At 46.1% G+C, this 144179-nt stretch overlaps 1 protein-coding gene across 1 annotated transcript; it reads right to left on the bottom strand.

Moving 5' to 3' along the window:
• Positions 1 to 14514: 14514 nt before the first annotated feature.
• Positions 14515 to 80657, bottom strand: LOC122939047 (amiloride-sensitive amine oxidase [copper-containing]-like). The gene is made up of 5 exons (XM_044294977.1): positions 80589 to 80657; positions 38169 to 39727; positions 16196 to 16484; positions 15236 to 15368; positions 14515 to 15111 (listed from the first exon to the last, which is right to left on the bottom strand). Exons 2-5 carry the CDS (start codon positions 39706 to 39708, stop codon positions 14836 to 14838), a joined length of 2238 nt encoding a protein of 745 aa, XP_044150912.1. The 5' UTR covers positions 39709 to 39727; positions 80589 to 80657; the 3' UTR covers positions 14515 to 14835.
• Positions 80658 to 144179: the final 63522 nt, after the last annotated feature.

A 144179-nucleotide genomic window follows, 5' to 3' on the forward strand; every position in this document is an offset into this window, starting at 1 on the left:
AATCCATTTTATCCAGACAACTGTCTATCTATCTATCTATCTATCCAGCTATCTGTTATCTATCCATTTATCTATCCAACTATCTATCCAGCTATCTGTTATCTATCTATCTATGTATATATACATCCATATACCCATCTATCTAAATTCTATCTATCCTTCTATCTATCTATCTATCTATCAACTATCTATCTTTCTATTTACCTATCTATAGTCTATCTATCCATCTACCTGTTTTCTATTTATCAATTATCTATCTATCTTTCTATCTACTTATCTTTAGTCTATCTTTCCAGCTATCTATATTTATAGTGCTTGATATTAAAATTTATATTGCTTGATATTAAATTTATAGTGGTTGCTATTACAATTTTATATTGCTTGATATTAACTTTTACATTGCTTGATATTAAATGTATATACTGTTGTGCACTGTCACAGATGTCCTAAGACATATCCTACACAATCAACCCCCAAAACTCTGTGTCAATACACACCTTAGAATTTCTCTGTGCCAAGTATCCCCACCACTCTGTGGCAATATACACTGCAATGTTGCAAAGTTGTATCCATTTAAAATGTTTACACAATGCAAAATTTCAAAAATGTTGTACAATATGCTGTAAAAATGTAAAAATGATCAATTTATCGGTATATCTATCTATCCCAATCTAACGTTTCAATAGATAAATATTTTATCTATCTATCTACCTATCAATCTATATAACAATTTATCCATTTATCTATCTATCTATGTTTCTATCTATTTCTAACCATCTAGCTACTATAACATGGCTATCTATCAAACATCTATCTATTTACATTTCTATCTATCAAACATCTATTTATTTACATTTCTATCTATCAAACATCTATTTATTTATCTATCTATCTATCTATCTAACTGGCTGTCTTTCTATCTATTTTGCCTATCAATCTATCAATTTATCTAACAATTTATCTATTTATCTATCTATCTTTCTATCTATCTCTTTATCTAGCTTCTAATATCTATCTAACTTCCAATCTTTCTATCTATTTTCCTATCAATTTATCCATTGATCTGTCTTTCTATCTTTCTATCAATTTTTCTATCTATCCAGCTATCTAACAATTTATCCATTTATCTATCTATGATCAATTTATCTGTATATCTCTGCCAATATAGACAGACAAACCTCACCGCTCTGTCATTACACACAGCAATGTTGCAAAGTTGTATTCATTTGAAATGTTTACACAATTCAAAATTTCAAAGTGTTGTACAATATGCTGTAAAAATGTTAAAATGCTCAATTTATCCGTATAGCTATCAATCTTTCTATCCTTCTATCAATCTATTTATCTTTCTATCAAACATCTATTTATCTTTCTATCTAACCGTCTATCATGCCACTATCTTTCTAGCTATCACATATCTATTTATCTATCAATCTATCTATCTATCTATCTATCTATCTATCTATCTACATATCTAGCTATCTACCTATTTGCCTATTAATCTAACAATTTATCTAGACATCTATCTATCTATCAATCAATTTATCTATGAACAATCTATCTACCAATCTATCTATTTTATCTATCTATCCAGTCTATCTGTCTTTCTATCTATCTTTATATCTATTACCTATCTTTCCATTATCTTTCTATCTATAACATATCTATTTATCTATCAATTTATCAATCAACAACCTATATATATACAACTATTTATCTAGCTTCCAACAGCTATCAATTTATCTATCTATCTATTTATGCATATATCTATGTATACGCATATCTATTTATGAAGCTTCTAATATCTTTCTAACGACATATCTTTCTATCCAGCGATCTATCTATAACACGGCTATCTATCAAACATCTATTTATCTTTCTATCTAGCAAACATCTATTTATCTTTCTATCTAACTGTCTATCTTTCCACTATCTTTTTATCTATCACATATCTATTTATCTAACAATTTATCTATCAACAATCTATCTAAATATCTGCCATTTTATTTATCTAGCTTCTAATATCTAACAGCCTATCTTTCTATCAATCTATCTATATATCGACCTATTTATTTCAGCTGTCTTTCTATCTATCTTTCTATTATCTATCTTTCCATTATCTTTCTATCACATATCTATTTATCTATATATCAATTTATCTATCCATTTATCTTTATATCTATCTTGCTATTAAGCTGTTTATATATCTACCTATCTTTCCATTTTCTATCTATCCAGATATCTAACAATTTAGCTATCTATCAAACTATCTATTTATCTAGTATCTATCAGGTTGATTTGAAGTACACAGTTTTCCCGAAGCTATTAAATCCCAGCAAGTTATTAAAACCCTATGAAGCCATTAATAAAAGCGTATGAATCGCACAAATCTATTAGAATCTTTAAAAGATCTGGATATCATTTTGTACAAACACCTGCCAAGTTTACACGTCCACAATGTATACTCAGCCACTATCGGTTCTTATGGAATCTTTGCACCAATTTTTACAGCGTATTTTATTATTCCAAATATTTGCACTGCTCTGAATAAGGTTCAATGACTCCATAAGAACTATAAATATAGATAGCTGGAAAGATAGACTAAAGATAAGTAGATAGAAAGATAGATAATTGATAAATAGAAAACAGGTAGATAGATAGATAGACTATATATAGGTAGATAGAAAGATAGATAGTTGATAGATAGATAGATAGATAGATAGAAGGATAGATAGAATTTAGATAGATGGGGTATATGGATGTATATATACATAGATAGATAACAGATAGCTGGATAGATAGATAGTTGGATAGATAAATGGATAGATAACAGATAGCTGGATAGATAGATAGATAGACAGTTGTCTGGATAAAATGGATTGATAGATAGATAGATAGATAACAGATAGATGGAAAGATAGACTATAAATAGGTAGATAGAAAGATAGATAGATAATTGATAGATAGAAGGATAGATAGGTAGATACATTGATAGATAGACTTTAGAAGATGGGGTATATGGCTGTATAGATAGATAGATAGATAGATAGATAGATAGATAGATAACAGATAGATGGAGAGATAGATAGATAGATAGATAGGAGATAGATAGATAGATAATAGATAGATAGATAGATAGCTAGAAGGATAGATAGGTAGATAAATTGATAGATAGAATTTAGATAGATGGGTATATGGTTGTTTAGCTACATAGATAGATAACAGATAGATGGATAGATATATGTATAGACTTTATATTAGGACATGTCCTGACATGTCTGTAGATAGACAGAATAGATAGATAGATAGATAGATAGATAGATAGATAGATAGACAGGTAATTGATATATAGATATGTAGCTAGAAATATAGATAGATAAATAGATAAATTGATAGAATTTAGATAGATAGATAGATAGACAGTTGTCTGGATAAAAATGGATTGATAGATAGATAAATGGATAGATAGAAATAGATAGAAAGATAGATAGCTAAATGGATAAATTGTTATATAGATTGATAGGTAGATAGATAGATAGATAGATAGATAGATAATTGATAGATAGAAAACAGGTAGATGGCTAGATAGACTATAGATAGGTAGATAGATAGAAAACAGATAGATGGAGAGATAGATAGATAGATAGATAGGAGATAGATAGATAGATAATAGATAGATAGATAGATAGCTAGAAGGATAGATAGGTAGATAAATTGATAGATAGAATTTAGAAGATGGGGTATATGGCTGTATAGATAGATAGATAGATAGATAGATAGATAACAGATAGATGGAGAGATAGATAGATAGATAGATAGGAGATAGATAGATAGATAATAGATAGATAGATAGATAGCTAGAAGGATAGATAGGTAGATAAATTGATAGATAGAATTTAGATAGATGGGTATATGGTTGTTTAGCTACATAGATAGATAACAGATAGATGGATAGATATATGTATAGACTTTATATTAGGACATGTCCTGACATGTCTGTAGATAGACAGAATAGATAGATAGATAGATAGATAGATAGATAGATAGATAGATAGATAGACAGGTAATTGATATATAGATATGTAGCTAGAAATATAGATAGATAAATAGATAAATTGATAGAATTTAGATAGATAGATAGATAGACAGTTGTCTGGATAAAAATGGATTGATAGATAGATAAATGGATAGATAGAAATAGATAGAAAGATAGATAGCTAAATGGATAAATTGTTATATAGATTGATAGGTAGATAGATAGATAGATAGATAGATAGATAATTGATAGATAGAAAACAGGTAGATGGCTAGATAGACTATAGATAGGTAGATAGAAAGATAGATAGATAATTGATAGAATTTAGATAGATGGGGTATATGGATGTATAGATACATAGATATATAGCAGATAGCTGGATAGATAGATAGATAGTTGGATAGATAAATGGATAGCTAAAACATAGATGGATAGATAGATAGATAGATAGATAGACAGTTGTCTGGATAAAAATGGATTGATAGATAGATAAATGGATAGATAAATGGATAGATAGATAACAGATAGATGGAAAGATAGACTTTATATAGGTAGATAGAAAGATAGATAGATAATTGTTAGATAGAAGGATAGATAGGTAGATACATTTATAGATAGACTTTAGATAGATGGGGTATATGGCTGTATAGATAGATAGATAGATAGATAGATAGATAGATAGAAAGATAGATAACAGATAGATGGAAAGATAGTCTATAGATAGGTAGATAGAAAGATAGATAATAGATAGATAGATAGATAAGTAGATACATTGATAGATAGAATTTAGATAGATGGGGTATATGGCTGTATAGATACATAGATAGATAGATAGATAGATAGATAGATAGATGGAAAAATAGACTATAGATAAGTAGATAGATAGAAAACAGATAGATAGACTATAGATAGGTAGATAGAAAGATAGATAATAGATAGATAGAAAGATAGATAGATAATAGATAGATAGATAGAAGGATAGATAGGTAGATAAATTGATAGATAGAATTTAGATAGATGGGTATATGGTTGTTTAGCTACATAGATAGATAACAGATAGATGGATAGATATATGTATAGACTTTATATTAGGACATGTCCTGACATGTCTGTAGATAGACAGAATAGATAGATAGATAAATTGATAGATAAATTGATAGATAAATTGATAGAATTTAGATAGATAGATAGATAGATAGATAGACAGTTGTCTGGATAAAAATGGATTGATAGATAGATAAATGGATAGATAGAAATAGCTAGAAAGATAGATAGATAAATCGATAAATTGTTATATAGATTGATAGGTAGATAGATAGATAATTGATAGATAGAAGGATAGATATGTAGATAAATTGATAGATAGAAAACAGGTAGATGGCTAGATAGACTATAGATAGGTAGATAGAAAGATAGATAGATAGATAATTGATAGATGGGGTATATGGATGTATAGATACATACATATGTAGCAGATAGCTGGATAGATAGATAGTTGGATAGATAAATGGATAGATAAAATATAGATGGATAGATAGACAGTTGTCTGGATAAAAATGGATTGATAGATAGATAAATGGATAGATAGATAACAGATAGATGGAAAGATAGATAGATAGATAATTGTTAGATAGAAGGATAGATAGGTAGATAAATTGATAGATAGACTTTAGATAGATGGGGTATATGGCTGTATAGATACATAGATAGATAGATGGAAAAATAGACTATAGATAAGGAGATAGATAGAAAACAGATAGATGGAGAGATAGATAGATAGATAGGAGATAGATAGATAATAGATAGATAGAAGGATAGATAGAATTTAGATAGATGGGGTATATGGATGTATAGATACATAGATAGATAACAGATAGCTGGATAGACCTATGCATGTACGTGCATACGTATCTCTGTGCTAACCATGCACAGACTGTGTCCTGATTATATAGGCGGGTCCTGTTGTAAAACACAACATGTTGCAACTATTAGCACATTCATTAGTTGATGTCTCTCAAATAGTTAGATTATGTTTATAAGAATTTATATGTTTATTATAGGCCTTTTTTATGTCCTAATCTTAATTTTATATCAAGAGCTTATCAACGTATTATAAATGGACTTATCAAAAAGATTTGATCAAAATAGGATTTTATAAAAAAGGATTTTTATAAAAATGAAGTTTATGGGGGCCTGTTGTAAAACCACAACATGTGGCAACTATTAGCACATTCACTAGTATAAGCACAGTTACATAGATACAGATAGCATAAATTGTATTCAATAAATAGTAAAAGATATTGTTAGTTAAAATATAGCAACATTTGTATGCGGTAAAAGACATTTAGTTAGGGCCGCATTACGCCCTATAAATAAGCACAGTTACATAGATACAGATAACATGAGTCATATTCAAAAAATAGTGAAAGATTTAAAAGCATAACAGACAAATGCTGCTTACCTTTTTAAGTGTTTTTATGTCTTGGTGGCCTATTCCTCTCCTTGCATAAGTATCTCTGTGCTATCAATGCACAGACTCGGCCCTGTTTATATAGGCTGCTCATGTTGTAAACTATACCATGTGGTAACGATTAGCATATTAATTAGTTGATGTAGCTCGAATAGTTAGATTATGTTTTATAAGAATTTATATGTTTATAGTGGGTAGCTTTTATATCAAAAGCTTATCAATGTTATAAATGGGGTTATCAATAAGATTTTATGAAATTAAACTTATCAAACTGTATAAATTGATATAAATTCATATCAAAGTGGGTAGATTTTATATCAAAAGCTTATCAATGTTATAAATGGGGTTATTAAAAAGATTTTATGAAATGAAATTTATCAACTGTATAAATTGATATAAATTCATATCAAAGTGGGTAGCTTTTATATCAAAATGTTATAAAATTACAAAATTTATTTATAAAGCCGCAATGAAATATTTCCTGGCGACTTTATGAAGTTTATATAAAACTTCTAAGACTATAAGGTATCAACACAGACAAATACAAGAAAGCGGACATTACTGTACGCTTTATATGTTTTATTATAGGCCTGTAAGATTTCTATAAGGAGAATAAAATCAATGACAAGAATACAGCCTGTGGCATGTCCAGACAGTTTTCATGAGCATGGCAGTAGAAAAGTCTAAACAGATGTCACGACCTTGTAGAACACAGCCTTTGTAGTAAGATGTCATGACCTTTGCATTAGAAGCGTCTGGATTTAAACAGATGTGCTTTTGCCTTCATTTGTACACTGAAGTCTACTAGTAATCTGTCTTACTTTTAACCACATAAACATATTTTTAAGCACATAATCGAAACCATTTGCTAATATCTGAAGTATATTAGTAATCTATCATACTTTTAAACACATGATCGAATCCATTCGCTAAAGTCCGGCTTTTAAAAAGTTGTGCTTTTGATGTACATGACAGATGTCATGACCTTGTAGAACACATCCTGTGACGGGTCTGAGAAAGTCTTGATTTAATTCATGTGCTTTTGCCGGCATTTGTGAACTGACTGATATTAGCCGGAATCTGAGAAGTGCTAAGCAATATAAACCTAATATCACGCGATATAAACTTAATATCAAGCGATATAAACTTAATATCAAGCGATATAAAAGGGGCGGGAGTAGCTGTATAAAAGGGGGCGTGGTACCTGTCACTTTGACGAAACATATACCTTCTTACTACTGACACTGTTAATAGGGGCACTCTCTGGATGACCTTATTTATAAGGTCACTTTCTGGATGACCTTATTTATAGGGGCACTCTCTGGATGACACTTTATATAGGAGCACTCTCTGGATGACACTGTGTATAGGAGCACTCTCTGGATAGCACTGTTTATATGAGCACTCTCTGGATGACACTGTTTATAGGAGCACTCACTGGATGGCACTGTTTATAGGAGCACTCTCTGGATGGCACTGTTTATTGGGGCACTCTTTGGATGACACTGTTTATAGGGACACTCTTTGGATAACACTAATTATAGAAGAACGGTACAAGGGGAGAAAAGAACAGAAATGAATCGCACATCCACTGCTAATGCTATGATCTCATCCCTGCTACTACTGCAGGAGACCGCACTAAATAGCACATGTGTACCACCTCCTATGCTACATGCTAAATGAGGCATTAGTGTACATTTTGATCAAAAGGCATAAGCCCACTCACCACGCCAAGGTTGCCTCTATGAGTGGGTCCTAACCTACCATTGGCGTAGCGCTGCACTACGACCACCGCCGCTGCGGCGCCATCCCGGCCGGCGGCGGGACCCAGCAGCCAAACTGCTCCCCTGCTGCCTGACCATGCTATACCTAGCACTGGGTCCCACCAACCAGCCAGAAAAACAGCACAGTGGCCCCCCTGCAGCACCGCACCATATGAACAGTTGTCAAAGCTCACCTCATCTGAAGCTCACAGGAACTCCAACTGAGAGCATGGTAGGCTAATTTAACCCCTACTGCAGAATACTAGGCTAATTAAAATCACATGGTGCGGTGCTGCACGGGGGCCACTGTGCTGCTTTTCTGGCTGGTTGGTGGGGCCCAGAGCTAGGTTTGGCATGGTCAGGCAGCAGGGGTGCTGTTTGGCCGCTGGGTCCCGCCGCCAGCCGTGATGGCGCTGCAGCGTTGGTGGTCGCCTGGCAGCGCCGCGCCAATGTTAGGTTACGACCCACTCATAGAGGCAACCTTGGCGTGGTGAGTGGGCTTATGCCTTTTGATCAAAATGTACACTAATGCCTCATTTAGCATGTAGCATAGGAGGTGGTACACATGCGCTATTTAGTGCTGTCTCCTGCAGAAATGCAGGGATGAGATCATAGCATTAGCAGTGAATGTGCGATTCATTTCTTTTTTTCTCACTTCATCTAATGTTTATAGAAGAACTCTCTGGATGATACTGTTTATAGGGACACTCTCTGGATGATACTGTTTATAGAACTCTCTGGATGACACTGTTTATAGGAGCACTCTCTGGATGACACTGTTTATAGGGACACTCTTTGGATGACACTGTTTATAGAAGAACTCTCTGGATGACACTGTTTATAGAAGAACTCTCTGGATGATACTGTTTATAGGGACACTCTCTGGATGATACTGTTGATAGAAGAACTCTCTGGATGACTCTGTTTATATGGACACTCTCTGGATGACACTTTTTATAGGGACACTCTCTGGATGACACTGTTTATAGGGGCTCTTCAAAAAAAATACAGAATAAAAATAAAATATAAAAGTTCACCACTGTGTTTTCTTCTTTTATGGGCGGTGTTATAACCACAGAGATTTTATTCTGTTTTATGTCTACTGATTTTATACCTTTGTGAGTATAATAAAATCAATTATCATCGGAAACATTGGTGGACCTTCACTATGTGCCTTAACCTTTATATCTACAGAAGAGTGGTTTATAGGGGCTCTCTCTGTATGACATTATTTATACTGGCACTTTCTGGGTGGCACTGTTTATAGGGGCACAATCTTGATGACATTGTTTATAGGGGAACTCTCTGGAATCACACTGCTTATGGGGGGACTCTCTGGATGACACTGTCTGTGGGGACACTCTCTGGATGACACTGTTTATAGGGACACTCTGGATGACCTTATTTATAGGAGCACTCTCTAGATTACACTTTATAGGGGAACTCTCTGGATTACACTGTTTTAGGGGCACTCTCTGTATGACATTATTTATACTGGCACTTTCTGGATGGCACTTTTTATGGGAGCACTCTCTGGGTGACACAGTTTATAGAAGCATTCTCTGGATGACACTGCTTATAGGAGCACTCTCTGTATGGCACGGTTTATAGGAGCACTCTCTGGATGGCACTGTTTATAGGAGCACTCTCTGTATGGCACTGTTTATCGGAACACTCTCTGGATGGCACTGTTTATTGGAGCACTCTCTGGATGACACTGTTTTAACGGGCACTCTCTGGATGACACTGTTTATGGGGGCACTCTCTGGATGACATTGTTTATAGAAGAACTCTCTATTGATAGGGACACATTCTGGATAAGACTGTTTATAGGGGCACCTTATGACACGGTGTATAGGGCACTCTCTCGATGACACTGTTAATAGGGGCACTCTCTGGATGACCTTATTTATAGGGTCACTTTCTGGATGACCTTATTTATAGGGGCACTCTCTGGGTGACACTGTATATATAGGAGCACTCTCTGGATGACACTGTTTATAGGAGCACTCTCTGGATAGCACTGTTTATATGAGCACTCTCTGGATGACACTGTTTATAGGAGCACTCTCTGGATGACACTGTTTATAGGAGCACTCTCTGGATGGCACTGTTTATAGGAGCACTCTCTGGATGACACTGTTTATTGGGGCACTCTCTGGATGACAATGTTTATAGAAGAACTCTCTGGATGACACTGTTTATAGAAGAACTCTCTGGATGATATTGTTTATATGGACACTCTCTGGATGATACTGTTTATAGAAGAACTCTCTGGATGACACTGTTTATAGGAGCACTCTCTGGATGACACTGTTTATAGTGACTCTCTTTGGATGACACTGTTTATAGAAGAACTCTCTGGATGACATTGTTTATAGAAGAACTCTCTGGATGATACTGTTTATAGGGACACTCTCTGGATGATACTGTTGATAGAAGAACTCTCTGGATTACTCTGTTTATATGGACACTCTCTGGATGACACTGTTTATAGGGGCTCTTCAAAAAGTAAAAAATAAAAATACTGAATAAAAATAAAATATAAAAGTTCACCACTGTGTTTTCTTCTTTTATGGGCGGTGTTATAACCACAGAGATTTTATCCTGTTTTATTTCTACTGATTTTATACCTTTGTGAGTATAATAAAATCAATTATCATTGGAAAAATTGGTGGAGCTTCACTATGTGCCTTAACCTTTATATCTACAGAAAGGTGGTTTATAGGGGCTCTCTCTGTATGATATTATTTATACTGGCACTTTCTGGATGGCACTGTTTATAGGGGCACAATCTTGATGACCATGTTTATAGGGGAACTCTCTGGAATCACACTGCTTATGGGGGGACTCTCTGGATGACACTGTCTGTGGGGACACTCTCTGGATGACACTGTTTATAGGGACACTCTGGATGACCTTATTTTTAGGAGCACTCTCTAGATGACACTTTATAGAGGAACTCTCTGGATTACACTGTTTTAGGGGCACTCTCTGTATGACATTATTTATACTGGCACTTTCTGGATGGCACTGTTTATGGGAGCACTCTCTGGGTGACACGGTTTATAGAAGCATCCTCTGGATGACACTGTTTATAGGAGCACTCTCTGAATGGCACTGTTTATAGGAGCACTCTCTGGATGGCACTGTTTATAGGAGCACTCTCTGTATGGCGCTGTTTATAGGAGCACTCTCTGGATGGCACTTTTTATTGGAGCACTCTCTGGATGACACTGTTTTAAGGGGCACTATCTGGATGACACTGTCTATGGGGGCACTCTCTGGATGACATTGTTTATAGAAGAACTCTCTGTTGATAGGGACACACTCTGGATAAGACTGTTTATAGGGGCACCTTATGACACGTTGTATAGGGCACTCTCTCGATGAGACTGTTAATAGGGGCACTCTCTGGATGACCTTATTTATAGGGTCACTTTCTGGATGACCTTATTTATAGGGGCACTCTCTGGATGACACTGTATATAGGAGCACTCTCTGGATGACACTGTTTATAGGAGCACTCTCTGGATGGCACTGTTTATATGAGCACTCTCTGGATGACACTGTTTATAGGAGCACTCTCTGGATGGCACTGTTTATAGGAGCACTCTCTGGATGACACTGTTTATTGGGGCACTCTCTGGATGACACTGTTTATAGGGACACTCTTTGGATGACACTGTTTATAGAAGAACTCTTTGGATGATACTGTTTATAGGGACACTCTCTGGATGATACTGTTTATAGAAGAACTCTCTGGATGACACTGTTTATAGGAGCACTCTCTGGATGACACTGTTTATAGGGACACTCTTTGGATGACACTGTTTATAGAAGAACTCTCTGGATGACACTGTTTATAGAAGAACTCTCTGGATGATACTGTTTATAGGGACACTCTCTGGATGATACTGTTGATAGAAGAACTCTCTGGATGACTCTTTATATGGACACTCTCTGGATGAAACTGTTTATAGGGATACTCTCTGGATGACACTGTTTATAGGGGCTCTTTAAAAAGTAAAAAATAAAAATACTAAATAAAAACAAAATATAAAAGTTCACCACTGTGTTTTCTACGTTTATGGGCGGTGTTATAACCACAGAGATTTTATCCTATTTTATGTCTACTGATTTTATACCTTGATGAATATAATAAAATCAATTATCATCGGAAACATTGGCGAACCTTCACTATGTGCCTTATCCTTTATATCTACAGAAGGGTGGTTTTGTAACAAAGATTATCCTCCTGTGGAACTTCGATGTTTGGCATCACTGAAAAGCTGTTGTATCCTATTCTGATCAGGACTCGTGAAATATAGCCAAAGTGAGGCAGCGGGACTCCCTTTTTTGAATTGACTGTTTATAGGGGCACCTTATGTATGACACGGTGTATAGGGGCCCTCTCTGGATGAGCATCCCTAGAGGTCAGTCCCTAGAGGTCAGTCTCTTAAAGCCAGTCCTACTTACATTCCTTACAGTTAAACCCACCAAATCCTATTGGACGCTTGGAAAAAAAAAGGATCACAATAAAAAAATGGATTAAAAAAGGAAAGAGGAGTTAATCTGTTGATGACAGTGTTTATAGGAGCATTCTTTGGATGACACTGTATATAGGAGCACTCTCTAGATGACACTTTGTAGGGGAACTCTCTGGATTACACTGTTTATAGGGGCACTCTCTGTATGACATTATTTATACTGGCAATCTCTGGATGGCACTGTTTATACGGGCACAATCTGGATGACATTGTTTATAGGGGAACTCCCTGGAATGACACTGTTTATGGGGGCACTCTCTGGATAACACTGTCTGTGGGGACACGCTCTATAAAATAAATACCGGATCCGTTATTCCGGATGACTGCATCTGCATCCGAAAACAAATGCTATCCGTTTGCATATGGATTTCCGGATCCGGCAGGCAGTTCCGGCAACGGAACTGCCTGCCGGAATCCAACAACGCAAGTGTGAAAGTACCCTAAGACTATGGGTACTAGGCAACATTTATCGCGGGACTTCTTGTCACTGAAAAGTCACATGACATTTTTTGTGATGATGGTCAGTGGTGTCCCAATGCAACATACTGAAACTGTGACACAACAGATGCAAAAAATCCAACTTGTATGGATTTTTTGCAGCATGTTGCATTGCCACACCTTTAACTATCGTTACAAAAAAAAGTTTAAACGACAAGAAGTCGCGGAAGTCTCTGTGTAGCACTCGTCTTAATGACTGATTTACTGCACATGGCAGTTTACTGCTTGCAACTTTTTATTTGTTACATGACATATAGCGATTTTAAATATGTTTTTAGCATTTTTTTAATTTATTTTATTCACATATATTTGGGGAGAACTGCAAAAAATGTTGAAAGTCTTTTTTTTTTTTCAAACTATAGCTTCTTATTCTTTAATTATGAAAATGGGTTCCCTATATTGTTTCGGTCGTTCTGATATATTATGGTGTGGGTGTTTTTTATTATATTAACTGTATTTTATTATATTTTCTCTATTTATTTTTTATATTTAGTTTTGTCACATACAGTAATATGTCCCACAATATGTCCTTAAAGGATGTCAAGAGGACAATGACAGTTTTTAGTTTTGTATTTTGCATTACATCCTGTATTATACTCCAGAGCTGCACTCACTATTCTGCTGGTGCAGTCACTGTGTACATACATTACTTATCCTGTACTAATCCTGAGTTACATCCTGTATTACACTCCAGAGCTGCACTCACTATTCTGCTGGTGCAGTCACTGTGTACATACATTACTTATCCTGTACTGATCCTGAGTTACATCCTGTATTATACTCCAGAGCTGCACTCACTACTCTGCTGGTGCAGTCACTGTGTACATACATTACTTATCCTGTACTGATCCTGAGTTACATCCTGTATTACACTCCAGAGCTGCACTCACTATTCTGCTGGTGCAGTCACTGTGTACATACATTACTTATCCTGTACTGATCCTGAGTTACTGTGTAATTAGGACAGGTTTTGTGTGGACTAATAGTATGGCGGCTATTTTGTTTCTCCTAATCATTGCTCTCCAGACAAAACAAGCCATTATAATTAATGAAAGGTATTTGTGAATATATTTATAATAAAGTAATATTTAAGTATTTAAATTTTCTTAATTCTCGAAGAACCCCTTTAAGAAAGCACAGCCCAAGAGGTAAGGACCCAAAGTTTATTATTGACACGCCACGTCATGGTTGGAAGTCTTCATGTTATTCTTTAATATTGGTCATAATATTCATAGGATAACACAAAGAATTTAAAGGTGAGACATGTCAAAGGGTAAAATATTTTGCATGTTGCTACATAGTATTCCCCAATAACCATGATCTGATCAACTGTTACATATGTTGCTATATTGTGACTCATTATTATCTTGCACAGCGATTGATGACAATGCCCCTCGGTAATGTCTTGATGACTCTGGATTCCTAGGAATCACTAAGACTTTCATTGTCTTGAGTTGTCTAGTTGAGCTTCTAGATACAAGATCTTTAATGTGACGATTTTAGATAAATCTTCAGGATTCAGTCCGAGACGTAAGTCCCGTTGTAGTGGAAGGGTTTGCCTGACACACATTGACCGGTCACTTCAGGAGTCCAACGTTGGATGTTCACTTTGGTGAAGCCTTTGTCCGTGGGTCTCACGATGACTATGTCCCTGGAGGCCACCGAGGGGTCCTCATCAAAAAAGTTGAAAGGTCGAAGGAAGAAACCTACAGAATTTCCCGGGGTGGATGTATTTGGGATGTCCTCAGCATGGGGGATGTGGAGGAACCCGACTGTCACCCAGGCAACAAGATCCTAAGTAACAAAACATAAGGAACATTAGTGACCCCAACCCAAGACAAGACCAGATGACCAAAAAGAAGATGGAGACAATCACAAGAGTCATGAAGAAAACTGATGGCACTATCACTGTACTTACCTTGTTCACAATGTCCTCATTGTCACTGATGAAGTTCTCAAAATAGACGGCGGGGTCCCAGGGGTCACCTTGGATGTAGATGCTACTGCTGCTCTGCTCTGTATCCTTCTGTTGGGTCACTGCCAGGCTGTATCTGTAGGTCAGATGGACATATAGAGGCTTATACAGTGATGACTCTGAAGTCTAGAGCAGTGGTCTCCAACCTGCAACCTTCCATCTGTTTTGAGGCCACAACTCCCAGCTTACCCTGGAACAGCTGTCTGGACAAACTGGGTGTTATAGTTCTGGAACAGATACAGAGCCAAAAGTTGGAGACCACTGCTGTATACAATCCTCTGTAAACAAAACACATCAGCAGCACAAATCTCTTTCCTGAGCGAATAGCTTGTTACAATGTATCAGTGCAGGTATAGTGTAAAATGAATCTGTCTGGAGTCACCTCACAGAAGATTATCTAGACTGGATGCAACTGTAACAAACTCTCAGCTGAGAAAAGTCCTAGGTCCCTGCAGGTTTTCAGCCCCCCGCATGAATGTAAAGTAAAATGATCTCATTCACTGTCACCAAACAGAGATATTGAAAAGGGAAAGAAATGGAAACAAAGTCTATAAGAACATTTTAAAATTATTAACATAAGACTGGACTGGCCCTTTAAATGATTGTCTAGTCATATAATGGAGAATTGGCCTAAAATCACATGAATATTTCAGGTTTCGGGTTTTATGCCACAACTTTCTATTTATAAATATTTTTGGGCAATTCAGTATTTTACAGACATTTAACTTTGGGAATGGTGGGGATAGGAGCTCATGTTTTATCGTAGAGGATTACTTTAGGTGTAATGCCCTTTAAACTCCCTAAAGTAGCTCCGAAATCAGCACATATACCGAGCTTCCAGGAATGATAGATCATCAGCAATGGCCGCTCTTCCATCAGCAGATGTCCCCTCATCCGACTAACCTGGACCACGAGACTCCTTTCTCCTCAGCCCACATCTCAGGCAGCACACTTTGGGCATGGGAGTTATACTGGATCCGGTAGCTCTTCTGATGTCCCCACTTGTTCTTCTTGTTGGGGTTTTGGAACGCTAGATACCTCGGGACGTGAGATCCAAACCTGAAAGCAGCCTGACGCTCACTGCTTCTTGGGACGCGATCTAAACGGGACTGGACAATAAAGTGATCCGGACTCCAAGGATTTGAAATGTTCTCGTATTTCAGGTCAATGGTTTCAAAGCTGTTTTCTGTACCTATAGATGTACAAGAACATATTACAGTATATTATAATAATAAAAAAGTTATAATATAAAAAGTTTCCCAATATACAAGAATATTACTATTATAATACTGCCCCTTTGTACAAGAATATAACTACTATAATACTGCTCCTATGTACAAGAATATAACTACTATAATACTGCTCCTATGTACAAGAATATAACTACTATAATACTGCTCCTATGTACAGGAATATAACTACTATAATACTGCCTCCTATGTACAAGAATATAACTACTATAATACTGCTCCTATGTACAACAATATAACTACTATAATACTGCTCCTATGTACAACAATATAACTACTATAATACTGCTCCTATGTACAGGAATATAACTACTATAATACTGCCTCCTATGTACAAGAACATAACTACTATAATACTGCTCCTGTGTACAAGAATATAACTGCTATAATACTGCCTCCTATGTACAAGAATATAACTACTATAATACTGCCCCTATGTACAAGAATATAACTACTATAATACTGCTCCTACGTACAAGAATATAACTACTATAATACTGCTCCTATGTACAACAATATAACTACTATAATACTGCTCCTATGTACAAGAATATAACTACTATAATACTGCTCCTATATACAAGAATATAACTACTATAATAATTCCTCCTATGTACAAGAATATAACTACTATAATACTGCTCCTATGTACAAGAATATAACTATTATAATACTGCCTCCTATGTACAAGAATATAACTAATATAATACTGCCTCCTATGTACAAGATTATAACTACTATAATACTGCTCCTATGTACAAGAATATAACTACTATAATACTGCTCCTATGTACAAGAATATAACTACTATAATACTGCTCCTATGTACAAGAATATAACTACTATAATACTGCTCCTTTGTACAAGAATATAACTACTATAATACTGACTCCTATGTACAAGACTATAACTACTATAATACTGCCCCCTGTGTACAAGAATATAACTACTGTAATACTGCTCCTATGTACAAGAATATAACTACTATAATACTGCTCCTATGTACAATAATATAACTACTATAATACTGCTCCTATGTACAAGAATATAACTATTATAATACTGCTCCTATGTACAAGAATATAACTGCTATAATACTGCTCCTATGTACAAGAATATAACTGCTATAATACTGCCTCCTCTGTACAAGAATATAACTACTATAATACTGCCTCCTATGTACAAGAATATAACTACTATAATACTGTTCCTATGTACAAGAATATAACTACTATAATACTGCTCCTATGTACAAGAATATAACTACTATAATACTGCTCCTTTGTACAAGAATATAACTACTATAATACTGCTCCTTTGTACAAGAATATAACTACTATAATACTGCTCCTATGTACAAGAATATAACTACTATAATACTGCCTCCTATGTATAAGAATATAACTACTATAATACTGCTCCTATGTACAGGAATATAACTACTATAATACTGCCTCCTATGTACAAGAATATAACTACTATAATACTGTTCCTATGTACAAGAATATAACTACTATAATACTGCTCCTATGTACAAGAATATAACTACTATAATACTGCTCCTATGTACAAGAATATAACTACTATAATACTGCTCCTTTGTACAAGAATATAACTACTATAATACTGCTCCTATGTACAAGAATATAACTACTATAATACTGCTCCTATGTACAGGAATATAACTACTATAATACTGCCTCCTAGCTGTGAGGATGTGTGTTAGTGGTTCTGCTCATGTCTGGAGCAATCCCAGGGAGGGGAAACCCTGGGTAGGCATGTTCCTCAACCAAGGCTCAGGCTCCAAGGCCTATTCTGGAAAACAATTCCCAGTCCTCTCAATCTGTGGATGAAAATCCCAAAGTCCTTCTGAAGAAGATGAATTAGCAGGATGTAAGCGGTCATGGTGTCAGCAGTCCCAGTACAGTAAGAAGCCAAGATGGAAAGAAAGTAATAGCAGAAAAGAAAGAAGCAGTAAGTAAGAGTGTGATGAATCCACCTAACAGTGTGAATGTGCAGCGTCCTGAAGGAAAGAGTTTGCAGGAGGTGAAGCAGACTCCATTGCAGCCCATCCCTACTCCATGCAGACAGAGAAGAACTTCTCTAGAGAAACACACTATACAGCAACACCTGAAACTAAAATGTCCTGATACAGAGTGACCATACAAGATCTGGGAGCAGCTGCAAGAAAGTTGCAAGAAATGTTGTGGAGACCAAAGATGGAAAAGCAGGAAGGTTTCAAGGTGCAGCCACTGGAAAACACTTGGGAGCTGGTCCCCAATCTGGAGATTGTGCACCCACCGCAGTGACTGCAGCCGCAACAAGTCCAAAGCCACAAGTTTCTTCACCAGCAGTGCAGAGGCTTGGTCTGGACACAAGCAGAACAGCAACTACTACACCTGTGAGAGGCCATCCTGTGAGTCCACAGCCTGCAATACCCAGCAATGGACAGTCTGCTAGAGGGGGAGAGCGCCCACCTGAGCTCTGCCTGGCGGATGAGATCCCAGCAATGGACAGTCTGCTAGAGGGTGAAAGCGCCCACCTGAGCTCTGCCTGGCGGATGAGATCCCAGCAATGGACAGTCTACTAGAGGGGGAGAGTGCCCACCTGAGCTCTGCCTGGCTGATGAGATCCCAGCACTGGTGCAAAGAATGGAGACTCTGAAGAAAGAGAAACTGCAGCTTCAGAAGCAGATCCCTGACCGCCAGGAGCTGCATGACCGCAAGCGGAGCTCCCTGGCCATACAGCTCACTGACACTGTAAAGAAAATGGACTCTGTCTTAGAACAACTGGGACCAGTGTTGAGCGAACTTGTTTTTTAAGTTCTGAGTCCAAAGTTCGGGTTATCGAAGAATCCCGTTATGGATTCTTCGATAACCCGAGCCCGAACTTTGGACGCAGAACTTAAAAAACAAGTTCGCTCAACACTATCTTGGACCAGTTGGAGAAACTTACAGGAACCAGCAAGCGCTTTGAGTCAGAATTTTTCCAAGATGGTGCCCCGCAGTCCCATGTAAAACCTTTACTGCACCCAGCAAATTTCTCCTTTAAAGAAGGAAGCTTGTATAGAGGGGCAGCAAGCATCCAGCACCAGCAAACACCTGCAGTAGTTCCTAGCATGGCACTACAAGTCACAGCATCCAGCACTCTGCAGGAGGACAGTGGACATCTACCAGAAGGTAACCCTGTAGTAGCAGTGCAGTCACCACAAGCGTCAGGGGGCAGCACTGTGTAGATGGACTGTGGACTCCTACCAGAATGTTGCGGTGCAGCAGCCGGGCCCTCAGAACTCTGCTGTGCAGGACTGTACTGCTGGGGACTGTAAGGACTGTAACAGCGGCTGCTGTGCGCTGCTGTTCCCCTGCTTTCCACCACGGTCCCGGGCGCCGTGCTCAGCAGTGATCTGTGGCCAGAGCTTCCCATTCACCGCTGCAGCTCTGGGCTCTGTTTGTGTAGGTGCTGTGGTTTTGAAGATCCGCTCCACGGTTTCATCTCAGCCCTGGCCACAGCATGCGTGCTTCCTTAAGGGCTGGCGCACGTCACTTCCTGGGTTTTATGGGTTAGGTCATGTGACCTCGCTGTCCAACCCTAGCCCTCAAGGGCATATATAAGTGGCTCAGCCCCCTTCCCAGATGCCTCAGTATCAAGGTCCTTGTGTTTTGCTAAAGATCCTGATACTCCCGTGTGTTCCTGACTTGTATTTCGTTCCTGGATTCTGCAAACCGTCTGATCCCTGCCTGCTTGCCTTGACTCTCCTGTTGCCGACTCGGATTGCCTGACCTATACCTGTGCCGCCTGCCCTGACCTTTTGCCTGTCTGACTACGCCTCTGCCTCATCCTTCCATCCTGCACTGTTGCTCCTGGTAACGACCTTTGCCTGCCTGACTACGCTTGTACTTCTGGTACCTTTTCAGATGCCTCCTGGTCCGCCTGGACCAGCTGCCTTGTGTGCCTACCTTCCTCAAGAGGTAGCGACCTGGTGTTCCCTTCGGTAAAAGTCTATCCCCACCATCAGGGGTAATGTGAAGAATCGAGGGGTTCACTTAGACAACGGGGGGTAGGACACGTGGCACAGTGGTTCGCACCCACTGGTTCGTGACAAGGACATTCATGCATCTATTGGTGATGCTCAGTGTGATAATGCAGTGTCAGGTGAGGGTGCAAGAAACAAAACAGAATTACCCAATATTGGTTAGATGCTCATACACAAATTCCTGCAGTCACAGAAAGCTAGGGATAAAACTTAACTTTTAATCACCAAATTAATATTAAATCACTTCATACTACTCTAAAATGTAGCCGACATTCATATCTCATATTATTACAATGGAACATAATGTGACAAAAAGTCAAAGAGGGGAGAACAGGGTATTGGGTACGTTAGGGAAAAATGTCCCTGCAAGGTCCCCAACTAATGCCTCCGACCCACAGCAACACCCTGATGGTGGGTGGCCTGTGGTCCCGTGCCTGCTCCGTCTCACCCTCTCATTACCCTAAATACTTCCAACGCGTTTCCCCAGTTATTGGTTCATCAGGGGAATAATGTGGGGCAATAATTCATCAATCAAACAAAAGATGATGGTGAAAAGTTGGTCCAGAAAAAACACATGATCTTTTCTAATCAATCAACACTGAGGTAAGAGAAATGCACATGATTGTTAACACATAAATACCCGATGTACATAATTAGAAAATAAATACACGATTGTTATCATATGAATACCCAGTGCACCCGATTATCAGCACATGATCTATATTGAATCTCAGGCAAATATGATTGTAGACAAGAACATAGGCAAATTGTTAATCACCAAATTGCTGCCCACATGATTACATATAGAGAAAAGGACATATATCTTCCTATTCAAACAATTCCCAAAGGGGGCAAATCACTCCTTCAGCCCATGACACAGTCTCTGATTCAGACCCGTGGGTGACTGTGAACGGAGTCTGAAAATCCATTCAGCCTCTTTCTGCAGGATTTTCTTGTCCCAGTCGCCCTTTCACTATGACAGGGGTATAACCTCTAATAATACTGAAAAATGTAAAGTCCGAGGATCCCCTGCATGATGCTCTAACACATGGTTGGCTACTGGAGTCACATTTCTCTTATGAACATCATTGATGTGTTCGCAAATCCTTCTTCTTAGTTCCCTCTTGGTTTTACCCACATAGTCTTTGGGGCAAGGACACTGGCAAATATATACAACTCCCTTAGTTCTACAATTGATGAAGTCTTTGATGTTAATGATTGACTTAGTGGCTGGGCAGGTTATTGTTTTTGATGTGGAGATATAGTTGCATGCACCGCAAAGGTTTTCGGTCCAGCCAGGTGCCTGTCCTTAAAGGGGCTATATAATGGCTATGGACTAACCGATCTTTAAAGCTCCTTCCCCTACGGTAGGTAATGCTGGGGTAGGTAGTAACCAAATCGGATAAATCTGGATCCATCGATAAAACTGGCCAGTACTTGTCTAAGAGTTTTTTGGTCTCGGCGTTTCCCCTATTGAAGGTGGAGATAAGACGTATAGGAGCCACTATACTGGCTAGTGGGGTTCTGGGGATGAGGAGATTAGATCTTTCCTGTCTTTGTGTCTGTTTAAAGGCATCTCTGAGGATCCCTTGTGGATACTCCCTATCGCGGAATCTATTATACAGCTTCCTAGCTTCCGTATAGAAGTCTTCCCTGTCGGAGCAGTTCCTCTGGACCTGCAGGTATTGACCTTTGGGATTGCCCATTTTCAGGGCCGGGGGATGGTGACTCTACCAGTGTAAAATGGAATTGGTCGCTGTCGGTTTCATAAATAGTGTGGTCGTCAATTTGTCCCCTCGTTTGTATACTCTCAAATCCAATAATGCTATGTATTCGCTCTGAACCTCATGAGTGAACTTCAGACCGACTTAATTTACATTCAAGGTGTCAGTAAATTTAGCAAATTCCTCTTTATTGCCATTCCAAATCACAAAGATGTCATCAATGTATCTTGACCAGAATGTAATTTTGTTGCCCCACCAAGTGGTTTGGTCTGGGAATACCATGGTATCTGCCCACCAGCCCAGAAAGAGATTAACATATGTGGGGGCACAAGGGCTCCCCATCGCAGTCCCCCTGAGCTGGTGGTAGAGACGGAAGTTGAGCAAGAAGTTATGAGTAAGAATTAATTTCAATAGTGACAGGATGAAGTGGTTGTGGGCTCCAAATTGGGTCCCCCTCATGCTTAGATAATACGCCACAGCTGCAAGGCCCTTCTGATGTGGAAATGAGCTATACAGCGATTCAACGTCTATACTGGCGAGAAGGTATGACAGATCAATAGTGAGGGTTTCAATTTTTCAAAAAAAATCCATTGTATCACGAGTGTATGCCGGCAGGGCCAAAACAAACTGTCTGAGAACTTTATCCAAATGCAGACCATAATTTTGGGTCACTGGATTCACGCCTGAAACAATGGGGCGTCCCTTTAAGGGGTTCAGTCCCTTATGGACTTTAGGCAGTCCATAAAAGGTTGCCAATTGGGGTGTCTTGCGAAGTATGAAGTTGTATTCTGCCTCATTTATAACTTTCTGAGTAATCCCCTTTTTTAGGATGGTTTCTAATTCAGTCAAGAACGAGATAGTGGGATCTGTTAATAATGTGCAGTATCTTGCCCGATCTCTCAAAATATCCAGGCACATTTTCTGATACTTCTCGTGATCGAGGATTACTAGATTTTCACCTTTATCAGATAGCTTTATGATAATTGACTTGTCTCTCTCGAGTTATTTTAAAGCCTCCCTCTCGTCTCTCGTCAGATTATAGTTAGAGGGATATTTTATATTAAGATTTTCAAGCTCGGAGGTGACTAGCTGGAGAAAAAGGTCAATATACTCATAGGTGGAGGCATTTTGGTACTGCCCAGGCAAAGGTTAGTAAATGGACCCTCCCCTGTATTATGGGAACCCTCTTCCCATAGGTCCATGAAGACCTGTAGAGCGGCGAAATCGCTCTTACCGATTGCCAGGTCATCACATGTTTGTCTGTTTGAATGTTTAAGAAATTTGTGCCACTTAAGGCCTCTTTTTAATAGCGTGATCTCTGTACTGGTCAAGATGCATGATAAAAGATTTATGACTTGTAGGTCATCTGTATCTGGTTTTCGCCACCCCTGTTCCTGTACCTCAGATGGTAAGGGATGTGGTTCTGCCCTAAAAAAGATGAATTGGTACTGGCTGAGGAGTCCAAGGTGGAGGACGAAGAGAAAGACATACGTAGCTCTCTGAGAATTTCCTCCCTGTGGATTGCCTAGGTTCCTGCCCCATTTCCGCTATTTCCTATTTTGTTTCTTGTGGGCAGTGGGTCCTTTATTACGGCCTCCTTTTGCCGTGGAGTTTAAGGTGTCCAATGTCAGATGATGAAATCTCGGATGCAGATGTTTACCACACTGCAGCTCGTGCTTTGCATTTAGATGCCTGGTCATGCAGGTTGTGCTCAGGTTTAGAACATTTATGCCTCGCTTCAGGCTCTGATTGCACAGCGTGCAAACCACTCGCGTGTTGTCTTCAGCACATTGTCTGAAGAACTGTCACGCCAGGGAACTCCTTGGAGCTGGCTTTGGTGTGCTCAGTCCCTGGGTGCGGTGGGCAGTAGCAGGCATACTGGCTAGGGGACGGCCACTCTGCTTTTGCTCCCTGCTCCCTCTTTTGCTGTGCGGCTGGCGCTGTATGACCTCCACCTCTTCCTCCGAACTGCACATGTTACTCGCATGACCTTGATTCTATGTGGGGTCTAGGACCTCATCATCCTCCACATCATCTTCCACCCACTCTTCACCCCTGCCCTCCTTGCCGGTTTGCACACGGCAGAAAGCTGCAGCAGTTGGCACCTGTGTTTCGTCATCATCAGAGACATGCTGCGGTGGTCCTCCCATGTCCACATCCTGAAACATAAGTGGTTGGGCATCAGTGCACTCAATCTCTTCCACTTCTGGGGCAGGGCTAGGTGGACAGCCAAGGTAAACCCTGCAAGCAGAGTCATCATAAAGGATAATAGACTGCTGCATGACTTGGGGCTCAGACTGCTTGGCTGATTTGCAAGGGGTTGAGGTGAAAGACAGATGCCCATGGGCTGCAGGGCCCAAGAATGCGGTTTCAGCAGGGGACCAGGTGGGAGACAATGTGAAGGAACTGGAGGCACTGTCAGCCACCCAATCTACTACCGCCTCTACTTGTTCTGGCCTCACCATTCGTACTTACTTCAGGGCCTACAAAATGACGTTGAACGTCCTGTCGTCTACAGTGCACCTAAGGAAGGTGTTTCATTTGGCCGTGTAGCTGGCACAGATCGACCACGTCCTCTCCCTGTAACAGGAGCACCAGCAGCACCACGACCAGGGCCACGTCCCTTATTTGATGCTCTACTCATTCTTTGAGGTCACCCACTGAAAAAACAGATGGATTAACTATATTAATTTTCCTGTCACGTAATGCAATACAGGTGTACCTCACACGAAAAAATTGGCACTATGTCACCCACCGAACTAACACCGACAGATTAACTATTATATTTTTGTGTCAGAGGTACAAAGATGGTGGATTGCACGCATGAAAAAATCATTATAGGTCACTCACAGAATCAACAGCCAGATTTAGTATTATATTTCTGTGTCAGGGGTGCAAAGCTGGTGTATTGCACCCACAAAACAAATTGCCCGATTCCTAACACTTTCCCTCACTTCAGCTGCTTCGTGTCCCTGCACTACTCAGAGCTGATGGGCGGTGCTACACGTGATCCAGCTTTTATAGAGGCTGGGTCACATGATGCACCGGCCTATCACAGCCATGCCATTAGTATGCATGGCTGTGATGGCTTCTAAGTGCCCACAGCTTAAAAGCTTGTTTATGGCTGCCCTGCAGCCTTTCAACAAGCTTTACTAAATGCCTGAACACCGAACTCAAACCCAAAATTTTCCGGCAAAGTTCTGGTATGGGTCTAGGTACCCAAACTCACAAAGTTCGATACGGACCCGAACTTTACAGTTTGGGATCGCTCAACACTAATTGTGACCTTACAGTATGTCAGAACTAACTAAGACCAGGGATGAAGATGGTATCTGGACTGGGGGGTGGAGGGTCTTGGTGAGGCTCCATCAACACCACAATTTAACCCAACATCTGCCCAATTCCTTCTTCATTGGACAGGAAAAGGGTGTGTGTTTCTATGCAGGTCAGATTAGGAAATGCTTTAAGTGTGGTAAGACTGGTCACTTGGCGAGTGCGGGCACCATGGGGAAGTGCAACCTGTGTGGGGAGGTTGGTCATGTCAGTGCCAACTGCCAGGTTATTAGGTGTAATTTGTGTGGTAGGATTGGTCATCCCCACAGGGACTGTCCTGACGCCTGGCATAACATCTGCAAAGACTTTCCTGATGATAACTTACTGACAGGGACAGATGACCTGGAGGAAGACGTGTTGATATCAGGGTCAGTGCCAACAGGGCCAGAGCCTTAACATGAAATATCACACAGTGATCCAGTACAAACCCAACCCCAGTCAGATGTCATTGAGGGCAACATGGAGGTGGTCACAGAGGTTGTCTCTACTTCTGAATCCAGTGTCCCTAATTGGAGAGAATAAACGGACTAAGAGAAGAAAAAAAGATAAGTCTAGCCATAAGCCTGAGGGTGAGTGGACCACTGTACAAAAGACAAGTAAGATAAAAGGGGACAGTAGACTAGATGGGACAATGACCGCCAATAGATTCAGTGTCTCATCTGAGTCAGATGCAGAGGCAGAAATGGAGAATTAATTAAAATGTATGATGGCTGAATATGATGAAGACCCAGATGATGATCTCCCTCCCTCTAAAACATGGATGTCAAACTCATGGCCCTCCAGATGTTGCAAAACTATAACTCCCATCATTCCCTGATAGCTGTAGTATGCCCAGGCATGATGGGAGTTGTAGTTTTGCAACAGCTGGAGGGCCACGAGTTTGACATCCCTGCTCTAAAAAGAGACCTATTCAAGTTGAGAGGCAATCTGATTCCGATATGGAAACCGGTGGTCAGAGAGAATACTCAGACTCTGATTTATGATAATGGGGTCAGTCTCTCTGTTTCTCGTACTTTGTCTTACTCTGATGGCTGATTTTAACCTTAAAGTCATCCCAAGTAATGTAAGTAGTATCAAGGTGAAGATAACAAGGTATGCTGTGTATGAACATCTGAAGTATTTGGATGCTGATGTCGTCTTCTTGCAGGAGACCCATCTAAACACTTTGGGACTTGTACCAGAGAGAATTGCTACATGCTCCCAAATTTGATGGTAAAACATGACGTTGCAGGACTGGAGTGAAATGGTACAGAGTGCAGTAAAAATTTCTAAACTGACCCCCAAGCTGCGGGCGGCGGTTGCGTTGGGGGCTCTGTCATATGGACAGTGATGGTAAGGCCCGAATACGAAGGGAACCCTAGAGAAAATATTCTCCCTGCTGGAATGAACACAGGGCGGACGTATTAATGTAGTACAGTTGCATAGCCACTTCTTCAACCGACCTCAGAGAGAAGGCAAGACCCTAATGCAGTACTCCAACACTCTAGAGGAGATGCTAAGCGAAGTGCAGCGGTGAGACCCAGAGGCCATGGGAGCCTTCCGGGAGGTGGACTGGCTACTACAAGACCAGTTCCTAATAGGGCTTCCCAACAAGTTCAAATTGCAATGAGATGACCCGGATGACGGACAACATGACCTTCTACAGCGTCTACCTAGCCACCGTAGAGAGAGAAGAAGAGCACATGCCTGTCACTTAGAAAGTAGCGAGAAGAACCCATGCAACCGGAGGCTGATCGGGGTCTAAAGACTTAGAGTCTTAAACGATGTGTTCTAGGCCCTCCAGACGGAATTGAGAGAACTTCGGCTGGAAGCGTCCAAGATGAAAGCAGCATTGCCCTGGCCTCTGGAAAAAACCCAAGCACTCCACGCCACTCTATCTGGAATAACCCGGATGCGGAGGCTCGCCAAAAGAGGGCCCCTCTGCTGGGCTTGTCGACAGTGTGACCATATGGCCAGAGAGTGCCCGGTACAGATGGAGTCCGAGCCGATGTTAAACTTCGACCACCACAGTAGCTGGGCATCCTACGGCATTACATCAGAAGCTAAGCCCTATGCGTGAGGAACACAACTTATATGCCAGCAGCCCCGTTATAGAAGCCAAGTTGGAAGGCCAGAAGATACCCTGCCTAGTTGATACAGGGTCAGAGTGCACCCTTATGCCTCTAGAGTTCTGCGAGAGACACCTTTAGCACATGATGGAGCTGGAAGACAGGAGCGAGGGATGGATGTGCGAGGGATAATCTGGATGTGCATCCGATTGTTTGGGCAAGACATCGGCAAGAAGGGGGTCGTGCTGGTGGACCATTTGTCCCAGAGAGGAATGGATGTGACGCTAGGTATGAATGTGTTGAGAGACCTATACCATTGTCTGTATGCAAAAGAAGGCCCGAAGTATTGGCAACGGGCCGCCACACATCGGCCGACCCAGAAGGTTCTACAGCAGATGGTGAGGAGCTGTAGTCTGAGAAAGAGCAACATGTCCGTCGACCCATTGGACACGTGAAGGTGCCGCGGAGGACCCCGGTGAAGGTCCCGCCAGGAAAAAATATTGATGCTGCCGGTGGTGGGCTGGATGACAACTGAATGGGCTGGAGGTCTTGATCGAGCCCGCTCACCAGGGGGAAACGCATACCTATCCACTGGTAGACCAGACCCTAGCTATTGTGAAGGATGGGTGTGTGCATGTACGATGCCTCAATATCGAAGACTGTGAGTTGACTGTTCCTCCTGCTCAGAGTATATTGGGAATGGTGGGTTGTCCCTGCCCCGGTACCCACAGAGGCTCCGGCCGCTGCAAGTTTGCCTCCCCGGGAAAGTGTTGAGTGGCAAGCAGCTGCTTCCCCTTTGGATGTGCCTGACGCCCCCAGTGCTCCTGAACTTATAACTCTGCGTAGGACAACCAGGCCCAATGCTCGTGTTTCCCCACAGCATTAGTGTAGTTTGGGGGGGCATAGCCCTGGGCGCCAAATTGCAGGGGGCGCCAGGCAGCAGCCAGTAAAATGAGGGCGATGGAAGCCTATGGCTCCCGTCCCCTCTGTTGTTCCTTACAGGCTTCAGGCCAATTGGCAATGCAGGAGATGATGATTACCTCACCGTGACCTCCTGTGTTGGGTCTTGAGAGATGACGTGATGACGCGGCGCAGGAGGTCACGGTGATGTGTTCGTGACCACTTGTGCAGGGACGCCACAAGTGGTGATAGAGTGAGGAAGAGAGGTGAGTATATATATTTTTTTTTATGCAAGTACCCTAGGGAGGGCCGCACTGGGGGCACTATGGAGGTGTGGGGTGGAGGGGGGGGGCGGGTTAGGTATAACAGAAGATAAAGGAGGCAATTATTACAATAATTATACAGAGGGTGCATAATAATACTACAGAGGGGGCCATTATAATAATACAGAATGCCCCCTCTGTATTATTATAATGGCCCCTACTGTAGTATTATTATTATGGCCCCCTCTGTATTATTATAATGACCCCTCTGTATTATTATTATTATGGTCCCCTCTGTATTATTATAATGGCCTCACTGTATTTTATATAATGACCCCTCTGTATTTTAATGGCCCCCACTAAAGTATTATTATTATGGACCCTCTGTATAATTATTAAATATAATGGTCCCCATATTTAATAATTATACAGAGGGTCTATAATAATAATATTATAATACAGAGGGGTCCATTATAATAATACTGGGGGACTATAATATACAGGGGTAATAATACTGGGGGACTATCTGTCTGGTACTAGCACAGCATCTGAGGTAGCAGCAGGATGACAGTGTTGAGAGGACGATAGTAAAGTGAGGAATATAAGATTTTTTTCTATGAAACTCTGTAGAGACGAGACACGGCTGAAAGAAGGTATCATGGCGGTCTTATCTCCGAATGAAGACGTTGAGGAAAGAGTCTACATCACAGAAGATGTGACTGGATGCATGAGGTATGTGCAAAAGAGAGGGGTTTTGAGTTAATGAGGAGGTACGGATGTACGCCAGGAACTCAGCGATGGTAGTAGTATAAATAAAGAATTCATAAATAAAGCCTTTAATAAATATGTGCTAAAACCCAGACATGTACATCAGGTCTACGCGTTTCAGATCACTTGATATAGATCCTTACTCATGACAAACAAGATGTGTAAGACACTGGCCTTAAATAAGGGGCAGGTCAGACATGTCGGGTGAAAACAATCAACAACAGCTCCACCTCCAAGACACTAAAACATGTGTTAAAAAACTCAAAAAACTATGTATCAGGGTCAATAATGCAGTATGAGGTTGTGTCTGCGGTTAAGACGCGTTGGTGCACAGCTATTCATGGAAAAGGTCCAATAAGATTCTCTATTTAAGAGAACTCTCCTATGATTTCCTCCACTGATCCAGACTATCCCGGGTTTCCTTTTAGATACCAGAACTGTTTTACAGTCTATGATTTCCCTTGGGTATGCCTGGATCACTGCGGATGTGACATCTCTTTACACTGTCATCCCCCATGACTTAGCCATCTCCTCCTTGCGATGGTTTCTGAACACTTATGCGGATTACAGTATTGAATTTCAGGACTTCATCTGTGATGTTGTCCATTTTTTATTTAAACATAATGTGTTCATGTTTAACCATCGCTTTTTTCTACAGAGCACAGGCGTTTCCATGGGGGCGAAATTTTCGCCCTATATGGCCAACATCTACATGGCGTGGTGGGAACAGCGTTATCTTTTTTCTGATAACAACATAATGGTTTAACACATGTTTTAGTGTCTTGGAGGTGGAGCAGTTGTTGATTGTTTCCACCCGACATGTCTGACCTGCCCCTTATTTAAGGCCAGTGTCTTACACATCTTGTTTGTCATGAGTAAGGATCTATATCAAGTGACCTGAAACGCGTAGACCTGATGTACATGTCTGGATTTCAGCACATATTTATTAAAGGCTTGAACACGTTAATTGGAAGCTGGACTCCTCTTCTTTATGAGGTATGTGGTGCTGTATTCTACTGTATATTATAATGTCCATCCACATATCTGTTTACGGTAGGGTTTGGGGGGGGGTGGATTGAGAATATTGGCCACCCTGCCGCATCCTGGCCCCAGACTTCAGGTCACACTGTGCGTGTTCTGAATTCTGGGGCCTCACACCCATCTACTCCAATATCTGTACTCAGAGAGTTATCACCATGTTATCTGTGGTGTTATTACACATTAACTGTTGAAAATAGGGGCCACAGGTTGAGTGGGAGGGGGGCACAATACTTGGCTTGCCCTGGGTTCTGGAAACCCAGGCTATGCCACTGCCCCACAGCGCTATGGTAGGATGAGTTTGTATGGGAAGGGTTGCCAAGGGCCACAACCTCTAATGGGGTGGCATGTGACATGGGAAAACAGCTCTCGCTTAGTGAACATTGTGTTTGTGTAAATGAAGGTTAAATTATGTGAACTGACATTCTGCTGTTTGGCCACAAGAGGCTGCCGTTTCCTAAGCACAGCTAAAAGTACTGCATATTTCTATAATCATGAGAGGGTAAACTCTCAGGGGGTGGGGTTACAAAGCCTGGAGAGGAAGTGACACAGCAGCCATCTTAGAGTGAAGCCTGGGAGAAGCTACAGGAGCTGTGTGTGTGAGGAGAATCCTTCGACATCCAGGTGTGAGAGCATCCTTCAGGGACCAGAGCTGCAGCCAAGTGGACCTGATCATGTCCATAACCCTGATCTTGTCCAGAGGAAGGGGAACTGCTCAGGAACTCAGATGAGAGCGGAGGAGTAAAGCCACAGACACTGTGGTGCCACGCGCTGGTTGGAGAAACCCTTGTTCTGTCCACAGTCGCCAGCTTATACAGAGCAGACCTGGGTCGGTAAGACTAATCGTGCACATACTTTATCACAGTTTTGGGGCCTAGGATCCTCGAGACTGAGACCAGGCCTGTAGTCAGTTAGTTAGGTTTTCTGTTTGTGTCAGGCCACAAGTGCTGTTAACTGCTCATAACAAGGACTTCATGTTTAAAGTGTCAGTTCACACCTAAGGCTACTTTCACACTTGCGGCAGAGGATTCTGGCAGGCAGTTCAGTCGTCGAACTGCCTGCCGGATCCATCAATACGGACGCAAACTGATGGCATTTGTCACGGATCCGGTGTCATCCGGAAAAACGTATCCGGTATTTATATTTTTTTGCATTTTTAAAAGTCTGCACATGCGCAGACGGGAAAGCCGGATCCGTTTTGCCTGGAACCCTTAATGCCGGATACGGCACTAATACACTTCAATGTAAATTAATGCCGGATTCCGGCAAGTGATCAGTATTTTTGGCCGAAGATAAAACTGCAGCATACTGCAGTATTTTCTCCGTCAAAAAAACGTAAGAGGGACTGAACTGATGCATCCTAAACGGATTGCTCTCCATTCAGAATTCATTAGGATAAAACTGATCAGTTTATTTTCTGATATTGAGCCCCTTTGACGGAACTCAATACCGGAAAACAAAAACGCTAGTGTGAAAGTACCCTAAGAGCTGATGAGCATCACGACAAATTCAAGCCAGGCTGGTGTTTATTCAGGAGAAACACTATAGGCACATGCTATTGGATCAGTAATTGGGGGGAATACTATAGCATGTAATAAGATTGTAATCTGTTGTGCTGTACCGCAGGCTAGCCCGAATCACACACCCAAATAACTGTTCCTGACTCTAGGGTAATAACACCTAAGTGGTGGCTGGTCTATTTGTGCCTGCCAGTAGGTAAATTTACAGTTTTAACCTCCAGCATCCACCGGAGGGCGCCGCGCTGTTCAGCACCCTGGCTGGTTGTATGTAAATTTGTTTGTGTGTAACCAGCATCGGTGGTTGCGTTCATTGCCACGTTTAAGTAAAATACGGTTTCGGCAAAACTGGTGTCGGAGTGTCTTTCCTCGTTCGTGACTTTGCTGTATCCTGGGGAGCCCACCCCGGTACACGGGGAGTTGTTGTTTTGCAACAGCTGGAGGGCCGCAGGTTGAGCATGCCTGCAATAGGGCATAAATGCAATACCACACACAACCTCTGGAGAGGGGTGGTGCCATTTTTGGAAGAAGGCAGCCATGTTTTTCTAATCCTGGACAACCCCTTTAATCTTGTCCATTTTGTGGACAAAAATAAGCATTTCTACAGGTGGCGCAGAGAAAATTACGGGATGCAGACGGACGCTATCTGTATTTTGTAGATTTGTGGATTGTGGACCACAAAATGGATACAGTCGCATGTAGGAGGCCTTAAATAGATGAGAAATAGCAGCACGAGGAGTAGGATGAAAAAAACCTGCATAAACAGAATGCAAACCAAATACAATTATAGCACAATGGGGCGCAATTTATATCAAGAATTATCCTGCAAATCACATAGAAAAATCACCAGATTATGCCGGCTATGACTAGAGATGAGCGGGTTCTTCAAAATTCGATTCGGTTGCTTTGCCGAATAAAAAGAAATAAATAAATACATGATTGCGGCATCCGATAGCTAAAATGCAGTGTAAAATTTGCAGAAATAAAATTTTATCCTATTTACCTCCTCCATTTGCTTGCGGCATTATTTTAATTTTAGGAGTTTGTCCTGTGGCCGTTCTGAAAAGTTTATACTGGACAAAAGATCTCTGGATTTGGTGAAAATATTCCTGTGTTTCATAAACTTCTGGCATATTGAGCGCCAATATTATTACAGGATTATAGACGACCATGTTGGAACTGTTATAATGCGGTCATTTTTCTATGTGATTTTGGGAATATTCTAGATACAATTTGCACCACATTGCGCTGTAGTTGTTTAGGGGTTGCTTTCTGATTATGCGGGTTTATTCCATCTAGGGCTGAAACGATTATTCGAATAACTCGATTAAATCGAGTCAAAAAATTCATCGATGCAGTTTCCCTGCATCGAGGAATCGTTTAAATCACGTGATCACGGAGCGGGAGTGAAATTAAGCATCTCACTCACCGCTTCCGTGTCCTCCGGAGGCCAGAGAGGCAGGACTGAGCGGCCGGCACAGCGGAGGAGGAGGAGGAGGGAGGAGGAGGAGGAGGAGGAGGGAGGAGGAGGAGGGAGGAGGAGGGAGGAGGAGGGAGTCTCTCCCTCCCCACTGTGCGCGGCTGCCGCTGAAGACCAGTCTAGGACGTAGGAGGAGGAGGGGAGGGACTGTGGCCACTGCACTACCAATAAATCTGCCGGCCATATCCCACAGGGTCCCCCTCCCCCCCACATATATCATTGGTGGCAGTTTGCAGTTCCGATCGGAGCCCCAGCAGTGTAATGCTGGGGCTCCGATCGGTTACCATGGCAGCCAGGACGCTACTGAAGTCCTGGCTGTCATGGTATGTTAGTGAGCAGAGAGCAGCGCATTATACTCACGTGCGCTGTGGCCGCCGGTCGCTCCTTCTTCTGTCTGTGCGGCGGATTGCTAATGCTTACAGCATTAGCAATGCGCCGCACAGACCTATGAGAAGGAGCGACCGGCGGCCACAGCGCACGTGAGTATAATGCGCTGCTCTCTGCTCACTAACATACCATGACAGCCAGGACTTCAGTAGCGTGACTCCTGGCTGCCATGGTAACCGATCGGAGCCCCAGCATTACACTGCTGGGGCTCCGATCGGAACTGCCACTGCCACCAATGAGGGGGGAGGAGGGGGACCCTGTGGCCACCGATGATTAATACTGGGGAGGGAGGGTTGCGTTACCCGAGGGGGGAGGCAGATCAGAGACTGGAGGGGGGGGGAGGCAGATCAGAGGCTGGAGGGGGGGGGGGGGAGGCAGATCAGAGGCTGGAGGGGGGGGGGAGGCAGATCAGAGGCTGGAGGGGGGGGGGGAGGCAGATCAGAGGCTGGAGGGGGGGGGGAGGCAGATCAGAGGCTGGAGGGGGGGGGAGGCAGATCAGAGGCTGGAGGGGGGGGGGAGGCAGATCAGAGGCTGGAGGGGGGGGAGGCAGATCAGAGGCTGGAGGGGGGGGGGAGGCAGATCAGAGGCTGGAGGGGGGGGAGGCAGATCAGAGGCTGGAGGGGGGGGGGAGGCAGATCAGAGGCTGGAGGGGGGGGGGGAGGCAGATCAGAGGCTGGAGGGGGGGGAGGCAGATCAGAGCTGGAGGGGGGGGAGGCAGATCAGAGGCTGGAGGGGGGGGGAGGCAGATCAGAGGCTGGAGGGGGGGGGAGGCAGATCAGAGGCTGGAGGGGGGGGAGGCAGATCAGAGGCTGGAGGGGGGGGAGGCAGATCAGAGGCTGGAGGGGGGGAGGCAGATCAGAGGCTGGAGGGGGGGAGGCAGATCCAGAGGCTGGAGGGGGGAGGCAGATCAGAGGCTGGAGGCAGATCAGAGGCTGGAGGGGAGGCAGATCAGAGGCTGGAGGCAGATCAGAGGCTGAGGGGAGGCAGATCAGAGGCTGGGGGGAGGCAGATCAGAGGCTGGGGGGGGAGGCAGATCAGAGGCTGGGGGGGGGAGGCAGATCAGAGGCTGGGGGGGAGGCAGATCAGAGGCTGGGGGGGGAGGCAGATCAGAGGCTGGGGGGGGGAGGCAGATCAGAGGCTGGGGGGGGGAGGCAGATCAGAGGCTGGGGGGGGGAGGCAGATCAGAGGCTGGGGGGGAGGCAGATCAGAGGCTGGGGGGGGAGGCAGATCAGAGGCTGGGGGGGAGGCAGATCAGAGGCTGGGGGGGGGAGGCAGATCAGAGGCTGGGGGGGGAGGCAGATCAGAGGCTGGGGGGGGAGGCAGATCAGAGGCTGGGGGGGGAGGCAGATCAGAGGCTGGGGGGGAGGCAGATCAGAGGCTGGGGGGGAGGCAGATCAGAGGCTGGGGGCAGGCAGATGGAGAGAGAGTGGTTAATGGAGGCTGCAGGCACCACCTTGGTTTGTATAAAGTTATTGGTTTAGAGAGGGGTTAATGAAGGCACCTCCAAGGTGCTTCCATTAACCTCTTCAAACCAATAACTTTATACATGCCTAATGCCAAGGTGCTTACATTAAATCCTCCAAACCCAATGGGCATGTATAAAGTTATTGGTTTGGAGGGGTTAATGGAAGCACCTTGGAGGTGCCTTCATTAACCCCTCTCTAAACCAATAACTTTATACATACCTAATTACGTACGTTATTTTAAGTAGCTTTTTCTTATTAGATTACTCGATGAATCGAGAAATATAATCGATAGAATACTCGATTACAAAAATATTCGTTTACTGCAGCCCTAATTCCATCCCACCCCTTGTACTGCTCTCTCTCCTCTATTTTATTCTGATTTTGGATGTAATTCATGACCATTTAATAAATTTTGAGGTATTTGTATGATTTTGTGGATTTTTCTGCCTTATTGTTTCTTTATGTTATTATCGTCTTTAGAAATGCTCCTTTGCAAGGTAATGTCCACAACCAATATACAATACAGTGTATCTATAGAGTGACATGCATTTAGTAGCAGAATAGGTTTGGGGCACGGGTGGTCGATCTTGATAATCTTGTGTAAGGCAAGGGTCTACTGTATGTAAGTTAGAGGTCACCAAAGTGTGGACTAACCCTATGAGGTCACATGACTTTTTATGGAGACTCATTTCAGGTAGTGTAGCTTTGTATCTGATTGGGGTATATGACACAACATAACTAGATCTGTATATTGTATTATGATGACTTTTTTAAACTTAATTTGTATGCTGAAAAATAATATTGTTATATGGAAACCATCAGTATGCTGGTCAGCTGCTTCTTTTAGCTCTTTGGATGGTACAGAAGTGGACTGCGGAGAGAATTTAGCTGTTACAAACTTATGTATTCAAAAAACTCGAGACACAGTATGAACAGATCTGTCAACAGCAGCTAGCTCACTGTTAGTGATGAGCGGCAGGTGCCATATTCGATTTCGACTAAATTCGCGAATATTCGATAGAATATTCGTTTTATATTCGTCGAAATCGAATATTCGTCATTATTCTTGTTATTGCGATTAATATGCGATTTAAATAATCAAATTTCGATTTTAACTTAAAGGCTACTCTCCTATTGAAATAGCAATGCGATTAATTCAAGTTATAATAATCGAATTTCGATTTTAACTTAGCACTGCTATATTCCATATTCGTTAATTCTAGCCTAATATGGAATATAGCAGTGCTAAGTTAAAATCGAAATTCGATTATTATAACTTGAATTAATCGCATTGCTATTTCAATAGGAGAGTAGCCTTTAAGTTAAAAATCGAAATTCGATTATTATAACTTGAATTAATCGCATTGCTATTTCAATAGGAGAGTAGCCTTTAAGTTAAAAATCGAAATTCGATTATTATAACTTGAAATAATCGAATTGCGATTTCAACTTGGACCTGGTTTACTATGGTTGGCTTGGTAGAATTAGCGAATATGACGAATGTATTCGTCATATTCCACAAAGCGAAGATAACAAAGTATTCTGCATCTTCGTTTTAGCTACCTATTGGTCAACTTCGCTAATTCTAGCAATCATATGGGAAAGTTTACTATAGAGACAGCTAAGTTTATTTCGCTATGCGATTATATTACTTTGCTTTTTTTTATAAATAGAATAATTATAATAATTATCAGGTATTATAATTATTCTATTATTTTTTTTTTTTTTAAAGGCATCTCATATAATCGCATAGCAAATTAAACTTAGCTGTCTCTATAGTAAACTTTCCTATATGATTGCTAGAATTAGCGAAGTTGACGAATAGGTAGCTAAAACGAAGATGCAGAATACTTTGTTATCTTCGCTTTGTGGAATATGACGAATACATTCGTCATATTCGCTAATTCTACCAAGCCAACCATAGTAAACCAGGTCCAAGTTGAAATCGCAATTCGATTATTTCAAGTTATAATAATCGAATTTCGATTTTAACTTAAAGGCTACTCTCCTATTGAAATAGCAATGCGATTAATTCAAGTTATAATAATCGAATTTCGATTTTAACTTAGCACTGCTATATTCCATATTAGGCTAGAATTAACGAATATGGCATATAGCAGTGCTAAGTTAAAATCGAAATTCGATTATTATAACTTGAATTAATCGCATTGCTATTTCAATAGGAGAGTAGCCTTTAAGTTAAAATCGAAATTCGATTATTATAACTTGAAAAAATCGCATTGCTATTTCAACGTAATTCTCAAATCCGACAGTACATTCTAGTATATGGAGACGTTCCCATGGTGATGGGGACGCTCCATGAGCACGGAAGTCGGCAGAAGCAACAACGGGCACTGACTGGAGCAGCCAGGAAGCCAGGAATCCAAAGGGACAGGTAAGAACAACTTTAGGGAAGTGGGAAAGAAAAAAATATAACAATAAAAAAAAAAAAAAAAACAATATTCGAAATATCAAATTTATATCACTATATTCGAAATATTCACGAATTAGCGAAGTGCCGATATTCGCGAAAAAAATTCGATATTCGAATATTCGCGCTCAACACTACTCACTGTTTCCAAGTTGGAGAAGAGATTTTTTTGCATTACACAATTTTAAATCCAAGCATTTATCCTCATTTGTAGTTCCCATCTGCTGGAATCTCTTACCTGCAATGTCCAGGTCCACCTTATAGTTGATCAAGTGTGTATGGAGGTTCCCCAGAACATGGCTTTGGACCCTGTTTCCAAACTGGAGGCCATCAGGGGTGAAAAAAGTGGCATGTATGTACCCTGTGGCGCTCATTTTAACCTCTATCACTCCATTTTGGTAGAACAGAAAGTCCCAGATATAGTCATAGTTATAGACGGTGGACGTTGTCCTCACCACCAGGACTTTGTTTTCCATCCCAGCATAAAAATTGTAACCCCCATTGTCGCTGATGTCGAAATGTCTCCGTAAGGGTATCGCTGTGGGCTGCTCAAAGATGCACAATGCATTCTTATATCGCAATGGTTTGTCCGTGTCATAGTAACTGTAGAGATCCTGGTAGGTGGCCCCCTCAGGGCAGTCGATTCCTTTTGCAAGCTCATAATGTCCTATACCCAACCCCCAACCGGAGTCAATGTACTTTGTTTGCATACCAGCGGGCGTGGCCCCACTATAGAAGGCTATGGCCTCCTGTATGCTCACCTCATAGGCTATCCTCTCATTATTATACTGGATATCAAATATCTGGAGGCCAGCCGATGGACGGACCCGGTAAGCAAAGCTCCAGCCGGTGTACTCAACATAGTTGCCCAGAACTTGGTAACGTTTCCCTTGGGGTTCACATATACTTGGACCAGATCTATCTGTTTTTGTCTTAAATTCCCCACGGGGCATGAAGGTGGAATAAGAATCTTCACTGTCATCTGATAGTGGTAGCTTAGCTAGTTCATTCTTCTCATACTTATGGACTAGCTCCTTGACACTATCAAAGTATTGGCCGTTATACCAGATCTTCTCAATGGTCCACTCTTTAGGGTTGAGAGAGCGATGATTGAGGAGAATCTCAACTCCAATTGGGTGTAGGAAGAACCCTTCTACGTCCTTCTGGACTATCATCCATGAGCGACGTTCTCCAGATTTTAAGCCCCAAGGGTCAATGTCTGTGAAGCGAAGACAACCTGATGAGCAGTTGTTTAAGGAGAAACCGGAGGACTCCACTAAGATGTGGTCTAACTCATTGATGAGCTCCAGCAGACGTTTTTGGACTTTATTAGATTCCATATAGGTTATAGGCCGCGACTCAAATCTTATGTGCTTGTTCCCTTTAGTGGTTAGTGGTCGGTAATAATACGGGTGGGGGAGGGGGCCGACATTATATTCTGTGATGTTGGGTTTGACCTGGTCCCCAAAGATGATGACCACTTTGGCCTCTCTTTTAGGTTTAGGGCCGTTGTAATCTAAAAATTTCAGGACATCCTGCTTCTTTGGCAAGTTGAGCTCCATCATGAAGATTGAGTTTTTGCCAAAGTGACTTCTGATCGGGACTAGGTTCAGCTGCTTCTGGTCCACGAGGAAAGTCTGAACTGAGGTCATCTCCTTTGAAGTCAGGTCTGAGAAGACAGATGCCATATATCGACCCTTGTAAGATGATTTTGAGAAGTGGGCGACTCTTACAACAGACATTAAGATCAGCAACTGTAGGAGAGCTTTCAGGTCCATTGTGGTGTCTGCGGAAAGTCTGCAAAATGGAAGAGGCAGAAATTTAATGAAAAATTTCTTAAAATCCCTAAAAAGTTTAATGACTTTAGGATCCACAAACAATTCTAAAACTATCTTCCAAGCAGTATATTTGTCCTGTAAGACTTTGGAACTATTGTTAAATTAAAATGTTATTGCAGTGTCCCACTCCGTATCAGTAGTGGGGCCATGTATACGTATGGGTATTTGTAGTATGTCATGCTATGATATGTATGTATATTACTGTAATTCCTGTTTACATCCATTCATCCCTAAGTGGTGCTGGCAGTATAAAGTGAAGATGAAGAAGGTCACGGCACTCCAAAAGCTTGTTCAATGTTCTTTAATACACCAAAGGTTCAGCAGCAACGTTTCGACAACAGTCTGTTGTCGAAACGTTGCTGCTGAACCTTTGGTGTATTAAAGAACATTGAACAAGCTTTTGGAGTGCCGTGACCTTCTTCATCTTCACTGGTATTTTTGGGGTCTCTGAGGCCGAGATCTGACGTCACGAGCACCGCCGCAAAGCCCCTTGAGTGTATTCAAGTAAGTGGTGCTGTCCTACCATTTATTCTTGTTTGAGCTGGCAGTATAAATATATTTCTATATGTTATTCCCCAGTGCTACTGACTACATAAATGTCATTTTTGTATTTATTTATTTTTTATTCTTTTAGATTTTCAATTGTATTTTATAGCAGACAAAAATATAATGTACAGGGCGCAGCCCAACAACAATATTAGTTATATTGCATGCAATGAACCACTGGACTCAATAGATAAACAAAAAGGCACAGACAATCAGATAATGCCCAGTGCTCGAAATGTAAAATTATGTTCTTAACCCTTAAGGACCCTGCCATTTTTCACCTTAAGGACCAGGTCATTTTTAGCAAATCTGACATGTGTCACTTTATGTGGTAATAACTTTAAAACACTTTAAATTTATCCAGGTCATTCTGAGACATGACAGTGGTAAAATTAAGTTAAAAAAAATCATTTTTATTTATAAAAAAAATACCAAATTTACCCAAAATTCTGAAACATTAGCAAATTTCCAAATTTAATTTCTCTACTTTTATAATAGATAGTAATACCACCAAAAATAGTTATTACTTTACAATCCCCATATGTCTACTTCATGTTTAGATCATTTTGAAAATGACATTTTATTTTTTGGGACGTTAGAAGGCTTAAAAGTTTAGAAGAAAATCTTAAAATTTTTAAGACCATTTGCAAACCCCAATTTTTTCAGGACCAGTTCAGTTATGAAGTCACTTTCTGGGGGCTTACATATTAGAAACCACCCATAAATCACCCCATTTTAAAAACTACACCCCTCAGGGTATTTAAAACTGATTTTACAAACTTTGTTAACCCTTTAGGTGCCCCATGAGAATTAATTGAAAATGGGAATGAAATTTCAAAATGTCACTTTTTTTGCAGATTTTAAATTTTTATTGATTCTTTTCTGCAACACATCAAGGGTTAACAGCCAAACAAAACTTAAAATCTATTACCCGGAATCAGGAGTTTACAGAAACACCCCATATGTGGTCGTAAACTGATGTATGGGCGCACAGCAGGCTTCAGAGTGGAAGGAGCACCATATGGCTTTTGGAGAGAAGATTTAGCTGTAATGGTAATTGGGAACTATGTCGCATGTGAAGACACCCTGAGGTGGCCCTACAGTGGAAACCTCCAAAAAGTGACCCCATTCCGGAAACTACTCCCCTCAAGGAATATTTCAAAGTGTGTAGTGAGCACTTTGAAGCATCGGGCGTTTCACAGAATTAGGAAATGCTTGGCTGTGAAAATGAAAATTTTATTTTTTTCTAGAAAAAGTTGTTTTACACCCACCTTTTTCACTATCACAAGAGGTAACAGGACAAAATGCACCCCAGATTTTGTTCCCCATTTCCCCCCGAATACGCCAACACCTCATATGTGCTCAAAAAAAATAATGTATGGATGTATGGCAGGCCTCAAAAGAGAAGTAGCACCATAGTGCTTTTGGAGAACAGATTTTGCAGGATTGGATTTTGGGAGCTATGTTGCATATGAAGACACCCTGAGGTACCCCTAGAGTGGAAACCCCAAAAAAGTGACACCATTCTGGAAACTACACCCCTCAAGGAATATTACAAGATGTGTAGTGATAACTTTATCCTCAAAGGTGATTCATGGCATTGGCTGTGAAAATGAAAAATTAAAAAAAATCCAGAAAAATTGACTTTTCACTCTTACAAGGGGGAACTGGAGAAAATGTACCCCCTAATTTATTGCCCATTTTCTCCTGATTACAGCGATTCCCATATGTGCTTGTATACTGCTATATGGGCGTCCCACAGGGGTCAGAAGGAAAGGAGCACCAAATGGCTTCTGGAAGGCAGATTTCTCCAGAATAATTTGCAGACGCCATCTTGCAATAGAACACACCCTGAGGTAACCCTAGAGTGGAAACCCCAAAAAAGTGCCCCCATTCCAGAAATTACATCCCTAAAGGAATATTTCAAGGTGTGTAGTGACCACTTTGACACATCGGGAGTTTCACAGAATTAGGAAACGCTGGCTGTGAAAATGAAAAATTACAATTTTTTCCAGAAAAAGTTGCTTTACACCCATATTTTTCACTTTCACAAAGGGTAACAGGACAAAATGCACCCCACATTTTGTTCCCCATTTCCACCCGAATACAGCAACACCCCATATGTGCTAAAAAAATTATGTATGGGCACACGGCAGGGCACTAGAGTCAAACAGCTAAATATGGATTTTGCTGACCTGAATTGGCAGAAATGAAAAACCCCAACAAGTGACCCTATTTTGGAAGGAGCACCCCCGTACGAACAACATTTTAAGTGGTAGAAAGGGTACTTTTCAGCAAACAGGTGCCTCACAGAAGACAGAAATACTTGGAAAGCATTTCAAAGCACATATTTGTGTGGGGGGGGAACTAGCAGACCTCAATTTTTTTTTCCACAAGGGGTTAAAGGAGAAAATGCACCCCAGTATATGTTCCCCATTTTCTCCCCTTTTTGGAAACACCCCATATGTGCTTGTAGCCTGCCGTATTGGTGCACAGCAGGGCTCTAGAGGCAAAGTGCAAAAACTGTTTTTTGCAGGCCTGAATAAACAGATATGTATTTTAGGTTCCATGTCACATTAAATACATTTCCTGAGGTCCCCAGAAATAAAAAACCTCAAGAAGTGACCCCATTTTGGAAAGAGCACCCCAGTTCGAACATTTTAAGTGGTGGAAAGGGTACTTTTGACCTAACAGATGTTTCACAGGAAATGAATATGTAGTGGTTGGTGAAAAGTGGATATGCAAGCCATGTGAAATAAATCAGAGATATAAAGTGGTAAAACTACAGAGTACATCATGGATGAAAGTAAATAAATACTCCATGGATGAGTGGTAGATTCTGAAGTACCTCCTGCATGAACAGGCTGGGTTTTTCAGGGCAGGTTTCGCTGTGGTAAATTGTGTCTTTCCTTATCCCCTTTTGAAACACACCCTGCATCTTTTTTGGGTCCTTCCCTTCCTTGCTCTCTGTGGAACTTGACCTGGAAAATGTTGCCCTGGTACAACATCAGCACCATGACTCCCTTAAGTACCGGGACCCTCCCCGGCCTGGTTTTGAGAAATTAGGGCCTTGATAACCACCTCGTGGAACTGAAGGAAAGTTTCTCTGTGGCCGAAGATTGAAATATCACGTACGCATTGCACATTGCCATCTGTACAATGTGTACGGCCAACTTTTTTGTACCACACTTTCATTTTTTGTGTGGCACTGTAGGGCTTCAGAAGTTGATCTACAAGATCCACGCCTCCCATGTGCCTGTTGTAGTCCATGATACAAACTGGATTGGGGACAGTGGTTATGGTAGCTCGTACAGGAGCAGGAGAGCTGGCGTTAGTGTGAATGGTGGTCAGTACAAGGACGTCCATCTTGTCCTTGTACTTAACCACCAGCATGTTCTCCTGGAGGAGAGTCCTACTTTTACCCATTCTCAGTGGTTGCCCTACCAGGGATCTAGGAAGGCCTCTCAGATTTTTGCGCACTGTTCCGCAAGCCACAGTACCCCTGGCAGTTAGGGACCTGAATAGGGGTATGCTGGTATAATAGTTATCCACATAGAGGTGGTAACCCTTATCCAGCAGTTGGTGCAGTAAGTCCCACACTATCTTCCCACTGACTCCCAGGACGGGGAAAGGGGGCATTCTGGGGGTTCCATCCAGGAATATTTCCCTTCATAAACGCGGAAATTGTGGGTGTACCTGGAGCTCACAGAGTTTGTATATTTTTATGTCATACCTCGCCCGTTTGCTAGGCAGGTACAGGCAGAATTTAACCCTCCCTTTGAACAGTAATAGGGACTCATCTACACTGACATTTTTCTCTAGGTTGTACACCTCACCAAAATTGGTGCTGAAGTGGTCAATGACAGGCCTAAGGCCTCCTGCACACAAACTTTTTTTTTCCTGTTTACGTTCCGTTTTTTGCGTTCCATATACGGGACCATTTATTTCAATGGATCCGCAAAAAAAAAACGGAAGGTATTCCGTATGACTTCCGTTTCAGTATTTCCGTTCAAAGATAACGGACAAGGATAGTACTGTTCTATTAGGTTCCAGATGTTTCTTTCCGCAAAAAATGGAATGCACATGGATGTCATCAGTATTTTTTGCGGATCTGTTTTTTGCAGACCACAAAATACTGAAAAAGCCATACAGTTGAGTTGTGTGAAGGAGGCCTGACTTTGAACAGACGGTCAATTGTTGGGTCGTTTTGGGGTGGGCACTGTGCATTGTCATTGTAGTGTAGGAATTTCCGAATTGACTCAAATCGCTTCCGGGTCATGGTCTGACTGTCTGGTAGAAAATGTCCGAACTCCAATATTGCCTAACGTTAGTTTTTTTTACTACTCCCATATGCAGCACGAGTCCCCAAAACGTCATCATCTCTGCTGCATCTACTGGGGTCCAACCTGGGGGTGATGTAGGGTTCTGATCTATGAATTGTTGGGCGTATACAAATTCACTAAAGTGCTCTGCAAAATGTACGCAGATGGTGCAAAAACCTAAACTTACACTAACTGAAATGTATATACCGTATATATCTAACTTACTACCACTAACTGCAGCTCTTTTTTCACAGCCAAAATTTTTTTACAAAAAAAATAAAATCGAAAATGTGCAGATGCTACTGAGCACACTACTGATCGGTGCTCTGCAGCACACACGCACACAGATCGTGCGTGCAAAATCTGTAGTATAAAAATTCACTACAGTGAACACTGGCTAAAAATTTTACTTATATCTATATATATAGAACTCTATATATATTGTTATATAAAGCCCTAACTAATTTTTTTTTCTTTTTTTAACCCAAAAAAATGAAAAAAAAAATCCAAAAAATCAGCACAAATAATCCGCAGGTATGCACTGAACAGCACTTGACGGTCACAGCTTACATGCAGAAAAAGTGGTGCAGAGCTGGAAAATGATAAAAAAATAAAAGTGCACAGACTAAATGTCGTCCATAAAAAAATGGATGTGGGGGATGAACGGGGGGTTGGGCGGGAAAGGACAGGGTCGGAGGGTCGTTTAGGGATCTGGAACAGCTGCAAATGAAAAAAATTAAATCTGTGCAGCTATTCCAGATGTTCTTCTTTCTTCTTCTTTTCAGCAGGAAAGGAGTTAAAACGCACCACAATTCCCAGCAAGCCACACGCAACACAGAACCTCTCTGCATGCAGTCACCAGCTAGAATGACTGCATGCAGGAAAGTTCTGCCTCTTCCTGTGCAGCTATAGCGCTGCCATTGGCTGGAGCGTTGTTCCAGCCAATAGCAGCGCTGGCAGGGGACCCAAAACACTGGTGTCCCCTGCCTGGCCTAGGAGGAGACAGGTGCTGACTTGTTCATCACCGATCACCTCCAGATGACACGCCACGACTTCCCCCCCCCCTGCAGCTCCGTATTGCAGCCGGAGCTGCGATGCGCATGCCCGAAGAATACAGCCAATAGCAGCGATAGGGGCTGCAGGGGGGCGGTTCAGGGCCATGCTGCCCTTACCTGGCATGGCTGCCTGTCGGTAAGAGCAGGCATGGTGCCACGATTCCCACCCCCCCCCCCCCCGATCCTTCCCCAGAGCGCCGCAGACCTTGTACGGCGCTGGTCCTTAAGGGGTTAAACGAAAACATGGAGTGTTGGTAGGGAAATATGAAATCTAAGGAGAGAGAAGGGAAAGGGGGAAGGGAAGGGGAAAAAAAAACCATATGCTGTCAATAACAGTTTATATTCCTGTATAAGCAAAACTTTGTGGCACTCTGCCGTCCGTTTGCCGCTGGAAGTCGGGAGGTGGAAGCCTGGCGCTTTCCAGACAGTGCGAATGCACTAATTATCCTGACGCCTGCATCCTGTAGATCTTCCACCACAAGCGGCAGAAGTCTGATGAAGGCCAATGTGTGGCCGAAACGTCATAATTGTACACAGCCGCAAATATCAATTAAAGCATTTCTTTTTTGCAACGCAATTGCTGGAGTTATTATAAGTTTATATTCCTGGGAGCTTTGAAACATGATCCAATGTCGCCATGTTTTATAGAATTTGGTATCTATACCTCTTAAACATGCTGTCAGATACTCCATTCTCATGACCTCCTGAATTTTATTAATCCACATTGCTATTGTGGGAGCAGATGTTTGTTTCCACATGCAAGGGATACGTGCTTTTGCGGCATTGACCATATGTCGTACCACCGACATCCTGTATGTAGACATAGGAATCTCGCTATGATGGAGCAGGAAAAATGCAGGTGTCTTAGGAAGAGCATAGGGAGTAAATTTAGACGTAATGCGCCACACCTCCCTCCAAAAGCCGGCTAGCACGGGACACTCCCAAAAGACATGTAAAATTGTCCCTCTAGTTCTCCCGCAACGCCAACATAGCGGGGAGACTGTAGGGAAAAGAGAATGCAGCTTGGAAGGTACCCTGTACCATCTGGAGAGGACCTTAAAACCTGTTTCCTGGATGTTGTTGGCAATGGAGGTCTTATGTGTTAATGTGTATAGACGTTTTTTCTAAGTTCCAGGCCCCTTTCCCAATTGAGTTTATAGGTAGGAGAAGGTTGGTAAGACGGAGAGATGAGTAGACCATATAGTCGAGACAGCGCATGTCTGATTTCCACCCTCGTATCACAGATTTGCTCAAATCGGTTCTGCCTCTTGTGTACGTGGAGGCTGAAGGTAGCGATGTGAATTTTTTTTGTAGTTGTTGTGATTGCCAACTCGACAGACCCATAGGGTCTGAGATGTCATTGAGTGATTGAGAAGAGGGCCAAGAGTTGGACGTAATAAAGTGATGTGCTCTTAACCTATTGGCCCTCACCAACATCCGGAACGGACCTTGATCCAATCCCGGAGGGAACATGGGGTTACCCAGAATCTGTGAAAGAGACGGAGAAATGTCCAGCAGCTCAAAGACAGACGATACTGAACGAAGTGTCGTTCCTATGGAATGGTATATGGGATCCCAACCAGGGCGTTGTGGCTAGCAGAGTGGGCACGAAGGATTGCTCCACCGCTATCCATTGCTTATTCGGCTGGTGGCACAACCAATCTACCAACCTCAGCAGGTGTGTGGCACGTTGGTAGGAAATGCAATCCGGTAAACCCAGACCTCCGCGATGTTTGGGTCAGAATAGGACTGAACGGGCTATTCATGTTTTTTTTCCTGCCCATATAAAAAGTGTAAGGATGGATAATAAAGTATGAAAAAATAATCTGGGAATATGTTTGGGCATGGCATAAGACATAATATTCTGGGGAGGATATTCATTTTGAAAATTGTGCTGTGTGATCCAGCTGCACATTTCAGAGTGGACTTTTATTGTGGACAGTCTAAGGCACACCTGTGCAATATTCATGCTGTCTAATCAGCACCTAGATATGCCACACCTGTGAGGTGAGATGGATTATCTTGGCAAAGGAGAAGTGCTCACTAACACAGATCTAGACAGATTTGTGAACAGTATTTGAGAGTAATGGGCCTTTTGTGAATGTAGAAAATGTTTCAGATCTTTGAGTTCAGCTCATGCAAAATGGGAGCAAAACCGAAAGTGTTGCGTTTATATTTTTGTTCAGTGTATATTTATAACTCATTTTTTTCCTTTATGGCGGTTTGGGTTTTGGGTTTCCAAACAGATAGTGCACCCATCAATTCCCTTTGTGTGTAGTGTGAGCCCCGCCATTTGTTTACAATTGTGAATAGTGTTTGAGTTCTTGCAAAAGGTTTGGTAGTGATATGCAGGGGCTAGTGAGAAAGAAAAGAAGGTCATTCGTGTGTGCAGCTACTTTATGCGGGGTTCCCTGAATCTGGATCACAGTTATGTCGTGATTGGCTCTTATGTGGCCTAGTAGTGGTTCTAGACAAAGAATGAAAAATTGAGGGGGCACCCTTGTCTCGTACCGTTTCGTATCGAAAATGTCGCTGAAAATTGACTGTTCACCTTGATTGATACTGAGGGGTTCAAGTATAAGTTGCCATCATTGCCTCCCCCAGCCCCACATGTCCCAGTGTTTCAAACATGAAGGCCCAGTCAACTCTGTCAAACGCCTTGTTGGCATCGGTGGAGAGAAGAAACATGGGGAGTTTAGATATAATTGCATGATATATCATATTTATAGCCCTAGTGGTATTGTCTCAGGCCTCCCCCAAGGGCATGAAGCCAGTCTGGTCTAAGTGAGTTGCTGCATGTGTGGGATGAGGCGGGTAGCCAGAATCTTGGAGAATAGTTTTAAATCAACATTTATAAGGGAAATGGGTCAGTAGCTTTGACATTGAGATGGGTCCTTTCCTTCCTTGGGATTGACTGTGATGTGAGCCCGGAGTGTATCGGGAGGTAAGGTGCGAATTGAGGCAAAAGAGTTCAAGGCGGACAGAAACTGCGGGACAGAATGTTGATGAAGGTTTTATAATATGTTAAGGGCAGGCCATCAGGGTCGGGGGGATTGTAAGTTATATAAGGATTGATAGTACGATCTAAAGGCTTCGGTTATCTTTTGGGGCAAGGTTACAAGCTGGCCAGAACTGTTGCAAAGAAAGGGTACATAGGAGTGTACCCTGGTCTTATGCAGTGCCCTCGCTAGGGTCCTGACGGGTTTATTCTCGTGTTCATAGTAGTGTCTGCGGCATTTAACTAAGGTTGCTTTTGCCCTAGACATGCACAAGGATCGAACCTGCTCTCTTAATTGTGCCAGTTCTGCTCCCGGGTGTCTGTCCAGTGTAGACTTGTGGAGTTGTTCCAGGTCGTGTATTCTGGAGATGAGTCCGGATAACACTGCCGCCCATTCTTTTTTTATTCGAGTTCCCAGCTTAATGATCCCATACAGTAAGAGGGTCGCTGTCCGGAGTGGTGTTGAGTGAGAAGTAGTCAGTCAAGTCTTTCCGTATCTCCATTATGACCTGTGACTCTTGTAATAGAAATGCCAGTTCCACGCTCTGGCGTGAAAGGTCGGTATTGTGAGTGTCATTGATATTAAGGTATGATCGGAAAAGGTAATGGGGTCAAACTGTGCTCCAGTTAGCTGTTCTAACCTGGTGTGGTGTAGGAGGAAGTAATTTAACCTGAAATATGAGTTGTAGGGATTGGAGTAGAATGTGTAGTCTCGATCTGTCGGATGTAAAAGACGCCATGTATCTACTAGTTAGTGGGCATGAAGGAGTTCCCTTAGTCTGGACTGTGTGGAATGAGGCAAGTATGATTGACCTTTAGAGGAGTCAATAGCAGGATCTATGGTGAGTTTAAGGTCCCCCCCCTAGTACCAGGAGTCAGGACATCATCCGTGAATTCTTCCAGGGCCATCAGTGTTCTGTCTAGAAACTGGACCTGTCCTGTGTTTGGGGCATATATTGTTGCTAGAATGGTCACCGTGCCAGCCAGCCTACCTTTCACGAAGATGTATCTACCAGTTCCATCAATGCGGACGTCGATCGGTTCCCAAGAAACAGAGTTGAAAATGAGGATGGACACTCCCTTGGTCTTGGAATCTGGGAAGGTGCAGTGGTACGCATGGAGAAACCGGCATTGGTGAGAGACTGAATGCCGTCCGAACGAAAATGTGTCCCTGTATAAATGCGATATGAGCTCTTTTCTTCCACAAAACTCTGAGAAGGGAGGATCTTTTTTCTGGAATGTTCAGGCCCTGGACATTAAGGCAATTATTATATCTGACATGTTTTAGGAACAATTGAAGAAAAAAAAAAGGGGGGGGGAGGAGGGAGGTGGAAGGTAAGATGGGGCGGGAAGTGGCTGGGGAGGATGAAATGGGGAAAGAAAGCTCAAATTAGAAGAAGTCTCTACAGTAAAACCTAGAAGTTAGATGAAACTCTATTTAACTGTGAATCATTCAACCCAGCTGTAATAGCCACAAGTGGGGCGAAAAGCACAGTACCCTAGTGGGGAAAAGTGGAATGGCTGGTGGACAAAAGAGGCGCATCAGAGGGACATCCTTGGTCCAACCTTAAAACTAGAACTATCAACTTGGGGAAACCCTGGGCAGGTGGGTGAGTGTAGAGATGGAGAGGGGAGACACAGTAGGATCATGGGCAAGAGAAGTCTAGCGTCCCAATTGCTACTACATGTGTCCCCCCCTTCCCCCAAGAATAGAGAGGATTCGAACTCAGAGAGGATCACCAGCTGGGTAGAATGCACCGTATAGTCCTCTGGGGGGACCGTCCTAGTCCAAACGAAGAGTCCTCTTTTAAATATCAATGTGACTCAGCTTCAGCGGGGAAAGACTTGATGCGACGCAGAGGGACATTTCGGGGGCGGTTCCAGGTGGATACATGACGACCATTCGATGGGCGTTGGGGTAGAAGTGGACTGCTCCTCCAGGTCTGTTCACCTCTCGGGTTCAGGGCCTAAAGTAGCGGTGGTAGAGTCCAGTCTGGGACTGGTATCGGTGGTATGTTCAGGAAACAGAAGGCTTCAGGAAGGTCTTCCGGAGTGTTAATAGTCATAGAGAGTCCCCCTTACTTGCGTAGGATAATGTGGAAGGGGTAGCCCCAGCGATATGAGTACCCCCCGCTTCTTTTGTGGCCTCCAACAGTGGGCGAACTAGTTTACACATATAGAGGGTCAGGCAGGAGAAGTCCGGTAGTATGGTAATTGGCAGGCCTTCATGGAAAATCTCTCTTTTCTATCAAGTCCCACGGAGGATGTCTTCTTTCACCTTGTAAAAGTGTACCCGACAGATTACATCACAAGGTTTATCTGGGTCACGGTTCCTCGTGCCCGCCACTCTGCATATTCTGTCTAATTCGATCTCAGTTCCCAGCGGCCTGTCTAATATTTTGTTATAGATGGTTACCACGGTGTCGTACAATAGGTCGCCAGGGACTGATTCTGGAATATTTCGGATTTTAAGATTGTCGCGGCGTCCCCTATTTTCCATATCATCAAGGTGGAGAGAAAAGTCTCAGTTGAGTAGTATGAATGTCTATGGTGGCAGAGAAAGAGGACATTGCAGAAGCCGCGGGGAGCCGCCATATCGTCAGGTGGTGGTGGGGTTGTGGCAAATATAGCTGGTGTGCCCTGGCTGAGGGATGGTGTTTCAGCCACCGCCAGAAAGGAGGCTGATACCTGTGGTGCAGTCAGATCTGCCTCCCTGGAGTCCATCTGTTGGTATCCATGAGGTCGAGGCGTCATTGAGGTCGGAACTAGCTTGTTGTCCCTATGCATGCCTGGTTGTTATCCTCCGGACAGAGAGGTAGGAGCCGACGGTGAGGAAGGTTGAGTCTCCACATTGTGCGGGGAAGCGACGTGGCGCGCAAGCGTTGGTGTGAAAGGCGTGGCTGAAGAGCGCAGTGGTGCTGCTGGGGCCGCCATTACTGAGGCCTCTGGGTGCGCTGGCTCTGACGCTCCGAAGCGTAGGTACCGGCCTATGGATTGTTCAGGAGGGGCCACTGACCGACTTCTGGACCTCCTCCCCTTTGTCATGGTTAGGTCAGGTTACCCAGCGATTTATCTGAAGGTGCACCTGGAGCCCTGAGTGCATGCGTCTTCACTCAGCCATGACAAAGCCACCCCCCCCCCCCCTAATCTTTGTATTTATTTCCGGGTCCTATTACATGGCATTGCTGTGAAACTGTATTTCATGTAATATGCCTGGTTGTCCAGCATATGGCGGTGTGTATCTGGCAGAGTGAGATAGATCCTTAGCTAGAATGGAACTTACCATTCCATTCTCCCCCTTTTTGGTCAGAAGTGGGCCAGTCCTGTTTCCTACCAAAGGGAGGGGTTACAGTTCTAGTCTATTTCAGTCTAGACAGTGGAGCAGAAAAGATGTGCCAAGATTTAGCAGCGAGGGAAAGGTTCCACCTCCTGCAGCAGAAATCTCACAAGGGAAGCAGCTCATAGAGAACTCTGACTCCTTGCAGTTTCACCTACAGAGTGTCACAATGGGGTCTACAGTCAAAGGCACCCCACTCCAGAGGTACCAGAACAGCCCTAAAGTCCAGCTGCCAGACTAAAGCTGAGTTTAGCACAGCAGAGAGAGAAAGGAGAGTAGTCCAGTTTCCCTGCCAGTTTATGCCAACGCCTGCTGGAACCAAGAGAAAGACCGTATATTGTCTGGATGCAAGTTGATTTAAGTAAAGCTGTTGAACTTTATAAAAGTCTGGACTCCACTATTTCCCCACCTTCACCATTACTTATCCCCTTTATTGCTTCAGAGCCAAGCCCTGGGGAGCAACGGTATCTAGGTAGGATCACAGTGACACACACAGAAAACTATTGGGTCCTCAACACACCACTCAGCATTCCTATAGACCTGGGACACGATTGGCCCCTCGGAGGCGCAGCGTTACAATTGGCAGAGCAGTGCAGTAAGGGTAGCACATGTTTAGCACCCAGGGCTGGCATCAGACCCACAGAAGTCAGACGCCTTAGCCAGACTGAAGAGGGACAAAGGAATAAAGAAAGTGGAGGACCAAGGCTACAGCTGTACCTACAAGAGCTGACAATGAGCTACCCCTCTGAGTCGTGCGCAGACCAAGGGTAGGCCTCAAGAGAAGGACAAACATGATCCAGTGTGTTATGAGAGAGTATAAAGCGAACCTAGTGGAAATGAGAGTGTGACTTCAGCCTATTGACTCCATTAGCAGCCATTCTAAGACAGGATTTAGCCTACGGTGCCTGAATGTGAGCAGAGTCTATACTGCAGCATACGGGTAGGCTACCCGACACTGCTAGATTTGAGTGTGTAGTTCCCTTTAAGCCAGTCAGGCCGGTTACCGGCAATCCTTATAACAGCCAGCAGAGGGAGCCCCCAGTTCAGTATAAATAGGCTAGGGCCTAGCTCAGAAGGGTAGAAGTTTCCAGACTCAGTACAGAGAGGGTTCCCCTCCTGAGTCCTTATGCATAGAAGTCAGAAGGGCATAGCTAAACAGCCTGAAGACACAGAATACCACAGAGGCCGATCAGATAAAGCAAGAGGTACTCAAGACAACAGAGGCGGTACTATATAAAGACAGCTTCAAGGGTACGCCAGCTATAGGGCATTAGACCTTGGAGAGAAAGTCACATGTAGCAGGACCAGTCAGGAATAGTGTGCAAACCGCCTGTACTGCATCTCCTGTAATCAACACTCTGTATAATGCCTTGCTAAGACCGGCCATTCTGTGCTCCCAAGAACCAGCTGTATCCACTGATATTCAGTAAAAGTTCCAGTTTTTGTTGGCTATCCTATGCTTGCTTCATTCTTCTACAATACCATACACGGCGTGTCACCGTTTAATTGACACTGGCGTCACGAACTGTTAAATACCTGCCTGTTCCAGTATTTGCCCCAATTGAAGACGACAGTGGATCCCAGGTTAGTGGTCAATCTGCACTACAAAGCCCAGCATACACTACTGACCCCCTGGGACACTGCATCGCTCTTTTTGGCGTCACGAACAGGACCTGCATACTTCTACAGTGCAGAGAAGTGTGAACTGTGTGCTTTAACTATTCCACCACCGTATTACAAAGACTGTACCCTTTATTTCCAAGCCGGTGGATTGAAATTGTGCCTGGGAGGAATCAGAGACGCTGTACTGTGTTGCGCTACCCCCAGAGAGAAAATCGTACTTGTGGACTGTGATTTATTGGACTTTGCAACACCCTGCTTGCTGTCAGGGAATCGTGATCAAGATGGCCACCGGCCGCCTGGAGTAAAGTTTCCCGCGCTGCTGAGGACCTCCGTGGGCGGATCCCTTCAAAGACACAGAGAATCCCGCCCTCTTCATCATCGCACCGCCGCGGCCCTGCTTTTCCTGCGTCAGCAACGTCACCGCGTACACAGGACGTCCGGAGTCTCACGAGATTTGGCCTGCGCGAACCCGGCGATACCGGTAAGAACTTGTATCCGGAGGGAAGGGGATTGTTCCGGCCCCTTTAGTCACCAGCGGCCACCTCGTAATAAGTTAACATGTCAGATCCGGGAGTTGCCGAGCGGCCGGACCCGGGAGAGCTTGCGGCTCCTAATCATCCTATAGCCCCCAGCATGATGCCCTTTGCCATGCCTTACTATTTTGGGGCCCCATGGTTTCCCCGCTATAACGGAGAGGCCCATACCCTAAGGGACTTTAAGGAAAAGTTGCTGGCCTTATTCAAACTATACCCCATAAATGCCGATCAGCAAATGGAAATCTTGCTAGCGCAACTGGAGGGGGCTGCCCGCAGAGAGGTATTATCCTGGCCTGCTGCGGAACGGAGTACTCTAGAGCAGATATTCACCCGCCTCAGGGCCACTTTTGAAACGAGGACTGCCTCCGAGATAAAGATGCACTTCTTTGGCAAGAAACAGAAGTCCGGTGAGTCCCTCCGTGACTATGCCCTATCACTTCAGGAGGCTTTGGGGGCTGTAATTCAGATAGATCCCAAGGAAGCTGATAACCAGGATCAGACCCTGAGGGAACAATTTATTACCGGAGTGGCTAGTGAACAAATAAGGACCCAATTAAAGATGCTGTCCGCCCAACACCCTAACAGTACCTTTCTGGACTTTAAAGAACTGGCTATAAAAATTCTGGGGTCAGCAGTATCTACAGAGTTGAACACCCCAACTGAGTTACCAGCCTGCAGGTCAAAACCGCTTATCATTAACCGAGCTGAGGCCGGTCAAGCTGCTCAAGCTACAGCTACAGATGCTATCGCCATGCTGACAGAGCAGGTAGATCACCTCACTAGAAGCCTGGAGAGAGTGTGCAGAAAAATGGAGGAATGGGAAAAACCCATAATGTCAGAAGAAGAGTTCCTGTCACCTCCTAAGCCGTTCCCACCTCCATACCAAGAGACTCACCCCAGGGATCCTGGGAGGCGCAATAGGAATCGCAAGCGGCCCGTGTGTACATACTGCAAAAAGATGGGACACACAGAATCCACTTGCTGGCAGTTAAACGGGCAACCCCTGAGGCTGAGGACCACCCCTCGGGAGGTAGAACACTAGGTCCAAAAGATCCAAATTGGATGCCACGGTATGTAGGATCCCATCCTAAAATCAATGTAGAGATTAACGGGGTCCCCTTTGAAGCCCTATTAGATACTGGGTCTCAGGTCACTACTATTCAGCTGCCCGCTTTTGAAAGATTCTGGGACACCAACCAATTGACCCAGCCGCCTGAATCCTGGGTAGAGATTATCGCCAGCAATGGCAAACCGGTAAAGATCCATGGATACTGGGAACCCACCCTGCAGGTGGGAGAAGTAACCTTGCCTCAACAGGGGGTGATAGTAGTACAGGCCGGCGACAGAGGAGGACATCCTGTCATTCTAGGCACCAATGTCTTCAAAAACTGTTATGCAGAAATCCTTGCCGTATTACACCAGACTCTGCCCACCGCTTCCTCTGCATCCAAGAGGGTGATTCAAAAGACTATCACTGTGTTAAGTGCCCAGCAGAGGTTTGCTAACGGGAAAGGAGAAATTTGTACTGCCAGGATTCGTGATAATAAGCCTGTGACTTTGCCTCCTAATTCCCAAACTCTCTTATGGTGTCGTGCTGTCCTGGGAGTCCAAGGCCAAGATTATCCAGCCCTGGTGGAACCAATCCAGATGGAGAACTACCCTTACGTGAGAGCTGCCAAGTGCCTGGTGAACGTCTCCCAAGGTAAAGTACCTGTCCGTCTGATTAACCTGAGTGATCATCCTGTTGCGCTTACTAAGCATGACCCTGTTGCCCAGCTTTCTCAGGTGTTCTTCCAAGACATCATCCATCTTCCAGTGACAGAAAAGCCGCCAGCTGTAGTCAGCGGATGTCCGCCGGTGCCCCAGTCACAAGTGCCCTGGTGGGAAGAGCTCCATGTCGGGGACGAGGCTACCCCCCAACGTCAACAAGAGGGGATACTACAGCTTGTCAAAGAGCACCACCAGGCCTTCAGTAAACATGCTACTGATTATGGAGAGGTTAGTGCCATACAACACACCATACCTACTGGCTCTCATCCTCCTATCAAGGAGAGATACAGACCCTTACCGCCTACTTCCTATCAGACTGTAAAGGAAATGATCCAAGAGATGAAAGACTCTAATGTAATCCGGGACAGTCGTAGCCCGTGGGCGGCACCCCTGGTCCTTGTAAAGAAGAAGGATGGTGGTATCCGTTTCTGCGTGGACTATAGAAAAATTAATCAAATAACCCACAAAGACGCGTACCCACTGCCCCGCATTGAGGAGTCACTAACTGCTCTGGGCTCCGCTGCCTATTTCTCCACGTTGGACTTGACCAGTGGCTACTGGCAAGTACCCATGGCCCCGGCAGATAGGGAAAAGACGGCTTTCACCACTCCCATGGGCCTGTTCGAATTCAATTGTATGCCGTTCGGGTTATGTAATGCCCCAGGAACTTTCAAGAGACTAATGGAGCGGTGCTTGGGTCACAAAAACTTTGAAACAGTGCTGCTGTATCTAGATGACGTCATTGTGTACTCAAAAACATATGAAGACCATCTGAAACACTTAGCAGAGGTATTTGAAATCCTTATCAAATATGGCCTGAAGGTAAAGCCATCCAAGTGCCACTTGCTCAAACCTGCGGTAAAATACCTGGGGCATGTGGTAAGCGGAGAGGGCATACAACCTGACCCTGATAAGTTAGCGGCTGTCCGTAACTGGCCGGTCCCCACTACCGTCAAAGAGGTGAGGGGTTTCCTTGGTTTTGCCGGCTACTATAGACGTTTTATCCCCCATTTTGCTCAAATAGCCGATCCTATCCAGGAACTCTTGAGGGGGCAGCCCAAGAAAAGTCCTAGAACTCCAGTGCCCATTGAGTGGAATGAAGAAAGAGAGATAGCGTTCCAGTTGTTAAAAAAGAAACTGACTGAGCCTCCCGTGTTAGGTTATCCAGACTACAGCAAGCCCTTCCATCTGTATACTGATGCTAGCAAGCGAGGCCTGGGGGCTGTGTTAGCCCAGATCCAAGAGGGAAAAGAAAGAGTGATAGCTTATGCAAGCCGCTCCTTGAAAGGAGCTGAGAAAAATGACCAGAATTATAGTTCCTTCAAACTAGAGTTCCTGGCATTAGTGTGGGCAGTGACGGAGAAATTCAAGGATTATCTAGCCGCTACCCCCTTCATTGCATTCACTGATAATAACCCTCTGGCACATCTAAATACAGCTAAATTGGGGGCTTTGGAGCAAAGATGGGCCTCTCGCCTCGCCAACTATGATTTCTCTGTAAAATATCGTGCTGGACGTACTAATGACAATGCTGATGCTTTATCCAGGCTTCCCACAGAGACAGCTCCTGATGATGTGCGAGATGCTTGGGAAGATGTAGAAATGCCGGCCTTCTACCATAAATTTGCTCAACAGGATCAAGCCCGGGCTACCAGTGACAGAGCTGCAGATCCTTCACCCTCCAGTAGGCCTGAACTCAAAGAAGAAAGGTGGGTGAAACTACAGTCTGAAAGTAGAGTGCTGGGTGAATTGTTGGACTTCATCACCAGTGGCAGAGCCCCTGAGAGGATTCGGCGGAAGAGTACAGATCCTGAGCTCATCAAACTGTGGAGACAGCGCCATCAGCTCTTCATACAAAAGGGCCTGTTGCTACGGAGAAGCCTAGACCCAGTGTCCAACGAAAGAGTGCATCAGATTCTCATACCCCGACGAGATGCAGGTATGGTGTTGGAGATGTACCACAATCAATCCGGTCACTTTGGGGTCCAAAAGACTGAGGCAAATATCCGCCAGCGGTTTTACTGGGTGGGCATGCGAGAAGACATGGAGAAGTGGTGTCGAGAGTGTGTAGCCTGTACCTTGAAACGAGGTGAACACCATGATCAGAGGGCACCACTGAGACCCATTGTAAGTACTCGTCCTCTTGAACTTGTCGCCATCGACCATGTGAAGCTGGAACCTAGTCGCTCAGGGTATGTGTACGCTATGACTATTATTGACCATTTCACTAAGTTTGTTGTAGCGGTGCCTGTGAGAGACCAGACGGCCAAGACTACAGCCGAACTGTTCTGGAAACACTTCCTCCTGCCCTACGGTTGTCCAGAAAAGATCCTCACCGATCAAGGTCCTGCTTTTGAGTCCCATCTGTTCCATGAACTGTGCCGCCTGCACAACTGTAAGAAGATCCGGACGACGGCCTACCATCCGCAAGGTAATGGATTGTGTGAAAAAATGAATCAGACCTTGATAGAGATGCTGAGGACCGTGCCTCCTGAAACCAGGGGAGATTGGCCTAATCTGTTGCCACAGCTCATGTTCACATACAATCATACCATACACTGTTCCACCGGGTATACCCCCTTCTATTTGATGTTTGGGCGCCAAGGGTTATTGCCTGCTGACCACTCCTTGGACGTACACGTACCTGATTGCATCAACCCATTACCTAATACCGACTGGGTTGCTGAACACCAAAGGCGATTGAATACGGCCCAAGCTATTGTTCAGGAACGTATGGACTATGCTAGAGACCGGCAGCAGAGAGACTATGACCAAGCAGCCCATGCAGAACCCTTGACAATAGGGGCTGTGGTATGGTTAAAAAATAACCGCCGCACCAGTAAACTGGACAGTAAATGGGAACAAAGTCCCTATGTTGTCACTGCAATCCCAAATGTTGGAACTCACACTTATGAGATCACCCGGGAAGGCAGGGGATCCCAAATTGTACACCGAAACCGGTTAAAGCTCTGCCTGACACCAGAACCCAGTGCCGAGAGTTCTATCTCTGAACCCCCTGTGTCAGAGTCATCAATACGGCCCGAGGATCCTATGCAGGCTGTCCGTGATCTAAGGTATGACGCTGATCCCATGCATTGGCTTCTGACACCATGGTTGAACTTGTTGGTGCCCGCTCCGGCACCTACTGTACCTTCACTTCCAGAAGAGCCGGTTCAAGATGCCCCGGATCCAGCTCCCCCTCTAGTGGATCCTGTTGTTCCTGTTGTTCCAGTTGTTCCTGACCAAGGTCTCACGGATGGAGATCCTCCTGTTGCTCCTCTCTCTTCTACCTCGTTGCTAAGGGAAGAGGAGACCCCTGTGTTGAGAAGGTCCACCCGGATAACCAGGGGACGTCCGCCAGTCCATTTAGGAGACTTTGACTATGCTGGTGGTGTCTCCCCCCGAACAGTTGTTAATAGAAATAGCCTGCTTGACGTTTGTACGCAAGAATGGACTCCTCCACGTGAGCCCTTGCCTGTTCTATACCCACGGGGAAACCCTGTGTAGTTCCTTATTATACTTCAGTCAAGAAAAAAATAGACTAACCTGGTTCACCTTAAGTCCGCTGTGCCAGGTCAGCGGCCGTGCCTAAGAAGAAAGAAGACGCCCCTTTTTCTCGCGTCATTTATTGCAAATGTTATATTTTTGTGTGAAATCGTTGTTTATTATATTTATAATGCCATGTTTAACTTATGCATCAGCTTATGTTGGTTCAGGCATGTGTGTGAGTACGAGGCCTTACTCACGTTAAAGTCTGGGGGTGTGCAGCATACGGGTAGGCTACCCGACACTGCTAGATTTGAGTGTGTAGTTCCCTTTAAGCCAGTCAGGCCGGTTACCGGCAATCCTTATAACAGCCAGCAGAGGGAGCCCCCAGTTCAGTATAAATAGGCTAGGGCCTAGCTCAGAAGGGTAGAAGTTTCCAGACTCAGTACAGAGAGGGTTCCCCTCCTGAGTCCTTATGCATAGAAGTCAGAAAGGCATAGCTAAACAGCCTGAAGACACAGAATACCACAGAGGCCGATCAGATAAAGCAAGAGGTACTCAAGACAACAGAGGAGGTACTATATAAAGACAGCTTCAAGGGTACGCCAGCTATAGGGCATTAGACCTTGGAGAGAAAGTCACATGTAGCAGGACCAGTCAGGAATAGTGTGCAAACCGCCTGTACTGCATCTCCTGTAATCAACACTTTGTATAATGCCTTGCTAAGACCGGCCATTCTGTGCTCCCAAGAACCAGCTGTGTCCACTGATATTCAGTAAAAGTTCCAGTTTTTGTTGGCTATCCTATGCTTGCTTCATTCTTCTACAATACCATACACGGCGTGTCACCGTTTAATTGACACTGGCGTCACGAACTGTTAAATACCTGCCTGTTCCAGTATTTGCCCCAATTGAAGACGACAGTGGATCCCAGGTTAGTGGTCAATCTGCACTACAAAGCCCAGCATACACTACTGACCCCCTGGGACACTGCAATACCTCACCACAAGCCTGTCACTAGGATTACAGATACAACAGTCCAAGGGTGACCGGAATCTATACCTCATCAAGAACCTCAGAAGCTCCAAACCCCAGTAAATGGTGAAACATGTCGGGGGAGCTCCGCTTTGGTTTTAAATCAAACAGCAACGTTTAGTGAGCTAGATCAGCGGCACGCACTGCAGGCGTCTCGAAGAAACTGATCAAGGCAGGAGCCATATAAGCGATTAGTGTTGGGTGCGAATATTTGAATCGCAAATTTTAAATCGCGAATAACACCACTTCAAGAATTTGCAAAGATTTAGAATATATTGATATATATTCGTATTCTCGAATATTCTAGATTTTTTTTTCATCAGTAAGCAAGTTCTTGCTTGTGGGCCAATGAGAAGGCTGCAATGTCTTTGTCTGAGCTTAGCAACATCCCTAGCAACCAATAGCAAAGTTGCCCCTTACTATATAAGAACCTCCCCAGCAGCCCTTGAATGCATTTTTATGGAGTTCTGAGAGAGAGAGAGAGAGCAGTGACATTGCTGTGCTCTGTGCTCTGTGCTTTACATTAGATAGTTAGTTAGGTTCTGCAGCCCACACATATATTTGCAAGAAAAAGTATGTGAACCCTTTGGAATGATATGGATTTCTGCACAAATTGGTCATAAAATGTAATCTGATCTTCATCTAAGTCACAACAATAGACAATCACAGTCTGCTTAAACTAATAACACACAAAGAATTACATGTTACCATGTTTTTATTGAACACACCATGTAAACATTCACAGTGCAGGTGGAAAAAGTATGTGAACCCTTGGATTTAATAACTGGTTGAACCTCCTTTGGCAGCAATAACTTCAACCAAACGTTTCCTGTAGTTGCAGATCAGACGTGCACAACGGTCAGGAGTAATTCTTCACCATTCCTCTTTACAGAACTGTTTCAGTTCAGCAATATTCTTGGGATGTCTGGTGTGAGTCGCTTTCTTGAGGTCATGCCACAGCATCTCCATCGGGTTGAGGTCAGGACTCTGACTGGGACACTCCAGAAGGAGTATTTTCTTCTGTTTAAGCCATTCTGTTGTCGATTTACTTCTATGCTTTGGGTTGTTGTCCTGTTGCAACACCCATCTTCTGTTGAGCTTCAGCTGGTGGACAGATGGCCTTAAGTTCTTCTGCAAAATGTCTTGACAAACTTGGGAATTCATTTTTCCTTCGATGATAGCAATCCGTCCAGGCCCTGACACAGCAAAGCAGCCCCAAACCATGATGCCCCCACCACCATACTTCACAGTTGGGATGAGGTTTTGATGTTCGTGTGCTGTGCCTCTTTTTCTCCACACATAGTGTTGTGTGTTTCTTCTAAATAACTCACGTTTGGTTTCATCTGTCCACAGAATATTTTGCCAGTACTGCTGTGGAACATCCAGGTGCTCTTGTGCAAACTGTAAACATGCAGCAATGTTTTTTTGGACAGCAGTGGCTCCCTCTGTGGTATCCTCCCATGAAATCCATTCTTGTTTAGTGTTTTACGTATCGTAGATTCGCTAAGAGGGATGTTAGCATTTGCCAGAGACTTCTGTAAGTCTTTAGCTGACACTCTAGGATTCTTCTTCACCTCATTGAGCAGTCTGCGCTGTGCTCTTGCAGTCATCTTTACAGGACGGCCACTCCTAGGCAGAGTAGCAGCAGTGCTGAACTTTCTCCATTTAGAGACAATTTGTCTTACCATGGCCCGATGAACAGCAAGGCTTTTGGGGATACTTTTATAACCCTTTCCAGCTTTATGCAAGTCAACAATTCTTAATCGTAGGTCTTCTGAGAGCTCTTTTGTGCGAGGCATCATTCACATCAGGCAATGCTTCTTGTGAAAAGCAAACCCAGAACTGGTGTGTGTTTTTTTTTAGGGCAGGGCAGCTGTAATCAACACCTCCAATCTCATCTCATTGATTGGACTCCAGTTGGCTGACACCTCACTCCAATTAGCTCTTGGAGAGGTCATTAGTCTAGGGGTTCACATACTTTTTCCACCTGCACTGTGAATGCTTACATGGTGTGTTCAATAAAAACATGGTAACATTTAATTCTTTGTGTGTTATTAAAGAAAACCACAGAAAACCACAGAAATGCACTTTGTAAAGTAGATGCAAGCACTAAATATGGACAAAGTACTCACTCTGATATGATAATATCTGAGACACTTAGCCAATATATTTTGATCAAAATACATCTGAGCCCGCCTACCAAGCGCCAAGGTAGTCTTAGGTCAGGTGGGTCCTACGCTAAACCTACCTAAGCCATTGGGCTTCTATGTTCAGGAGCGAAGATGCCGCACATATGGTGTGCTGCTCCTAGTCACCTCCATGTGCATCATGCAACCAATGGGAGGAGGAGCAGGCAGAGCCATATGTACCACCTAATTAAGGCGCTCTATTGGATAGGGGAGGGGGGCAAAAGTGCAGAGGAATGCTACTCCCAAGATAATAGGTGCGCATTCACACTTGAAGGTGCCACTCCCTCAAGCAAATACTACATAGAACAAACAGAAAAAACTAAGATAAAAACATCCTGCACGATATGATATAGAAAAGTGCGGATGTCCCTGGCCATATCATTAAAGAAAACCACAGAAATGCACTTTGTAAAGTAGATGCAAGCATTATATATGGACTAAGCCCTCATTCTGATATGATAATATCTGAGACACTTAGCCAATATATTTTGATCAAAATACATCTGAGCCCCTATTATCTTGGGCGTAGCATTCCTCTGCACTTTTGCCCCCTCCCTTATCCAATAGAGCTCCTTAATTAGGTGGTACATATGGCTGTGCCTGCTCCTCCTCCCATTGGTTGCATGATGCACATGGAGGTGACTAGGAGCAGCACACCATATGTGCCCAACATAGAACATAGAAGCCCAATGGCTTAGGTAGGTTTAGTGTAGGACCCGCCTGACCTGAGACCACCTTGGCGCCTGGTAGGCGGGCTCAGATGTGTTTTGATCAAAATATATTGGCTAAGTATCTCAGATATTATCATATCAGAATGAGGGCTTAGTCCATATATAATGCTTGCATCTACTTTACAAAGTGCATTTCTGTGGTTTTCTGTGGTTTTCTTTAATGATATGGCCAGGGACATCCGCACTTTTCCATATCATATCGTGCAGGATATTTTTATCTTAGTTTTTTCTGTGTTTGTTCTTTGTGTGTTATTAGTTAAGCAGACGGTGATTGTCTATTGTTGTGACTTAGATGAAGATCAGATCACATTTTATGACCAATTTGTGCAGAAATCCATATCATTCCAAAGGGTTCACATACTTTTTCTTGCAACTGGTACATGCTACAGACATAGTGCTGTGATGTCACAACAATGCATAGTGCACCAATCTGTAATATGTAGTCAGACCTGATAAAATATTTGCATCATTAGTGCCGATTAGCGTGAATATATTGGAGCCCTCTATCTGCATATAAAGCTATTGTAATGTTCTGCCGTGCCAACCCTTTTCTCCAGTCTAAGGAAACTTCTAGCAGCTTTAAAAATGTAGCAACAGTGACCCACGCCTGTATTGCACGAGCAATATGCGAATATTACATTGCCGATTTTCGCAATCAAGAAAATAATCACAAATTCTTGAATATATGATGAATATTTGCCCAAATATTCGCGAAATATCGCGAATTCGAATATTGCCCCTGCCTCTCATCACTATAAATGATAGTAAATAATATACTGATATTAGAACAGTGTGAAAAAAGTGCTAGTATCTGAGACCAAGCTCCTCTTAGATACGGCCCACAGTCGAAAAGACCAACACTGTGGTTATAGACTATTAAGGCAAGATTAGTTCAGTATTCTGATTGCAGCAAGGGGATTTTCTCCCATTCAAACCCCTGGATAAAAGCCATTAAGTTTAAAGCTGGGACATTAATGATAACTAAAAATAAAAAAAGTAGGGGAAATAAGTTGAAAATCAGAAGAATAGGATAAATTTAAGTGCGATTTATATACCAGTCACCTAACGGATAGCCCGATTGAGATCATTTAGATCTCAAAACAAAAATAAATAATACTTTTAGAGTAGAACGTAAGGTATAATAAACTGACATTTGCAGGTAAAAGAAATCACATTAAGGCCTCATGCACACGACCGTTGTGTGCATCCGTGGCCGTTGTGCCGTTTTCCGTTTTTTTTCGCGGACCCATTGACTTTCAATGGGTCCGTGGAAAAATCGGAAAATGCACCGTTTTGCAGCCGAGGCCGTGATCCGTGTATCCTGTCCGTCAAAAAAATATGACCTGTCCTATTTTTTTGACGGACAACGGTTCACGGACCCATTCAAGTCAATGGGTCCGTGAAAGAACACGGATGCACACAAGATTGGCATCCGTGTCCGTGATCCGTGGCCGTAGGTTGCTTTCATACAGACGGATCCGAAGATCCGTCTGCATAAAAGCTTTGAAAGCTTTGAAAACTCATTTCCGACAGTATATTCTAACACAGAAGCGTTCCCATGGTGATGGGGACGCTTCTAGTTAGAATACACTGCAAACTTTGTACAAGACTGCCCCCTGCTGCCTGGCAGCACCCGATCTCTTACAGGGGGATATGATAGCACAATTAACCCCTTCAGGTGCGGCACCTAAAGGGGTTAATTGTACTATCATATTCCCCTGTAAGAGATCAGGGCTGCCAGGCAGCAGGGGGCAGCCCCCCCCCCCTCCCCAATTTGAATATCGTTGGTGGCACAGTGTGCCCCCACCATCGCCCCCCCTCCCTCCCTCTATTGTATTAAATCGTTGGTGGCACAGTGTGCCAACCACCATCGGCCCCCCTCCCTCCCTCTATTGTATTAAATCGTTGGTGGCACAGTGTGCCAACCACCATCGGCCCCCCTCCCTCCCTCTATTGTATTAAATCGTTGGTGGCACAGTGTGCCAACCACCATCGCCCCCCCCTCCCTCTATAGCAGTAACATTGGTGGCAGTGTGCGGTCTCAACAGTAGAAGATTCATACTTACCTGCTTGCTGATGCGATGTCTGTGAACGGCCGGGAGCTCCTCCTACTGGTAAGTGACAGTTCTTTAGCAATGCGCCGCACAGACCTTTCACTTACCAGTAGGAGGAGCTCCCGGCCGGACACAGACATCGCAGCAGCAAGCAGGTAAGTATGAATCTTCTACTGTTGAGACCGCACACTGCCACCAATGTTACTGCTATAGAGGGAGGGGGGGGGCGATGGTGGTTGGCACACTGTGCCACCAACGATTTAATACAATAGAGGGAGGGAGGGGGGCCGATGGTGGTTGGCACACTGTGCCACCAATGATTTAATACAATAGAGGGAGGGAGGGGGGGCGATGGTGGGGGCACACTGTGCCACCAACGATATTCAAACTGGGGAGGGGGGGGCTGCCCCCTGCTGCCTGGCAGCCCTGATCTCTTACAGGGGAATATGATAGTACAATTAACCCCTTTAGGTGCCACACCTAAAGGGGTTAATTGTGCTATCATATCCCCCAGTAAGAGATCGGGTGGTGCCAGGCAGCAGGGGGCAGTCTTGTACAAAGTTTGTAGTGTATTCTAACCTGAAGCGTCCCCATCACCATGGGAACGCCTCTGTGTTAGAATATACTGTCGGATCTGAGGTTCACGAAGTAGCTCATATCCGACAGTATATTCTAACATAGAGGCGTTCCCATGGTGATGGGGACGCTTCAAGTTAAAATAGACCATCGGATTGGAGAAAACTCCAATCCGATGGTATAAAAGAACTCCAGACTTTACATTGAAAGTCAATGGGGACGGATCCGTTTGAAATGGCACCATATTGTGTCAACATCAAACGGATCCGTCCCCATTGACTTGCATTGTAATTCAGGACGGATCCGTTTGGCTCTGCACGGCCAGGCGGACACCAAAACGACTTTTTTTTCATGTCCGTGGATCCTCCAAAAATCAAGGAAGACCCAAGGACGAAAAAACGGTCACGGATCACGGACCCACGGACCCCGTTTTTGCGGGCCGTGAAAAAAAACTGTCGTGTGCATGAGGCCTTAGATATAAGCTACTTAAAGGAAGATATCCTGTGAGAGTGATAACAAGTAACAACATTAGGTCTATATAAAGCAGAAATAGCGCGAGAACTAAAGTATTTATGATTTAGAACCCTATTGGGACTAACAGATACATATTGTGTATAATATAAAAAGAAACAATCTGTGGTTCAGATACAGAGATAGTGTGAAGACTAAGGGCTCTTTCACACTTGCGTTCTTGTCTTCCGGCATAGAGTTCCGTCGTCGGGGCTCTATGCCGGAAGAATCCTGATCAGTTTTATCCTAATGCATTCTGAATGGAGTGAAATCCGTTCAGGATGCATCAGGATGTCTTCAGTTCCGGAACGGAATGTTTTTTGGCCGGAGAAAATACCGCAGCATGCTGCGCTTTTTGCTCCGGCCAAAAATCCTGAACACTTGCCGCAAGGCCGGATCCGGAATTAATGCCCATTGAAAGGCATTAATCCGGATCCGGCCTTAAGCTAAACGTCATTTCGGCGCATTGCTGGATCCGATGTTTAGCTTTTTTAGAGTGGTTACCATGGCTGCCGGGACGCTAAAGTCCTGGCAGCCATGGTAAAGTGTAGTGGGGAGCAGTATACTTACCGTCCGTGCGGCTCCCCGGGCGCTCCAGAGTGACGTCAGGGCGCCCCAGGCGCATGGATGACGTGATCACATGGCACGTCATCCATGCGCATGGGGCGCTCTGACGTCATTCTGGAGCGCCCCGGGAGCCGCACGGACTGTAAGTATACCGCTCCCCCGCTCCCCACTACTACTATGGGAACCAGGACTTTAATAGCGTCCTGGCTGCCATAGTAACACTGAACGCATTTTGAAGACGGATCCGTCTTCAAATGCTTTCAGTTCACTTGCGTTTTTCCAGATCCGGCGTGTAATTCCGGCAAGTGGAGTACACGCCGGATCCGGACAACGCAAGTGTGAAAGAGGCGTAACATCTACTGTGCAGAAATCCGCTATAATAAATATCAGTGTCCAAGAAATATTGAGAAAATTAAAAACAAAACACTAATGTTGCTGATTTCTTTTAACAAGCACCAAAGGGTTTAGGAAATATATGCACATTCGTGTTTCGTTATTCTATTTATTTTAAATAGTAGAGAATAAAAGTTACGTCTTAATAACTAGGCCAAAATCAGAATCTGAATAGCCCTTCAGCTATTTAATTTTGTTCTATTGTGAGGATATTTTGCACCATTTAGGGTCAGTATTAGGATTACAGATACAACAGCCTGAGTGTGAGCAGAGTCTATACCGCACCAACAGCCTGTTACTAGGATTACAGCTAAGTGTAATGATCTTGGTATGGATTACAACTACCTCTGCCATGACACTGAACTTGTACATCTACCTCAATTGATTCTCAGTAAATGTTCCAGCTGTTTATAAGAACGGACGCCACGTCATTTCGCACCCAAGGGTGCTGCTGTCACGGACACCAGGGACCCTGCCTTTCCTGCACCTAAAACTTTGTCCAGGGCATCTCAACCAACATCTGGCAGGAGCTCCCTCAACATCCGGTGCTATCCTTCCCATCACTGCACGCCGGCCCAGGGAGCTGCGGAACCAACTACTACACCCATCAGATCACCACACTCACGCTTTTCCCCTGCGGTCCTGGTCGCTGCATTATTGCACCACTTGTAGAAGTCCCCATCCCCTTTACCACTACTCTTAATTAGAGATGTCGCGAACATAACATTTTCCGTTCGCAAACGGCGAACGCAAATTTCTGCAAATGTTCGCGAACGGGTGAACCGGGCGAACCGCCATTGACTTCAATAGGCAGGCGAATTTTAAAACCCACAGGGACTCTTTCTAGCCACAGTAGTGATGGGAAAGTTGTTTCAAGGGGACTAACACCTGGACTGTGGCATGCCGGAGGGGGATCTATGGCAAAACTCCCATGGAAAATTACATAGTTGACGCAGAGTTGGATTTTAATCCATAAAGGGCATAAATCACCTAACAATCCTAATTTTTTTTGAACAACGTGGTTTAAAACATCCAGTGTGTGTATACGATCAGGTATGATGTTGTATTGATCAGGTAGTGTAAGGGTTACGCCCGCTTCACGGACATTGACAGACCAAACTCCCCTTTTAATGCACCGCAAACCACCGCAAACAGTCCATTTTCACAAGGTTGGATACCAAGCTAGCCATGTCCCGTTGATGTCATTGAAGGTTTCTTCCTCCACCAGCCACGTACAACACCAAGGGTCCCCGAAAGGTGAATTGAATATATTTTTCGAACAGGGAGATGGTTAAAAAAACGCTGGCTCCCTCCCCTTTGTTTGAATCCACGGTCACTGCGTCTGCGCCGTGCAATTTACTGTCCCACCCGATATGAGTGCTATTTTCTGTAGTTCTCTCTTCTCATCAGTTTAATCCCTGTTACGTCCCCAATCTGGCTTGCAACTGGGATTATATCACAGAAAAATATTAAATTGATCTTTTTTTATCTGCAAGGTATTTGAGTGAGTGACACCCTGTAACGGTATGAGTGGAGGCCTAGCCACTAGCCAGTGGCCACAGTACAGTCTGTGTGGGCCTGACACACACGGGCTTGCAAATGTGATTATATCACAGAAAAATATTAAATAGAATTTTTTTTATCTGCGAGGTATTTTCTGTCACCCCCTGTATGAATGGTGCACACAGTGCTGTCTGTGACTGAGCCTGCAGCCTCTCACACACGGGCAGCCAGGCAACTGCAATATATATATATATATAAATAAATAAAAAGCAGACTGATGTACCAGCCCTGAAGAGGGCTTTTTGGGGTGCTGTCTGGACGCTGTCCTTACAGCAGAAGAGTCTGTGGACACAGAACACTGCCCTAGCTAACGCTTTCCCTATTAGATCAGCAGCAGCAGCTGCACTGTCCCTCCTCTCACTGACGCTGCAGCTTCCGAATGAATCTAAAATGGATGCTGTCCTGGAGGTGGGAGGGTCTGGGAGGGAGGGTCTGCTGCTGATTGGCTGGAATGTGTCTGCTGACTGTGAGGTACAGGGTCAAAGTTTACTCAATGATCATGTATAGGGGGCGGACCGAACATCGCATATGTTCTCCCGCCACGGCGAACGCGAACAAGCTATGTTCGCCGGGAACTGTTCGGGACATCACTTCTCTTAATTTGCAGAATTATTCATAGTTCACATAAAAATGGAAATATGTTACATTTGCAAAAATGTGGTTATTGCTCCAGTTTATCCAAGTGGATTTTCCCAAACTCTTTATTTTATTTAATCAATAAAGAATAATTTTGGGCTCAAGGAATTTTTTGTTTCATAACTGCATCTCCTATAACCAGGATACACGTTGACTTCATTCTATGGGTCGTTTCTGCTGCGGAAATGCCAAAAAGTTATTGGTGGGGGATTTCTCAAGCCCATCTCTCCAGATTTCTGGCTTTAAAGAGTCACAAAATAGGCATTTGGACTTTTTTTGCACAAAAAAAGCTCAGCAGTGGAGAGTAGAAGTGAGGAAGGACCTGTGATGACATCATGTGACACGAGGGGGCCAAGCCTAGACATGCTGGGTATTGTAGTTCCCTCCACTCGTACCTCCTTGCTGTAATGTCCACTGATATCACATAATAACGGCCAGGTGTGATGATGTTCTCACTGCCTGGTCCTGTCAATCAAAATGCAGAAGATGCAGAGAGAGCAGAGCCTCTCGGTGTAAGGGTAATGCCCCTATTGCTCCCAGAGGCTCATTTGCATATACTAAGCCATCATGTTTCTCAGCAGTGCGGGCACATATGAACATGGGACCAACACAGACGCCTTCAGCTGCCAAGTGCACATGTAACAGGTCGGCCGTTGTCATAGGTACAAAACTGCTGACAGATGCCCTGAACCTCATGTAATGCGCTGACTAAGGCCGCTTTTAGATGGGTATAATATGGGGGCTTTACAGGGGAGTAGCTAGATCTGACTGGGCCCCACAGCAAATTTTTTAATGGGGCCTCAAGGCCACACTTCTTTGCAATCTTCTCATCCCATGTAAAATCCACTTCTGTGGCTATTTTAAACTTTTTTTTTTAAATGTAAAAACACAAAATGCAATCGCACTCTGCAACCAGCACTCTGCCCTGCCTCTATGCTGGATGTTGAATGAGGCATTGGTGTACATTTTGGCCAAAGCATAATAAGCCACTCACCACGTCAAGGTCGCCTCTATGAGTGGTCCCTAACACTAGTTCCTACCTTTTATGGGCCACAACAGCCACACAAAGTCCAGGGAGCGCAGGTACAGCATGCACGCCAAGCACACTCTGCTTTTAACTCCGTCCGATGCCATTACAGCTTTCATCGGATCCAGGGATGCAAGTACCAACATGCATGCTGAGCCCACTATATACTTCTCCTGGAGCCTGGGTTGTGCGGACTGAACCCCCCACATTTTTTTATTTGTAGTATATATTGGAGGCGTGGCGATCTCCATGCAGTCATGCACACCTGACCAGTTAGTCTGCCCTGGAGGCTGGTTTTAAAGTTAGTATAAAACTGAGTCTGCTTATATAGCACCGACCAGTAGCCATTAGGCTCCAGGAGAAGTATATAGTGGGCTCAGCATGCATGTTGGTACTTGCATCCCTGGATCCGATGGAAGCTGTTATGGCACCGGACGGGGTTAAAAGCAGAGTGTGCCTGGCGTGCATGCTGTATCTGCGCTCCCTGGACTTTGTGTGGCTGTCATGGCCCATAACAGGTAGGAACTAGTGTTAGGGACCACTCATAGAGGCGACCTTGACGTGGTGAGTGGCTTATTATGCTTTGGCCAAAATGTACACCAATGCCTCATTCAACATCCAGCATAGAGGCAGGGCAGAGTGCTGGTTGCAGAGTGCGTTTGCATTTGTGTTTTTGCGTTTGTATCTGTATTTCGCCATAGCAATCTGCACCTGCATACAGGGTTGTGCTGACTGAACCCCCACATTTTTTTTAAAATGTACTTACTGTAAATTTTAGCATCCTTTTTGATGATGGACACGTGGCGGCTGCAGACAATAACTGGCCGCAGTGGTGACGCGTCAGCTGTGTGGCACATGACCCACTTAGAAGCTTCATGGGTGACACATCACTGCTGCAAACAGTTTTTGGCTGCAGTGGTCAAGTGCCCTGCTGTGTGGAGACCCAGGACCTGCACAGATGGCAGAGATGCAAATGATGGCACACTTACATATACATGCACCCGACTATCCTGGCACCACTTGTGTGCATATGTAAGTGTGCCAAAGTAAGCACTAATGCACAGCGCAGCAGTGGGGTGGATAAGGGAGGCTGCCATGTACTATATGATATAATACAGAAGGATGGCAGAGGTTTGGATCAGCAGGCAGCTGTCAGCCATCGCAGCCTCTGCCCACCTCCTTCCTTGGCCAGCCTCCCGTACTACAGTTAGCATGCTATGAAAAATGGAAATGTGATTCGGCATCGCAGAGGCTGGTGCTGCTACTAGGGGGCCATACCATGGGGGAGTAATAAAGCCCACCATAATGCCCCCCCCCCAGTAGTAATAATTCCCCTTATAATGTGACAGTGCAAAAAATACCCCCTTGTAATGCCCCAAGTTGGGCTAATGTCCCCATAGTGCCCCCATAATGTGCCAGTATAAAATACCCCTATATAGTGCCCCCAGTAAATGCCCCCATAGTGCTCCACTCCCCCCTCCCTCCTAGTGCCCCCATAATGTACCAGTTTAAAATGCCCCATATATAGTGCCCCAGTAGATGCCCTCAGTGTCCCCCATAATTTGTAAGTATAAAATACCCCTTCTCAGTGCCCCCGTAAATGACCCCATAGTGCTCCTCTCCCACCTTCCCCATAGTACCCACCATAATGTGTCCCAGTATAAAATGCCCCTATACAGAGCCGACATATAAAATAACTGTTCTTTGTGGCCTCAGTAGATGCCCCTATAGTGCCCACCAATAATGTGCCAGTAATAAGTGCCCCCATAGATGTCCCCCAATAATGTGCCAGTAGCCAGAGCCCCCCCACCATCATGTGCCAGTAGCCAGAGCCCCCTATATCATGTGCCAGTATCCAGAGCCCACCCTATATCATGTGCCAGTAGCCAGAGCCCACCCTATATCATATGCCAGTAGCCAGAGCCCCCCCTATATCATGTGCCAGTAGCCAGAGCCCACCCTATATCATATGCCAGTAGCCAGAGCCCCCCTATATCATGTGCCAGTAGCCAGAGCCCACCCTATATCATGTGCCAGTAGCCAGAGCCCACCCTATATCATATGCCAGTAGCCAGAGCCCATCCTATATCATATGCCAGTAGCCAGAGCCCCCCTATATCATGTGCCAGTAGCCAGAGCCCACCCTATATCATGTGCCAGTAGCCAGAGCCCACCCTATATCATATGCCAGTAGCCAGAGCCCACCCTATATCATATGCCAGTAGCCAGAGCCCCCCTATATCATGTGACAGTATGCAGAGCCCCCCCCATCATGTGCCAGTAGCCATAGCCCCCCCTATCATGTGCCAGTAGCCATAGGCCCCCCTATTATGTGCCAGTAGCCTGAGCCCCCCCATCAACATGTGCCAGTAGCCATAGGCCCCCCTATCATGTGCCAGTAGCCATAGGGCCCCCCTTTAATGTGCCAGTAGCCAGAGCCCCCCTTATCATGTGCCAGTAGCCATAGCCCCCCCTATCATGTGCCAGTAGCCTGAGCCCCCCCATCAACATGTGCCTGTAGCCATAGGCCCCCCTATAATGTGCCAGTAGCCATAGCCCCCCCTATCATGTGCCAGTAGCCTGAGCCCCCCCATCAACATGTGCCAGTAGCCATAGGCCCCCCTATAATGTGCCAGTAGCCATAGGCCCCCCCATCATGTGCCAGTAGCCACCAGTATTGACAAGAAAAACCACTTATACTTACCTCCTTGGCAGCAATGTGATGCAGGCCTCTTCCGGCCTGTGTTCTGTGCTGTACGGCTCAGGGATCAGGCGGCGCGATGATGTCATCGCGCCGCCTGCGCCGGCCTCTAATAGGCTGCTGGCCTAGTGCCTGCAGCCTATCAGAGGAAGGGGAAGAGAAACGCCTCTCCCTGCCCTGCTGCACAGCCATCTGTATCGCTGTCCTGAGGACGGCGATACAGATGACTGGTGATGAGCCCTTCCACAATGGAAGCGCTCATCTCCGGCCCCTTGCCTCTATGGAAGTGCCGGCCCTGACTGTCACAACAGCAGCGGTCAGCAGCTCAGGTCATTCCGGGACTGCATTGTCCTGGAATGAGGGTGACCGGGACCCGGGACAGACTCTCCAAATGCGGGACTGTCCCGGGCGATACGGGACACGTGGTCACCCTACCTTTCTCTGCAGTCTGAAGATATAGACAGGCTCAGACAGCGCAGTCTCTACTCCCCCCCTCTTTCCTGTTAGTCCCGACTGCCAACCTGAGCTGTGTTCTATTACCACCAGCATGAAGATGGATTGTTCTATCTTTCTGTAGGGGGGTGGGGGGCAGAGGCTATCTAGCTGCTTTCAGCTAAGCAGGTGACTAATGCTGGTGGATTTTAAATAAAGCCTGCCCTCCTCTGGCTTGTGAGAGGGAACTCCAGTTCTGATTCTCTCTTCAACAGTGTGCACGGCTATCGGGTCCCAAAAGAGAAACCCTCTCCCCTCCATGGACCAGCCCAATGCTTAGGTAGAGTCTTAGCCAGGCTTCGTCTAAGGGGCGGGGCTACCAGTGGAACTCAAGATGGCGGCTCTGCCTGATGCACTGAAAACAACATGGAAGGACTGCAGGCTCTAGAGGGCGGGGCTAGGAGAGGAGCAAATCACATGACAGGCAGTTCTTCCCGATCTATTACTGCTGTTACTTTATCTAGTACTGCTCTGGGCCCCTTTTAAAGCTGGGGCCCCGAAGCAGCTGCTTCCCTGGTAGCTACGCCACTGGGACTTTATTATATCAGAAACCGAGTCCAAGCGCCATACCTCTGGTGTCACTTGCTATTAATATGAGGCACATGGAGGTTCAAAATGAAAAACATGAATGACCTCACATTAAGGGCTCATTCAGATGGCCGTATGCTGTCCGCTAAAATGCAGATCCGTTTTTTTTTGCGGATAAGATGCTGTCCCACCCAATTCTATGGGGCCCTTTTCTTCCATTGCACGGCTCAGGAAAAAAAATGAAACATGTCCTATACTTGTCAGTGAAAATCAGGACATGGTCCTATTCAAGTCTATGGATCAGAAAAAAAAACGGAATGCAATCCATTTTTTTGCAGACATGCTCAACTGTCCGCAAAAAAAAAACGGATCTGCATTTTTGTGGACAGCATATGGCTGTCTAAATGAGCCCTAAAAGTAATCCCATCATGTACCTGTTCATATAATGGGCAACATGGGGTTAAGGTGAGGTGGGGTTATTTACTAATAATGTGAGGCACATGGAGGTCCAAACTGATAAAACCATGAACCTCGCATTAATAATAAGTGACCCCATCCATACTTTGCCCCCCCCCCAAAAAAAAATACACAAAATATACATGGTGTTAATGTGGGAGTATTTTGCTTTGATAGCAATGAGCTAAAAGCCTGGCTATCCAGGAATCATCAGACTGCTCCATATGAACGATACACCTGTCAGTGCATAAGCATGCAGCTTGTCATGTACCCAAGGACCCAGTTTGTACAGGCTGCACCCCCCACTGAAATAAGAGGTCATGGCCAGTGTCATCATCAGCCTTACCCTCCAGCACCACTGACTCATCCTGCTCCTCGTCAGTAGCAGTTCCTTATCCTCCTCCTCGTCAGTGGCAGTTCTTCCTCCTCGTCAGTGGCAGTTCCTCATCCTCCTCCTCCTCGTCAGTGGCAGTTCCTCATCCTCCTCCCCCTCGTCAGTGGCAGTGCCTCCTCCTCCTCCTCGTCAGTGGCAGTTCCTCATCCTCCTCGTCAGTGGCAGTTCCTCCTCCTCCTAGTCAGTGGCAGTTCCTCCTCCTGCTCGTCAGTGGCAGTTCCTCATCCTCCTCCTCCTCGTCCTCCTCGTCAGTGGCAGTTCCTCATCCTCCTCCTCCTCCTCATCAGTGGCAGTTCCTCATCCTCCTCCTCAGTGGCAGTTCCACATCCTCCTCGTCAGTGGCAGTTCCTCATCCTCCTCCTAGTCAGTGGCACTTCCTCATCCTCCTCCTCATCAGTGGCAGTTCCTCCTCCTCCTCCTTCTCGTCAGTGGCAGTTCCTCATCCTCCTCCTCTTCGTCAGTGGCAGTTCCTCATCCTCCTCCTCCTCGTCAGTGGCAGTTCCTCATCCTCCTCCTCCTCGTCAGTGGCAGTTCCTCATCCTCCTCCTCGTCAGTGGCAGTTCCTCATCCTCCTCCTTGTCAGTGGCAGTTCCTCATCCTCCTCCTCGTCAGTGGCAGTTCCTCATCCTCCTCCTCGTCAGTGGCAGTTCCTCCTCCTCCTCCTTCTTCTCGTCAGTGGCAGTTCCTCATCCTCCTCCTCCTCGTCAGTGGCAGTTCCTCATCCTCCTCCTCGTCAGTGGCAGTTCCTCATCCTCCTCCTCGTCAGTGGCAGTTCCTCCTCCTCCTCATGAGTGGCAGTTCCTCCTCCTCGTCAGTGGCAGTTCCTCATCCTCCTCCTCGTCAGTGGCAGTTCCTCATCCTACTCCTCCATGAGGCTTTCTCTGTGTGGGTCATCAACGACTACAGAGTTGGCAGCAAGATGCATAAGCTTCTTGTCTTCCACCTTCATCCCTTGATTCATGAACATGAGCATCTTCTCTAAGATAAATATGAGGGGGATAAGATCGTTCAAGCCGCAGTTGTCCCTGCTGACAACTTTGTGGCCCCTTCAAAGGGCTTCAGCACCGCACGAGGGATTGGTTTTTCTTTTTTCTGCAAGACAAGTTGTACTTTCTAATGGCGACATTTAATATTGAACATGAGGTAATGGGAAGCTGAGAAAAAAATCCAAATAAGGTGGAACTGGGAAAAAAATGGAAAAAAATTGAAAAAAACCCTAAATTCTGCCATAGTCTCATTTTTACCGCATTCCCTATGTAGTAAGGGCTCAAACAGCAGGTCGGCAATACACGGGCGCCGGCCATGTGAAGTTTGTGCTGCGGTGCAAACCCATTGACTTGAATGGGTCTGCGATCCGCAAGATCTGGCAAAAGATAGGACATGTCCTATCTTTTGCGGTGCAGAGGCACGGATCGTAAGCTCATGGAAACACTCGGAAGCGCTTCTGTGGGCTTTCGGGTCCGTGCTTCCACACCGCAAAAGATAAGACATGTCCAATCTTTTGCTAGATCTTGCGGATCGCAGACCCATTCAAGTCAATGGGGCCACTCCGCAGCACAGATTTCACATGGCCGATGCCCTTGTATTGTGGTCTGCTTTTTGCTGTTTACAACATGGGCACGATGGCCATATATTCATCTAAATGTAGATTTTATTGATGCCATTTTGAGGTGTGTATGACATTTTGATCACATTTTATAAAACTTTTTTTGAGAGGTGGAAAAAAAAATCTGTCGTTTTTTTTTTTGTTTTTTTTTTTAGATGATACAGGGATTTTGGGATAGCAGGTTCTATGCTACCACCACCACTGCAGCACAGAGAAGCCGTTCAGGACCCGGGAGCTCAATGCTCCCGGGGGAAAGCCACATCAGCTGCTCTGGTCACAATTGAAAATAGTATCTGAGAGGTTAAATGTCTGTGAATGGAGTTATCACCAATCATCAATCACCACAGTGCAGCAGAGTATACCACCGCAGCAGAACCATATACCGCAGTGCGGCACAATATACTGCCCCCACAGAACCAAATACCACAGTGTGGCACAATATACTGCCCCCACAGAACCAAATACCACAGTGTGGCACAATATACTGCCCCAGAAGAACCAAATACCACAGTGCGGCACAATATACTGCCCCAGAAGAACCAAATACCAACCTAGAATATGCTCCTATGTAGTGCCCATTGCCAGCTGCCACATTCTTTCCTCCTCCTCCACCACTTGTATCTTAAGATATGGAAGGAGGGGATGAGGAAGTGAGATGTAGGCACAGAGACAGTCGTATTATTAGCCTGCTACCTTTCAGCACTATCAAACATACAGGAGAATACAGCACTAGAGGCATGCCTTCAGAAATAATGATGCCCATATAGTTCCACCAACAATAATTATGTCCCCTATTGTGCTCCTACTAATAAGCCCCAGTACCCTGAGTAATAGTACCCTTATAGTGACATAATAATAATAGCCCCTATAGTGCCCCCAGTAATAATGCCTCCTATTATGCCCCAGTAATGTCCAATCCACTGCCCACAATGAGGTCTACCCCACTGCCCCCAGTAATGTTATCCCCACTGTCCCAGTAATATCCATCCTACTGCCAACAGTTATGTTACGCTGGTCATTGACACAATCTGCCACAATAGAAAACGGATCCATGCTCCATTGACTTTCGATGAAGTTCATGACGGATCCGTCTTGGCTATGTTAAAGAAAATACAACTGGATCCATTCATAATGAATGCAGGTGGTTGTATTATCAGTAATGGAAGCATTTTTGCTGAACCGTGCCGGACCCAGCAAAAACACTAGTTGAAAGTAGCCTAAGTCTATGAGAGACGTGAGTTGTAACATTGTATCTGTTTGTGCTGAGTTTCTCCACTCCACCCCTCCTACTAGAAGGTTCCAGTCTAGCTAGAAACTGTACATAAGGAGAGCAGTCAGAGCCCCTAGTGTTCTACAGTTAGGGATCAGTGCTTTGAAGAGGAGACTCTGCCAGACTACCCAGAAGATGCTGAGATGGGGATACTCTGCCACAGACCATGGAACTCCAGCCTTTGACAAGGAAAACAACCATCTGAGAGGGACAGCTATCTCAGGCCTTTCATCAGCATCACAGCTGGAGAAGCTAGCTCAGTGCCTCGTCTGTATTGTTTTGCACCTGAATCCCTCCAGTAAAGAAACACCCTGGTTTACTGCAGACCCTGACTCTCTGGACTTATTCCTCATTGGGGTGCACCACGCCTTACCATCCCTTCCAGAGAGCAGAAACACGTTGTGACACCTTAGACCGTCTGGGGACCCCAGCATAGCGTTGGGGCTACCCCAAACCTGGCCACTGCATATGGTCAAGTGGCCATTGAGAATGAAAACACTAATACTCACCTGAGTCCCATTCCCCCACTGCGATGCAGGCCCCAGGCCTCTGCTGGCATACAGACAGTGGGTTGTGATGATTCTATCATGTCACAGCGCAGGAGGTTGCAATGATGTCATTGCGATGCCTGGGACCTGGAGCAGGTGGTTGTAATGACATCATTGCTTCATGACCTCCTGCACAGATTCATGGCCTGCTTGGCCTGAGTCCTATAAGAGTGAATGGCCGGGCACTATTGGTTCACATGCCCCGTTGCAGTATTCAACTACCTTGCTGTCCTCAGGAATTCAGCACCTGGACCAGCACTGGGAACATCAGATCGTTATGTACCAGGCCAGCAACTATACAGAGGGTTCAGGCAGGGTAGTCGGGTAGTCTTACAGGGCCAGTCCTGTGTCTTGGGCCCCTTGTGCAGGTGGTGGGGGACAGGGGGCCGACCAATCGCTTAGGATCCCCAGTCTTTATCTTTCTCTTTCCTGAATTTTTTTATTAATGAAGCCAATCGTGAAAACTTTTGATTCGTTTGGAAGAATTTTTGTGACATTTGTGACGAATTCTATTTGTTTAGAACTGGTTCACTTATCTCTTATCAGTACAGACTTTGTACAACATGAATCATTATAACCGAGGAAACCGGGGGTCTCCAGGTCTTCCAAGTCATGGAAGGCAAAGATAGCAAGAAGAATGGTGGAGCCCAGCACAGTTCATCCTGACGGCATCTCCCTGCCGCTCTCCATTCATAGATATTTCACATCTACTATTTTTGTAAACTCTAACACAGAATTGCATTTTTCTTTTACAAAATTCACAGTCACAAAATGTAAATGATTCTACCACAAAATAAGTAATATTTTAGCACGTGTTCATACAGCAAATAATGGGTATTTAGTAGGACTAATCTGTGTGGTTAGCTGCTGCAATCTCAGCATGGTAAGGGATCATTCACACGTCCGCAATTCTGTTCTGCATTTTGCGGAACGGAATTGCGGACCCATTCATTTCTATGGGGCCGCACGATGTGCTGCCCGGATCCAGAAAATGCAGACCCGCACTTCCGGGTCCGCAATTCCGATCCCGAAAAAAATAGAACACGTCCTATTCTTCTTCGCAATTTGCGGACAAGATTAGGCATTTTCTATTAAGTGCCGGCGAAGTGCGGTCCGCAAAATGCAGAACACACATTGCCGGTGTCAGTGTTTTGCGGATCCGCAAAACACACACGGATGTGTGAATGGACCCTAATCTTTTTTCCTCCACTCTGCTTATATAAAGTCCACATATGGACATTCTGCGCCATTCTTTGTATTCTACCGCCCAGTGAATACAATAGGAAGAGGAATGCCGGCAGGTTTGACTGCTATTTTGCAGCGATATCAGCGCGTTACTTTAGAACATCCTGCTGTATATAATATAGTAAATGATTCTATTCTGTGTCAGGAAATGAAAATAAAAACTGTTTACAGACCTCGTTCCAGACTAAACTTCTGCTTCCCTAAAGGCAGAACATTCTTATCCCTATGACTAATAAACTGTAGCAACAGTCACAAAATTAAAAAGCAATGTCTGCAGACAGTACGAAGTTACAAAAAAGTAACATTGGACACAGAATGTAACTACATTGTTTCCAAAGCCCAACATCTTTATCTTCCATCTGAGATCTCAGGACAGAAGATAGAGATAAATATGATGTCAGAAGGCAGGGTCTTCAGGCTTGGAAAGACACCAGCCCGAGCTGTAGCCCCTCTTCTCATGGGGCCGGTAGCAGCAGCATGGACTGCCTCTATGGTACATAGCATAGGATTAATTAGCCTGAGTCTGTGCGGTGACTACAACCATCATCCTCCCATGCCCCTGGGGTAGCGCTGATTGTCACCTCATGACCCAGGAGGATGATGCTTTATGTGGGCAGCCGGACTCACCTGCTGAGCTGGATGCAGCGAGCAGTCACCTGCCTCCTCCCTGGAGTCTGCGATCAGCACTGCAGCCCGGGCTTATTATACAGGGGGGGGGGGGGGGATGAGTGACAGGGGGGAGGGGCCGGTGACAGACACATCCAGTGTCAGACTGCGGTGCCTAGGGCCCACCAGTGGAAATCATTCTAGGGGCCCACCCTACAGCTACTTCGGACTCATGCACATGAATATTTGCAGTTTACACAGGGCGCCAGAGCAGGAGATGGTTGGGAAGGAAGCGTTCCCTCCCGACAATTACCCGCTCTTTAACGCTGTATTTACATGCATTGATCTCCATTGTACGGGGAGCAGTGATCACTACGGTCATTGTTCTTCCCCATACTGACTGGTTGTTTGCCGGCAGCAGATCGTGATTACGCAGCACAATCTACTTCCAGCAAATGATCATTTTTCTGTGCGCACAAACGATCGAATTACGGTACCCGATGAATGAGCGTTTCATTCGTTCATCATTTACCAATGATCTTGTGTAGGGGCTTCTTTTCTGCAGGAAGAGTTGACATATTTATTGTTGCATTTTTTGAGTGCATATCATTTTTTGGATCATTCAATATTACACTTTTTTGGGACAAGGGGACAAAAAAAATGGCAGTTTCTTTTCATGGCATTCACCAGACGCAGCGATGCCTAATATGTCTATTTTTTAAAATTTCTATTAAAGGGTTTGTCTCATCTCTATTGCTAGGATATGCCCCCATTGTCTTAAAGGTGGGGGCCACACCTATGCTGGGACCCACACCTAAATTGAGAACGGAGCCCTGAAAGTGGTGGAGGGCGCGCTGCGCATACGCCCTCCATTTATTTTGAATGGGGCCGCCACAAATACCCGCGCGCTGGCTCGTCTATTTCCGTCGGGCCCATAAAAGTGAATGGGAGCGGTGGCCGGTCGTGAGCAGTGCGCTCCCATTCACTTCTATGGGGAGACCGCTTGGTGGTGACCGGACGGGAGTCCTCCAGCCACCACCTTGCGGGGGCTCCGTTACTGATATAGGTGGGACCCACATCTATAAGACAAGCCATATGAGCCCACTGTCTGAGATAAGACAATTCCTTTAAGGGTCCATTCACACGTCCGCAAATGGGTCCGCATCCGTTCCGCAATATCGGGAATGGGTGCGGACCCATTCATTCTCTATGGGGCTGGAAGAGATGCGGAGAGCACACTACGTGCTCTCCGTATCCGCATTTCCGGAGCGCGGCCCCAAACTTCCGGACTTTCAGTGCGCGGCTCCGCAAAAAAATAGAACATGTCCTATTCTGGACAAGAATAGGCGGTTCTATGGGGGGTGTCGGACGGGTTTATTGTGGGTCCGCAATTTTCACACAGTGAAAAATATCTTTTTGTGTTACCATTTTTTTTTAAAGCCATATTTTTTATAATTTTTGGGCCAATTAAAGTAGGAGCTTGTTTTTTGCAGGATGAGGTGGCAGTTTGATTGGTACCATTTCGGAGTATATATGACTTTTGAATGGCTTGGCATTAGACTTTGTTTTGGCACAGTTTGTATTTAGTTTCTTTTTATGGCATTCACCTGAGGGGATATTGTCATATAGATACAGAGCAGCTCGTCACAGACGCAGCGATACCTAATATATGTCTGTTTTTCTTTGTTTTCTGTTATTTATAATTTGATATGACTTTATTATGGGGAAGCTAGTTTTTTTTTTTTTTTACTTGAAACCTAAGTATCCTACAGGTTAATACCCAAAAGAAAAAGCACAAAATGAAACAAAAAATACTGTCTTTTTTTGCATTTACGTCTACGGAGCTGTGTCCTTTGTGAGATCGTATGTTGGAGTGTGTATGACTTTTTTAGCAATGTTTATTCAAATTTTTGTAGCATGCAATCATAATTGTGATATAAAACTACAGAATGTTGCAGGAAAACTACAACTCCCAGCGGGTCCTGAAGGTTTGCATCTCACAAGGCATGCTAGGAGGGGAATGCAGTAAAATGTGAAATTATATTTTTAATTTTTTAATTCACATATATAATGCATAGGCCCACATAACGTTATGAGGCGGATATTTCTGCAGGGAAACCATTGCTAGTCTCCCAGGCAGAATTTTTTTTTTACAATTTAACATTTATCCAACATCACACACTAAACATAAGACCACTGCTGCCACACACAGGGCCCGCCTGACGCTGCCACACACAGGGCCTACCTGACGCTGCCACACACAGGGCCTACCTGACGCTGCCACACACAGGGCCTACCTGACGCTGCCACACACAGGGCCCGTCTGACGCTGCCACACACAGGGCCTACCTGATGCTGCCACACACAGGGCCTACCTGACGCTGCCACACACAGGGACTACCTGACGCTGCCACACACAGGGCCCGCCTGACGCTGCCATACACAGCGACCGCCTGACGCTGCCACACACAGGGCCCACCTGATGCTGCCACACACAGGGCCCGTCTGACGCTGCCACACACAGGGACCGCCTGACGCTGCCATACACAGCGACCGCCTGACGCTGCCACACACAGGGCCCACCTGATGCTGCCATACACGGCGCCCACCTGATGCTGCCATACACGGCGCCCACCTGATGCTGCCACACACAGGGCCCACCTGATGCTGCCATACACAGCGACCACCATGATGACTTTTCACCCATCTCTCGTCTCTGCAGTTTGACGAAAAAAAAACTTAGTTTCCTACTTTTACATCATCATCCTCCTACCTTCTGGACAAAACATCCTGCCACCTCCAATACTGTGCCCGCTGTGCTTCCCAATATTATGCAGAAACAGATAAATCCCTGATAATACTAATATAATGTGCGTAGTGCCCCTCAATAATTATTGTCATGCAGTGCTCTTAAATAATTGCGCCCAGTAAATACTGTCCTTGACACTTATAGTGTAAACATAATGTCCCCCCCAAAAAACTGTGCTATGCTGATACTGTGCCAGGGTACCCCCACAGTAATAGTGTTCCCAAAAGTCCCACCAATAAAAATAATTCTCTGCCAGAGTGCAATTGGTAGTAATAGTGCCCCTACAATGCTCCCAAAACTGTGCCCCAGTAGTGATAATGCTCCCATAGTGCCCATACTAGTAATCATGTTACCCAAAGTCCCCCAGTAGTAATAAAGCCCACCATAAAGCCTCTGTCACTATGGGGAGTAGGGGAAACCCCCCACCATATAGCGTAGGTATTAAAGGATAAAAACAAGGCCTGTAAGCAAGGATAGGGAAGAAGAAAACCTCCAATGCAACCCTCATCCTACCCCTGATGTCCTGACCGTATGAGCGCCACCTAATGGTGGGAGGACCTATACACTGAAACCTGGTCCCTACTGACCCTAGCGATCCCTAGCATAGGGGTCAGGAATAGGAGACTACCGGTTCCTCAAGGACACATAAGAACCGGAGTCTCCACAGGCCAAACAACCAAAGACAAAGGGAAAAGCAACATAATTACTGTCATGTACAAAAGTGGGTCCACCTGACCCCTAGAACAACACCACAACAGTAAGAGAGACAAGACAGTGAGCCCTCAACAGAATAAGCAGGTAAAAACCCAGAGACCTGAATCCCACCTGGATAACAGGTCTGGGAAACAAGACCCTCACCTGCCGCTGCAACAGGATGATAGCAGCTCACTGACTTGACTATTGGTTCACCCCACCGGGAAACCATGAAGCCCCCTTCCGGAGGAATAACACATAGGGAAACGTCTAGCATACATGGTGGGCCAAACAACACCAACAGACCAGACATGTAAATACAACAAGACGTACAACACACCCTACACGCAAACCCACACCAAACATACAGCACGTGAGGTAGGGTACAAGGAGGATACAAAAGGAAGACAATTTATGTCCAACAAGGTGTCCCTCAAGGACTGGGCAGGTTCACCCAGGAAAGGATCAGAGCTCTATCACCAAACAAGGCTGGAGTACCACTGACTCCAGCCTGGAAGCCACAAGTAAAATAAACCTCGTGGCCACACCCAGGACACACCTAAATCCCCACCAGCTAGATAACTAACCCCTCCGGCACCAGACAGGGAAGGCCCAAGGAGAAAGGAGGAGGCACCTTCATGTTGTAACCACAACACGATGCCGCTGGCAACAGCATGCACGGAAACACCAAAGGCCGTGACAGCCTCCCAATAGTAATAATTCTCCTTAACCTCTTAAGGACAGAGGGCGTACAGGTATGCTCTGTGTATTTCCGATCACCACAGCCCGGCGGGCGGTGATCGGAACAAAGTGTCTGCTCAAATCATTGAGCAGGCACCTTGGGTCAATGCCGAGGGGGGTCCAGTGACCCCCCCCCCGTATCGGCGATCGCTGCGGATTAACCCCTTTTCTATGCCTCTACCGCAGCATAGCATAGGTTTGTGTTTGAGGGAGCGCATCGAGTCTCCGCGCTGCTTTGGCGGGGACTCAATGTCTCAGAAGGCAGCCCGATGCCGTGCAGCATCGGGACCTGCCTTCTACGGGAGCCGAGGAGACCTAGCCTCAGGCCCGTCTCCTAGGCAACCTGTTTGTGTATTACTCACTGTAGTACACGAACAGGCAATGCATTGCAATACAAATGTATTTTAATGCATTTCAGAGGGGATCAGACCCCCAAAAGTGAACATCAGAAATAAAGTAAAGAAAAAAAAAAAAGAAAAATGTTTTTAATAAAATTAATAAAGTAATAAAATTGATAAAGTAAGAAAAAAAAACGCCCCTTTCCACTTATTTTAAAAAGAAAAAAGAAAAAGAAAAAAAACACACATATTAGGTATCGCAGCGTCTGTAACGACCGGCTCTATAAATATATATCACATGATCCACCCTGTCCGATAAATACCATAAAAAAAAAAACGGTGTAAAAAAAATGCAATTTTTGTCACTTTACATCACAAAAAGTGCAACACCAAGTGATCAAAAAGGCGTATGCCCTCCAAATAGTACCAATCTAATCGTCACCTCATCCCTCAAAAAATTAGCCCCTACCTAAGCCAATTGCACAAAAAATAAAAAAACTATGACTCAGAATATGGAGACACTAAAACATCATTTTTTTTGTTTCAAAAATGCTGCTATTGTGTAAAACTTAAGTAAATAAAAAAAGTATACATATTCGGTATCGCCGCGTCCGTAAGAATCTGCTCTATAAAAAAATTACATGACCTAACCCCTCAGATGAACACCGTAAAAAAAAAACGGTGTAAAAAATTCCATTTTTTGTCACCTTACATCACAAAAAGTGTAATAGCAAGCGATCAAAAAGTCATACGCACCCCAAAATAGTGCCAATCAAACCGTCATCTCATCCCGCAAAAATCATACCCTACCCAAGATAATCCCCCCAAAACTGAAAAAACTATGGCTCTCAGACTATGGAGACACTAAAACATGATTTTTTTTGTTAAAACTTACATAAACTTACATAAAAAAAGTTTACATATTAGGTATCGCAAGCGATCAAAAAGTCATATGCACCCTAAAATAATGTCAATCAAACCGTCATCTCATCCCAAAAAATAAGCCCCTACAAAAGACAGTCGCCCAAAAAATAAATAAAACTATGGCTTTCAGAATGTAAAGAATCATATTTTTATTAAATGCTTTGTTATGTAAAACTGAAACAAATAACCAAAAAAAGTAGTCAGATTTGGTATTGTCGCTTCTGTGACAACCTGCTCTATAAAATTACCACATGATCTAACCTGTCAGATGAATGTTGTAAATAACAAAAATAAAAACAGTGGCCAAAACAGCTATTTCTTGTTACCTTGCCTCACAAAAAGTGTAATATAGAGCAACCAAAAATCATCTGCGCCCTGCCGTGTGACCGTACAGTAGTTTATGACCACATATGGGGTGTTTCTGTAAACGACAGAATCAGGGCCATAAATATTGAGTTTTGTTTGGCTGTTAACCCTTGCTTTGGAACTGGAAAAAATTGATTCAAATGAAAAATCTGCCAAAAAAGTGAAATGTTAAAATGTTATCTCTATTTTCCATTAATTCTTGTGGAACACCTAAAGGGTTAACAATGTTTGTAAAATCATTCAAAATCACTCAAAATGAGTGTAGTTTGTAAAATGGGGTCATTTTTGGGTGGTTTCTATTATGTAAGCCTCACAAAGTGACTTCAGACCTGAACTGGTCCTGAAAAAGTGGGTTTTAGAAATTTTCAGAAAAATTTCAAGATTTGCTTCTAAACTTCTAAGCCTTGTAACGTCCCCAAAAAATAAAATGGCATTCCCAAAATGATCCAAGCATGAAGTAGAAATATGGGGAATGTAAAATAATAACTATTTTTGGAGGTATTACTATCTATTATAAAAGTAGAGAAATTTTTATTTGGAAATTGGCTAATTATTCTACATTTTTAGTAAATTTGGTATTTTTTTAAATGAAAAAGATTTTTTTTTGTTCATTTTACCACTGTCAATATGTACAATATGTGACAAAAAAAACTGTCTCAGAACGGCCTGGATAAGTCAAAGCGTTTTAAAGTTATTCACACATAACGTGACACTGGTCAGATTTGCAAAAAATGGCGTGGTCCTTAAGTTGAAATATGGCCGTGTCCTTAAGGGGTTAAAATATGATAGTAGAAAAATGCCCCCTTAAAATGAGCACCAGTACTATAATGTGTGCCAGTGGCAGGAGCGTTGCCGGGTCAGAACATTCGGGGCTTGAGCCCCCGATGTCTTGTCCAGGGCTCCGAATGTTATGGCAGTTCCAGGGCACAGTGTGATACATGAATACTTCGCAGAGAGAAGGAGACAAGCAGTGCTCCTCCCTCTCTTCTGCAATATCTACGCTGATTGGTGGAGGAGCGGTCAGCAGGCTTCTCTCATTGCTGTTGCTCCACCAATCAGAGCCTCATCCTGCACGCTGACAGAGAGCGCGCGGGAAGCGCTGTCCGGCTCTGTCACACCATGAGAAAAGCCAGCCACAGTGTAAGTTCTACAGCTGTGTTCTTGGGAATGTGGTGGATGGGATGTGTGGGGAGGGGGTGGATGAGGGCACTGGCAGCAGGTGCCCTCATCCATCCCCACCCTACACGTTCCAGGGGAAGGTGGTGGACACAATGCAGGCTACACTCACTTTATTTTTTAAAGGTGGGGAGAGTGATTCCTACAAGCAAATGTCCTTCAGTCCACTTTCCCTCCATACTAGATTGAAATGATCTTGGAATTACAGTATGTGGGACCAAAAAGCAGACGTACATTATATTTCTACTAAGTCTTATAAATATATACACTAATGGAAAGCTGATTTGTGGTCCCCGATAATTCCAAGATCACTCCAATAAGTTATGGAAGGGGCCCGGAGTAAATGACTCTAAAAGCATACCCCCAAATAAAGATCCCCCATAAAGCCTCTAGATGAAACACCCCATCTATGACAGCCAACAGATCCTAGCCATTAACCCCTTAAAAATAATATGACGGAACTGTACATCATAAGTGTTAAGGGGTTGTATGTGGGCTCCGTCTGTCACGCCATCAGTGCCCTGTGATGTGACTGTGGGCACACATCACTCACGCCTTAATTAGCCATTTTATAAAATAAATGTCTTATTTATATTGCATGATGAATGGTCATATTCAATCTGTGCCCACCAAAAACACAGAAAAAAGTGATCAAAAAGTTGCAGGTACCCCAGAATAAAAACTGTTCATAATACAAAAAAATAAGCCTCATACAGCTCCATCAACAGAAAAAATAAAAACATTTTGAATTTCAGAATATAATAACACAAAAACAAATTAAAAAGAAAAAGAAGAAGCATGTACAAGGGTTGGAAGCGTGGTACTGTCATGGATCAGTCAGGGCGGATATTTCAAGAATATGGCACATATGCATTGGGGCTTGAGCCCCGGATCTTTTGAGACTCTAGCAACGCCCCTGGCCAGTGGTAAGAATGCCCCCTAATAATGCGCATTAGTACAAATAATGCTCAACGGTGCCCCCAATAAAAATAAGGCTTCCCTATAGTACTCCCAGCAGTAACAAGACCCCTCTATAAGGTACACCTATAGAGCCCACAGTAGTAATAAAGGCTTTATAAGTCCCCCTGTAGTGTCCACAGTAGTTATAATGTCCTCTACTGAGGCCCAAGTATTTATAAAGACCCCCTGCAATTATAATGACCCCCTGTACTTCCAGAAAATATAATGTCCCATTTTAGTGCCTATATTATATTGCCCCCTGTATGTTAATGCCTCCCCTGTAGTGCTCCGTCTATATTATAATGCCCCCTGTAGTGCCTACTGTATTATAATACCCCACTCTAGTGCTCTGGCCTGTATTATAATGCCCCCCCCCCCACCATAGTGCTCCAGCCTGTATCCCCTCTGTATGGCCCCCTCTATTATAATATACTCCTGTAGTGCTCTGGCCTGTATTACAATGCCCCCGCGTAGTGCCCTCTGTAGTGCTGTAGTGCACCCCCCTTAGTGGTCCCTGTATTATAATACTTGCTGTAGTACCCTCTGTATTATATTGTTCCCTTCATTATATTTCCCCCCGTATTTCATCCTGTAGTGGTGTAGGGCCCCCTCAGTAGTGCAGCCTGTATAATAATGCCCCCTGTATTATATTGCTTCCTGTAGCGACTCTTGTAGTGCTGTACTGCTCCCTCAGTGCCCCTATATAATATTGCCCTTCATAGTGCCCCTGTATTATAATGCCCCCTATATAATATTGCCCTTCATAGTGCCCCTGTATTATAATGCCCCTATTGTGCTGCCTCTCACAACCACCATCTACAGGCAGCATAGTTTTATTATAATGCCCCATGTAGTCCTGTAGTGGCCCCTGTATTATAATGCCCCATGTAGTCCTGTAGTGGTTCATGTATTATAATGCCCCATATAGTCCTGTAGTGGCCCCTGTATTATAATGCCCCATGTAGTCCTGTAGTGGCCCCTGTATTATAATGCCCCATATAGTCCTGTAGTGGCCCCTGTATTATAATGCCCCATGTAGTCCTGTAGTGCCCCTGTATTATAATGCCCCATGTAGTCCTGTAGTGGCACATGTATTATAATGCCCCATATAGTCCTGTAGTGGCCCCTGTATTATAATGCCCCATGTAGTCCTGTAGTGGCCCCTGTATTATAATGCCCCATATAGTCCTGTAGTGGCCCCTGTATTATAATGCCCCATGTAGTCCTGTAGTGCCCCTGTATTATAATGCCCCATGTAGTCCTGTAGTGGCCCATGTATTATAATGCCCCATATAGTCCTGTAGTGGCCCCTGTATTATAATGCCCCATGTAGTCCTGTAGTGGCCCCTGTATGATAATGCCCAATATAGTCCTGTAGTGGCCCCTGTATTATAATGCCCCATGTAGTCCTGTAGTGCCCCTGTATTATAATGCCCCATGTAGTCCTGTAGTGGCCCATGTATTATAATGCCCCATGTAGTCCTGTAGTGGCCCCTGTATTATAATGCCCCATGTAGTCCTGTAGTACTCCCCTGTATTATAATGCCCCATGTAGTCCTGTAGTGCCCCCTGTATTATAATGCCCCATGTAGTGCCCCCTATAGTGCTGCCTGTAATATATTGGGGATAGGGAATAACTATTAGATTGGAGAGGGCCCTACTGCTGGAACCCCCACTGATCACAAGAACAGACCACCCTGCAGCAGGACCCCAACTAGTCTTAATAGTTATTCCCTATCCTGTGGCTAGAGGATAACTTAATATAATTGGAATATCCCTTTAAAGCCAGTCTAAAGAATAACAATGCATACAACTTGTAATACTAGATGTAATACCCCCAACATCCATCCCCCAAGGGCCTTACACCAGTTGGACGGGTTCAGCCTGCTGATCTTGGCCACAGGAATGCACCTTTCTACTGCCTGAGGTGAAACCTGAAATGGTGCCTCCTGGTGACAAATCCTCAATCCAACCCCTACCGCCCGACACTACTGTTGCAGACATATCTCTTACATCCAGTGATATGTGATTATACTTATTCTCTGTCCTCATCTTCTCCATTCTGCCCAAACCACCAGGTCTCGTCTCTGCAGAGTTTAGTACACAAGCATTTCAGTTTCCATCACCCCCCCTCCCCCTGGTGTCCCATACTGTGCCCCCCAGTGCTCACTAACACTATACTGCAAAAATAATAGTGCCATAAAGATAGTTCCACTCCTCCGTCCTGCATAGTAATAGTGCTGCCAGACTGCCCTTAGTAATAATAGCGCCTCCTACAATACCCCAATAACGATATACACCTATAGAGCCCAGAGTAGTAATAAGGCCCCCTACAGTGTCCACAGTAATTATTGGGGCCTCAAGTATTTGTAAAGACTAGTGTTGAGCGCGAATATTAATCGCGAATATCGCAACTTCAATAATTTGCGAATATAGCGAATATAGTGCTATATATTCGTTATATCGAATATTCGTCCTTTTCTCCATCTGAACACATGACTCATTGGCCCACAAGCAAGAAGCAGGGAGGATTCAAGAGTTTAGATGGTAAAAAATGACAAATATTCTAAAAAAACTAATATATAGCACTATATCACATATATTCGTTTATAGTATATTCTTTTTTTTTCCCCCAATTAGTACAGTTATTGCCCTCCGGCATACTCCTCCCCGACAAGCGTCCCTGTCACCATGGGAACGCCTGGTGGTTAGAATATACCATCGGATCTGAGTTTTCACGAACTAACTCAGATCCGATGGTATATTCTAACCACCAGGCGCGAAGTTAGAATATACCGCCAGGGCACTGTGCGGGTTAATTGCTCTGATCACAGCGCCCTGTGCGCCCTCCCCCCACCTCCCAGTATTAAAATAATTGGTGGCCAGTGCGCCCTTACCCCCCAGTATTAAAATCATTGGTGGCAGTGGCCACAGGGTCCCCATTCCCCCCCCCCCTCCCCCCGTCATTGGTGGCAGCAGGCAGTTTCATTCAGCAGCATTTACTTACCTGCGGGACTCTTCTCCTTCTGAGAACTCACAGGTCTATGCACCGCATATGCCTTCAGCCATGCGCCCCATAGACCTGTGAGTTCTCAGAAGGAGGAGAGCCCCGCAGGTAAGTAAATGCTGCTGAGTGATTAAGGCTACTTTCACATTTGCGTTCGGGTGTCCGCTTGTGAGCTCCGTTTGAAGGTTCTCACAAGCGGCCCCGAACGGATCCGTACTGCCCTAATGCATTCTGAGTGGTTGCGGATCCGCTCAGAATGCATCAGTCTGGCACCGTTTGTCCTCCGCTCCGCTCAGCAGGCGGACGCCTGAACGCTGCTTGCAGCGTTCGGGTGTCCGCCTGGCCGTGTGGAGGCAGACGGATCCGTCCAGACTTACAATGGAAGTCAATGGGGGCGGATCCGTTTGAAGGTGACACAATATGGTGCAATTTTCAAACGGATCCGTCCCCCATTGACTTTCAATGTAAAGTCTGGACGGATCCGTCTGCGGCTACTTTCACACTTAGACTTTATTTTACAATATAATGCAGACCGATCCGCTCTGAACGCAAGTGTGAAAGTAGCTTTACTAACCATGGCAGCCAGGACTTCAGTAGCGTCCAGGCTGCCATGGTAACCGATCGAAGCCCGGCCATTACGCTGGGACTCGATCGGAACTGCCTGCTGCCACCAATGGCGGGGGGGAAAGGGGACCCTGTGGCCACTGCCAGGGGGGGAGGGGGACCCTGTGGCCACTGCCACCAATGATTTTAATACGGGGGGAGGGGGGGTTAGGGCGCACTGGCCACCAAGTATTTTACTACTGGGGGGAGGGCGCACAGGGCGCTGTGATCTACGCAATTAACCCGCACCTGAGGGGTTAATTGCGAGGATCACAGCGCCCTGGCGGTATATTCTAACTTTAAGCGTCCCCATCACCACCAGGAGTTCCCATGGTGACGGGGACGCTTGTCGGGGAGGAGTATGCCGAAGGGCAATAACTGTACTAATTGGGGGGAAAAAATTTATATTGTAAAAAACAAATATATGTGATATAGTGCTATATATTCGTTTTTTAAAATATTCGTCATATATTCTTGTTTTAGAATATGACGAATATTCTAAAAAACAAAGTTATAGCAATATAGTGAATATTCGTAAAATACACATATAGACTGCAATTTCACTAATGTAGTGCTATAATCTTTTTTTTTTGTTTGTCTAATTTTTTTGTCTCTTTCTGAATCAGAAAGAGACAAAAAAAATATTATAGCACTACATTAGTGAAATTGCAGTCTATATGTGTATTTTACGAATATTCACTATATTGCTATAACTTTGTTTTTTAGAATATTCGTCATATTCTAAAACAAGAATATATGGCGAATATTCGTAAAATACACAAAATGGCAATACGCGATTAATTAAATCGCATATTATTCGCGATCAATAGCATAATGCCGAATATTCGATTTCGCCGAATATAAGACGAATATTCAATCGAATCTTCGCGAAATCGAATATGGCACCTCCCGCTAATCACTGGTGAAGACCCCATGCAATGCCCCCTGTATATATAATGACCCCCTGTAGTGCCAGAAAATATACTGTGTGTATTGTATTGCCCCCTGTGGTACCTACTGTAATAGAAATGCCCCCGTAGTGCCCCCTGTATTATTATCTCCCCTGTAGTGCTTGTGAGGGTTGAGACTCCATGTTGTGCCTTGTACAGACATTTTATGTTATAAGCCTTAAAAACCTTTGTGTGTAGAATCAGCGAATTTCTCTGTGTGTGACTTCAAGGTCGCTCCTAGCTAGTAGCCCATCCAGTTTTGTACCTGAAAGGAATTTGTACAATTATTAAAAGACAAGTCCGTGACAAACACCCACATTTAAGATTAAGGGGACGCTTCAGGCGTATGGCCAAGAAATGCTCATTTCAGATTGTGAGTTAGGCCTCATGCACACGACCGTTGTGTGCATCCGTGGCCGTTGTGCCGTTTTCCGTTTTTTTTCGCGGACCCATTGACTATGATAGCACAATTAACTCCTCAGGTGCGGCACCTGAAGGGGTTAATTGTACTATCATATCCCCCTGTAAGAGATCAGGGCTGCCAGGCAGCAGGGGGCAGACCCCCCCCCTCCCCAGTTTGAATATTGTTGGTGGCACAGTGTGCGCCCACCATCGCCCCCCCTCCCTCCCTCTAGTGTAATAAATCGTTGGTGGCACAGTGTGCGCCCCCCATCGGGCCCCCCCTTCCTCCCTCTATTCTAATAAATCGTTGGTGGCACAGTGTGCGCCCCCCATCGGCCCCCCTTCCTCCCTCTATTGTTATAAATCGTTGGTGGCACAGTGTGCACCCCCATCGGGCCCCCCCTTCCTCCCTCTATTGTTATAAATCGTTGGTGGCACAGTGTGCACCCCCCATCGGCCCCCCTCCCTCTATAGCAGTAACAACATTGGTGGCAGTGTGCGGCCTCCCAGGGCACACTGGCCACCAATGTTGTTACTGCTATAGAGGGAGGGGGGCCGATGGGGGGCGCACACTGTGCCACCAACGATTTATAACAATAGAGGGAGGAAGGGGGGGGCCGATGGGGGGCGCACACTGTGCCACCAACGATTTATTACACTAGAGGGAGGAAGGGGGGTCCGATGGGGGGCGCACACTGTGCCACCAACGATTTATTACACTAGAGGGAGGACGGGGGCCCAATGGGGGGCGCACACTGTGCCACCAACGATATTCAAACTGGGGAGGGGGGGGTCTGCCCCCTGCTGCCTGGCAGCCCTGATCTCTTACAGGGGGATATGATAGTACAATTAACCCCTTCAGGTGCCGCACCTGAGGAGTTAATTGTGCTGATCACGGCCCCCTGTAAGAGATCGGGTGCTGCCAGGCAGCAGGGGGCAGTCTTGTACAAAGTTTGTAGTGTATTCTAACTAGAAGCGTCCCCATCACCATGGGAACGCCTCTGTGTTAGAATATACTGTCGGATCTGAGTTTCACGCTGTAGCTCATATCCGACAGTATATTCTAACATAAAGGCGTTCCCATGGTGATGGGGACGCCTCAAGTTAAAATATACCATCGGATTGGAGAAAACTCCAATCCGATGGTATAAAAGAACTCCAGACTTTACATTGAAAGTCAATGGGGACGGATCCGTTTGAAATGGCACTGTAACGGCACCGTTTCAGCAGACAAGGGGTTAAAATCCGTTTAGGTGATATGCCCCTTTTCTGAGAGACAGGCACAGCTATTGCAGAACACCAACCTCCCGAACTGGATACAACATAGCACTCCAAACTGGAACCTCGCGGATAGCTGTCAGCAGGCGAACAGGAAAAGCGTTCAGTCGGCTTACACTCCTGGCAATCAGTCTCCAACAGCATACATGGAATCCCCCCAATAACGAGACAAGGCTCCGTGTTGAGGGTCAAGCAGTGCTCTGACGTGCTGGCACACCCAGCCTGGTTTTTATTACAGTTTCCTCCAAAACCCAGTGGCGAGGTTGGTTTCGCCACACATCTCCCCCCCCCCAGGGAAGACTAACCAGATACCTGACCTCACGCCGGTCGGTACCTGAGTTAGTCTGGCAGCCCACCCACAACCCAATACTGGACCTGCTGAATTTCGTAGCCTGTCTCTGTCCAGTAAGTCCACCAAGGTTATGTTGGAAGCTGGTACTCCCGGTCTCTGTGTTGCTCCCTGGCTTGGAGTGGAGGTTGCTTTGTGGGCAGGGATCAGCGGTACTCTGCCCTGGTGCCAGCGTTACCACGGAAGAAGCCTGGTTGGAGTCTGGTTGTTGGAGGGGGAAACCGACTGTCTCCCCTTTGGCTAAACTGCCCTGTTGCTGGGGGACAGGAACAACTGTCCCTACCCCCTGTGCTGTAAGTGCAGAGACCACGGTCCCATCTGCACTGTTGTAGGGCTTACTGTCTCCCCCTGGTGCGTTAAGCTGCCGCTGGGGAGAGGGGGTAACGAGCTCCTCTCCCATACATACTTCCAGCCGCTGGGGAGGGCGACCGACCGCCTCCGCTCCCAATACAGTGTCCTGCTGCTGGGGAAAGGAGACTGGGCTCTCTATTCCCTGTAGGACACTCTGCCGCTGGGGGACAGGACCGACTGTCTCTGCCCCCTGTAACTCCATCTGCCGCTGGGGAATGGACACTCGGCTCCCAATTTCCCAAAAATCATGCTGCTGCTGGGGGGCAGGAACAACTACCTCTGCCCCCTGTAACTCAGCCTGCCGCTGGGGAGGGAGGCCGCTGCTCTCCCCTCCCTGCACTTCACACTGCCGCTGGGGAATGGAGACTGGGCTCCCACTGTCCCGCAACCGTAACTTCCGATGGAGGTCCACCCAACGTGACAGCTGACCGTCACCTTCTGCCCGGTATAGTAGGGTCTTAGACACTAGATTCCTCACGAACTTCACGTATTTCTCAGCTGGATTGGGTCCGAAGAAGTTCAGCCGCAACCACATCATACGGTCAAATTCCTCCACAGAGTATCTGTACTCCACTGCTGGTTCCCTCCTGGTGCTTTTAGGGTCACTGTACTAAGACATGCGTTGCCCTTAAATTGTAGAATCCACAGAAATGGTGTCTCCTGTAGCTGTCCTTCTGGCTGTAGGAACGATCTCGCTGCTTGCCACCAATGTAACGGCACCGTTTCAGCAGACAAGGGGTTAAAATCCGTTTAGGCGATATGCCCCTTTCTGAGAGACAGGCACAGCTACTGCAGAACACCAACCTCCCGAACTGGATACAACATAGCACTCCAAACTGGAACCTCGCGGATAGCTGTCAGCAGGCGAACAGGAAAAGCATACAATCGGCTTACACTCCTGGCAATCAGTCTCCAACAGCATACAGGGAATCCCCCCAATCACGAGACAAGGCTCCGTGTTGCGGGTCAAGCAGTGCTCTGACGTGCTGGCACACCCAGCCTGGTTTTTATTACAGTTTCCTCCAAAACCCAGTGGCGAGGTTGGTTTCGCCACAGGCACCATATTGTGTCAACATCAAACGGATCCGTCCCCATTGACTTGCATTGTAATTCAGGACGGATCCGTTTGGCTCCGCACGGCCAGGCGGACACAAAAACGACTTTTTTTTCATGTCCGTGGATCCTCCAAAAATCAAGGAAGACCCACGGACGAAAAGACGGTCACGGATCACGGACCCACGGACCCCGTGTTTGCGGACCGTGAAAATCAACTGTCGTGTGCATGAGGCCTTATGATGTAAATGCTTAATTATTTCTCCCACTTTAGAAATGATCCAGAAATGTGCCTTATAATCTCTGCTTTCTGTCAATAAAGTTTAGAGAAACTTGGTAGATGGCATTGAGCGTGCGTATCAGTTATTCTCTCTGAGTACTCATATAATTACCTAATTAGGAGTCCACCGCTCATCCGGCATTGGGGTTTTTGCCCCAACAGAAACTTGGCGCCCGACACATGGGGCACGACTAAGTCCTTCCTGATGAGACCCCCTGTAGTGCCTCCTGTAATAGAAATACCCCCGTAGTGCCCCCTGTATTATAATGCCACCCCTGTACTGCTCTGGCCTGTATTATAATCTCCCCGTAGTGCTCCACCTGTATTATAATGCCCCCCGTAGTGCCTACTGTAGTATAATACCCCACTCTAGTGCTCTGGCCTGTATTATAATGCCCCCCCCACCATAGTGCTCCAGCCTGTATCCCCTCTGTAAGGCCCCCTGTATTATAATACACCCTGTAGTGCTCTGGCCTGTATTACAATGTCCCCCAATAGTGCACTCTGTAGTGCTGTAATGACTCCCCAATAGTGGTCTCTGTATCAAAACATATAGTGTAGTGTCCCCTGTATTATATTGCTCACTGTAGTGCCACATGTAGTGGTGTAGTGCCCCCCATATTATAGTGCCCGCTATTGTGCTGCCTCTCACCACCATGTAATCTGCAGGCAGCCCAGTTATATTATAATGCCCCATGTAATCCTGTAGTGGCCCCTGTATTATAATGCCCCATGTAGTCATGTAGTGGCCCCTGTATTATAATGCCCCATGTAGTCTTGTAGTGGCCCCTGTATTATAATGCCCCATGTAATCCTGTAGTGGCCCCTGTATTATGATGCCCCATGTAGTCTTGTAGTGGCCCCTGTATTATAATGCCCCATGTAATCCTGTAGTGGCCCCTGTATTATAATGCCCCATGTAGTCCTGTAGTGCCCCTGTATTATAATGCCCCATGTAGTCCTGTAGTGACCCCTGTATTATAATGCCCCATATAGTCCTGTAGTGGCCCCTGTATTATAATGCCCCATGTAGTCCTGTAGTGGCCCCTGTATTATAATGCCCCATGTAGTCCTGTAGTGGCCCCTGTATTATAATGCCCCATGTAGTCCTGTAGTGGCCCCTGTATTATAATGCCCCATGTAGTCCTGTAACCTCATGAGTGGCGTTTCATCAGTTTCTTGTCCTGTTCCTCCTCTAGGACACGGTGACGGGCTGATGTATAACTGCGGCGCGCTGTGTGGAAAAAAGAAAAGAAAATCATGTAACAAAGTCTCTCTTCTTTTAACCCCTCCCATGACATGTGTCACTTTATGCTTTTACTTATCCAAGTGATTCTGTTATTGTTTTTTTTTTTTTTATATCCTTTTTTTTTTTTTTTAAATCCCAAATCTACCAAAAATTAGGAAAAATTTGCTATTTTTTAAAATTTGAATTTCTCAGCTTTTAACATTTAAAGGGAACCTGTCACTGGGATTTTGTGTATAGAGCTGATGACATGGGCTGCTAGATGGCCGCTAGCACATCCGCAATACCCAGTCCCCATAGCTCTGTGTGCTTTTATTGTGGAAAAAACGATTTGATACATATGCAAATTAACCTGAGATGGTAATTTGCATATGTATCAAATCATCTTTTTTCCACAATAAAAGCACACAGAGCTATGGGGACTGGGTATTGCGGATGTGCTAGCGGCCATCTAGCAACCCATGTCCTCAGCTCTTTACCCAAAATACCGGTGACGGGTTCCCTTTAAGATCGTGTTACCTCACAAAATAGCTTTTCGTTCAGATTCACAATGTGTCTTTTTGTTTATTTTTTTGGGATGTTTGAAGGCCAAGCACTAGAGATGAAAAATTCGATTCAGCTGCTTTTCCGAATTTTACAAAAAAATGGTGCGATTGTGCCGTCCCCTGTCATTGTGCCCATCAGATGCCAGCAATATTACAGTGTAAAGTTAAAATGAATAAAATCATACTTACCTCATAGATTTGATCGCGAAGAGTCGGCCGCCGCCATCTTGATTAAAGATCTAGAGTGAAATCTTGTGCGGCCCCTGGTGACATCATGTCACCATGCACGGGTTTTCGTGCGAGATCTTCAATCAAGATGGCGGCGGCTGGCTCTTCGTATCCAAATGGATGAGGTAAGTATGATTTTTACATATTTTTTTAATCGCCATTCAGGGAAAATCTATTCTTCGCTACCATGAAGCACGAGGAAATTCAGCTCTGTGGCGAATCGAATTCTTCTTCAATTCAGCATCGATGGTCGTACTTGCACACTATAGTAAAAAGCGCCAGCCTATGTGCACTCCTATGGTCCCGGGCACCAGAGAGGCCGGCACTTTTATTTATAGTGTGCAAGCACGGCCTCCGCTGATGGATTGCAGGGTGGTCGTAACCATGGAAGCGAGCAGTGTATGATTTGATGGAAAAACGAATCCAGCCACCAAAGGAAGCAACATGGAGAATCACAATACATTAGTAAGTGCCTTGTATTAACTTTCCCTACATGATAAATGCCATTTGCTGAAGTGACACGACCCCTTTACGCAGCGGCATGCCTAGGTTGTTTGGCATCTGAGGAGCGTCCTTTCTCTGGCACCCCCCCACCAATAAAAGTACCCCCTCACAGTAGTATTACTCTCATTGTACAACCTTCACAGTAGTTTTGTACAGATGTGTGCCGCCTAACAGTAGTTATGCCCACATTGTGCCCACTTAAAGTACTTATCTCTTCATTGTGCCCCCTTCACAGTAGTTATGCTCTTTCTATGCCCCTTCACAGTTGTAATGCCCTCTTTGTGCCCCTTCACAATAATAATGCCCATTGTGGTAATAGTAGTAATGTCCATTTTGCCCCTTCACAGTAATAATTCCCATTGTGCCCCCTTCACAGTAATAATGCCCTCTATGTCCCCTCCATAGTAGAAATCCCCATTGTGCCACCTTAATAGTAGTAATGCCCCTTGTGCCCCCTTTATAGTAATAATACCCTCTGTGCCCCTTCATAGTAGTAATGCCCTCTGTGCACTGTGCCCCCTTCAGAGTAGTAATGTTCTCTGTGTGCCCCCCATAGTAGAAATGCTCATTGTGCCTCCTGTACATTACAATGCCCATTATGCCCCCTTCACAATAGCAATGCCCATTGTGCCCTCTTCACAATAGCAATGCCCATTGTGCCCCCTCCAGAGTAGAAATGCCCATTGTAGCCCCTTCACAGTAATAATTCCCATTGTGCCCCCTTCACAGTAATAATGCCCTATGTACCCCCTCCATAGTAGAAATCCCCATTGTGTCCCCTTAATAGTAGCAATGCCCTCTGTGCTAGTAATGCCCATTGTGCCCCCTTCACAGTAATAATACCCTCTGTGCCCCCTTCATAGTAGTAATGCCCTCTGTGCACTGTGCGCCCTCCATAATATAAATATTCATTGTGCCCCCTTCACATTAGAAATGCCCATTGTGCCCCCTCTGTGTTAAACACAGTAACTCCTCACCTTGTCCCGTTCCTGAAGCTCACAGTCCTCTCTCCACTGCAGACACAGATCATTCTGCAGCACTGTGTGGGCGGAGCTTATGCAGATTGCCTGGCTGCAGGCTCCGCCCACACAGGCCGGCAGCGCGATCTGTGCCTGCAGGCTGAATGTTGGAGCAGGGAGAAGTCTTGCAGCTTCACCATTCAGAGCGCAGCCGGCCTGAAGGAGGGGAGGAGCGCGGGGAGCAGAGCGCTGAGTGACAGGACTACAGCTCCCAGCACTTCAGCAATGAGCACTTCCTTCTGTGTTGATGGAAGCGCTCATTGCTTCTGCCACCCCCCTGAGAGCCAGCACTGCGGACTGCCCCCCCCCCCCCTCTTAGTACGCCACTGCCTTTAAAGTGTTAAGGACTTTGAGGGGTTTACATAATAGAAGCCACTCATAAATTAGCCCATTTTAAAAACTACACCCCCTCAAAACTGAGCTTAGAAACTTAAACCATTTAGGTGTTACACAGGAATTAAAGCAAAATGGAGGTGAAATTAAAAAATTAACTTTTTTTTTGCAAAATTTACATTTCAATCCATTTTTTCTCTGAAAAACAGCAAGGGTTAACAGGAAAAACCTTACCACTGGGGAAACAAACCAGGCTGGTGTAGTGAGCTGCATCTATATTTAGTTATATAAGGAGATATATAACGCGAGTTTGACCGCGACGCGTGGTTGCGTAAGTGTGTGACTTTAGATTAAGTGACTTTAGATTCAGGGACTTCAGTGGGGACTGTAATTAGCCAGTTTCTTAGTACTACATTATATTGTATTTTTGCTTTGCTGGTGTAATCCCCATTTAGTATGTGTTGCACAATTGACAGCGCGTCCAGTGCACGTCTTGCATGATGTCTGCAGTCCTGGAACTGCCGTTTGCATATCTTTGTTCAAGATGTGAGAAAATTACCCGTTTGGAATCGCAAATCGAGTCTCTAAATGGGCAAATTGCAACACTGAGAGGCATTGACAATTTGCAAAAGAGTTTGCTTCTCACCGAGCCTGCGCTTTTGGGGTAGATGAGGGGGAGGGTGACAGAGAGGAGGCTGAGGAAAGTGCGGTAGCTAGCTGGGTAACAGTTAGAAAGCGGGGTAGAGGGAAGAGTGCCAGGGAGGCTAGCCCTGATCTGACACACCCCAACAAGTTTGCACGTTTGGCAGATGAGGGGGATGTCAGTCCAGGGACGGCACTGCCGCAGCCGGACACTTCCTCTGCCAGTCAGGGGAATGCCAGCTCCGGTAAGCAGGGGACCAGGAGAGCAGGGCAGACAGGTGCTGGTAGTGGGAGACTCCATTATTAGGGGAACAGATAGGGCAATCTGTCACAAAGACCGTGATCGCCGAACAGTGTGCTGTCTTCCTGGCGCTAGAGTTCGACACATCACGGATCGGGTTGACGGATTACTGGGAGGGGCTGGAGAAGATCCAGCGGTCATGGTCCATATTGGAACCAATGACAAAGTAATGGGTAGGTGGAGAGTCCTTAAAAATGATTTCAGGGATTTAGGTCAAAAGCTGAGGGCAAGGACCTCAAAGGTAGTATTTTCCGAAATACTACCTGTACCACGGGCCACACAAGAAAGGCAATGGGAGATTAGGGGGTTAACAAGTGGCTCAAGAACTGGTGTAGGAAGGAGGGGGTTGGGTTCCTGGAGAACTGGGCCGACTTCTCTATCGGCTACAGGCTCTATCGTAGGGACGGGCTGCACCTCAATGGGGAAGGGGCAGCTGTGCTGGGGAGAAGATGGCTAGAGGTTGGAGGAGTGTTTAAACTAGGGACTGGGGGGTAGGGTAATTACATTATAGGAGGGGCAGATAGTGCAGATAGAGACCGGGGGCAAGAGAGTGAGACTGGGGGAGGAATGGAAGGAGAGACTGGAACAGTTCAGAAGGAAAGGTGTAGGGTAAAAAATATACATAAACCTCTCAGATGTATGTATACTAATGCCAGAAGCCTGACTAATAAAACTGGTGAACTGGAATTAGTGATGTGTGAGGAGAACTATGACATAGTGGGAATAACTGAGACATGGCTGGATGATAGCTATGACAGTGGGAATAACTGAGACAGGGCTGGATGATAGCTATGACACTGGGAATAACTGAGACACGGCTGGATGATAGCTATGACAGTGGGAATAACTGAGACACGGCTGGATGATAGCTATGACAGTGGGAATAACTGAGACACGGCTGGATGATAGCTATGACATAGTGGGAATAACTGAGACACGGCTGGATGATAGCTATGACAGTGGGAATAACTGAGACATGGCTGGAGATAGCTATGACACTGGGAATAACTGAGACACGGCTGGATGATAGCTATGACAGTGGGAATAACTGAGACACGGCTGGATGATAGCTATGACAGTGGGAATAACTGAGACATGGCTGGATGATAGCTATGACACTGGGAATAACTGAGACACGGCTGGATGATAGCTATGACAGTGGGAATAACTGAGACACGGCTGGATGATAGCTATGACAGTGGGAATAACTGAGACACGGCTGGATGATAGCTATGACATAGTGGGAATAACTGAGACACGGCTGGATGATAGCTATGACAGTGGGAATAACTGAGACATGGCTGGATGATAGCTATGACAGTGGGAATAACTGAGACACGGCTGGATGATAGCTATGACAGTGGGAATAACTGAGACATGGCTGGATGATAGCTATGACAGTGGGAATAACTGAGACAGGGCTGGATGATAGCTATGACAGTGGGAATAACTGAGACATGGCTGGATGATAGCTATGACAGTGGGAATAACTGAGACATGGCTGGATGATAGCTATGACAGTGGGAATAACTGAGACATGGCTGGATGATAGCTATGACAGTGGGAATAACTGAGACACGGCTGGATGATAGCTATGACAGTGGGAATAACTGAGACATGGCTGGATGATAGCTATGACAGTGGGAATAACTGAGACATGGCTGGATGATAGCTATGACTGTGGGAATAACTGAGACACGGCTGGATGATAGCTATGACAGTGGGAATAACTGAGACACGGCTGGAGGATAGCTATGACAGTGGGAATAACTGAGACATGGCTGGATGATAGCTATGACAGTGGGAATAACTGAGACATGGCTGGATGATAGCTATGACAGTGGGAATAACTGAGACATGGCTGGATGATAGCTATGACAGTGGGAATAACTGAGACATGGCTGGATGATAGCTATGACAGTGGGAATAACTGAGACATGGCTGGATGATAGCTATGACAGTGGGAATAACTGAGACATGGCTGGATGATAGCTATGACAGTGGGAATAACTGAGACATGGCTGGATGATAGCTATGACAGTGGGAATAACGGAGACATGGCTGGATGATAGCTATGACAGTGGGAATAACTGAGACACGGCTGGATGATAGCTATGACAGTGGGAATAACTGAGACACGGCTGGATGATAGCTATGACAGTGGGAATAACTGAGACACGGCTGGATGATAGCTATGACAGTGGGAATAACTGAGACATGGCTGGATGATAGCTATGACTTGGCAGTTAATGTACAGGGTTACAGTCTGTTTAGAAAGGATCGTCAAAACCGGAGAGGGGGAGGGGTCTGCCTTTATGTAAAGTCCTGTCTAAAGACCACACTCCGTGAAGATATAAGTGAGGGACATGAACATGTGGAGTCACTGTGGGTAGAGATACATGGCGCTAAAAACAATAATAAATTACTAATAGGAGTTTACTATAAACCACTAATATTCCAGAGTCCACAGAAAATCTACTACTAAATGAGATAGACGAGGCGGCAAATCATAATGAGGTGGTTATTATGGGGGACTTCAACTACCCAGATATAGACTGGGAAACTGAAACTTGTATATCTCATAAAGGAAACAGGTTATTGGCAATAACCAAAGATAATTACCTCTCCCAACTGGTTCAGGACCCGACTAGAGGGACAGCCATACTGGACTTAGTATTAACCAATAGGCCTGACAGAACAACAGACGTGCAGGTCGGGGGACACCTGGGAAATAGTGACCACAAAGTAATAACCTTCCAGTTATCATTCAATAGAGCGTTTCTACAGGGAGGAACAAAAATACCAAACTTCAAAAAAGCTAAATTTAGCCAACTAAGAGAGGCCATAGTCCTAACTAACTGGGATAAAGTCCTCACAAATAAAAATACAGCCACAAAATGGGATATCTTTAAAAGCATCCTAAAATCTCATTGTGAGAGGTACTGTCACGGACGGTGTACAGGAAACAAGGCAAAGCAACATGTATAAACAACTCGCTGGATCCAAAAACTAAGGAACCAAGGGAGACCCCTGCAGAAGACCTGGCACTTTCCCTGGCTGCTCAGCCTATGCAAAGATCCGAATGGTGGAGGTTTGCATATCCACGAACCTTGACTATAAAGCCCTGAGCACCCTACAATAGTGAGGGGACACGACCACCGGCTCCCTACACAAGATACGGAGGAAGTCAGGGTCACCTGGGATCCAGCAAACAGAAAATAACAGATAAAGGTACAACACTTAGCTTTGAAGCAAACAGGAGGACAGAGTCAGCGTGCACACACACTCCAGGAAGTAGTATAAGCCGCCCAGAAAAGCCTTCTGGGGAAGAATTTAAAGGGAAGCAATTAGTCCAACACATGACAGCTGAGAGAGGCTAACGAGATGAGGAACTGAATACCACAACACAGAAACTCAAGGAGGAGGTTCTGAAAGGCCTCTGTCAGAGCTTCTCAGCTGTCTGGTTGTGACACTCTGTCAGAGCTTCTCAGCTGTCTGGTTGTGACAGTACCCCTCCCTCTACGAGTGGACTCCGGACACTCAGAACCCACCTTCTCAGGATGGGACCTATGGAAAGCCCTGATGAGACGAGAGGCCTTAATGTCCGTCACTGGGACCCACATCCTCTCCTCAGGACCATACCCCTCCCACTGAACAAGGTACTGAAGAGAACCGCGGACAAGACGAGAATCCACAATCCTAGAGACCTGAAATTCAAGATTCCCATCAACCATAATCGGAGGAGGAGGCAAAGGCGAGGGTACAATGGGTTGAACATAAGGTTTCAATATGGACTTATGAAAAACATTATGGATCTTCCAAGTCTGAGGAAGATCAAGACGGTATGCAACAGGATTGATGACAGACAGGATTTTGTAAGGCCCAATAAACCTAGGACCCAACTTCCAGGAGGGAACCTTCAATTTGATATTCTTGGTAGACAACCACACCAGATCACCAACATTCAGGTCCGGACCAAGCACACGTCTCTTATCAGCCACACGCTTATATCTCTCACTCATGCTCTTTAGATTATCTTGAATCTTTTGCCAAATAGATGACAAAGACGAGGAGAATCTGTCCTCATCAGGTAAACCAGAAGACCCCTCTCCCGAGAAAGTCCCAAACTGTGGATGAAACCCATATGCACCAAAAAATGGTGACTTATCAGAGGACTCCTGACGACGGTTATTTAAAGCAAACTCAGCAAGGGACAAAAAAGAACACCAATCCTCTTGATTCTCCGCCACAAAACAACGCAGATATGTCTCCAGATTCTGATTGACGCGCTCTGTCTGGCCATTCGACTGCGGGTGGAAAGCAGAAGAGAATGACAACCGAACCCCCAAGCGAGAACAGAAAGCCTTCCAGAATCTGGAAACAAACTGCGTGCCCCTATCAGAGACTATGTCTGAAGGAATACTGTGCAATTTGACAATGTGATCAACAAATGCCTGCGCCAGCGTCTTAGCATTGGGCAAACCAGGAAAAGGGATGAAATGCACCATTTTGCTAAAACGGTCCACCACCACCAGAATCACAGTCTTCCCCGAGGAACGAGGCAGGTCCGTTATGAAGTCCATGGACAGATGTGTCCAAGGACGGGAAGGAATAGGGTAAGGGAAGGAGAGGACCTGATGGCCGTGAATGAGGGACTTTGGCACGAGCGCAAGTCTCGCAGGCTGCCACAAAACCCTCAACCGACTTACGAAGCGCAGGCCACCAGAATCTCCGAGCGATGAGATCCAGTGTGGCTCTTACCCCCGGGTGCCCAGCAAGGACCGTATCGTGGTGTTCTTTAAAAATCTTGTGTCTTAAAGCGAGAGGCACAAACAACCTCCCAGGAGGACAAAGATCAGGAGCCTCTGACTGGGCTGCCTGCACCTCTGCCTCCAATTCAGGAAAGATAGCAGAGACCACCACACCTTCAGCCAAAATGGGACCCGAGTCTTCAAAATTCCCGCCTCCCGGAAAACAACGTGACAGGGCATCTGCCTTCACATTCTTAACTCCAGGGCGGAACGTGACAACAAAATTAAACCTAGAAAAGAACAACGACCATCTGGCCTGTCTCGGGTTCAGACGCTTGGCTGACTCCAAGTAGGCCAGATTTTTATGGTCAGTAAATACGGTAATAGGGTGTCTGGCTCCCTCTAGCCAATGGCGCCATTCCTCAAAAGCCAACTTGATGGCCAACAATTCCCTATCTCCCACATCGTAATTTCTCTCTGCGGAGGAGAGTTTTCTTGAGAAAAAGGCACACGGTCGCCAATTGGCAGGAGAGGAACCCTGAGACAAGACCGCCCCCACACCCACCTCAGAAGCATCAACCTCAACTATGAAGGGTAAAGAAACATCAGGTTGCACCAAGATGGGAGCGGAAGCAAAACTCTCCTTGATATCAGAAAAAGCCTTACGCGCCTCTACTGACCAAGAAGAAAAATCTACCCCCTTTCTGGTCATATCAGTGAGTGGTTTAACAATAGAAGAATAATTCAAAATGAACTTCCTGTAATAATTGGCAAAGCCCAAAAAACGCATCAGCGCCTTTTGATTCTCAGGAAGCTCCCACTCAAGCACAGCGCGGACCTTCTCGGGGTCCATGCGAAAACCAGAAGCGGAGAGAAGAAACCCCAGAAATTGAATTTCTGGAACCGCAAACACACATTTTTCCAGTTTCGCATATAATTTATTCTCCCGCAGGATGAGCAAGACCTGACGTAAATGTTCCTTATGAGTTTTGAAATCGGGAGAAAAAATCTAAATGTCATCCAAATACACCAATACAAATTTTCCCATCAAATGATAAAAAATGCTGTTCACGAAATGCTGAAAAACGGCTGGGGCATTCATCAAACCAAAAGGCATAACCAAATTTTCAAAATGGCCCTCAGGGGTATTGAAGGCCGTCTTCCATTCGTCCCCTTCTCTGACCCTGACCAGGTTGTATGCCCCTCTTAAATCTAATTTGGAAAAGACTTTAGCCCCAACAACCTGGTTAAACAGGTCCGGGATCAGAGGAAGCGGATAAGGGTCACGAATTGTGATACTGTTCAGCTCCCTGAAATCCAGACAAGGTCTTAAAGAACCATCTTTTTTCTTAACAAAGAAAAAACCAGCGGCAACAGGTGACTTCGAGGGTCGTATGTGTCCCTTTCTCAGACTCTCAGAGATATAAGCACGCATAGCGATCCTCTCAGGTTGGGAAAGATTGTATAAACGAGATTTAGGCAGCTTGGCGTCTGGGATGAGATTAATAGGGCAATCATACTCCCTGTGCGGAGGCAAATCCTGAACTCCACTCTCAGAGAAGACATCCGAAAATTCAGAGAGAAAAGGATGGTACAGTCTTAGTAGCAACCTCAGAAACAGATGTCGTGAGGCAATTCTCTCTGCAAAAGTCACTCCAACCATTTATTTGCCTCGCTTGCCAATCAATGGTGGGGTTATGCTTAGTGAGCCAGGGCAGCCCCAACACACACGCTAAGGACGAAACATGACACATCCTCAACATGAGCATCACTCACAATTAAACGGATATTGTGAACTATGCCCTTTAATGATTTTTGAGAAAGTGGAGCGGAATCGATAGCAAAAACAGGAATATCCTTTCCCAAAGTGCACACCTGGAAACCATGAGTTATCGCAAATTGATTATCAATGAGATTGACCGCTGCTCCACTATCCACAAAAATCTCACAAAAAATGTTCTTGCTCTCTAGCGCCACCCTAGCCGGCAGGACAAAACGGGAACTACAAGCAAATGGAAAACCTTCAATTTCCGCCTCAACCCTGCCAATAGTAACAGACGGAACATTTTTAAAAGATTTTTTCCTGTTTGTTTCTTTATTACTCCCAGAAAACTGCCTGAATCTCCTAGAGGGACAAATATTTGCCAAATGATTAATACCTCCACAACAAAAACAAACCCTCCCATGCGAGCTGAATCTTCTATTGTCAGAAGCAATCAACCCCAGCTGCATGGGCTCCTGCTCAGAAGGGGCTGACAGCGACCAAGACCCCTGCGCACAGAATGAGACCGCTGCACTGTCCTGGGACTGAGTATGACAGGAAGGGGACATCTCTCCTCTCTCTCTAAGACGCCTGTCAATACGAACGGCCTGAGACATAGCAGAGTCCAAAGAAATAGGCCTCTCATGAAAGGCAAATGCATCTTTCAATCCCTCTGAAAGACCATGGCAAAATTGACTTCGGAGCGCAGCATCATTCCAACCAGTATCAACTGCCCATCTCCGAAATTCTGAGCAGTATATTTCTGCGGATTGTTTACCCTGGCATAATAGACGTAGTTTAGACTCAGCCAGAGCAATACGATCCGGATCATCATATATCTGACCCAGGGCTAAAAAGAATTCATCCACTGAACGGAGAGGCCGTGCCCCCTCCGGCAGCGAAAAGGCCCAGGACTGAGCGTTACCCCTGAGCAGCGATATAATGATCCCCACCCTCCGTTCCTCATCACCAGAGGAATGGGGAAGAAGGCGAAAATGGAGTTTGCAAGCCTCTCTAAAACGCACAAAATTCTCACTACCCCCGGAGAACGTATCCGGGAGCGAGATCTTAGGCTCAGAACAAACTCCATGAACGCAAGCTGAACCGGTCACTTGAAGCTGAGAAAAAGTCTTACGGAGATCAGCTACCTCCAATGAAAGACCCTGGAAGCGTTCAGCCAAAAGTGAAACCGGATCCATGCTTGAGACGGTTATGGCGGCTTATAATGTCACGGACGGTGTACAGGAAACAAGGCAAAGCAACATGTATAAACGACTCGCTGGATCCAAAAACTAAGGAACCAAGGGAGACCCCTGCAGAAGACCTGGCACTTTCCCTAGGCTGCTCAGCCTATGCAAAGATCCGAATGGTGGAGGTTTGCATATCCACGAACCTTGACTATAAAGCCCTGAGCACCCTACAATAGTGAGGGGACACGACCACCGGCTCCCTACACAAGATACGGAGGGAGTCAGGGTCACCTGGGATCCAGCAAACAGAAAATAACAGATAAAGGTACAACACTTAGCTTTGAAGCAAACAGGAGGACAGAGTCAGCGTGCACACACACTCCAGGAAGTAGTATAAGCCGCCCAGAAAAGCCTTCTGGGGAAGAATTTAAAGGGAAGCAATTAGTCCAACACATGACAGCTGAGAGAGGCTAACGAGGGGAGGAGCTGAATACCACAACACAGAAACTCAAGGAGGAGGTTCTGAAAGGCCTCTGTCAGAGCTTCTCAGCTGTCTGGTTGTGACACTCTGTCAGAGCTTCTCAGCTGTCTGGTTGTGACAGGTACATACCGTATGGGAATAAAAGGTTAAGGAACAAAAATAAACCAATGTGGATAAACAGAACTGTAAAGAAAGCAATAAAGGACAAAAAGAAAGCATATAAAACACTAAAACAGGAATGTAGCACGGAAGCACTGAAAAACTATAAGGAAAAAAATAGAACATGTAAAAAACAAATAAAAGCGGCCAAACTAGAGACTGAGAGATTAATTGCCAAAGAGAGTAAAACTAACCCTAAAATGTTCTTCAATTATATAAATGTTAAAAAGTATAAATCTGAAGGTGTCGGCCCGTTAAAGAGTAATGAGAGGGAAGTCGCAGAGAGCGACGAAGAGAAAGCAAAGCTGTTAAATATTTTTTTCTCCAATGTATTCACTGAGGAAAATAAACTGTCAGATAACATGTCGAATGTTGAAATAAATTCCCCATTAAAAGTGCCCTGTCTGACCTAGGAAGAAGTGGAACAGCGACTTAAAAAGATTAAAATAGACAAATCGCCAGGACCAGATGGCATACACCCCCGTATCCTAAGGGAATTAAGTAATGTCATAGCCAGACCCTTATTTCTGATATTTGCAGATTCTATATTGACAGGGAATGTCCCACAGGATTGGCGCATGGCAAATGTGGTGCCAATATTCAAAAAGGGTCCAAAAACAGAGCCTGGAAACTATAGGCCGGTAAGTTTAACATCTGTTGTGGGTAAACTGTTTGAAGGTTTTCTGAGAGATGCTATGTTAGAGCATCTTAACGGAAATAAGCAAATAACGCCATATCGGCATGGCTTCGTGAGGGATCGATCATGTCAAACAAATTTAATCAGTTTCTATGAGGAGGTAAGTTCTAGACTTGACAGCGGCGAATCAATGGATGTCGTGTATCTGGACTTCTCCAAAGCATTTGACACTGTACCACATAAAAGGTTAGTATATAAAATGAGAATGCTTGGACTGGGAGAAAACGTCTGTATGTGGGTAAGTAACTGGCTCAGTGATAGAAAACAGAGGGTGGTTATTAACGGTAAATACTCAGATTGGGTCACTGTCACTAGTGGAGTACCTCAGGGGTCAGTATTGGGCCCTATTCTCTTCAATATATTTATTAATGATCTTGTAGAAGGCTTGCATAGTAAAATATAAATTTTTGCAGATGACACTAAACTGTGTAAAGTAATTTACACTGATGAGGACAGTATACTGTATATATATACTACAGAGGACAGTATACTACTACAGAGGGATCTGGATAGATTGGAGGCTTGGGCAGATAAGTAGCAGATGAGGTTTAACACTGACAAATGTAAAGTTATGCACATGGGAAGGAATAATGCAAGTCACCCGTACTTATTAAATGGTAAAACACTGGGTAACACTGACATGGAAAAAGATCTAGGAATTTTAATAAACAGCAAACTAAGCTGCAAAAAACAGTGTCAGGCAGCTGCTGCCAAGGCCAACAAGATAATGGGTTGCATCAAAAGGGACATAGATGGTCGTGATGAGAACATAGTCCTACCACTTTACAAATCATTAGTCAGACCACACATGGAGTACTGTGTACAGTTCTGGGCTCCAGTGAACAAAGCAGACATAGCAGAGCTGGAGAGGGTCCAGAGGAGGGCAACTAAAGTAATAACTGGAATGGGGCAACTACAGTACCCTGAAAGATTATCAACATTAGGGTTATTCACTTTAGAAAAAAGACGACTGAGGGGAGATCTAATTACTATGTATAAATATATCAGGGGTCAGTACAGAGATCTATCCCGTCATCTATTTATTCCCAGGACGGTGACTGTGACGAGGGGACATCCTCTGCGTCTGGAGGAAAAAAGGTTTGTACACAGACATAGAAGAGGATTCTTTACGGTAAGAGCAGTGAGACTCTGGAGCTCTCTGCCTGAGGAGGTGGTGATGGTGAGTACAATAAAGGAATTCAGGAGGGGCCTGGATGTATTTCTGGAGTGTAATAATATTACAGGCTATAGCTACTAGAGAGGGGTCGCTGATCCAGGGATTTATTCTGATGCCTGATTGGAGTCGGGAAGGAATTTTTATTCCCCTAAAGTGAGGAAAATTGGCTTCTACCTCACAGGGTTTTTTTTGCCTTCCTCTGCATCAACTTGCAGGATGACAGGCCGAACTGGATAGACAAATGTCTTTTTTCGGCCTTATGTACTATGTTACTGATTATCCTGATTCTGCAGTTTACAGAAAACATGAAGTTGAAAACTGCTGTATGTGCAGAGCGAAGGGCTCAAAAAGAAAGAAACGCCATTTGGCTTTTGGGGGTAGATTTTGCTGAAATGCCTTCTCTTTGCAGTGTCACTTTTGAACTGACCCTGAGGTCCCCCATAGAGTTGAAACTTTGTAATATATGTTATCAGAGAAAGTTCCCTTTCTCCTTTTGGCAGATCACTACTCCTCACCCCTCCCCTCTCCATTCAGGCAACGTGTCTGTGTGTGATCCTTCAGTGAACTGACAGCTACAGTACAGACCAAAAGTTTGGACACACCTTCTCATTCAAAGAGTTTTCTTTATTTTCATGACTATGATAGCGGCCTTAAGCTCATCCAGAGTGTTGGGTCTTGCGTCTCTCAACTTTCTCTCCCCAATATCCCACAGATTCTCTATTGGGTTCAGGTCAGGAGAGTTGGCAGGCCAATTGAGCACAGCAATACCATGGTCAGTAAACCAGTTACCAGTGGTTTTGGCACTGTGAGCAGGTGCCAGGTCGTGCTGAAAAATGACATCTTCATCTCCATAAAGCTTTTCAGCAGATGGAAGCATGAAGTGCTCCAAAATCTCCTGATAGCGGCTGCATTGACCCTGCCCTTGATAAAGCACAGTGGACCAACACCAGCAGCTGACATGGCACCCCAGACCATCACTGACTGTGGGGACTTGACACTGGACTTCAGGCATTTTGGCATTTCCCTCTCCCCAGTCTTCCTCCAGACTCTGGCACCTTGATTTCCGAATGACATGCAAAATTTGCTTTCATCCGAAAAAAGTACTTTGGACCACTGAGCAACAGTCCAGTGCTGCTTCTCTGTAGCCCAGGTCAGACGCTTCTGCCGCTGTTTCTGGGGAATTGCGGCACCTGTAGCCCATTTCCTGCACACGCCTGTACACGGTGGCTCTGGATGTTTCTACTCCAGACTCAGTCCACTGCTTCCGCAGGTCCTCCAAGGTCTGGAATCGGTCCTTCTCCACAATCTTCCTCAGGGTCCGGTCACCTCTTCTCGTTGTGCAGCGTTTTCTGCCACACTTTTTCCTTCCCACAGACTTCCCACTGAGGGGCCTTGATACAGCACTCTGGGAACAGCCTATTCCTTCAGACATGTCTTTCTGTGTCTTACCCTCTTGCTTGAGTGTGACAATGATGGCCTTCTGGACAGCAGTCAGGTCGGCAGTCTTACCCATGATTGCCGTTTGGAGTAATGAACCAGGCTGGGAGTTTTTAAAAGCCTCAGGAATCTTTTGCAGGTGTTTAGAGTTAATTAGTTGATTCAGATGATTAGGTTAATAGCTCGTTTAGAGAACCTTTTCATGATATGCAAATTTTTTTAGATAGGAATTTGGGGTTTTCATGAGCTGTATGCCAAAATCATCAATATTAAAACAATAAAAGGCTTGAACTACTTCAGTTGTGTGTAATGAATCTAAAATATATGAAAGTCTAACGTTTATCAGTACATTACAGAAAATAATGAACTTTATCACAATATGCAAATTTTTGGTGAAGGACCTGTATTACCTCCTGTATAATGTCCCCTGATAGCCCTCATCAGTCATATGTCATCCACAGGTCCCCCATAACAGTGTGTCATCCACAGATCCCCCATAACAGTGCGTCACCCACAGATCCCCCATAACAGTGTCATCCACAGACCCCCATAACAGTGTCATCCACAGACCCCCCATAACAGTGTGTCTTCCACAGATCCCCCATAACAGTGTGTCATCCACAGACCCCCCAAAACAGTGTGTCATCCACAGACCCCCCATAACAGTGTGTCATCCACAGACCCCCCATAACAGTGTGTCATCCACAGATCCCCCATAACAGTGTCATCCACAGATCCCCCATAACAGTGTCATCCACAGACCCCCCATAACAGTGTGTCATCCACAGACCCCCCATAACAGTGTGTCATCCACAGACCCCCATAACAGTGTGTCATCCACAGACCCCCCATAACAGTGTGTCATCCACAGACCCCCCATAACAGTGTGTCATCCACAGACCCCCCATAACAGTGTGTCATCCACAGATCCCCCATAACAGTGTCATCCACAGATCCCCCATAACAATGTGTCATCCACAGACCCCCCATAACAGTGTGTCATCCACAGACCCCTCATAACAGTGTGTCATCTACATATCCCCATAACAGTGTGTCATCCACAGACCCCCCATAACAGTGTGTCATCCACAGATCCCCCATAACAGTGTCATCCACAGATCCCCCATAACTGTGTGTCATCCACAGACCCCCCATAACAGTGTGTCATCCACAGACCCCCCATAACAGTGTGTCATCCACAGACCCCCCATAACAGTGTGTCATCTACATATCCCCATAACAGTGTGTCATCCACAGACCCCCCATAACAGTGTGTCATCCACAGATCCCCCATAACAGTGTCTCATCCACAGATCCCCCATAACAGTGTGTGATCCACAGACCCCCCATAACAGTGTGTCATCCACAGACCCTCATAACAGTGTGTCATCTACATATCCCCATAACAGTGTGTCATCCACAGACCCCCCATAACAGTGTGTCATCCACAGATCCCCCATAACAGTGTGTTATCCACAGACCCCCCATAACAGTGTGTCATCCACAGACCCCCCATAACAGTGTGTCTTTCACAGATCCCCCATAACAGTGTGTCATCCACAGATCCCCCATAACAGTGTCATCCACAGATCCCCCATAACAGTGTGTCATCCACAGATCCCCCATAACAGTGTCATCCACAGATCCCCCATAACAGTGTGTTATCCACGGATCCCCATAACAGTGTGTCATCCACAGATCCCCCATAACAGTGTGTCATCCACAGATCCCCCATAACAGTGTGTCATCCACAGATCCCCCATAACAGTGTGTCATCCACTGATCCCCCATAACAGTGTGTAATTCACAGATCCCCCATAACAGTGTCATCCACAGGTCCCCCATAACAGTGTGTCATCCACAGATCCCCCATAACAGTGTGTTATCCACAGATCCCCCATAACAGTGTGTCATCCACAGATCCCCCATAACAGTGTCATCCACAGATCCACCATAAAAGTTTGTCATCCACAGAACCCCCATAACAGTGTGTCATCCACAGATCCCCCATAACAGTGTGTCATCCACAGATCCCCCATAACAGTGTGTCATCCACAGATCCCCCATAACAGTGTAATCCACAGATCCCCCTTAATAGTGTGTCATCCACAGATCCCCCATAACAGTGTGTCATCCACAGATCCCCCATAACAGTGTCATCCACAGATCCCCCATAAAAGTTTGTCATCCACAGATCCCCCATAACAGTGCGTCATCCACAGATCCCCCTTAACAGTGTGTCATCCACAAATCCCCCATAACAGTGTGTCATCCACAGATCCCCCATAACAGTGTCATCCACATATCCCCCATAAAAGTTTGTCATCCACAGATCCCCCATAACAGTGTGTCATCCACAGATCCCCCATAACAGTGTGTCATCCACAAATCCCCCATAACAGTGTGTCATCCACAGATCCCCCATAAAAGTTTGTCGTCCACAGATCCCCCATAACAGTGTGTCATCCACAGATCCCCCATAACAGTGTGTCATCCACAGATCCCCCATAACAGTGTGTCATCCACAGATCCCCCATAACAGTGTGTCATCCACAGATCCCCCATAACAGTGTCATCCACAGATCCCCCATAACAGTGTGTCATCCACAGATCCCTCATAACAGTGAGTCATCCACAGATCCCCATAACAGTGTGTCATCCACAGATCCCCCATAACAGTGTGTCATCCACAGATCCCCCATAACAGTGTGTCATCCACTGATCCCCCATAACAGTGCGTCATCCACAGATCCCCCATAACAGTGTGTAATTCACAGATCCCCCATAACAGTGTGTCATCCACAGATCCCCCATAACAGTGTGTCATCCACAGATCCCCCATAACAGTGTGTCATCCACAGATCCCCCATAACAGTGTGTCATCCACAGACCCCCCATAACAGTGTGTAATTCACAGATCCCCCATAACAGTGTGTCATCCACAGATCCCCCATAACAGTGTGTCATCCACAGATCCCCCATAACAGTGTGTCATCCACAGATCCTCCATAACAGTGTGTCATCCACAGATCCCCCATAACAGTGTGTCATCCACAGATCCCCCATAACAGTGAGTCATCCACAGATCCCCCATAACAGTGTGTCATACACAGATCTCCCATAACAGTGTGTCATCCACAGATCCCCCATAACAGTGCGTCATCCACAGATCCCCCATAACAGTGTGTCATCCACAGATCCCCCATAACAGTGTGTCACCGACAGATCCCCCATAACAGTGCATCACCCACAGATCCCCCATAACAGTGTGTCATCCACAGATCTCCCATAACAGTGGCCTGCGCACTATGGAGAGACTGAAAGGAGGGGAAGGAATCCGCGGAAGCAAGCAGAGGACGGCGCAGCAGACGACTGAATAGTTTCTTTTGTAAGTAAATTATTTTATTATAGTGCTGAAACTGCTTTAAACTCTGAAGAAAAGGATAGGATAGTTACTAGTACAATAAAAAGCTATCCCTGCAGACCGCAATACTCTCGTATTTTGTAATCTTATTTATATAAACTTATTTCGTTTTTTTCAGTAGTATGATTAAGTGGTGAAAACTATTAGTGCCCCCCCCATTTTTGACTGTGGTATCTTATGTGCCCCCCCCCCTATATATTGTTCCTAGGCGCAGAGGCGGAGTCACGGCAACGCTAGGGTGAGGCCCGGCCTGTGTGTGTATGTATATAATATATATATATACACATTCATACACACGTGCATGTGTGTGTTTGTGCTTTAGGGTGCACACCCTAATGCAATAGGCTGCGCACACCTATGGTATCTGTTATCACTCGCCTCTCCCTGCTCTTGTTCCAGCAGCCGCAATGTGTCCTGACTTCCTACAGAGTCAGGTCAGACATAGATGTAACTTCTGACCTGACGCTGTGCAGACACCAGGTCACAGTGCAGACTGGCAAGAAGGGACGAGCTGCAGAGTGGAGCAGCTGTCCGAAGCTGTAGAGGCAAGTTGTTTAATTTTTATTTTTTTTGTCTGATCTGAGGTCTGCAGAGACCTGAGGGGTGGGGGAGGAAGGGAGCAATGGGGGTACATGAATATTGAGATCTGTAGAGATCTGAGGGAGAAGCATATCAATATTAGGGTCTGATCTGAGGTCTGTAGAGATCAGAGATGGGGGCACATCTATATTGGGGTCTGATGTAAGGTCTGTAGAGATCTGAGGGAGGGGGCATATGAATATTAGTGTCTGATCTGAGGTTTGCAAGCATCTGAGGGAGGGAGGGGGCACATGAATATTGGGGTCTGATCTGAGGTCTGCAGAGATCTAAGGGAGGAGGGCACATCAATATTGGGATCTGTCTTGGGTCTGTAGAGATCTGAGAGAGGGAGGGGGCACATCAATATTGGGGTCTGATCTGAGGTCTGTAGAGATCTGAGGGAGGGGGCACATAAATATTAGTGTCTGATCTGAGGTCATCAGAGGGGGGCACATGAATATTGGGGTCTGATCTGAGATCTGCAGGCATCCGAGGGAGAGGGGCACTTGAATATTGAGGTCTGTAGAGATCTTAGGCACAGAGGGGGGCACATCAATATTGGGGTCTGATCTGAGGTCTGTAGAGATCTGAGGGGGGTGGGGGCACATCAATATTGAGGTCTAATCTTGGTTTGCAGAGATCTGAGGGAGGGAACACATAAATATTGGGGGTCTAATCTGAGGTCTGCAAGAATCTGAGGGAGGGGGCACATGGATATTGGGGTCTGATTTAAGGTCTGCAGGCATCAGAGGGAGGGGGCACATGTATATTCGTGTCTTCAGAGATCTGAGAGAGGGAGGCAGGCACATGAATTTGGGGTCTGATCTGAGATCCTCTTTAAGAGATGGTTGGGTTAGAGTTATAGGGAGCTACATTAATTTGGGGTCTGATCTGATATCTGCATTTAAGGGAAGGAGATTATAGGGGGCCACATGATCCTCAGGTCTGCTTAAATTTGTGGTCTATATAAATTTTGGGTCTTATCTGGGTTTTGTATGAAATTGGAGCTAAACTGGGGTCTGTATTAATTTTAGGGTCTGTCAGGAGTGTCATGTTCTACTGGGGGTCATATAAACCCCTATAACACCTCTCAGCCATACAACAAGGCAAGGAAAAAACTCACAGAAAAATGTGGCCCAAACGGGTGAAAATGCTCGAAACCCAGACACTTTAGCGCGTCTATAACCGGGGGAGCAATTCCTCTGCGTGTGGTCCGCAGAAAACGGCAATCCCCAGCAAAAAATGCGTACAATGGAGGATGTCGGGGCGGACTGTATGCACCACAAGGACATCTTACACAAAATGATACATTGTGCAGATGAAAAAATATACATACAAAAATCACTCCAAAAAATGCACCAAAATGATACACAACTGACACTACTAGCTAATTCCTCAGGCCGATGTTAAAAGCTGAGAACTTTGCCAATATCTTCCAGTCAGGAACATATCGGAGCCCCTCATGCATCCTACTACTCAACTGCCTGTGGTTTGTAAACAGGGTCTGAATCAGTGCTAGAAACCAACTCACAGCCAGACTCTCACATGCCTCCATAGTGGTATCACCAATGCACTGTGAAGTAGGATAAAGCTGTGAGACGCACCCACAACAGACCATGTTACACAGAAGCTACCAGGTGCAAAAGTATGTTACCAACAAATTAAACTGGCACATTCCATACATATACAGACAAAAAACTCACTGAAAAATGTGGCCCAAACGGGTGAAAATGCTCCAAACCCAGACACTGTAGCGCGTCTATAACCGGGGGAGCAATTCCTCCGCATGCGGTCCTCACATAACGGCAATCCCCTTACACAAAATGATACATTGTGCAGATGAAAAAATATATACAGTCGTGGCCAAAAGTTTTGAGAATTACATAAATATTGGAAATTGGAAAAGTTGCTGCTTGAGTTTTTATAATAGCAATTTGCATATACACCAGAATGTTATGAAGAGTGATCAGATGAATTGCATAGTCCTTCTTTGCCTTAATCCCCAAAAAAACTTTCCACTGGATTTCATTGCTGTCATTAAAGGACCTGCTGAGATCATTTCAGTAATCGTCTTGGTAACTCAGGTGAGAATGTTGACGAGCACAAGGCTGGAGATCATTATGTCAGGCTGATTGGGTTAAAATGGCAGACTTGACCTGTTAAAAGGAGGGTGATGCTTGAAATCATTGTTCTTCCATTGTTAACCATGGTCACCTGCAAAGAAACGCGTGCAGCCATCATTGCGTTGCATAAAAATGGCTTCACAGGCAAGGATATTGTGGCTACTAAGATTGCACCTCAATCAACAATTTATAGGATCATCAAGAACTTCAAGGAAAGAGGTTAAATTCTTCTTAAGAAGGCTTCAGGGCGTCCAAGAAAGTCCAGCAAGCGCCAGGATCGTCTCCTAAAGAGGATTCAGCTGCGGGATCGGAGTGCCACCAGTGCAGAGCTTGCTCAGGAATGGAGGCAGGCAGGTGTGAGCGCATCTGCACGCACAGTGAGGCGAAGACTTTTGGAAGATGGCCTGGTGTCAAGAAGGGCAGCAAAGAAGCCACTTCTCTCCCAAAAAAAAATCAGGGACAGATTGATCTTCTGCAGAAAATATGGTGAATGGACTGCTGAGGACTGGGGCAAAGTCATATTCTCCAATGAAGCCTCATTCCGATTGTTTGGGGCATCAGGAAAAAGGCTTGTCCGGAGGAGAAAAGGTGAGCGCTACAATCAGTCCTGTGTCATGCCAACAGTAAAGCATCCTGAGACCATTCATGTGTGGGGTTGCTTCTCATCCAAGGGAGTGGGCTCACTCACAATTTTGCCGAAAAACACAGCCATGAATAAAGAATGGCACCAAAACACCCTCCAACAGCAACTTCTTCCAACAATCCAACAACAGTTTGGTGAAGAACAATGCATTTCCCAGCACGATGGAGCACCGTGCCATAAAGCAAAAGTGATAACTAAGTGGCTCGGGGACCAAAACGTTGACATTTTGGGTCCATGGCCTGGAAACTCCCCAGATCTTAATCCCATTGAGAACTTGTGGTCAATCCTCAAGAGGCGGGTGGACAAACAAAAACCCACTAGATCTGACAAACTCCAAGAAGTGATTATGAAAGAATGGGTTGCTATCAGTCAGGAATTGGCCCAGAAGTTGATTGAGAGCATGCCCAGTCGAATTGCAGAGGTCCTGAAAAAGAAGGGCCAACACTGCAAATACTGACTCTTTGCATAAATGACATGTAATTGTCTATAAAAGCCTTTGAAACGTATGAAGTAAATGTAATTATATTTCACTACATCACAGAAACAACTGAAACAAAGTGTCACGAGGGTGTCAAGAACCACGCCTGACTCCGTTATACCCGGGGTCAGGAAGTCGCAGCAGGTGGCTGCGCGCTCTATGTAGTAAGATAGGGCTGTTTCCTTATAGTAGCTTTCTGTGTTTGCTTTGCAACCCTTTTTGGCTCACTCAGGGATCCGTAGCTCCTTCTCCTCAGCTGTTTCTTGTCCAGCACTCCCAACCTCCTTATATTCCCCTCTCACACTTCTCTGGTTGCCAGATATAGAGCTTCCTGCCTGGACTTCTATACTGACCCACTGGAGCTGTGTTGCTGCGTTCCCTGGTTGTTGTTCCAGAATGTTTCCCTCCGGATCCCTGTTGGACCTTTGTGGTCTGCTGTTGTCGCCCACCTGGGTTTATGTGTTTGTCTGTATTGTCTGTCCTCTCCCTGGTGTTTTCCTCTTAGTGTCAGTAGTGTGGACTAGTGATCCCACCGCCCCGTTCAATACCTAGGGCTCATCTTAGGGAAAGCCAGGGCACGTGATCGGCGTACGGGTGAGGAACCCGTCTAGGGACGTCAGGGCAGTCAGGTGCCAGCCGCAAGGTGAGTCAGGGGTCACCACCTTTCCCTCTCCCTTGGGTAGGGCCTTCCCTTTTCCCTCCCTTTGCATGACGCCGGTCATTACATTATATCTGGCCCTTATTTTGTGTAGGTAAAAAAAAACAAAAAAATAACTTTTTTTTACCTACTTAGAATCCAGTATGGATCCAATTTCTGCTTTGTCAAAGCAATTTCATGGCCTGTCTTTGGAGGTGGCAGGATTGAAGGCGTCGGTCCTCCAGCAACAGCAGCAATTGCTACAGACCGCAAGCCCAACGGTTGCTACTGGTAACCAGGTTGTTGCGGAACCCAAGGTTCCTCTTCCTGACAGATTTTCTGGGGGAAGGGACAAGTTTGTGACATTGCGTGAGGCCTGTAAATTATATTTTAAGCTGCGCCCTTACTCCTCTGGTACGGAAGAACAGCGGGTGGGGGTTGTTATTTCCCTGCTGCAGGGGGACCCGCAGTCCTGGGCGTTCTCTTTACCCACTGATTCCCAGGCTCTCCGGTCAGTGGATTAATTTTTTGGGGCCTTGGGTCTCATATATGACGACCCTGACCGAGTCGCACTGGCTGAATCAAAATTACAGAGACTCCTACAGGGAGAGCGGCCGGTAGAGGAGTATTGCTCTGACTTCCGTAGGTGGGCTACGGATACCCAATGGAACGACCCGGCTCTCAGGAGTCAGTTCTGCTCTGGGTTCTCCGAAAGGCTTGCGCTGTATGAGACCCCCTTTTCCCTTGATGCGGTTATGTCCCTTTCTATCCGAATAGATAGACGTCTTAGGGACAGATTGAAAAACCCTGGCCAATTGGTAACCCCTCCCAAGCAGCAGTTAGTCTGTACGGACTTAGACGAGCCTATGCAGCTAGGAGGAACTACTCGTCAGGTCCATCCTCCTGAGGTTCGCCGTAGGTGTGGGGTTTGTTTTTTCTGTGGGGAGAGGGGTCATTTTATTAATGTCTGTCCTTCTTTCCTCAAAAACAAAAGACCATCGGAAAACTACTAACCCCAGGCTGTGTGGAGGATGTCAGCCGGGGGGTATATGTTTCCTCCATACGAACATCGCAATTTGTGTTGCCAGCGGTTGTTGTTTTTGGCGTTAAGACAGAGACTATTTCTTTTTTTCTAGACAGTGGAGCAGGAGTAAATTTGATAGATGCCCATTTTGCCCACACTATGGGTTTGTCTCTCTGTACGCTACAGAGACCTATTCCCATATTTGCTATTGATTCTGCTCCTCTGTCTCAGAGAAACCTCACTCACATTGTCCATAACTTACACCTTCGGGTAGGGGACCACCATAACGAGATGCTCTCATGTTATGTTCTGGAGGGGCTTCCCACTCCGGTGGTGCTGGGCCTTCCCTGGTTGGTAGCGCACAATCCAGTGGTGGATTGGCAGGCCAGGGAGATATTGGAGTGGAGTGAGCATTGCAGAGAAAATTGCTTAAATAGCAATTGCTTAGTCGCCTCCATAGCTACCCTACCTACATTTGTTTCGGACTTTCAGGACGTTTTTTCTGAAAAGGGTTGTCAGAAGTTACCACCTCACCATCCTTATGATTGCCCGGTTAACCTTATTCCCGGCGCAAAATTACCCAAGACCAGGTTATATAATCTTTCGGGTCCGGAGAGACAAGCCATGAAAGATTATATCTCCGAGAGCTTGGCTAAGGGACACATCAGACCCTCTTCTTCACCCGTGGCTGCAGGGTTTTTCTTAGTTAAAAAGAAAGATGGGGGCCTGCGTCCTTGCCTAGATTTTTGCGAAGTAAACCGGATAACCATCCGAGACCCATACCCTCTTCCTCTCATGTCACGGAAGGTGTACAGGAAACAAGACAACACAAAATGCATATATGACTCACTGGATCCAGAACTAAGGAACAAAAAGGGAGACCCCTGCATCAGACCTAGCACTCTCCCTGACTGCTCAGCCTATGCGAAAATCCCAATGGTGGATGATCGCATATCCTCGTACCTCGACTGTATAACACCTGAACACCCTATAATAGTGAGGGGACACGACCACCGGCTCCCTACACTAGACACGGAGGGAGTCAGGGTCACCTGGGATCCAGCAAACAGTAAATCACAAATGAATGCACAACACTTATCTTGTAGAAGGCTGGGAAAGAGGATCAGCATGCACACACACACTCCAGGAAGTTGTATAAGCCGCACACTAATGCATTATGGGGAGGAATTTAAAGGGATGCAATCAGTCCAACTACATGACAGCTGAAAGAGGCTAATGAGATGAGGAACTGAAAACCAAAACAAAGAAAACTCAAGGAGGAGGTTCTGAAAGGCTTCTGTCAGAGCTTCTCAGCTGTCTGGTTGTGACATCTCATTCCTGACCTGTTTAATCAGATTGCGGGTGCTAGGTGGTTCTCCAAACTTGATCTTAGGGGGGGCCTACAATCTGATTTGTATCAAGGAGGGGGATGAGTGGAAGACAGCTTTTAACACCCCTGAGGGGCATTATGAAAATCTAGTCATGCCTTTCGGTCTGACCAATGCTCCTGCCGTCTTCCAACATTTCGTTAATGACATTTTTAGTCATCTAATCAGCAGGTTTGTGGTAATATACCTAGATGATATTTTAATTTATTCATCTGATCTGAGAACACATGAGGTGCATGTCAGACAAGTACTGCAGGTCCTATGGACAAATAAATTATCTGCTAAAATTGAAAAGTGTGTCTTCGCCGTTCAGGAGATACAATTCCTAGGTTATTTATTATCTGCTTCAGGTTTCCGTGTGGATCCTAGGAAGGTCCAGGCAATTTTAGATTGGGATCTTCCTGAGAACCTCAAAGCACTGCAACGACTCTTGGGCTTCGCATATTTCTATAGAAAATTCATTAAAAATTATTCAGTTATTGTAAAACCGCTTACTGACATGACTGATTTTTTTAAATGGTCTGACGCCGCTAAAATTGCATTTTCCTCTCTAAAAGAGAGATTTACCTCGGCACCTGTACTAGTCCTACCTGATGTCTCCCAGCCTTTTATTGTTGAAGTCGATGCGTCAGAGGTGGGAGTGGGGGCGGTGCTGTCTCAGGGTCCGTCTCCTGGCAAATGGCGTCCTTGTGCTTTCTTTTCTAAAAAACTATCTGCAGCAGAAAAGAACTATGATATTGGCAATAGGGAACTATTAGCTATTAAACTAGCGTTTGAAGAATGGCTTCACTTTTTAGAGGGGGCAATCCACCCCGTCACTGTGATTACGGACCACAAAAACCTTCTGTACCTCGAATCAGCTAAACGTCTCACCCATAGACAAGCTAGGTGGTCGCTATTTTTTTACCAGGTTTAACTTTGTCATCACCTATCGTCCTGGGGCAAAAAATATCAAGGCTGATGCACTATCTTGTTGTTTCCCTGGAGGGGGTAATGTGAGTGATCCGGTACCCATTCTTCAAAGAGGAGTGGTTGTCTCTGCGGTACACTCTGCTCTGGAGGGGAAGGTGTTAGAGGCCCAGGGGGACGCCCCGGTCTCTTGCCCCTCAGAGAAATTGTTTGTACCGTTGAACCTGCGTTTCGAATTATTAAAGGAACATCATAATTCGGCACTTGCTGGGCACCCGGGTAGTAAAGCAACCTTGAAGTTATTGTCTCATCGTTTTTGGTGGCCAAGGTTGCGTCAGGATGTAATGGATTTTGTGTCTTCTTGTTCTACTTGTGCGCGCGCGAAAGTCTCTCATACACGTCCTGCAGGGTCTTTATTGCCACTTGTCATTCCCAATAGGCCATGGACACATCTGTCAATGGATTTTATCACTGACTTACCTTTGTCTGCAGGTAAAACAGTTATTTTGGTAGTAGTGGACAGGTTTAGCAAAATGGCACACTTCATTGCGTTACTCGCACTACCTAATGATAAGACTCTTGCTCAGGTATTCATCAGTGAAATCGTGAAGCTTCACGGGGTCCCTTCCGATGTTGTTTCAGATCGGGGTACCCAGTTTATTTCTAAATTTTGGAAAGCTTTTTGTTCCCGTTTGGGGGTACACTTATCCTTTTCCTCAGCTTTCCATCCTCAGTCGAATGGACAGACTGAGCGTACCAACCAAAACCTTGAGACATATCTAAGATGTTTTGTGTCTGAAAGCCAAGAGTTGTGGTCATCATATTTACCGTTAGCTGAGTTTGCCATAAATAATCGTCGTCAGGAATCCACTGGCAAGTCACCATTTCTTGGTGCATATGGTTTTCATCCCCAATTCTGTACCTTCAAAAAGGGGGGGTCTTCTGGGGTTCCCGAAGAGGAACGGTTTTCGTCATCTCTTTCATCTGTATGGCAGAAGGTGCAAGCTAACTTGAAAAATATGGGAGGTAAATACAAATGCATGGCCGATAAGAGACTGTCGCCAGGTCCGGAACTAGGAGTGAATGACTATGTGTGGTTGTCTACTAGGAATATTAAATTAAAGGTTCCCTCTTGGAAACTGGGTCCTAGGTTCATTGGCCCTTACAAAATTGTAGCCATCATTAACCCCGTGGCTTTTCGCCTGGAGTTACCTCAGACTTTTAAAATCCATAACGTCTTTCATAAGTCGTTACTCAAGAAATATGTTCCACCTCTAGAACCGTCACCGCTCTCCTGTTGTTGTGGATGGTAATCTAGAGTTTCAGATATCCAAAATTGTTAATTCTCGTCGGGTCCGCCGCTCTCTTCAATATCTGGTGCATTGGAGAGGTTACGGTCCCGAGCAAAGAATGAGTTCCTGTGTCTGAGGTAAACGCTGACAGGCTAGTTCGGGCTTTTCATGCCTCTCATCCTGAGAGACCTGGTCCTGAGTGTCCGGAGGCCCCTCGTAGAGAGGGGGGTACTGTCACGAGGGTGTCAAGAACCACGCCTGACTCCGTTATACCTGGGGTCAGGAAGTCGCAGCGGTTGGCTGCGTGCTCTATGTAGAAAGATAGGGCTGTTTCTTTATGGTAGCTTTCTGGGTTTGCTTTGCAACCCTTTTTGGCTCACTCAGGGATCCGTAGCTCCTTCTCCTCAGCTGTTCCTTGTCCAGCATTTCCAACCTCCTTATATTCCCCTCTCCCACTTCTCTGGTTGCCAGATATAGAGCTTCCTGCCGGGACTTCTATACTGACCCACTGGAGCTGTGTTGCTGCGTTCCCTGGTTGTTGTTCCAGAACGTTACCCTCCGTATCCCTGTTGGGCCCTTTGTGGTCTGCTGTTGTTGCCCACCTGGGATTATGTTTGTCTGTATTGTCTGTCCTCTCCTGGGTGTTTTCCTCTTAGTGTCAGTAGTGCGGACTAGTGATCCCACCGCCCCGTTCACTACCTAGGGCTCATCTTAGGGAAAGCCAGGGTTTAGGCACGTGATCGGTGTACGGGTGAGGAACCCATCTAGGGACGCCAGAGCAGTCAGGTGCCAGCCGCAAGGTGAGTCAGGGGTCACCACCTTTCCCTCTCCCTTGGGTAGGGCCTTCCCTTTTCACTCCCTTTGCGTGACGCCGGTCATTACACAAAGATCTAAAAGCAGTTTAGCAGCAAACTTTGTGAAAACTAATATTTGTGTTATTCTCAAAACTTTTGCCCACAACTGTACATTGGTACCAAGAGGCTAGGTTGTTATCCCTGTCTCAATTGTATCAATTGTCCTTATATGTTAAAAGGAGTAACTGTCACACACTCCACTTTGGGGACACATCATGATATTCTCCATTTCCTCACTTGTGGCAGTTCATATGTGGTTTACCTGCTTCAGTGCCCTTTTTGCCTACTCTATGTTGGAGAGACCACTTGGGACCTGAAAACGAGATTAAACCAAAACAGGTATCCTGCAAAAAAGAAAAGATTTACCTGTCCTTAACCTTTTTGTCGATTTCGCACTCAAAGAAAAGTATCTCAAAGTTTGAATTTTGGATCACATTCCACTTTGGAATAGAGAGTTGGTACTCAAGTAAAGAGAACTCTAATGGATTCATCGATTACAGAATCTAAAACCCGAGGGCCTGAATACTGAGTTCAAGTGAGGTCTCTTTGGTTGAGGTTAGGGTAATTAAAATGATGTCTATGACTAAGTTCTTTTATTATAATTTTTTTACATATACCTTACAGCTATTTTCTTATTTGTTAGATCGACATTTACTTTGTCAGACCTTCCCTGCTATATCCTGTTGGTATCCGCATTGAGAGACACAAAGATAATCTACATTTATTATTTAAAGGTCTGGCCTCCTGGGGATTATAATTACAACAAGTGGACTTCGTTTTACTTTAGACACAGGGATTTGGAAATATGTTTATACATGCTACTTTCTTTTATGAGGGGCTTTGCTGTTGGTTATGATCTCTAATAGGGTGCCCAGAAATACCGATCTCTGTAATCTTGGAGTTTTGGGGATTATTTTGTTCCCGGGTTGAAGGACACGAACCTGTGCCCCCTAACGTGAGACCATAAAGTGGTGGGTGTAACTATGCCATTGATCCTGCCTGGTTGCCCCACCTTATCCCTATGTTTCTCCTTCTTTTTTGGAGAGATGTATTATGCCACGGACAGTGGTTATCACACCTCCCTTTTTAATATCGCTCTCTATGTACCTTTGCCTCATTGCCCCCATAAATCCATATAGAGCATGGACTCCAGATATATGGAGTATATTGCTATGTTGGAGGTTATTCTCCATTTATACAGGTCCTTTCTGCAAAAGGATTCCCGACCAAGTATTGAGTGCATAACTGAACATAATTATTTGAAGGTTGACTTTTTTTGTATTAAAAACACTTTTCTTTTATTGGTCGGATGAAATATGCTAATTTTTTTAGATAGGAATTTGGGGTTTTCATGAGCTGTATGCCAAAATCATCAATATTAAAACAATAAAAGGCTTGAACTACTTCAGTTGTGTGCAATGAATCTAAAATATATGAAAGTCTAATGTTTATCAGTACATTACAGAAAATAATGAACTTTATCACAATATGCAATTTTTTTTAGAAGGACCTGTATATTTCAAGTTCCTGTGTCTGATTATTTTTTAATCATTAATTTTCAATTAGTATTAAGGCTGGTTACAGCCTGTATTTGTGGGCGGGGCTGCTGGCTATATCTTCGCACGCGACCTCACCCTGAGGACGGTCGCTTCATGCAGTCTTTCTCGGTCCGTTCCGTCACTTCCGGTTTCACTGCCACGTCACTTCCGGGTAAGTCTCGGCTCTCTAGGCTTCCTCAGCTGGGGGCAGGGTTCGTCCGCCGCCCGGCCGGGCCCGGCCGGTCTTCCTCTTCCCTCCTCATTACAAGTGTGTTTTCTTGTCCGCAGGGTTCGGCGGGACCGGCATCCACGGCACTTCAGGTGGGGGCGGACTGTTCTGCTGGGCTCCCTCTGCGCCACAAGTTCCTTAGCGGGTTAGCAGAGCTGGAGATGTTAACCAAAAAAAATAATAAACAGCATGCCCAGCTCTCCTGCCTCTGTATGAATTAGTGCTATACCAGCAGGCTGTCACGGGCGGTGTACAGGAAACAAGACAAAGCAACATGCATATATGACTCACTGGATCCAAAGCTAAGGAACCATAAGGGAGACCCCTGCACAAGACCTAGCACTTTCCCTGGCTGCTCAGCCTATGCAAAGATCCCAAAGGTGGATGGTTGCATATCCACGTACCTCGACTATATAACCCCTGAACACCCTACAATAGTGAGGGGACACGACCACCGGCTCCCTACACCAGAAACGGAGGGAGTCAGGGTCACCTGGGATCCAGCAAATAGGAAATAACAGATAGAAGTACAGCACTTAACTTTGTAGCAGACTGGGGAACAGGATCAGCATGCACACACACTCCAGGAAGAAGTATAAGCCGCCCAGTAAAGCATTCTGGGAGGAATTTAAAGGGAAGCAATCAGTCCAACTACATGACAGCTGAGAGGCTAACGAGATGAGGAACTGAATACCACAACAAAGAAAACTCAAGGAGGAGGTTCTGAAAGGCCTCTGTCAGAGCTTCTCAGCTGTCTGGTTGTGACAGTGGACTACGAGTGGACTCCGGACACTCAGAACCCACCTTCTCAGGATGGGACCTATGGAAAGCCCTGATGAGACGAGAGGCCTTAATGTCCGTCACTGGGACCCACATCCTCTCCTCAGGACCATAACCCTCCCAATGAACAAGGTACTGAAGAGAACCACGGACAAGACGAGAATCCACAATCCTAGAGACCTGAAATTCAAGATTCCCATCAACCATAATCGGAGGAGGAGGCAAATGCGAGGGTACAATGGGTTGAACATAAGGTTTCAATAAGGACTTATGAAAAACATTATGGATCTTCCAAGTCTGAGGAAGATCAAGACGGTAGGCAACAGGATTGATGACAGACAGGATTTTGTAAGGCCCAATAAACCTAGGACCCAACTTCCAGGAGGGAACCTTCAATTTGATATTCTTGGTAGACAACCACACCAGATCACCAACATTCAGGTCCGGACCAAGCACACGTCTCTTATCTGCCACACGCTTATATCTCTCACTCATGCTCTTTAGATTATCCTGAATCTTTTGCCAAATAGATGACAAAGACGAGGAGAATCTGTCCTCATCAGGTAAACCAGAAGACCCCTCTCCCGAGAAAGTCCCAAACTGCGGATGAAACCCATATGCACCAAAAAATGGTGACTTATCAGAGGACTCCTGACGACGGTTATTTAAAGCAAACTCAGCAAGGGACAAAAAAGAACACCAATCCTCTTGATTCTCCGCCACAAAACAGCGCAGATATGTCTCCAGATTCTGATTGACGCGCTCTGTCTGGCCATTCGACTGCGGGTGGAAAGCAGAAGAGAATGACAACCGAACCCCCAAGCGAGAACAGAAAGCCTTCCAGAATCTGGAAACAAACTGCGTGCCCCTATCAGAGACTATGTCTGAAGGAATACCGTGCAATTTGACTATGTGATCAATAAATGCCTGCGCCAGCGTCTTAGCATTGGGCAAACCAGGAAAAGGGATGAAATGCACCATTTTGCTAAAACGGTCCACAACCACCAGAATCACAGTCTTCCCCGAGGAACGAGGCAGGTCCGTTATGAAGTCCATGGACAGATGTGTCCAAGGACGGGAAGGAATGGGTAAGGGAAGGAGAGGACCTGATGGCCGTGAATGAGGGACTTTGGCACGAGCGCAAGTCTCGCAGGCTGCCACAAAACCCTCAACCGACTTACGAGGCGCAGGCCACCAGAATCTCCGAGCGATGAGATCCAGTGTGGCTCTTGCTCCCGGGTGCCCAGAAAGGACCGTATCGTGGTGTTCTTTAAAAATCTTGTGTCTTAAAGCGAGAGGCACAAACAACCTCCCAGGAGGACAAAGATCAGGAGCCTCTGACTGGACTGCCTGCACCTCTGCCTCCAATTCAGAAAAAAGAGCAGAGACCACCACACCTTCAGCCAAAATGGGACCCGGGTCTTCAAAATTCCCGCCTCCCGGAAAACAACGTGACAGGGCATCTGCCTTCACATTCTTAACTCCAGGGCGGAACGTGACAACAAAATTAAACCTAGAAAAGAACAAAGACCATCTGGCCTGTCTCGGGTTCAGACGCTTGGCTGACTCCAAGTAGGCCAGATTTTTATGGTCAGTAAATACGGTAATAGGGTGTCTGGCTCCCTCTAGCCAATGGCGCCATTCCTCAAAAGCCAACTTGATGGCCAACAATTCCCTATCTCCCACATCGTAATTTCTCTCTGCGGAGGAGAGTTTTTTCGAGAAAAAGGCACACGGTCGCCATTTGGCAGGAGAGGAACCCTGAGACAAGACCGCCCCCACACCCACCTCAGAAGCATCAACCTCAACTATGAAGGGTAAAGAAATATCAGGTTGCACCAAGATGGGAGCGGAAGCAAAACTCTCCTTGATATTAGAAAAAGCCTTACGCGCCTCTACTGACCAAGAAGAAAAATCTACCCCCTTTCTGGTCATATCAGTGAGTGGTTTAACAATAGAGGAATAATTCAAAATAAACTTCCTGTAATAATTGGCAAAGCCCAAAAAACGCATCAGCGCCTTCTGATTCTCAGGAAGCTCCCACTCAAGCACAGCGCGGACCTTCTCGGGGTCCATGCGAAAACCAGAAGCGGAGAGAAGAAACCCCAGAAATTGAATTTCTGGAACCGCAAACACACATTTTTCCAGTTTCGCATATAATTTATTCTCCCGCAGGATGAGCAAGACCTGACGTAAATGTTCCTTATGAGTTTTGAAATCAGGAGAAAAAATCTAAATGTCATCCAAATACACTAATACAAATTTTCCCATCAAATGATAAAAAATGCTGTTCACGAAATGCTGAAAAACGGCTGGGGCATTCATCAAACCAAAAGGCATAACCAAATTCTCAAAATGGCCCTCAGGGGTATTGAAGGCCGTCTTCCATTCGTCTCCTTCTCTGACCCTGACCAGGTTGTATGCCCCTCTTAGATCTAATTTGGAAAATACTTTAGCCCCAACAACCTGGTTAAACAGGTCCAGGATCAGAGGAAGCGGATAAGGGTCACGAATAGTGATACTGTTCAGCTCCCTGAAATCCAGACAAGGTCTTAAAGAACCATCTTTTTTCTTAACAAAGAAAAAACCAGCGGCAACAGGTGACTTCGAGGGTCGTATGTGTCCTTTTCTCAGACTCTCAGAGATATAAGCACGCATAGCGATCCTCTCAGGTTGGGAAAGATTGTATAAACGAGATTTAGGCAGCTTGGCGTCCTGGGATGAGATTAATAGGGCAATCGTACTCCCTGTGCGGGGGCAAATCCTGAACTCCACTCTCAGAGAAGACATCCGAAAATTCTGAGAGAAAAGATGGTACAGTCTTAGTAGCAACCTCAGAAACAGATGTCGTGAGGCAATTCTCTCTGCAAAAGTCACTCCAACCATTTATTTGCCTCGCTTGCCAATCAATGGTGGGGTTATGTTTAGTGAGCCAGGGTAGCCCCAACACTAGAGGAGTAGGCAAACCGCTAAGGACGAAACATGACACATCCTCAACATGAGCATCACTCACAATTAAACGGATATTGTGAACTATGCCCTTTAATGATTTCTGAGAAAGTGGAGCGGAATCAATAGCAAAAACAGGAATATCCTTTCCCAAAGTGCACACCTGGAAACCATGAGTTATTACAAATTGACTATCAATGAGATTGACCGCTGCTCTACTATCCACAAAAATCTCACAAAAAATGCTCTTGCTCTCTAGCGCCAGGACAAAACGGGAACTACAAGCAAACGGAAAACCTTCAATTTCCGCCTCAACCCTGCCAATAGTAACAGACGGAACATTTTTAAAAGATTTTTTCCTCTTTGTTTCTTTATTACTCCCAGAGAACTGCCTGAATCTCCTAGAGGGACAAACATTTGCCAAATGATTTATACCTCCACAACAAAAACAAACCCTCCCATGCGGGCTGAATCTTCTATTGTCAGAAGCAATCAACCCCAGCTGCATGGGCTCCTGCTCAGAAGGGGCTGACAGCGACTGAGACCCCTGCGCACAGAATGAGACCGCTGCACTGTCCTGGGACTGAGTATGACAGGAAGGAGATATCTCTCCTCTCTCTCTAAGACGCCTGTCAATACGAACGGCCTGAGACATAGCAGAGTCCAAGGAAATAGGCCTCTCATGAAAGGCAAATGCATCTTTCAATCCCTCTGAAAGACCATGGCAAAATTGACTTCGGAGTGCAGCATCATTCCAACCAGTATCAGCTGCCCATCTCCGAAATTCTGAGCAGTATATCTCTGCGGATTGTTTACCCTGGCATAATAGACGTAGTCTAGACTCAGCCAGAGCAATACGATCCGGATCATCATATATCTGACCCAGGGCTAAAAAGAATTCATCCACTGAACGGAGAGGCCGTGCCCCCTCCGGCAGCGAAAAGGCCCAAGACTGAGCGTTACCCCTGAGCAGCAATATAATGATCCCCACCCTCCGTTCCTCATCACCAGAGGAATGGGGAAGAAGGCGAAAATGGAGTTTGCAAGCCTCTCTAAAACGCACAAAATTCTCAATACTCCCGGAGAACGTATCCGGGAGCGAGATCTTAGGCTCAGAACAAACTCCATGAACGCAAGCTGAACCGGTCACTTGAAGCTGAGAAAAAGTCTTACGGAGATCAGCTACCTCCAATGAAAGACCCTGGAAGCGTTCAGCCAAAAGTGAAACCGGATCCATGCTTGAGACGGTTTTGGCGGCTTATAATGTCACGGACGGTGTACAGGAAACAAGACAAAGCAACATGCATATATGACTCACTGGATCCAAAGCTAAGGAACCAAAAGGGAGACCCCTGCACAAGACCTAGCACTTTCCCTGGCTGCTCAGCCTATGCAAAGATCCCAAAGGTGGATGGTTGCATATCCACGTACCTCGACTATATAACCCCTGAACACCCTACAATAGTGAGGGGACACGACCACCGGCTCCCTACACCAGAAACGGAGGGAGTCAGGGTCACCTGGGATCCAGCAAACAGGAAATAACAGATAGAAGTACAGCACTTAACTTTGTAGCAGACTGGGGGAACAGGATCAGCATGCACACACACTCCAGGAAGAAGTATAAGCCGCCCAGTAAAGCATTCTGGGGAGGAATTTAAAGGGAAGCAAATAGTCCAACTACATGACAGCTGAGAGAGGCTAACGAGATGAGCAACTGAATACCACAACAAAGAAAACTCAAGGAGGAGGTTCTGAAAGGCCTCTGTCAGAGCTTCTCAGCTGTCTGGTTGTGACACAGGCATGGGCATCACACCGCATTTTTTACTGCACGGCCACGTTTGCCGCCTCCCATGCACATGTCGCATGTCATCCCGCCCTCCTGTGTGCTTGTTTATAGCGCAGTGGTGTGATGCCGCCCTCCTGTGCACACGTGTTCGGCACCGCTATTTTGTGCCACCCTTCTGGGCACATTACACGGCTTAGCGGTGTTGTGCCACCCTCCATGCTCGGGTACCTGGCACAGCTGTCTCGTGCCGCCCTTCTGTGCACATGCGCGTGGCACCGCCGTGTTATACTGCCCTGTCGCATCTATGGGGGAAGGCGGGATGACCCTTAAACGGGCCTTTCCTTTCTCAGGTGGAGATGCTGTTTTCCGGTTGTCTTATGTGCCATTTCGGACTGAGGGCTGTCTTTATGAGCTTGTTGTCTTTACCTAGGTGCTGATAAATTTTTCCAAAATGAACAGGGCTGCAGTACCGTCTGATATCCAGTCTTCCCGTTCAGCCAAGTAGCTGCTCAGCTTCCTGAATTTCTTCAGGTATCACGCACACATCATTTTGTCTGTTTTCCATGCTTCTTGTCTCGCTCTCACACATCATCCGTAGTCTTCGTGGATCGCCCAGGCTCGTTCTGTCTCTGTCATCCTGGATCCCCCAGGTACTCGCTGTCTCTGTCTTCCTGGATCGCCCAGGCTCTTTCCGTCTCTATCATCCTGGATCGCCCAGGCTCGTTCTGCCTCTGTAATCCTGGATCGCCCAGGCCCACGCTGCCTCTGTCTTCCTGGATCGCCCAGGTTCACTCTGTCTCTGTCTTCCTGGATCGCCCAGGCCCACGCTGCCTCTGTCATCCTGGATCACCCAGGCTCGCTCTGTCTCTATCATCCTGGATCGCCCAGGCTCGTTCTGTCTCTGTCATCCTGGATCGCCCAGGCTCGTTCTGTCTCTGTCATCCTGGATCGCCCTGGCCCACGCTGCCTCTGTCATCCTGGTTCGTCCACTCCCGTTCCGTCCAGGCCTTCCTGAGCACGTTGGGTCCACTTACATGGACACTTTCTCTAAATTTGTCTTCTACCTGCACCTCCAGGGTTAATTTTCAGCTTGATTCACTCAGGTATTCTTGTTGACCAGTGTCCTCCTGAATCGCTCAGGTCCAGGTTCTGGCTGTCTTTTCCTAAAATAACTCAGACGTCAGCCACCATCAGGGTCCATCTTAGTTTCCACCCCATACCTTTCCGGTGCCTTTCCTGAAATCTCAGGACATTTAACGGCATGGCACCTGCCTAAATCGCTCAGGCCCATGTCTCCACCATGTCGCTCGGGTCTTCTTTTCCTATCACGGCACGTCTTCCCTCCACTCTCATCCTTCCTTGCTCCCCGTCCACGGTCCTCCGTTCCTCATCTTCCTTCTCTTCTCGGCTCTCCTAAAGCGGTGTTTATTAAAAAATAATAATAATAAAATACTAATAAAATCTAATTGGTACAAGTACTTCTGCAGTACGCCTGACCTGGGGGTATCTACAACTGTAATTAGGTATAATTGCATGTATTGTTTTCTTTTTTCATTTATTTGGCAGTACATTCCAGCCGAGAAGCCATGGTTGGCATCGGTTGGCAGGAACGGGGCTGGCCGGCCTGTTTCTCCATTCCGGTGGGAGTGGGCTGGTCCTGTTTCTGCTAGGGGGGGAGTTCAAGCATGGAGACAGAGAGGGGAGGAAGCGCATGCCAGAGCTTCCATTTCTGGGAACAAAAATGAGGTCTAAAAAAAAAATAAAAAAATCTTCAAGATCGCAGCGGAGAGAGCAGGCACCAGTAAGGTGTTGCCTTGCGGACTCTGCCGCGGGGTCAGGGACTGCTGCTCTGATTCCCATCACCCATACCACCACTAGCCCAGGTCAAGTTTGAGCTGGAACCTCCAGTGGATCCCTATAACCACAAGTGCCAATTAATTGCTGCACAATCGCTCTATGCCTCCTCGACTGGGGCCAGAAACTGCACCTTCTACTGCTGCTACTAGATGTAACACAAGTTATCCCCTCTAGTGTAGCTAACTCCATGAATGTTGTCTTAGTAGTGGGGTTTTGTTGCCGTGCTATTTTCCGGTTTCCTAATGTACCATTTTGGGCAATCTTTTCTTAAAACAAACAGGGCTGCGGTACTGTCTGGTATTCAGTCCTCCCGATCAGCCAAGTAGCTGCTCATCAGCTTCCTGAATTCTCAGGTTTCACGCATATGTCTTTTGTCTGTCTTCCCTGCTTCTTGTCGCACTCTCACATCATCTGAGGTCCCCCTGGATCACCCAGGCTCGCTCTGCCTCTGTCATCCTGGATCGCCCAGGCCGCTCTGCCTTTGTCATCCTGGATCACCCAGGCTCGTTCTGTTTCTGTCATCCTGGATCGCCCAGGCTCGCTCTGCTTCTGTCATACTGGTTCACCCAGGCTCGCTCTGTCTCTGTCTTCCTGGATCGCCCAGGCTCGCTCTGTTACCTGTCATCCTGGATTGCCCAGTGTGACGAAACCAACCTCGCCACAGTGTTTTGGAGGGGGCTGGTTGCCAGCCTCCTGCCTCAGGATTATGACCCATACTAACTTTAAAGAAGACAGGCCGGCCGCACAGCTTAAATCTGTCTTTGGAATTGTATTTTGTTATGTGAGGGTACCCAGATGGCTAGTTTAATTGTATTCGTGTGGTCTGAGTGCCATTCGCCTAATGATATGCACTCAGACTTGAGCTATCTGGGAATATGTTAAATGTCTGTGTTTGCTGGGAGGGTGTGACATTGTGTGTTTAAATGGTGATGTCTGTCCTGTTGTCTCCACATGTGTATTGGCGATCTCCCCTTTGTCCTGAGAGATAATTGGATTATTCCTCGGTTGTCTCTGGGGCAGAGAGGAGGAAACCATGATGCATTGTGGGGATGTGTTGTATCTGTTTGGTGTGTCGCAGTCTCCATTCTGGTCCCCTGGGGGCGTGTCCACCAGATGGGGACCTGCATAAATACGGGCGAGTAGCCCTCAATAAAGTGTTCCTGTTTTATCCTTCATCATGTTGAGACTGGTGTTTGGATAACTGATCAAAACTGGGGGATTGCTATACGCTGACGATTTGCTATACTCCCCTGGCATAACTACTAGCTCTTGTAAGAGCTGTTCCTGCTCTCTGGCTGTAGGAGAGGTTCACCCACTGGAGCCTGGAGCCTTGTCGTAGGTCCAGCATGGGTGGAGGACGGTGAGACCCCAACCAAGCTGCGGCGGTTCGTGGGGTCTGCAGGGCGTACGGTGTCAAGTGGAGTGCTTGGAGTCCTCGGAAAGCACTAGGAGCATCTATCGACGGAGGTACCCGGTCGGGGTGCTAGGAGATCATCCAGGATCATCCAGGCTCGCACTGCCTCGGTCGTCCTGGATCGCCCAGGCTCGCTCTGCCTCTGTCTTCCTGGATCGCCCAGGCTCTCTCTGTTTCGGTTATCCAGGCTGGCCCAGGCTCGCTCTGTCTCTGTCATACTGGTTCGCCCAGGCTCGCTCTACCTGGCTCGTTCTGACATCCTGGATCGCCCAGGCTCGCTCTGCGCCTGTCATCCTGGATCGCCCAGGCTCGCTCTGTCTCTGTCATTCTGGATCGCCCAGGCTCGCTCTGCTCCTGTCATCCTGGATCGCCCAGGCTCGCTCTGCTCCTGTCGACCTGGATCACCCAGGCTCGCCCTGTCTCTGTCATCCTGGATCGCCCAGGCTCGTTCTGTCTCTGTCATCCTGGATCTCCCAGGCTCGTTCTGTCTCTATCATTCGGCATCGCCCAGGCTCACTCTGCCTCTGTAATCCTGGTTCGCCCAGGCTCGCTCTGCCTCTGTCATCCAGGATCTCCCAGCCTCGCCCTACCTCAGTCATCCTGGATCGCCCAGGCTCGCTCTGCTCCTGTCATCCTGGATCGCCCAGGCTCGCCCTGTCTCTGTCAGCCTGGATCGCCCAGGCTCGCCCTGTCTCTGTCTTCCTGGATCGCCCAGGCTCGCTCTGCCTCTGTCATCCAGGATCTCCCAGGCTCGCCCTACCTCAGTCATCCTGGATCGCCCAGGCTCGCTCTGCTCCTGTCTTCCTGGATCGCCCAGGCTCGCTCTGCTCCTGTCATCCTGGATCGCCCAGGCTCGCTCTGCTCCTGTCATCCTGGATCGCCCAGGCTCTCCCTGTCTCTGTCATCCTGGATCGCCCAGGCTTGCCCTGTCTCTGTCTTCCTGGATCGCCCAGGCTCGCTCTGCCTCTGTCATCCAGGATCTCCCAGGCTCGCCCTACCTCAGTCATCCTGGTTCGCCCAGGCTCGCTCTGCCTCTGTCTTCCTGGATTGCCCAGGCTCGCTCTGTTACCTGTCATCCTGGATTGCCCAGGCTCGCTCGGTCTCTGTCATCCTGGATCGCCCAGGCTCGCTCTGCCTCCGTCATCCAGGATCATCCAGGCTCGCACTGCCTCGGTCGTCCTGGATCGCCCAGGCTCGCTCTGCCTCTGTCTTCCTAGATCACCCAGGCTCTCTCTGTTTCAGTTATCCTGGCTGGCCCAGGCTCGCTCTGTCTTTGTCATACTGGTTCGCCCAGGCTCGCTCTACCTCTGTCATCCAGGATCGCCCTGGCTCGTTCTGACATCCTGGATCGCCCAGGCTCGTTCTGCGCCTGTTATCCTGGATCGCCCAAGCTCGCTCTGTCTCTGTCATCCTGGTTCGCCCAGGCTCGCTCTGCCTCTGTCATCCAGGATCATCCAGGCTCGCACTGCCTCGGTCATCCTGGATCGCCCAGGCTCGCTCTGCCTCTGTCTTCCTGGATCGCCCAGGCTCTCTCTGTTTCGGTTATCCAGGCTGGCCCAGGCTCGCTCTGTCTCTGTCATACTGGTTCGCCCAGGCTCGCTCTACCTGGCTCGTTCTGACATCCTGGATCGCCCAGGCTCGCTCTGCGCCTGTCATCCTGGATCGCCCAGGCTCGCTCTGTCTCTGTCATTCTGGATCGCCCAGGCTCGCTCTGCGTCTGTCATCCTGGATCGCCCAGGCTCGATCTGCTCCTGTCGACCTGGATCACCCAGGCTCGCCCTGTCTCTGTCATCCTGGATCGCCCAGGCTCGTTCTGTCTCTGTCATCCTGGATCTCCCAGGCTCGTTCTGTCTCTATCATTCAGCATCGCCCAGGCTCACTCTGCCTCTGTAATCCTGGTTCGCCCAGGCTCGCTCTGCCTCTGTCATCCAGGATCTCCCAGCCTCGCCCTACCTCAGTCATCCTGGATCGCCCAGGCTCGCTCTGCTCCTGTCATCCTGGATCGCCCAGGCTCGCCCTGTCTCTGTCAGCCTGGATCGCCCAGGCTCGCCCTGTCTCTGTCTTCCTGGATCGCCCAGGCTCGCTCTGCCTCTGTCATCCAGGATCTCCCAGGCTCGCCCTACCTCAGTCATCCTGGATCGCCCAGGCTCGCTCTCCTCCTGTCTTCCTGGATCGCCCAGGCTCGCTCTGCTCCTGTCATCCTGGATCGCCCAGGCTCGCTCTGCTCCTGTCATCCTGGATCGCCCAGGCTCTCCCTGTCTCTGTCATCCTGGATCGCCCAGGCTTGCCCTGTCTCTGTCTTCCTGGATCGCCCAGGCTCGCTCTGCCTCTGTCATCCAGGATCTCCCAGGCTCGCCCTACCTCAGTCATCCTGGTTCGCCCAGGCTCGCTCTGCCTCTGTCTTCCTGGATTGCCCAGGCTCGCTCTGTTACCTGTCATCCTGGATTGCCCAGGCTCGCTCGGTCTCTGTCATCCTGGATCGCCCAGGCTCGCTCTGCCTCCGTCATCCAGGATCATCCAGGCTCGCACTGCCTCGGTCGTCCTGGATCGCCCAGGCTCGCTCTGCCTCTGTCTTCCTAGATCACCCAGGCTCTCTCTGTTTCAGTTATCCTGGCTGGCCCAGGCTCGCTCTGTCTTTGTCATACTGGTTCGCCCAGGCTCGCTCTACCTCTGTCATCCAGGATCGCCCTGGCTCGTTCTGACATCCTGGATCGCCCAGGCTCGTTCTGCGCCTGTTATCCTGGATCGCCCAAGCTCGCTCTGTCTCTGTCATTCTGGATCGCCCAGGCTCGCTCTGCTCCTGTCATCCTGGATCGCCCAGGCTCGCTCTGCTCTTGTCATCCTGGATCGCCCAGGCTCGCTCTGCTCCTGTCATCCTGGATCGCCCAGGCTCGTTCTGTCTCTATCATTCGGCATTGCCCAGGCTCACTCTGCCTCTGTCATCCTGGTTCGCCCAGGCTCGCTCTGCCTCTGTCATCCAGGATCTCCCAGGCTCGCCCTACCTCAGTCATCCTGGATCGCCCAGGCTCGCTCTGCTCCTGTCATCCTGGATCGCCCAGGCTCGCTCTGCTCCTGTCATCCTGGATCGGCCAGGCTCGCTCGGCTCCTGTCATCCTGGATCGGCCAGGCTCACTCTGCTCCTGTTATCCTGGATCGCCCAGGCTCGCTCTGCTCCTGTCATCCTGGATTGCCCAGGCTCGCCCTGTCTCTGTCATCCTGGATCGCCCAGGCTCGCCCTGTCTCTGTCTTCCTGGATCGCCCAGGCTCGCTCTGCCTCTGTCATCCAGGATCTCCCAGGCTCGCCCTACCTCAGTCATCCTGGATCGCCCAGGCTCACTCTGCTCCTGTCATCCTGGATCGCCCAGGCTCGCTCTGATCCTGTCATCCTGGATCGCCCAGGCTCGCTCTGCTCATGTCATCCTGGATCGCCCAGGCTCGCCCTGTCTCTGTCATCCTGGATCGCCCAGGCTCGCCCTGTCTCTGTCTTCCTGGATCGCCCAGGCTCGCTCTGCCTCTGTCATCCAGGATCGCCCTGGCTCGTTCTGACATCCTGGATCGCCCAGGCTCGTTCTGCGCCTGTTATCCTGGATCGCCCAAGCTCGCTCTGTCTCTGTCATCCTGGTTCGCCCAGGCTCGCTCTGCCTCTGTCATCCAGGATCATCCAGGCTCGCACTGCCTCGGTCGTCCTGGATCGCCCAGGCTCGCTCTGCCTCTGTCTTCCTGGATCGCCCAGGCTCTCTCTGTTTCGGTTATCCAGGCTGGCCCAGGCTCGCTCTGTCTCTGTCATACTGGTTCGCCCAGGCTCGCTCTACCTGGCTCGTTCTGACATCCTGGATCGCCCAGGCTCGCTCTGCGCCTGTCATCCTGGATCGCCCAGGCTCGCTCTGTCTCTGTCATTCTGGATCGCCCAGGCTCGCTCTGCTCCTGTCATCCTGGATCGCCCAGGCTCGCTCTGCTCCTGTCGACCTGGATCACCCAGGCTCGCCCTGTCTCTGTCATCCTGGATCGCCCAGGCTCGTTCTGTCTCTGTCATCCTAGATCTCCCAGGCTCGTTCTGTCTCTATCATTCGGCATCGCCCAGGCTCACTCTGCCTCTGTAATCCTGGTTCGCCCAGGCTCGCTCTGCCTCTGTCATCCAGGATCTCCCAGCCTCGCCCTACCTCAGTCATCCTGGATCGCCCAGGCTCGCTCTGCTCCTGTCATCCTGGATCGCCCAGGCTCGCCCTGTCTCTGTCAGCCTGGATCGCCCAGGCTCGCCCTGTCTCTGTCTTCCTGGATCGCCCAGGCTCGCTCTGCCTCTGTCATCCAGGATCTCCCAGGCTCGCCCTACCTCAGTCATCCTGGATCGCCCAGGCTCGCTCTGCTCCTGTCTTCCTGGATCGCCCAGGCTCGCTCTGCTCCTGTCATCCTGGATCGCCCAGGCTCGCTCTGCTCCTGTCATCCTGGATCGCCCAGGCTCTCCCTGTCTCTGTCATCCTGGATCGCCCAGGCTTGCCCTGTCTCTGTCTTCCTGGATCGCCCAGGCTCGCTCTGCCTCTGTCATCCAGGATCTCCCAGGCTCGCTCTACCTCTGTCATCCAGGATCGCCCTGGCTCGTTCTGACATCCTGGATCGCCCAGGCTCGTTCTGCGCCTGTTATCCTGGATCGCCCAAGCTCGCTCTGTCTCTGTCATCCTGGTTCGCCCAGGCTCGCTCTGCCTCTGTCATCCAGGATCATCCAGGCTCGCACTGCCTCGGTCGTCCTGGATCGCCCAGGCTCGCTCTGCCTCTGTCTTCCTGGATCGCCCAGGCTCTCTCTGTTTCGGTTATCCAGGCTGGCCCAGGCTCGCTCTGTCTCTGTCATACTGGTTCGCCCAGGCTCGCTCTACCTGGCTCGTTCTGACATCCTGGATCGCCCAGGCTCGCTCTGCGCCTGTCATCCTGGATCGCCCAGGCTCGCTCTGTCTCTGTCATTCTGGATCGCCCAGGCTCGCTCTGCTCCTGTCATCCTGGATCGCCCAGGCTCGCTCTGCTCCTGTCGACCTGGATCACCCAGGCTCGCCCTGTCTCTGTCATCCTGGATCGCCCAGGCTCGTTCTGTCTCTGTCATCCTGGATCTCCCAGGCTCGTTCTGTCTCTATCATTCGGCATCGCCCAGGCTCACTCTGCCTCTGTAATCCTGGTTCGCCCAGGCTCGCTCTGCCTCTGTCATCCAGGATCTCCCAGCCTCGCCCTACCTCAGTCATCCTGGATCGCCCAGGCTCGCTCTGCTCCTGTCATCCTGGATCGCCCAGGCTCGCCCTGTCTCTGTCAGCCTGGATCGCCCAGGCTCGCCCTGTCTCTGTCTTCCTGGATCGCCCAGGCTCGCTCTGCCTCTGTCATCCAGGATCTCCCAGGCTCGCCCTACCTCAGTCATCCTGGATCGCCCAGGCTCGCTCTGCTCCTGTCTTCCTGGATCGCCCAGGCTCGCTCTGCTCCTGTCATCCTGGATCGCCCAGGCTCGCTCTGCTCCTGTCATCCTGGATCGCCCAGGCTCTCCCTGTCTCTGTCATCCTGGATCGCCCAGGCTTGCCCTGTCTCTGTCTTCCTGGATCGCCCAGGCTCGCTCTGCCTCTGTCATCCAGGATCTCCCAGGCTCGCCCTACCTCAGTCATCCTGGTTCGCCCAGGCTCGCTCTGCCTCTGTCTTCCTGGATTGCCCAGGCTCGCTCTGTTACCTGTCATCCTGGATTGCCCAGGCTCGCTCGGTCTCTGTCATCCTGGATCGCCCAGGCTCGCTCTGCCTCCGTCATCCAGGATCATCCAGGCTCGCACTGCCTCGGTCGTCCTGGATCGCCCAGGCTCGCTCTGCCTCTGTCTTCCTAGATCACCCAGGCTCTCTCTGTTTCAGTTATCCTGGCTGGCCCAGGCTCGCTCTGTCTTTGTCATACTGGTTCGCCCAGGCTCGCTCTACCTCTGTCATCCAGGATCGCCCTGGCTCGTTCTGACATCCTGGATCGCCCAGGCTCGTTCTGCGCCTGTTATCCTGGATCGCCCAAGCTCGCTCTGTCTCTGTCATTCTGGATCGCCCAGGCTCGCTCTGCTCCTGTCATCCTGGATCGCCCAGGCTCGCTCTGCTCTTGTCATCCTGGATCGCCCAGGCTCGCTCTGCTCCTGTCATCCTGGATCGCCCAGGCTCGTTCTGTCTCTATCATTCGGCATTGCCCAGGCTCACTCTGCCTCTGTCATCCTGGTTCGCCCAGGCTCGCTCTGCCTCTGTCATCCAGGATCTCCCAGGCTCGCCCTACCTCAGTCATCCTGGATCGCCCAGGCTCGCTCTGCTCCTGTCATCCTGGATCGCCCAGGCTCGCTCTGCTCCTGTCATCCTGGATCGGCCAGGCTCGCTCGGCTCCTGTCATCCTGGATCGGCCAGGCTCACTCTGCTCCTGTTATCCTGGATCGCCCAGGCTCGCTCTGCTCCTGTCATCCTGGATTGCCCAGGCTCGCCCTGTCTCTGTCATCCTGGATCGCCCAGGCTCGCCCTGTCTCTGTCTTCCTGGATCGCCCAGGCTCGCTCTGCCTCTGTCATCCAGGATCTCCCAGGCTCGCCCTACCTCAGTCATCCTGGATCGCCCAGGCTCACTCTGCTCCTGTCATCCTGGATCGCCCAGGCTCGCTCTGATCCTGTCATCCTGGATCGCCCAGGCTCGCTCTGCTCATGTCATCCTGGATCGCCCAGGCTCGCCCTGTCTCTGTCATCCTGGATCGCCCAGGCTCGCCCTGTCTCTGTCTTCCTGGATCGCCCAGGCTCGCTCTGCCTCTGTCATCCAGGATCGCCCTGGCTCGTTCTGACATCCTGGATCGCCCAGGCTCGTTCTGCGCCTGTTATCCTGGATCGCCCAAGCTCGCTCTGTCTCTGTCATCCTGGTTCGCCCAGGCTCGCTCTGCCTCTGTCATCCAGGATCATCCAGGCTCGCACTGCCTCGGTCGTCCTGG

The sequence above is a fragment of the Bufo gargarizans genome, chromosome 5 (genome assembly GCF_014858855.1).
Source record: "Bufo gargarizans isolate SCDJY-AF-19 chromosome 5, ASM1485885v1, whole genome shotgun sequence".
Taxonomy (NCBI): Eukaryota; Metazoa; Chordata; class Amphibia; order Anura; family Bufonidae; genus Bufo; species Bufo gargarizans.

Bases quoted from the DNA above. Each gene is read 5' to 3' on its own strand.
- LOC122939047 (XM_044294977.1), bottom strand. From the start codon at position 39,708: ATGGACCTGAAAGCTCTCCTACAGTTGCTGATCTTAATGTCTGTTGTA. The intron at 16,485-38,168 runs GTAAGAGATTCC...GTACATCTATAG, and splicing joins GGTGGACCTGGACATTGCAG to GTACAGAAAACAGCTTTGAA. The intron at 15,369-16,195 runs GTTAGTCGGATG...TCTGACCTACAG, and splicing joins AAAGGAGTCTCGTGGTCCAG to ATACAGCCTGGCAGTGACCC.